This window comes from Myodes glareolus, chromosome 10 (assembly GCF_982192425.1).
Source record: "Myodes glareolus chromosome 10, mMyoGla1.1, whole genome shotgun sequence".
In the NCBI taxonomy this organism is placed as follows: domain Eukaryota; kingdom Metazoa; phylum Chordata; class Mammalia; order Rodentia; family Cricetidae; genus Myodes; species Myodes glareolus.
This window is the reverse complement of record NC_142035.1, coordinates 23970073-24096761: the sequence shown is the minus strand read 5'-3', so window position 1 is coordinate 24096761 and position 126689 is coordinate 23970073. Positions and strand designations below refer to the sequence as shown.

Sequence of the window (126689 nt, the reverse complement as noted above, 5' to 3'; positions counted from 1 at the left end):
CTGGCTTGGATTGGTTGAAATCAATTGAAAACACCCATTTTGGTTGGACCATTCCCTGGACAGGAGACCCTGGAACTGTAAGATGAAAAAGAACCAGTTATTAGCATATGGGCTTTCATTGCTCTCTTCTTACTGTGGACATGATGTAGTCTGCTGATACAAGCTGCCTTGATTCCCCTCCATCATGGACTCTACCCTGAGCTATGAGCGAAAATGAACACTTACAGTTTCTCTGGTAAGGATTTCTTCTATCACAATGGAAAACAAAGGATGACAACCCAAGATGAGGTCAACCTTGGTGCACGTTTTTCAAGCACCTAAAACAAGTGTGTGTTCAGCTCAATGTCAATTACATGTTGCTGGCTAATTGTGATGCAGAATTCTATAATCTTGCTGATTTTATGCTTAGTTGTTCTTCCAAAAGATGAACAAGCTATTGAAATTTGTCCTTTCCAATCCATCAACCTTTGCTTCATATATTTTGCAGGTCTGTTCTCTTGCACGTACATGTGATGTCTTAGGGATTGGCTCTTTTGTCCTTTCAAAATGGAAAGGAAACCAGGAAATAAAGATGAAGGGGCAGGGTGCCTTCCTAGTGCCAGACGGGAATTGCTACATTGTATGTGGTTTCAAGAAAGGTGTTATTTGGGTTTCTTTTTAAGTTTCCTTAGATGTGTATGTTTTTAAATGTGACTGTGCACTGTTGGTGAGGATTTAGGCCTAGGGATTTAGCCTAAAAATGCACACATGTATGAGTGATGATGTTAAAAGCCAAAGACTGAAAAATGTGTGCATGCCCTTCAGTAGAAGATTTGCTAAGTAACAGCGCAGTCCCCATGGAGGAATAGGGCGGCAGCTAATTTTTAAAGCTTTTTTTTGTGCATTCACATGTGTGTGTGTCTGCGTCTGTGTCTGCATGTGACACAATATTCATGTGAAGGTCAGTTTGTCAAACATTTGTCAAAGAACAGCTTGTGGTAGTGAGTCTCTCCTTCCACCCTGTGCATCCTAGGGATCATTAGACTTGGTGGCCAGTCCTGTTACCCATTGTTATCATATCTTACAGAGACTGTCTGTTTTGGGGTTTTTTTTGTTATTTGTATTTTGGTTTTTGTTTTTGTTTGTCTGTTTTATTTTTTGAGACAAGGTTTCTCTGTGTAGCTCTGGCTGTTCTGGAACTCACTCTGTAGACCAGGCTGGCCTCGAACTCACAGAGATTTGCCTAAGTGCTGGGGTTAAAGGCGTGTACCACCAATGCCCAGCTGAGATTGCCAGTTTTTAATGGGAGATGTTTATTAATATCAAACAAACTTCAAGGTATGTTACATTAAGAATTAGAAAAAAACAACGTATAGAACAATCAGCCTATAATACTATTATTTGTGTAAAGGAAAAGGGAACAACTGGGTCTGTTGGCACACACCTGTAATCCCAACGCTTGAGAGGTAGAGACAGGAGGATCAGAAGTTCAAGGTCATCCTTAGGTATATAACAAATTTGAGGCCAGCCTAGGCTATGTGAGATTGTAACTCAATCTGAGGAAGAGAGGAGAAGAAACGGACAAACTGGAATTTACCTATATATACACACACGAACCAGGCTGGTTACAAGGGACTGCTGACATGCTGGGAAGGTGGCACATAAACTCTGGTGAAAGGCACAGTGACAAGCGGCTGCCAGGTGCTCCTTCCTCTAAGTCCAAGCTCCAGTGATGCCTCTGGCAGGCTGCTGGGCTCCTGACCCCTGGGCAGAGACAAGCTGCCCCGTCCGCTTGCCCTTTGTACCTCCCTTCCCCTGTGTGCTTTTTCAGACTTTCAGGTCCCAGTGCCAGGGGTGGGGAGAGCAGGATCCCTGCTATTGGCTGAGGACTGTTCCAGGCTGTCCACTTCAAAGCATCCTCCCCTGCCTTCCTATGGCATGCAGCCTCTCGCTGTGGGTTCATCAGTGACAAAACAGAGGAATGAGGTCCAGTGTTGAAGACCCCTGCTTCAGGAGAAGGGGCTGGCTCTGCCCTTCTGAGACGATTCTCTCCTGCTGTTCTTCTATCCCTGTCCCGGGACCTCCCTCCCTTTCTCCCATGGCCCTCCCTTCAGGGCCCCCTCCTGTGTTTAACACCCACTAGGTCTGCCTTGAGGGGTCTGCTGGCAGTGCAACCGTCTTCTGGTCCTTGAGATAGGATTCTTCCTCTACTTCAGCCCTCCTTTTCTCAGATAGCTGTAGGTGGATAACAAGAGTTCCGGGAGCTGCCTCTGCAGGGCCTGCCACACATCGCTGCCCTCTTGTATCCCTACAGACTCAACCACTGGGAGACAACATTCCTCACCACCCATGCACCCTCCCTGAGCTCCAGCCTGTCCACCTGTAAAATGGATGGAGATGCAATGGTGTCTGAACACGTATATATGGGGTGTATGAGGCACACATTCATAATTTATCCAATGATGGGTTCAGCCCATTAGCAGAAAAGTCAGAAATGTGTCTAGCTTGGCCAAATGTTCAGTCCCCAGTGTCCAGCTCTCATGTGACACACAGTGTTCATGATATGACTCTTCCTGACTGCTGCCCCAGCCTCTTGACTTCAGCCCATGGTCTCAGGTGCCTCTGGAGTTGGGAATGCCTTGAATCTGAGTCTTTTTCTGGAGAGATGAGGGGGTAGAGGTGAGAGAGGAGAGAAAGAGGAAGAGAGGGAGAGAGAAGAGGGGGTGAGAGAGGAGAGAGAAGAGGGGGTGAGAGGGAGAAAGGAGAAAAAGGGGGGGAGAGAGGAGAGAGGAGAGAGAAGAGGAGGTAAAAGAGAAAGAGGAGAGAGAAGAGGAGGTAAGAGAGAGGGAGAAAGAAGAAAAAGAGGGGGAGAGAGAGGGAGAGAGAGAGGAAGAAAGGGAGAGAAAGAGGGAGGGAGAGAGGGAGAATTTTGTTTTGAAGCCTGGTCTCCTGTAGCCCAGGGTAGTCTCCAACTTAGTCAGTAGCTGAAGGTGACCTTGTACTCTCCTCCAGGTACTCTGGTTCTGGCACAGGCTGAGGCTCACAGCAGCAGTCAGACATTGATAGGCTGTCCCACCCCTTCACTTCTCAGGCGACAACCCTGCCGACGAGCGCACTGGGAATTGGCAACAAGGGGCTTGGCCCAGTCTGATGGGCAGGGCCGCCTCTAGAGCAAGCTTAGAGGGAAGAAAAACAAAGAAAGCGGTGACTCTTAGTTGGGAAGCCTTGGAAGTATCCCCTTTCCCCTCCTCTGCCCTGTCCAGGCTCCCTGAGAAGGAGACACCCGGTGTTGATGGCACCCTGGCTCCCTTGGAGGGCAGCCTTGGTCGTACTGGAGTCGCCTTTATCCAATTCTGCCAGGCGAGGGCGCCCTGCACCCAGTTTTGGCAAACCCCTCACGGCTGGCCTTTCCCATAGAGGAAACGGAAGTGGGGGAGGAGGAGGATGGCCCTTCCTTGTAAATAATCTTTAAACTGGTTCTGGACGGACTTAGCCCGGAGCCAAGTACTGGTTGCAACACTAGTCGTAGCTGTCATTTGTTGGGTACATCTTGACTCTCCACAGTTTTGGGTTTTGTTTTTGTTTTTTCTTTTTTTGAGACAGGATCTCACTGTGTAGGTCGGCTGCCCTGGAACTGGCTATTGTGTAAACCAGGCCCACTTCAAACTCTCAGAGATCTGCCAGCCCTACCTGCCTCTGCCTCCTAAATGCTGAGTCTAAAGGCATGTACCACCAGACTCTCCTTTTCCTCACCATTCTAAACTCCTTAATCTGTTCGTAAGAGAGCTATGCATTCATACCCTTTTACAGGTGAAAAACTGAGGCCCACAATGGTGATTTACCCACAAGTAAATCACACACGGGGGCTGGAGAGATGGTTCAGTGGTTAAGAGCACTGGCTGCTCATCTAGAGGTCCTAAGTTCAATTCCCATGGTACCTCACAACCATTGATAACTGTAGTCCTATAGGATCCGATACTCTGTCCTGTTGTGCAGATGTACATGCAGACAAAATACCCATATACGTAAAATACATAAATAAAGAAGCACCCATGAATACAGGTGTGGTGGTGCACACCTTTAATCCCAGCACAAGAGAGACAGAGGTAGACTCTAAATATTTGAGGCCAGTCCGGTCTACAGAGCCAGTTTCCAGGACAGTCAGGACTACACAGAGAGAAATCCTGTCTCCACAGACCAAAATTAATTAATTAACTAAAACAATAAAGGAGGCGCCCATGCTATTTGACCCCAGAATCCCAGCTAGCATCCCATCACAAACTGTTTATTTGAAACCGCCAGATGCAAAAGGAAAAAGACAAAGTCCCCGTTCCCTGGACATTTAGCAAACATGTATGTTCACCCACAAGAACACTCATATAAAACTCCCTCACACGTTCATAAATAAATAAGGTTAGGCAAGGGTCTGCCCCTTACCGTCAGCTTGTTTGACTTGCTTTGTTTTGATGTGGTGTGTGTGATATATGTGGATGTGTGTGATGTCTGCATCTGAGGGGCTCTCTGTGCATACCCATGTGTGTGGAGACCGGAGAGGGATATCGAGCGTCCCGCTTTAGCAACCCTTGCCTTATTCTCTTGGGACAGGGTCTCACCTGGAGTCCCCACCCCCACCCCGCCCTCCTTCCTGACTTGGTTGGCTAGCAAGCCCTAGGGATCCTCTCCGTGTCTTGCCACTTCCTCTGGAGTTGCTTTAGATTCTCACACGTGTATATATGCCTATACCTGGCATGAGGCTGATGTTGGCAGGCATTGTCTGCATCCTTAAGACTCATATGAGTACCCCCAATGCCGCTTTTATTCAGTGTCGCCAGGGAAGTTGCTGGTCTGCCAAAGAACTTTCCAGTAAGTGAGACTCGCCTCTAAAGACCACACTGTTTGATGGGGTTGGCAGTGTTGTAAAATGTATTGTACAGGCCTCTGGATTCCTCGCTCAAGTCTGATAGTTCAGAAGGCTCTGAACTCCTTCAGACCAGAACCCCAAGTCTTGGGCATCTCTTCATCATTGCATCCAGCAGAGCCTGGCCAGGACAGCCACCTGGTCAAGGCTTGTAGATAGGAATGGATGACACAAAGGTTGATCAGAGGTCACAGCATGGTGTCTATTGGGAGGCTGGCCCCATAGTTGTTTTCTGTGGTGGGCAAATCAGTCACTATAGCTTCCGTCTTTGATGATTATAGGGTCTGCAGGCCAGCATTTGCCCCCATCCTTTGTATGCAAACATAAATCCCTCAATGTCCTCCCTGTGGTCCCGAATCACCTTGGTGAACACAGGTTGGCACTCTCATTTGCATGGTACCAAGGGAGCTCTTTGCCCTGGTACCAGATGTCCCCACAGTGCAGAACTTTCTAAATACTTGTGTTGGTAATGATTTGCCTATCTTCTTCTTGGACGTCACTCCTGTTATCAGTGAGTCGCCTCTCACTCCCTTCCTGACAAAGGTGAGCCTGCCCAATCAAATGTCAAGGTAAAATAAGCGAGAAGAGACCACGTGGGGGAAACACCGGTATTGCCAATTTGCAGGAACTAAGATGATTTCTGGACTTGCTCTGGAAATATAGGCAGGGATGGTGCTGGGGTTTAAATGGTGGTCCTCTGCTTCTAGCATTTGGGGCTGTGGCCTTGCCTGTAATCAACAACAACAACAAACAAACAAACAAAGCAAAGCCTAAATCCAATTTTAAATGTCCTTATAAGAGAAGAAAAAGGAAAGAGTCAGAGAGTGAAGAAGGCAGAGGCGGGCCTTCTTCTTCTGGAGTTAAGCATCTACAAACCAAAAAATGCCAATCTTATCAGCTACTTGGTGTATCTTCCTCAATTCTCTCCAACTTTATTTATTTATTTATTTATTTATTTATTTATTTATTTATTTTTGAGAAAGGGTTTCTCACTGAACCAGGAGCTTTCTGATTCAGCCCTTCTGGCCAGCCAACAAGCCCTGCGGTCCGCTTGTTTCTGCCTCCCCAGTGCAGGGATTATAGGCAGGCGCTTCCATCCCTGGTCTTTAATTTATTTATCTTCATTTGTACAAGTGTTCCGTCTGCATGTATGTCTGTATTCCATGTGCATGCCTGCTGCCTGCAGAGCTCACGGGGGACAGTTCAGAACCAAACAGTAATACCAAGGCCTGGCAACAATCATCGGAATTAGTAGGGAAGCTTGGGACCGAAGGAACCCAGGCTACCCCCACACTTTGATTGTGGACTTCCAACCTCAAGAAATGTGAAGGAACTGGGCGGTGGTGGAGCAAACCTTTAATCCCTGCACTCTTTTGGGATTAACGAAGCAGAGGCTAGCGGATCTCTGTGAGTTCAAGGCCAGCCTGGTCTACAGAATGAGTTCTAGGATGGCCAAAGCTACACAAAGAAACCCTGTCTTGAAAAACAAAAAAAGAAAGAAAGGCAGGCAGGAGGAAGGAAGGAAGGAAGGAAGGAAAGAAGGAAGGAGAAAGGAAGGGAAGGGAAGGGAGGGAGGGAGGGAGGGAGGAAGGAAGGAAGGAAGGAGGGAAGGAAGGAAGAAAGGAAAGAAACATGTGAGGGAATAAAGTTCTGCTGTTTTAAGTCGCCAGAGTCATGGTCTTTATTTCAGCAGCCCTAGAATTCTAACACTGTTGGGAAGTGGGAGAGATGCGGTAGACAAGGCGGAAGTCTAACTGGTGTCTGGTGACTCAGTGTCCCTTGTGCTGTCCCCTGCTTCCACTTCCCTAAAAGAAAGCTGAGGTTATGGGGTCTGCAGTGAGACTTACTGGGTCATGCCAAGCTCTGCTCCAGTGACTCCAGAGTCTCCGAGGCTGTGACTCACCCAGGAGCTGTGGTTTTGTCATAAGCAACGGTGAGGAAGTATGTCATAGGGCAGCTCTCTGAGGATGAGGAGCACAACCTCCAGGAAGGCGAATCAGCCAGCCCGGGTGCTGGCCAGCTGACACTGGGGGCGCATACCTGGCACTCCATCCACACAGGGTACCTGGGTGTCTTACTGTCGCTTCTTTCAGAGGAAGTAAAGACTAAAGCATAGACCTGGAAGAATAGAGAAGGAAATGAGCCTGGGGTGTGTCCTCTGAGGCAACCATGGCAAGAGAGAGTCGGATCCTACATCTAAATCTGCCAGTTTTCTTTTGTCTCTTGTCTATCTAACAGGCTCTCGTGGTCACAGGTGCTTCTTAGATGCCAGGATTGTGTTGATAACTAATATTTCATTTTCCCCTTTTATAATAGAGAAAAGCTGTCAAATGGAGAAAGGCTAACAAAAGGATCCTGAGAGGACTTTTCAGAAGACCTGGATAATGAAATGCAAACATTGACAGTCTTCTTAAATTCAGGCATCCAGGAAGACACTCATAGCTTCATCACAGCATCACAAGTGGCCAGAGCCTAGGTTCCTATGTTGTGCAGAAGATGAAGCTGCCATCTGAGCATGCCTGTGTACTCTTCTTTCTTGGTCATGATAGGGATAGAATATAGGGCTTTCTTGTCTCTTTCTTTCTTTCTTTCTTTCTTCCTTCCTTCCTTCCTTCCTTCCTTCCTTCCTTCCTTTCTTTCTTTCTTTCTTTCTTTCTTTCTTTCTTTCTTTTTTTGTATTGTTTTTCAAGACAGGGATTCTCTGTAGCTTTGGAGCCAGTCCTGGAACTAGCTCTTGTAGACCAGGCTGGCCTCGAACTCACAGAAATCCACCTGTCTCTGCCTCCCGAGGGCTGTGATTAAAGGCTTGTGTCATCACTGCCTGGTCCAAATATAGGGCTTTGCACATGCTAGCCCGGATGTGACTCTGTCTTTGAGGAGCCATTTAACCTTCCACAAGTCATTCCTCCAGGTCTAAGGCAAAGCTGAACTCTCTGCATTTGTCTCTGCCTTTGGCTAAGGATAGCAGCGTAGAGTCCTGATGCTACTGAGTAGGGTACCTGAAATGATGGCTGTTAATCCTTCAGGACCCCGTGCACACTTAGTATTCCATTTGGAGTTATTATTATTGAGGGGAGTCCCATGAAACCCCTCTATAGAGTGGTTTTCAAAATTTACACGTCTGTGGCCGGGCTCTGAAAAGTAAGCGCAGGTCAGAGGACAACTTGCAGGTGCCAGGACTTGAACTCAGGTTGTCAGCAAGTAACGTTAGTCACTGAACCATCTTGTTGGCCCCAACTATACGATTTTTTGGGCTTATGTTAAGTCCAGAACATCTAGCCTTACTCAAATCGGAAGCACAAAGCCATCCTGAAGAGACTGTCCAAGAGGCTGGATGGTAGCGCTCCAGGCCTGCCCTGCATATGGATCATGCCTGTGCTCTGGTGTGGGAGACGCAGGTCCTAGGGTCTGTGAAAATGTGACAGCTGGTTATTCCAGAGCACCTTGTCTACCAGACCCAGGGCCAGAGCTCGGTCCCTAGACCCACTAACCTTATCTGGACTCGGTAGGTGGGGGCCAAGCTACACAACCTGGCCTCATCAACCCAGCAGATCAGAGCTCACTGTGTGACCTTCTCCGGTGGTAGAAGGAGGCCAAGTGGGGGGAGGTCAAAATTCAGTGCTGCAGGGGCTGCAGACAAGGCTCAGCAGTTAAGAGTACTGACTGCTCTTCCAAAACACCTGGGTCAGGTTCCCAGCACCTTCATGGTGGCTCACAACCATCTGTCACTCCAAAGGGGTTTGATGCTCTCTTCTGACCTCCACTGGCACCAAGCACACAAGTGGTGCACATGCATACATGCAAAAAAAAAAGTTTCGTACACATAAAATAAAAATAAATATTAAGAAAAAAATCTTGGTCAGGCAGTGGTGGCACATGCCTTTAATCCCAGCACTAGGGAGACAGAGGCTGGTGGATCTCTATGAGTTTGAGGCCAGTCTGGTCTACAAGAGCTAGTTCCAGGACAGGCTCCAAAGCTGCAGAGAAACCCTGTCTCAAAAAACCAAAAGAAAAAGAAATAAGAAAAGAAAGAAAAAAGAAAAAAAAATCTTGTACTTTGGGCAGTGCCAAATCAGCAAGGCTGCCTGAACCCTGAAACCTTAGGGGAGAAAAACATAGTGAAAAATAAGCACTTTACACAATGTAGGGATCAATGTGAAATTAACAGGTACTTGCTTAAAAGTGAAAAGAAACCATGGATGGACAAAAGATACACGTGTTGACAGAGGTTTCTGTCCTACAGCTGTTCAGTCCCAAAGAAACACACAGAGGTCTACATTAATTATAAACTGATTGGCCTATTAGCTCAGGCTTCTTATTAACTCTTATATCTAACATTAACCCATAATTCTTGTCTGTGTTAGCCATGTGGCTTGGTACCTTTAATCAGTGAGGCATTCTCATCTTGCGTCCTTTGTGTCTGGGTGACGACTGCAGACTGAGCCTTTTCTTTTCCCAGAATTCTTCTATTCTGGTAGCCCCACCCATACTTTCTGCCTGGATACTGGTTAATTAGCATTTTATTAAACTAATACAAGTGACAAATCTCTACAAATACATTGTCCCACAGTATACATGTATGTCAGACAAGAGCACAAATCTTATATACACAAAGACTTTCTATAAGGAGATGAGAAAAAAAGCAAACACACTGAAAGATTAACACCAGAAAGAATGGATGGGCAGAACTGGCTCTTCCAAAACAGGCGAGATCTAACTGGCAGAATTGTTTCATTTTATTGTTTTTGTTGTTTCTCTCTCTGTCTCTGTGTATGTGTGCGTGCGCATGTGTGCACGCACGCAGTGTTGGGGTCACCAGAGCACTCGCCATACATAGGTTTTGGTTGTCGTTTAGGTGTTTTGATGCAGGGTTTCACTACGGAGCTCTGGCTGACCTGGAGCTCATATTCTCCTGTCTCAATGGGCTATGCAGCTGGGTTTACAGTGCGCACCATTTTACCTGACATCAACTGCTTTTCGTTCTTTAGAAGCAAAATGATCCTGATTGATCCCTTCTCACTCTTCACATCCAAACACCAGTTCTTTTCAGGCCCATCCTATTCAGTGACTTTCCCTCCTGCCCTGCCTCTGCCAGCCTCCTCTTGATTCACTGCAGACTGGCTCCTGCCCTGTGCTCTTCTTGTCCCCCCGCCCTCCATCCCCGTGGACAATTGTCATTTCATGAGTTCGACCACACCCTGCTCTGGCCTCTTGACTCCTCAACCCCTGACCATCCATGACCTTCACCACCACACCTTGGACCTATCCTCACGGGCAGGAGACAGAAGTTTGCTACAAATTGCCTAAAGTCCAGCTGGAGAAGGGCTCTGCAATGAACAGATGTCCCTGATTTACAAGAATCCGTATTTGGTGGGCTCCAGGCACATTAATTTAGTCACGGGTCTGTACCATCAACAACTACCAGGTCCTTCTTTTTCCCTATTCTGCTGCGTTAGACATTATCTGGGTCATCAGACTGGCTTCTCACATGCTCAGCAGATGGCTCCTGAAGCTGAAGGCCTATCTTTAGGAAAGTGTCCAGAGGAGCAAGGGCCTCCTCTTCCTTCTGCCACTTTGTAACAAGGAGGGAAAAGAAGCCTCCAAACCATTGCAGAGGTGCCCACTTGTAATCCCAGAGAGCCAAGAGTTCAAGGTCATTCTTGGCTCTATATCTAGTTCCAGAACAGCGTGGGCTATATGAGACCCAGTTTCAAAGAAAATACATTTTCTCAGATGTTTCTGGACTCCAACTCCCACTGCCTAGTGGTGGCTTCTTCATGACCCACACTGCTCCCTGTCCTTGCCTTAGCTCAGTGTGCATGGGTGAGCAAAGTTAGACTCAGCACACTAAGTAGAAAAGAAAATAATGAAAAAGGGTTCAGAAAGAAATGTTTCACTCAGGCATGGTGGCACATATCTGTAGTCCCATATTTAGGATGCTGAGACAAAAGGATCAGGAATTTGAGGACAGTCTGGGCTACACAGTGAGTTCAAGGCCATCTGAGACACTTAGTGTGATGTTAAAAAAATGCTTCCTAGATAAGAAGCTTTAGAACCAGGAGTGATGGACTGCACCTTTAACGCAGCTCTCAGGAGGCAGACTAGAGGGTCTATGTGAGTTCGAGATCAGCCTGGTCTATTCTGAGAACTCCAGCCAGACCTACATAAAGAAACCTGTCTAAAAAAAAAAAAAAAAGAAAAAAAGAAAAAGGAGGAAGGAAGGAAGGAGGAAGAAGGAAGGAATGGAGGGAGGGATGGAGGGAGGGGTGGAGGGAGGGAGGAAGGAAGGAAGAGAAAAGCATCTGGAGATACGCTGTCTAGGATTGCTAAGGTAATTTCATTAGAAACCAAAAGTTTATCTTGTCTTCCACCAGTCTTCATGTCGCTTCTATCAAAGTCGCCCCCAGTGTCCACAGTGGCTTCTTTGATTCCACCCATTACACGCTCTGTTCAGGAAGAAGGAAGGAAAAAAAAGGTGTGTGCACTATATGTCTGAGTGTTTATGTTTAATGACACATAATTAAATCAGAACTATTTACTGAGCACGGTCTATTAAGCACTTTCTAAGTACCGAGCAAATAAATGAGATTCACTGTCATCCTCACAAAAAATTTATGAGTATGAAGTTAGGAAAATTATATTTTTTCTATTATTGTAATGAAATCTAGAGCCTCATGTATGCTAAGCATTATTGTGTATTGAATCACTAAGCCATATCCCTCCCTGATTTTCCTTTTTTATTCATTTTTTTCTTTTTAAAGAACTATTTATTTTTATGTTATGTGAGTGTTCTGCCTGTATGTATGTGCACCACATGTGTGCAGTGCCCATGGAGGCCAGAGGACAGCAGATCATCTGGACCAAGAATTACAGATGGTTGTTATTGTGGGATAGCCACCAGAGAAGACTGCTTGGTCCCATATATAAGCCAATAGAAAGTCTTTGTTAGCTGACTGGTGATTACACTGGGTGTTTAGGATCCCAGTGTAGCCCCAAGCCATTCTCAGGGTAAGCTTTTAAGCACAAAAACCATGTCCACTTCAGTTAATAATAGCAGTCAGCCAGAAGAGGAACGGCAGAAGCCTAAAAGGAAGGTTAGTGCATTTAGAGTCTTTCCCAGAACTATGGGCTTTGATAGATTAGGTCTTGTTTTAGTTTTGACAGGTGGTACTGTCTGTGTGCTGAGTTTTATGGTCTGAATGGTACTTCCATCATGGAGTCAGTGGTGCTAAGGTCTGGGGCCCTGTTACAGTTGTCAGCCACCATGTGGGTGCAGGGAACCAAATTCATCAGGTTCCTTGGAAGAGTAGCAAGTACTCTTAACCACTGAGCCATCTCTCTTGCTTCTCTCTCTCTCTCTCTCTCTCTCTCTCTCTCTCTCTCTCTCTCTCTCGTGTAATTCAGGCTGGCCTCCAATTCACAATGTAGCTGAAGCTGGCCTTGGGCTCCTGATCCTCTTGTCGACCACCCAAGGGCTAAGATTACAGCTGTGATGACCATGCCCAACTTTTCCCTTTGCTTCCCTGCTACAGCCAGTTTTTCTAAGCAGCCCAGGCGGAACTAAAATTCTAAATCCTCCACCCACACCTCCCAGGGGCTCAGATTATAGCCTGTGTGTCTTAGTCACTGTTCTAGTGCCACCAGGTGTCTTAGTCACTGTTCTCTTGCTGTGAAGAGACACCATGCCCACCAAGGCAACTCTTATAAAAGAAAGCATTTAATTAGGGGCTTGCTTACAGTTCCAGAGGCTAGTCCATTATCTTCATGACAGGTTGCATGGCGGCAGGCAGGCAGACATGGAGCTGGAGAAGTAACTGAGACTTCCACATCCTGATCTGAAGACAACAGAGAGAGAGCCTGGGCCTGGCATGGGCTTTTGAAGCCTCAAAGCCCAACCCCAGTGACACACGTCCTCCAACAAGACCACACCTCCTCCTAATCCTTCTACTCCTTTCAAATAATACCACTCCCTGGTGACTAAGCATTCAATTATATGAGCCTATGGGGGCCATTTTTATTCAAACCACCACACCATGCTCCATGCCAGCATATGTGTGTGTGTGTGTGTATGTTTTATTTATTTAATAGAGCAAAACAAGAAATGGTTAGGTCAAAGTCATGCTAGAAAAACAGGAGCAGACTCGGGTATGTTCCAAATTTTATATTTTCAGGGAGACACTAAAATCTCCAATTGGCATATGGAAGTTTAAAAGGACTTTCTACAGCTAGAGAGGTAATTCAGCTGACAGAGTGCTTGCCTAACATGGTCATATTTGACTAATTAACAGCAAATTCAAGGTCAGTCTGTGGTACTTAAGACCCTATCAAACTGGGCTGCACAAATGTTCAACAGTTAAGGGCACTGACTGCTCTTGCAATGGACCTGGGTAAGGTTTTCAGTGCATACATGGCTGCTGGGGATCAGATGCTGCCTTAGGCTTTTCTTGCTGTGGAGAGACACCATGGCCACAGTAACTCTTATAAAAGAAAGCATTGTTTAAATTTTCAGAAGTTTAGTCCATTATCATGGCAGGAAGCATGGCAGCGTGCAGGCAGACATGGTACTGGAGAGGTAACTGAGACCGCTAGATCCTGGTAGGCAAGAGCAGAAAGACAGTGACGCTGGGCTTGGCTTGTGCTTCTAAAACCTTAAAGCCTACCCACCATGACACACTTCCTCCAACAAGGCCACACTTCCAATAATGCTACTCCCTATGAGTCTGTGAGGCAAATTTCATTCAGATCACGAAGATGCCCTCTTCTGACTTCCGTGAGCACTGCATACAGGTAGTGTTCAGACATACATGCAGTCAAAACATCCATACACATAAAATATAAATATATAAATCCTGAAAAAATAAACAGAACAAAACAGCAAAACAACTTTCTGGAGAAATGGTAAGCAATTTCAGTATATAAAAAGGTAATAATCCCTTAGCTGGGCAGTGGTACATGCCTTTAATCCCAGTACTCAAGAAGCAGAGGCAAATAATGCATCTCTATGCGTTTAAGGCCAGCCTGGTCTGCAGGGCTAGTTCTAGGACAGCCAAGGCTACCGAAGAAACCCTCTCTTGGGAAAAAAAAAAAGATAAGATCCCCTACCCAGTTATTATTTCTGAAATGCACCATCACAATCCACCTAAGGAGACCTCAGTGTAGAAGTAAAGAAGTAGTGTGCACAGAGACACCCACAGTAATGACATTTTTTTAAAGGGGGGATGATAGGTAGTAGTATAAATACTTGCCATGGAGGAAGAAATGAACAATTTGATTCTGTTTTAAAAGTCACTTAGAAGGTCAAAAGTGAACTCAGTTCAAATGCTGCTCCACTTACTAGTGAGGTATGTCATCCTTCGTTTATCCGGCAGGGTTACATCCTGAGAAATGGATGCATCATTAGGCAATTCTGTCATTGTGCAAACATCAGAGGGCACTTATGCAAACATAGATGGCATACATATGGCAGCCACTCAACCTGTCCACTTGATGGAATCGAGACATAAAAGCAAGATGGAAGAGGCTGCTGTCGGTGTAACCAGCACACTTTTGCTTTTCCTCTTGTTGGTTGGTTTGTTTGAGACAGGGTGTCATGGAGCCCAGGTTGCCCTTGAAGTTATGATGTAGTTGAGGATGACTTTGAATTCCTGGTCTTCCTGTCTTCACCTCCCAAGTGCTGGAGTGACAGGCCTGTGCCCTGATGCCAGCCGACAGCATCTGTTGAGAGCACAGCATGATGGTCCATGTTCCACAGGTCTCCAGAGAAACCAGGAATGTTAAGCACACAGGACTGTCTTTCCGATGGGAAAGATGAAAAGTCCATTCTTCCATCCAGAAAGTGGAGTATTGAAAATGATTAACAGCCTGGTGATCTATGTTCTGTGTTGATTCAGGCCATATCAAGCTCTTACAACCAAGACTGAGAAGTGGCTAGTAATCAAAATGACCTTTACTTTATAGCCAGAGGCTCCCCAAGCGCTCACAACCAGGACCAGAGGTAACTAATAGCCCAAATGACCTCTATATTATCGCTATGACCAAAACCAGACCAGGCCCTTAGACCTTTAAGGAATGGGTAGCCTATCTCTAGAACCCATCTTCTTGGAGGAAATGACACATACACTGTGTTGAGTTTCAATGTGATATGCTTCTTTGTGCAGCAGGAGTTGTATTACATCAGGACACTTTTTTTTCCAAATTGTATTGGATTTAAATATGGTGGGAATAAACCCCTGTTATTACACTCCCCGAAGTCTGATCCAGGCTGATGAAATCCATCTGCACTGGGTTTTCATTCTTATCTCTTCAGGGGTTCGCTTCCCTGAATGATACCTGCAGGGAAGCCCACAAGCATTCTGTTCCACAGTGGATATTTGTGTTTGTTTTTGTGTTCTGAGACATGGTTTCTCTGTGTAGCCCTGGCTGTCTTGGCACTAGCTCTGTAGACCAGGCTGGCCTTGAACTCACAGAGACCCACCTACCTCTGCCTCCTGAGTGCTGAAATTAAAGGCATGCACTACCACCTCCGGACTACAGTGAATCTTTTTTTAAATAAGATTTTTAAGATTCATGGTTTATGGTCATAATCGTGTATTATGTACTGTACACAGTTATACAGCTGTGATGTTGTATGATGACAATGCAGTAGATTTGCATCAGGATGGCCATGCAGTGGATTTGCATCAGGATAGCCATGCAGTGGATTTGCATTGGGAAGGCAATGCAGTGGATTTGCCTCAGGATGGTGATGCCGTTAGATTTGCATCGGGAAGTTGGTGCAGGGAATTTGCATCGGGAATACCACAAAAACAGAATAGCGCCACAAGTAACAGAAACTACAGCTTCCCTGGGAAATATGAATTTTTCAGCTGTTATAATATTAAAATATTTTAGATTTGTTCATTTTATGTATATGAGTATTGTTGGTTGTCTTTTACTACTCTTTCTCTTTAGGTCTTTTGGGGGGCCTGCCACCCAGCTTCCAAATAAATCACACACAGAGTCTTATTCTTTCTTATAAATGCCTAACCTTATCTTGGCTTTTTTTCTTGCCAGCTTTTCTTAAATTATCCTGATTATCTTTTGCCTCTGGGCTTTTTCCTGCTCTTACATCTGTATACCTTACTTTCACTCTTACTCCATGGTTGGCTGGGTGGCTAACTGGGTGTCTGGCCTGTGACGTCTTCCTCCCTTGTTCTCTCCTTGTTCTTCCTCTTCCTTGGTTCTCCTGTTTATTCTCTGCTTGAAGTCCCACCTGTTCTTGCTCCTGCCTGGCTATTGGCCGTTCAACTCTTTATTAGACCATCAGGTGTTTTAGACAGTCAAAGAATCACAGCTTCACAGAGTTAAACAAAGACAGCACCCCTGAAAATAATATTCCCCAACATATGAGTGTTTTGCTCCTATGTATATCTGTGCACTACATGAGTGCCTGGTGGTCTATGGAGGTCAGAAGAGGGCATCAAATCCCAGGTCCTCTGCAAGAACAAATGCTCTTAACTACCAAGCCACCTCTCCAGCCCCAACTACATATGTGATGTATTGAGATGAGGCCTTGCTGTGTAGGTCACGGTCATAGTTGTTCTCTATTGCTGAAATAAACACGGGGAGGAAAAGATTGATTTCATCCTTTTTCATCCTTTTCGTTCGTTTGTTTTTGTTTCTTGAGGCAGGGTTTCTCAGTATAACAGCCCTGGCTGCCCTGGAACCGCAGGCCTCAAAGCAGACCAGGCTGGCCTCAGACTCATAGAGATCCTCCTGCCTCTGTCTCCCAAGTGCTGGGATTAAAGGTGTGCGCCACCGCTGCCTGGCTAGAATTTATTTAATTTTACAGCTTATAGTTCACAACTGAGAGAAATAGGGCCGGAAATCAAGGCAAGAACTTATAGGCAGAAACTGAAGCAGAGAACTCTGGGGAATGCTGCTGATTGGCTCAATCTCTGTGGCTGGCTCAGTCGGTTATCTTACACCACCCAGGACCACCCTAGCGACCGCACTGGCCACAATGGACTGGTCCTCCCACATCAATCATGTTAATGAAGAAAATGCCTTATAGGTCAATTTGTCTTAGCACTCGGGAGGCAGAGGCAGGCAGATCTCTGAGATTGAGGCTACTCTGGTCTACAGAGTTTGTTTCATGACTACACAGAGAAACCCTGTCTCAGAAGACCAAAAAAAAAAAAAAAAGATTGTATTGCCTGTTGAACAGAGATGGAACTGCATTTCTTTTTGGGTACTCAGCACTTACATTAAAAAACAAACAACAAGCTGGGTGGTGGTGGCGCATATCTTTAATCCCACACTCAGGAGGCAGAGACAGGTGGATCTCCAGTTTGAGGCTCTCTGGACTACAGATAAAGTTCTGAGACAGCCAGGGATACAAAGAGAAACCCTGCCTTGAAAAATGCAAAATGGTAGGTGCTCATTGATAATATCAGCACAGAGGCACAGAGATAGGGGTATCCCTGGGGCACACTTGCCAGCCAGGGTCGCTCCAGGTTCAGCAAGCAACTTTCTCTCAAAAAATAAGGTGGAGGAGATGGAGAAAGATACTTGACCTCTGGCCTCCACATACATGCATGGCTGAGTGCACCCACATGCACAACACATACCCACCCACACACACATTCACACATACTTAAAAGATAAATCTTTAAAATAGGTACATGGCCCCTTAAGTACTGAAATTGGAAACAGCACCCAGACCCCATGTTGCAGAATGTCACTGGATTGCAGAATAAGTGTAAGGGGATCTTCCTCGTGGTCATTATTTTGACCATGAGGGGGTTAGTAAATGTCAAATTCTTTCCCTTAACCATCTCTATCTCCTTTGTTCCTTTGCAGGGGCTGAGTCAGCCTGTTGGGTGACCCAGGCCTGCCCTAGGGGAGGGAGGAAGCCACACAACTAAGTCCTTTGAGCCTCTCCCCTGGCCAGAGGGCATCAGCAATTGGAAAGGAGCCCAGCTTTATGGGCAAACAATGGTGCCAGCCAGCTGCGGGTGAAGCAGGGCTGAACAGCCTGGCCTGATCTGGTGGGTTTCCAGAAGGGCATCCCTCATACCTGAAGGGGCCACTTCACTTGGAGACAAACATAGACCAAGCAGGGAGAGTTCTCAAAGCACTTTGGCAAGGGCTGGGGAGAATCAGGGAATGTGGAGAGGAATCCCTCAGCATTCCTGGTGAACAACTCTAAGCCTGAGATCCCCAATCTCCCTGCTAGGGGACCTCAGCAGTCATGGAATTGAACTATTCTGGCGTATGGGTGAGCAAACAAAGGACCCCAAGGGACTGAAAGGTGTTTGAGGTCCCAAAGTAAGTCAATCACAAAGCTAGAGCTAAAATCCAGGTTCCCTTTGACCCAGCAAGAAGTGATGTTTGCACAACCTTTTATGAGCATGCCCAATTCTGTGTCTTTGATTAGTGTCCATGTGACTCATAAGATAGTATCTCGTCACCTGACCACTGGAATCTGAAGCAGTATCTCAAGCAGGGATATCTCCAGGACAGGAGCAGTCGGCAGGCATTTGCCTGTCTGACTGTCAAGTCTGTGATGTAGTAATTGCCTGAGTTCAAATCCCGCCTCTAGAGACTGGGAAAATGCCCAGTGGGTAAAGGGCTTGCTGTACGGGCATGAGTCTCAGAGTTCGGATCTGTAGAATTCACGAAAAATCCAGGTATGGAGGTGAGCCCCTGGAATCCCAGCTCTGGAAGTGAGTAGATACAGTGAATTTTGTGGGTGGGGCTTTCTAGCCAGCCACTCTAGCCAAACCATCCAGCTCCTGGACCAACGAGAAACCATGTCTCAAAAAACAGGTGCAGAGGCAAGGAAGGAAGATACTCACGGTTGACCCGAGGCTTCCGCATACACCTGTTGAGCCCCAGACACACATTTGCATACCACACATGCACAAACAAACATATGCACAAACCTACAAGTAACTCTTCCTATGTGTGTCACCTTGGGTGAATTAGTGTTAGTGGCTCCAAGATGGCCCTCAGCGATCCTTACCTCGGGGTATCTATCCCTTCAAGTAGGCAGTTTCTTTCTGAAATGGGTGGACTGACCTCCGTAATACTCGAGAATTGCAGAAGTGAAAGCCAGGCTTTAGAGATTAAAAAAAAAAAGTCACCGAAAGTTCTGCCTTGCTCTCTAGAACCACTGACTTGGGGGGCGGGGGGAGGCAGGGCGTCAGCTGGCCCGGACTCCAGACAGGCAGCCCAATAGAGACATCCACACAGCTGTGTGCTGCTATAATCCCACACATTAAGTTATAAAGCAGTTTAATTGGCTCAAAGTCCCGAAGGTCAGGGCGTCTGGTACTGAGAGCCCAGCTCTGTCTGCTGAGCTCCTCTTGCTCATCCTAACTCAGCGAAAAATCATGTGGCCAAGAAACGCGTGCAAGGGCCGGAGACAGGGTTGGGGTGGGGCTGGTCTTGCTCTTAGACAAACCCAGACTTCTGGTTATCAACCCACCCCACAATGTTGGTTTTTAGTCTTCCTGAACTAATTAACCTCTTGACAATCCCTGAACATCTCCACATCTCAGGATAGCAAATAAACACCAATGTGAGTTCTAGGAGGGGCATTCAGACTGTAAACAGGTATGGAGACCCCTCTAACAGCCAACTGACTTGCCAGTCATGTGCACGAGCCCCCTCAGAACTGGGCAGCCACCCCTAGCCCCAACTCAAGGTATAAGATGCCTGTGACCTTAGGTCACATCTTCACTAGACCCTTGTGAGAATTCCAGAGTCATAGAAAACATAAGATAGCTGCCTAACTGTTTTAAGCTGCCAAGTTTTATAATAATTTATTATGTAGAAACAATGAATGCAAACATTTTTCCTTTTCTTTATCTTTTAAAATTAAATTTTATTAGCTTATGATCATGTATGTATATAAAGTGTGCATGTGAGTGTGGGCACATGCATGCGGGGGTGCCCATGTGGCGGTCAGAGAACAACTTTCAAGTATCAATTCACTCCTTCCACCAGGTGGGTTCTGGATGTCAAACTCAGGTGGGCAGGCTTGGGAGATAAGCGCTTTGACCCCCCCTTGTCCTTATCTTAGAAATGGGCTGAGTCTAGCATCTGAGCAAACCCTCAGAGTGCAGATCCAATCAGATGGGGGCAATGTTGCTTTATTATTATATAAAATTAGTTAAGCTTTTTTTTAATAGTATTGCAATGGCATGTGTACACCGTACTCTTGAGTGGGCACACCATGCTATGTTCACTTCCCTCTCTTCTTCCACCTTAAGTTCCAGGGATGGAACTTACGTTGTCAAACTTGCAGAGTAACCTGCTGAACCGTCTCACCTGTCCCACGAGAACAGCAGCACCCGGTCTCTCTATTTTTCTAGCAATTTCATTCTGAGTTTAGTTCTAAAATACCTTGGCCCAAGGACAAATCTTGCAGGAAATCTCCATCCCCTCTCCCTAAGGCAGTGTGGGGATCCTGTCCCTCCTTCCCCTGCAGCTTCCGGTTTCTACCATCCTACACCACCCCGGAACTTATCAGGTAATTCTTGGCTCATCTGCTACGAGGTCTATGATCAAAAGATTTGCTCCATCTCAGCACTTTCCAGGGACATTCCCTGACTCCTGGGAGCTGCCTACCAAAGAGTCATTTTGCTCCTTAATCCATCTCAGGAATCGAGATTAAATTTTAACTGTGCTGCGGGTCTGCACTTTGAAAAGTTTCTCAACCTTTTGAACACCATTTGAACGCCAAGCAGAGAGTGAATTCTTCCTCCTGGCTGCTGGGAGAAGAAAGTGGAGTCTGGTAGAAAAACTGTTCAGAGTAGGATAAACAGGAAGCCCACTCCAACTCTCAGGTACAGCCCTGCCCCAGCAACATCTGCTCACAGTGGGAGTTGCTCAGCTCTCACCACTCACCAATTGAGATTGAGACCAACAACTTTGTCTTTTGATCAGGGGACATCCAGTTTCTTTATTAAGGCTTCCAGCAGAAATTGCAGGACTTTTCTTCAGCAGCTAAACCAGGTTAAGAAGAGGGGCTTGTTATTGTTTTGCTTTTTAATGGTCTCACATTAAATAGCCCAGGCTGACCTTAAACTCACGATCTTCCTGACTCAGATTTATGGGGACTACAACTGGAAATAAATTATTATTATTATTGTTGTTGTTGTTGTTTTTGGTTTTTCGAGACCGAGTTTCTCTGTAGCTTTGGAGCCTGTCCTGGAACTTGCTCTGTACACTAGGCTGGCCTCGAACTCAGAGATCCACCTGCCTCTGCCTCCTGAGTGCTGTGATTAAAGACATGCACCACCACCGCCTGGCTATTATTATTATTATCATCATCATCATCATCATCATCATCATCAGTAGTAGTAGTAGTAGTATAATGCTTTGACTCAAACAGAAGATTTCAGGTATGCTACCCAAATATTCTACTACTTGAACTACACTTTTTTGTTTTGTTTTTTGAAATAGGATTTCTCTGTGTAGCTCTGGCTGTCCAGGAACTGGCTCTGTAGACCAGGCTGGCCTTGAACTCCAGAGATCTGCCTGCCTCTGCCCCCCGAGTGCTGGGATTAAAGGCGTTCGCCACCACTGCCTGGTTTGAACTGCACTTTTATCCCTCAAATAAATTATTTTTGACATAAGGTATGTGTGTGAGTGTGAAGAGCAGGAACTTTGGGTATCAATCTTCATGTACCTTTATTGTCTTGTTAGAGACGTGGTCCCTTATTGGCCTGGAAATTCACCACATAGGCCAGGCTAGCCGGCTTGCAAGGGTCCAAGATGGGCTTGTCTCCCTCTCGGGTCTCACCATCCTGGGATTACAAGGTGTGCCCTTATGCCTGACTTTTTGTTTTGTTTTGTTTTCCCGACACAGGGTTTCTCTGTGTAATCCTGGCTTGTCCTGGAACTCATTCTATAGACCAGGCTGGCCTCAAATTCACAGAGATCTTCCTGCTTGTGCTTTGTGAGTGCTGGGATTAAAGGTATACGCTACCACCCCCTGGCTTTTTTTTCTATTAACGTGGATTATAGAGATCTTAATTCAGCTCTTCTTCATATTTGTAAGGCAAGCACTCTACCAACTCAATCATCACCTAGCCCCCAAATAAATTATTTGTAAGTAGAATCTTACAGAACAGTATTGGTTCCTAAATTTGGATGCATGACGAAATAGCCTTAATGCAGATGCCTCCAGAGATCTGGATTTAGTTGTCTGTCTAGGATGTGGCCTGGGCGTTGAAGACATTTTAAAGCCTGTTCCCCTGAGGTTCAAGGTTTTAACCTAGCCATCTAAAAACAAGAATGGGAGTAAATAAAACAATTCAAAACAGGGATCAAGCAGTGAGAACAGTGACCCTGGGATTGAAAACAAATGGGACAAGACCATGTAGATGGATTTTTCTTTAGGCTGCCAGTTCACAAAAAAATGATACAGAGACTTATATTAATTATGAAAGCTTAGCCTTAACTTAGGTTTGTTTCTAATTAGTTCTTATAACTTAAATTATCCTATTTCTATTAATTTACTTCCTGCCTCATGGCTTCATTAGCCCGTGCGCATCCTGCCCACCTTGCTTGTTCTGTGCCTCCTGTTGTGTCCGCCTTCTTCTTTCCAGCATTCTCCCCTGCCCGGAAATCCTATCTAGCTATCGGCCATTCAGCCTTTTATTAAACCAATCAGAGAGACACATCTTCATAGTGTGCAAAAAGATAATTCTTACAACAAGACCAGCTTTTCCACAAACTACGTCTAGACAGTTTTCAGGGAAAGAACAGGGAAGGGAAATCCAGTGGAGTCCGGCAGACTCTGGGGAGAAGGAACTGAATCTGTGGAGACCCGGGAGGTCGGAGTTCAGAGAGCTCAGGAGCACTGCAGCATGGACAGCACCATTCAAGTATTCAGCTGCACAGATGGATGGTATTAGTATGCAAACAAATTAGTATTGCAAAGAAACTACCTTCAGATAAGGGGAAAACCCTACTACAGATAACATTGCTCAGGGCTCACACAGGCCCAAGAATACCATCTGGTCCGTCCATGACGACTAAGATGCCTTGTAATTCCCTAGACATTTGGTAGAGTACACAGAAGGGTACTGCCTCAGGACTGGAGGAAAGTTAGTCCAGAACTAAGAAATGTCTTGATCACACTTAATATTAAAATCAAGACCCTAAAAGAGCAAACCATTTCCAAATAACTGAGTTGCATCTCAGAAGAAACTAATACCTAAAGGATTACAAAATTATCTAGCAACTGGGCAGTGGTGGCACATACCTTTGATCCCAGGACTCAGAAGGCAGAGGCAGGTGGATATCTGTGAGTTTGAGGCCAGCCTGGTCTACAAAGCAAGTTCCAGGACAGCAAGGACTGTGAGGAACCCTGTCTCAAAAAGCAAACAAACAAAAATCTAGCAGTTAACTAGTAGAACTCACATGTCCAGTATCCAGTTAAAAATAAAAAAATCAGGGGTAGACTTAGTGGGCAAAGACTCTCACTGTCAAGCCTGACGACCTGAGTTCAGTTCCTGGAACCCACATGGCGAAGGGAAGAAAATGGCTCCTGCACATCATCCTCTGACCTCCACCTGTGTGCTACGGTGTGGTAATATGCACACACACAAGCTGACGCCTAGCATTTACAGGATAAGGAATTTGTTAAAATGTACCATTATGCTTTTTCTTCTTTCTTTCTTTCTTTCTCTCTCTCTCTCTTTCTTTCTTCCTTTCTTTCATTTTTGTTTTTTTCAAAACAAGATTTCTCTGTGTAGCCCTGACTATCCTAGAATTCTTTCTGTAGACCAGGCTGGCCTTGAACTCACAGAGATCCTTTTGCCTCTGCCTCCCAAGTACTGGGATTATAGGTGTGCGCCCCCACGGCCCAACTTAAAATATGCTTTTTCTTTTTTTTTTTTAATGTGCTTTTTCTTCAATGGTGTTTTATTTTGTTTTGAGACAGGGCCTCATGTAGTCAAAGCTGGCCACAAACACTATATTGCTAAGAATGACCTTGAATCGCCTGTCCCTAGCTCACGGGTACTGAGACAACAGGCATGGGCCACCGTGCCTGATTTATATGGTACTGGAGTCAAAACTAGGTTTCACGCAAGCTGGGTAAGTGCTCTATTTACTGAACAACATCCTTTGTCCTTAAAATGTAGCTTTATCTGAAGGATTTCCTAAGGCCAAAATTTAGTGCAACAATGTAAAACTTGAATGAATTATTTGTGTCTAAACAAACAAGGCTTTCTCAAAAGTATTGTCCTTGATTCAGTGATAATTACAAAAAGGAATTAGCTTATGGAAGCAAGATTTTATATTTTATTACGTCAATCGCTTATGTTTTCTGCTGATTTCAGACTGCCTAGGAAACTGAGTATTAACAAAAGTGAGGTTCATTCAAGTACCTACTTAAGGTCTTTTAAATAACCATTTTAATAAACAACTGACTTCAAGCAATTTTATTTTTATATTTCATGCGTATGGGTGTTTTATCTGATGTATGTCTGTGTATCACATGTGTGCCCGCTGGCTGAAGAGGCCAGAAGAGGGCACCTGTGGGTGCTGGGAATTGAACTTGGGTCCTCTGGGAGAGCAGTCAGTGATCTCAATCCCTGAGCCAGGTCTCCAGCCTTTGTTTTAGTCTCTATAACATTTAGTGGGTTTGTGCATTTCACACCACACACACACACACACACACACACACACACACACACACACACACGGCATAACTGAGGTCAGAGAACAACTCATGGGAGTGGCTTTCTTCTTGTACCATCTGGGTGACAAAGATCAAAGTCAGATCCCTAGGTAAGCGCATTAATGAGCCATCTTGCTGGTCCCTTAGGTGATTTTAAGACATTTAAAGCCCTGTGTATCTGCAATGTCTAAAGCAATATGTCTAAAAACTTACCTATATATTATGAAACACTTTGAGGAATTAAAGGCACATGTTCAATACCTACAAGATGACCAATCAGTGCAGGGCTCACTGTTATTTGGTGTGTGTGCAATATACCTGGACTGTTGACACATAAAATGGCCAATGAAAAATCTAAAAGCACTTCTGCTACTTACAGCCAGGACCAATCAGATAAAAACTTGCCTTTTATTCTGGGAGTGGTGGCACAGGCCTGTACTTCCAGCTCTTGGGAGGTGGAGGCAGGAGACTGACAAGTTCAAGGTCATTCTTGGCGAAGAGGGAGTTTCAGGTCAGCTGGGCTACATGAAACTCTGTCTCAGAAAGTAGAAACAGCTCACCACTGGGCACTCTTCCTGTTTCAAATGCGGCCTACTTCTGCTTGGCTTACCTAATTGGTGGCTTGTTATTATTGAATATGTGAAGTGTGTTTGTGTTTGTTATGTGTCAGAGAACAAGTCTGGTATCACAGGCACTGCTTCCTAAATCTGTAAAAGGTCTAAAGTTCTTGCTTTTGTCTGCGTTAGAGACCTATTATCCTACCCAGCCAAGATTCCAAATTTTGCTTCAGAAGTAGGTAATACAGTAAAGATCTCGTGATGCTAGTTGAGCATGGTGGCACATATGTTTAGTCCCAGTACCTGAGGGGCAGGGGCAGGAGGATCTCTGTGAATTCAAGGCCAGCCTGATCTACAAAGAGAGTTTCAGAACAGCCAGGGATACACAGTGAAACCCTGTCTCAAAAAAACAACAACAACAACAACAAAAAAAAAAACCAAAAACAACAACAACAACAAAAGGAAAACAAAGAAAAGAATAAAAACTCCTGATGCTGCTTGTGGCTGACTTCTTTTATCTTTCTGTGGTGACTGAGAGGGTTGGGAGGGGCGCAGACCAGAGCCAAGACAGATTAATGCCTTTTCCCTGGAATTCCCCTAACTGCACTTAAAAGGAGTTTGACAATCTTCTTTGGGGGTCTGCATGTGCCACCCCAATGTTGGAATTAATAAAGTTCTCTTGTTATTGCATATCTGACTGTTGGTCTTTCCTTGGGGGCTTCTCTCGGACCCCAATAGTGATTACCTTTATGCTCCTCTAGTACTATAGCGGCCTCAAAGAGCCCTTTCCCAAGCTGATGCCCTCTGAACCAGAACTGCTAAGGGCAATAACCTTGACTATTTATCTGGCTTACGTAGGATTACTGTTGCTGTGATGAAATGCCGTGGCTGAAAGCAAACTGGAGAGGAAAGGGTTTATTTGGCTTTCACTTCCACAGTACTGTTCATTATTGGAGGTCAGGTTAAGAATTCAAGGAGGGAGGGCCTGGAGAGATGGCTCAGAGGTTAAGAGCACTGACTGCTCTCCCAGAGGTTCTGAGTTCAATTCCCAGCAACCACATGGTGGCTCACAACCATCTGTAATGAGATTTGGTGCCCTGTTCTGGCCTGCAGACCACTGTATACTTAAAAAGAGGCGGGGGGACCAGGAGACTGGAGCTGATACAAAAGCCATGGAGGGCTGTTGCTTACTGGCTTGCTCCTCATAGTTTGTTCAACCTGCTTTGTTATAGAGCTGGGGACCTCAGACCAGGAGTGGCCCCACCCACAGTGGGTTGGGCCCTCCACCATCAATTACTGATTAAAAACATGATCTACAGGATTGCCTACAGCCCGATCTTATGGAGATACTTCCTCAATTGATGTTCCTTCCTCTCAGATGACGCTAGCTTGGGTCAGGTTGTTCTAATGGATGTAAAATGTCATTCCCATAAGTGATTTTCGTTTGTGTTTTATTTATGACTAAGGATGTTGTCCCCTCTTCATGTACTTACTAGTCTTCCTTGTATCTCTTTTGGTGAATTGTCTTTTAAAATCTTTTGTACATTTTTTAATTGGATTGTCTGTCATGTTGTCATGAGTTAAAAGTGTTCTTTATATGTTCTGAATATAGTTCTTGCTGAAAAAAGAAACCAAGAAAGACTACAGGGCAGATAATATATATATATGCTGATCCCTCACCTATGGAACAGCTCTGAGACTGGATGAAACATGATAAATCTTGTTGGCTGCAGTGTCCTCATGGCTTATTATTACATGCCATCCTTCCATATGGCATGGATAGAGGTTTAGTTATACAGTCCAAACAGACTTACAAAGTTAGCAGATGCCTTTTATCTGCTCAAACATAGAACAAAAAATAATATCTTTAACTGACTTGTGCATACTGTACATTCCATACTTATGTTAATGAAGATACATTCCCTTTAAAAGTTTGTGTATTTTCAGAAAGAAAAAAGGACCAGATACCAATAAAGACAAGTAGCCCAAGTGATCCAGCCTCTTAGAATTCCTCTGTTGTAGTTTTTTCAGAATTCTGCAATCTGAAAAACTTCAAAGGTGCTAGCTGAGAAGGTCCAGTCTCACAGACTATCCAGTCAAATCTTCAGATAAGCTCTACACTTTCCCATCACACTGAGACTAAACAACAACAACCAAAAATACAGCAATCTCTCCCAGCACTTGGCCATTATCCAAATTTTCTTAAGGTCCATCAAAGATACCATCACCCCGAGACAGGAGTAAGTAATTTTAAGAACATGATATTGACATTCCCAAGAGGTGAGATGGGCAATAAGAGCTAGTTAGGAACAAGCCTAAGCTATAGGCTGAGCTTTCATAATTAATAAGAAATCTCCATGTCATTATTGAAGATCTGGCTGGCAAAAGATTTGTTACACTTTACTGTATGTGTATTTGTAAATACTAGAGCTTATCATTTTCTTTTTTAAATTTAATTCTAAGTATATGAGTGTTTTGCTTGTGTGCATGTCTGTGTATCATGAGTGTGCATAGTACAAACAGAGACCATAAGAGAACTTCAGAGCCCCTGAGACTGGAGTCACAGGGAGATGTGAGCCATTGTGTGGGTGCTGGGAACTAAACCCTGGTAGGCTGGAAGAACAGACAGTGCTATTAACCACTGAGTTGTTTTTCCAGCCCCACTTATCATTTTCTTAATGGTGAACGATTATCTATCCACCTGTTATCTATCATCTACCTATTTATCTATCTGTCTGTCTCTCTATGTATGTGCATGTGTGTGCATGCCTGATGCCTGTGGGTGTGCACATACGTATGTGTGAATGTGGAGATAAGAAGTCAGACTCAGGAATGCTATCCACCCTTGTATGTGTGGAGTGTGGTATATGTGTCTATATGTTGTTTTCGGGGTTTCTGTCCTGCCTGGTTCCTACAGTTGTTAAGTCCCAAAAAATCACACAGAGGTTTACATTAACTATAAACTGATTGGTCCATTAGCTCAGGCTTCTTATTAACTAGTTCTTATAACTTATTTTAGCCTATTATTCTCATCTGTGTTAGCCACATGGCTCTTCAGTACCTTATTCAGTGAGACAGTCCCATCTTGTTTCTTCTGTGGCGGGGCCAGGACTGTGGACCAAGCTTTCCTTTTCCCAGAATTCTCCTGTTTTTGTTGCCCTGCCTCTACTTCCTGCCTGGTTGTCCCGCTTATACTTCCTGCCTGGCTACCGACCAATCAGCATTTATTTAAAATATAATTGACAGAATACAGACAATTGTTCCACACCAGTATGTGTAGGCATGTATGTGTGGAGTGTGGTGTATGTGTATGTGTAGGCATGTATGTGTGGAGTGTGGTGTATGTGTATGTGTAGGCATGTATGTGTGGAGTTTGTGTCTGTATGTGTAGGCATGTATTTGTGGAGTACGGTGTATGTGTCTGTGTGTGTAGGCATGTATTGTGGAGTATGTGTCTATATGTGTAGACATGTACATCTTTGTGCATACTTGCAGAGGCCAGAGTTGGATATTGATTATCAGATTTTACCATTTTCTGTTTTATTCCTTTAAGATAGGACTGCTTACTGGACCTGATGAGGAGCCTGGTGGCCAGAAAGCCCCGGCAATCCTCCTGTCTCCACCCCTTCACAGCACTGGGGTTACAGGGGAGCCTGAGTCCAAATCTAACTGTTTATGTTTGTGACCTGAGTTGTGGATATGGACTCAGGCTCCCTGCCCCCATGTTTGCATGGCAAACACTTCACCAACAGAGCTGTCTCCCCCGCCTTATTTACCTATTTAATGCAGCACTGGGTCTGATTGAACCCACATCGTTGCCCATCCTGGACTAGCGCTCTAACACAAACTACAGCCCAGTTCTTAATGATTTCTTTTATTTAATCAAAGTGAAATCCATACAATGTAAAATTAAGCTTTTAAGTGAACAATTCACTATCTTTTTTTTTTGAGATAGCGTCTCATATAGCCCAGACTGGCTTCTGTCTCACTAAATGTAGCCTAGAATGACCACAAGTTCTACGTCGTTGTCTTCTTCTTCTTCTTCTTCTTCTTCTTCTTCTTCTTCTTCTTCTTCTTCTTCTTCTTCTTCTTCTTCTTCTTCTTCTTGTTTTGTTTTGAGATAGAATTTCTCTGTGTAGCCTTGGCTGTCCTGAAGCTTGCTTTGTAGAACAGGTTGACCTGGAACTCACAGAGATCCACCTCCCTCTGCCTCCCAAGTGCTGGGATTAAAGGCGTGTGCCACCACCTCTTGGCTGACCACCAATTTATGATCCTTCTACTTCTGCCTCCGAGTGGTGGGATTATAGGCATGCACCATCACACACACGTAGTTTATATAGAGCTGGGTGTTAAAGTCACAGCTTCATTCATGTTCGGCATGCACTCTGTCAAATGAGCTCAATGTCTAGCCCGAAGGTTTGTATATTTGAGTATGGTTTCACATGGTTGAGGCAGGTGTTGAGCTGCTCCTCACTCTCCAGCTCTCAAGAGCTGGCATTATAGGCATGTGCCACCAGCAAGGGTTTTATCATTGAAAATGTTATTATAGAAAGCTTTTTTTTTTAAATTTTTCTTTTCATGGTTAGCATTAGATCCAGAATTTCATTCATGCTAAGGACATGCTCTGCCAACAAGCTTACCTCCCCAATAGTAAAGATTTTATATGATCACTTACGGTACGATGTAAAATCATCTTGGACATATCCATCATTGCACAACTCCTTAAAAGACACTGGCTTAGGCCGGCAGAGTGAGAAGACTCTGCAATTGGGCTGGCCAGATTCAAGTCCTACTATGGTAGTCGGCGGCTGATTTCAAGTTAGCATTCCGACTGCTCTGGAACTCAGTTGCTACATCCGCAAAATCAAGCCTTTTTTATTGCACCCTTGAATCTGCCCTGCGCTTTCTCGGTTCATTTTTCCCATGAGCCTAAGAGGCACGTAATACACTACCACTAGTCCTGCTTCACAGATGAAGAAACAGCCTGAACGCAGCTAACTAGACCAGTTGACCTTGCGGGACCTGTCTCCTCTCCACCCAAGCCTAGAGACTGAGCCCGAAGTCTCGTCGTTTGCATATTTCTCAGCGTGCCCTGTGCCACCTGCGGAGAAGTCTGCGTGAATCAGTGAGCGCGAAGATTCCGGGGAGTCTTTCTGTCTGACACCTTCCCAGCTTACATAAAGTGACCTGGATGCTTGTTGCATGATTCTATCTTTGCCTGAAGAGTTTTTAGGTGTGACTTTAGTCTGCGTTTTTGTTGTTGTTGCTGTTGCAGCTGCTTCGGATGCAGTTTTTAGTTTAGGACAGACCTCACCAATGAACACTCTAGAGAAAGAAAGTATCCTGGTTTGCCATTTATAGAGGTGGGTCACTGGAGGTCTCATGGGCTAAACATAGTATTAGATTTGAAAGCAAGACAAGAGAGACTTGTAGGGGCTGTGCCAGGATTCCCACCCCCAACATTTCACTAGGAAAACATTTAAACAGAACTGTATGCAGAGGAAAGACTGAGCAGCAAACACCAGGCTCTACCACTTAGATTCTAGAATTATCAACTGATTGCTGTTTGCTCTGTCACACATTCATTTATTGATCCCTCCTTGTCTCTATCCATTCATCTCAATTTTTGACAATTTATCTTTTTCTTTTTTTCCTTGAGACAGGATCTCACTGTGTAGCTCTGGCTGTCCTGGAACTCACTCTGTAGACCAAGCTAGCCTCTAACTCCCACAGATCCTCCTGTCTCTGCCTCTCATTTGCTGGGATTAAAGATGTGCTCTACCACCACCTGGCAAAGTAATAGGTCTTTGTACGTTGCTTTCCATGCTTTGTTTGCTGGGATCAAAGCTGTGTGCCGACGCTGCCCAGCCGATGTTTTGACAATTTCAATGAAGCTGTAGAGTGAACTCTACTTCTAGGCACTTTAGCACACCGTCATTAACCAGCGTTCAGCATTTAGCTTTGCTTACGGACATCATTCCCTCTCTCTCTCTTTCTCACACACACACAAATATACACACGCACACACACACACACACACACACACACAATAATAATAGTAAAGAAAAACAATTTTAAAGAAAAGATAAAACTTAATTCACAGGCGTGACTGGTTTTATAAATGGCCTTTGGTGGTCAAAAATGAACACTCATCTTTTTCTCTTCCCCAGAGGTTGGGTCCTGGGACTGAAAGTCCCAATCTTCTACCCTTGCTTTGGTTTTTCCTGTGATAGCCCCATCCCAGAGCTGCCTAGGAGCATCCAGCCATCAGGTGACTCAACAAACAAAAAGATGCTTTTTATTTAGGGATGTTTGAGGATTTTTAGGAATTACATGTCAGAAATCAGGACATATTAACATCTATTTATCATCTATCTACCTACCTACCTATCTACCTACCTACCTAATAGATGGTATCTATTATCTATGTAAAACCTACCTATCTTCTATCTGTCTATGTATGTATGTATATATGTATGTATGTATGTATGTATGTATACCTGCCTACCTACCTATCTTCCATCTATGTATGTATGTATGTATGTATACCTGCCTACCTGCCTACCTACCTATCTTCCATCTGTCTATGTATGTATGTATGAACGTATGTCTGCCTGCCTACCTGCCTACCAACCTATCTTCCATCTGTCTATGTATGTACATATGTATGTATGTATGTATGTATACCTGCCTACCTACCTATCTTCCATCTGTCTATGTATGTACGTATGTATGTATGTACGTATGTCTGCCTGCCTACCTACCTATCATATTTCACACAATCACAATTTATGCTGTCACGATTTGTTCTTTCTCTTTGCTTACTTGTCTGAATTCCATTGTCTGGATGAATATTTGATAATTTACTAATTCTCCTGTGTAACATAACATCTCAGATTAGTTTCCAAAATTTTCTTTTTAATTTTTTATGTTGTTGTTGGTGGTGATTTTTGGTTTTAATTTTTGTTTTTTATTTTTTTTCGGTGGAGGGGTTGGTTTTTCAAGACAGGGTTTCTCTGTGTAACAGCCCTGGCTGTTCTGGAATGCACTCTGTATACCAGGCTGACCTCAAATTCAGAGATCTGCCGGCCTCTGCCTCCTGAGTCCTGGGATTAACGGTGTGTGCCACCACTGCCCGGCTTCTTTTTACTTTTTAAAGATTTATTTCCACTTCTATCTATGTGCATGCATCTGCATGCTAGTATTTCCACGTGCATTCGGGGGCAAGGAGGCCAGAAAAGGGCATTGGATCCCTTGGAGCCAGAGTAATAGGCACTTGTAAGCTATTTGATGTTGGTGGTGGAACTGAATTTGGGTCCTCTGAAAGAGTAGAAAATGCTTTTAGCTTCTAAGTTGTCTCTCCAGCCTCTATTTTTAAATTTTTAATTGGAGACAGGTTCTCAGTAAGTAACCCAGGCTGGCCTCAAATTCACTATATAACTGAGGATGACATCAAACTTCATTTTCTAAATGTTATTTTATTGCATTCTTTTTTATCGTGTGTGTGTGTGTGTGTGTGTGTGTGTGTGTGTGTGTGTGTAGGTCAGCTGACACCCACTTTGCTACTGTATAGATTTGAGATTTGGGGCATTTGAGATTCTGTGTCTGTCTCCCATTTTAGCACTGGAATGCTACGCTGTCTCTCTCTGAGGACCAGGCTGTCCCTAAACTCACAGAGGTCTGCCTGTCTCTGCCTCTGGAGTGCTAAGATTAATTAAAGGTGTGCACCACCACTGCCTGGCTTACCCTGTCTAGCTTTATGCGAATTCTTAGAAACCGAGCTTAGGTTTTCAAGCAAGCGCTTTCCCCATCGCGTATCTCCCCAGCCAACATGAGCGTCTTCTGAGTCTCCTGATTCCAACTCTTGAGCATTGGATTAAAGATGTATGTCTCCACTCCCTGTTGTTTTTGTTGTTTGGTTTTTGTTTTGAGACAGGTGTTTCTTTATATTCCTATCTGGCCTGGTACTCATTATGAAGCTCAGGCTGACCTCCAGCTTCCAGAATCCTCCTTCCTCAGCCTTCCAAGCGCTAGCATTAAGACATGCCCAGAAAAGGGCTGGCAGCTGTTGTGTTTTACATGGATTAGTTAATTTAATCCTCAGTAATACTAAATGCCAGATGCATTACTATTCCCATCTTATAGATGAGGAAACTAAACATCCAACTGAGGTTGGCATACGTGCTTAATGACGGTGCATGTGAAACTCTTAGGGCAAGATTTAGTGATTACAATGTAAGATGTAAACATTAGGAAATTTTGCCCAAGTGGTCTTTGGAAGCATTTACACTTACTACCCTTGATTATTAGTAGGAAACAAAGTTGCCAAATACTATATAGGATGCCCGATTAAATTTGAATATTTGAAATGAAGGAGCATGAGAGAGGGCAGTGAAGAAGTGAATAAAATGTATCAGAACACATATGCTAAAAATGTATCGTAATCTGCCACAATGAAACACTGCATGGCCAGACAGCTGACTCATCTGGGAAAGGCACTTGTCCCCAAGCCCCATGGCTCTCCCTGTGCAGTAGAAAAAGCCAACTCCTGCAAAGCTGTTTTCTGACCTCGACACACAGCGTGACTTGGCACACACAATGAATAAATAAACGGAATTATAATTTTAAAATTAAAAATATTTTAAATGTTTTAAAGTTTTGAATATTAACCAGAGTGGTGGCATGTCTTTAATCTCAGTACTTGGGAGGCAGAAGCAGGCAAATCTCTATGAGTTCAAGACCAACTTGGTCTACATAGTGAATTCTAGGCCAGCCAGGACTACATAGTGAAACCCTGCCTCAAATTTTTTTTGGGGGGGATCTTAGATAATAAAGAAAATAGCATAAGTTAGTCATATGCAATTTTGACCGTAAAAATATAATACTAAAAAATTATCCATTTTTGTTTGTTTGCGTATTTGTTATTCTTGTTTAGGAGGGAGCTTCTGAGTTTGAACCCATAGACTTGCTCAAACTAGATATGGTTATCTTTGCTGTTCAATTAAGATTCAAATTAAACTAGGCATTCTGTATATTTAATTATTTTATTACATTTATTTATTATGTGTGTGCGCTAAGTATTTTTACACTAGAAATTCTGGTTTTAGATCTAGTTTTATTTTATGTGTATGACTGTACACCATGTGGAAGCCAGAAGAAGAGGTTGGATATCTTGGAACTGGAGTTACAGATGGTTGTGAACTGCTTTGTGGGTGCTGGGAATCAAACCCTGGGCCTCTGCAAGAGCAGCGAGTACCCTAACCACTGAGTACACCTATAACCACACACTCCAAATTCTTATAGTAACCGAGAAACAAAATTCCGAACTAAATTTTTGAAGATTAAAGATTTACTTGAATCCCTCACTGAATGGGGTTTTATTTTGTTTTGTTTTTGAAACGGGGTTTCACTGTGCAGCCCTGGCTGGCCTGGAACTCACTAAGTGGACTAGGCTTCCAACTCTGCATCCCAGCTGCTGAGATTAAAGGCAGATGCCATCATGTTCTGCAGGCATTTTTTAAAAAAGTTTTGTTTTTATTTTTTGTGTATTTGTGTTGTTTATATGACAAATGTGGGCAGGGGTCCACGGAGACCAGAAGAGTCCTTTGGATTGGAGTTACAGGTGTCTGTGGGCTGCCTGACGTGAGTGTTTGGAACTGAGTTTGTGTCCTCTGGAAGAGAGTGGAAAGAACTTCTTATAACTGAACCATCTTCCTAACCATTCCCCCACCCCCCAGATATTTTTAATTAATTTTTAAAGATCTTCTATTTGTTATTTATGTGTGTGTGTGTGGTGTGAGTGTGGAGGACAGGAGACAGTGATGTTCAGGGGTCAGTTCTCTCCTTTCACTATGGGTTCTGGTTGTTGGACTCAGATCCCTGGCCTTTCGAGCTGTTATCTGCTGATCCATTTTACCAGTTTCATTATAGGTTTTGTTTGTTGAAGTACAATCCTAATTAGTCTTAATCAATAAAAACCTGGAGTCAGATATCAACAATGAAAATTGAAAGATTAGAGAAGCAGAGCAGCTGGCAGTCACTAGAGATTTCTTAACCTCTACGAAATCTCAGACTGAATGACTTGCGAGATCCTGTCTCCACCTGCCTTACAGTCTGGTCTCCATCTCCCAATGTGCTGGGATTGAAGGCCTGTGCCACCGCTGCCTGGCCTCTATGGTTAGCTAGTGGGTAGTTCTGCCCTCTGATCTCCAGGTAAGCTTTATTTGTCAGAACACAAACAAAATACCATGCAACAGCTTGTTTGGAGACGGGGGTTTCCCTGGCTGTCCTGGAACTAGCTCTGTAGACCAGGCTGGCCTCAAACTCACAGAGATCCACCTGCCTCTGCCTCCCAGTGCTGGGATTAAAGGTGTGTGCCACCACCACTGGGCTTGGAGTAACCTTTATAATAACTGTGAATAAAGCGTTTTGGAGGCTTTTCAAAGTGTTGCTTAAAAACCTAATGAGATGACAGTGTGGTTCCTGGGCCCATCTGGCAGGGCTGCAGTTGGTGAGGTAAGCATCTAGATCACAGGGATGCAGGTTAGCAAAGGTTTATTGTAAACAAAGTGAACAGTCTTGTTTGTGGGTTTCCCAGAAGTGTCTGGGAGAGGAACATGGTCCTTTCCAAGGTCATGTACTTTCAGGCCTGGAGCATGGTTCATCGCTATTTTAACATAAAATACCTCTAAATGAAGAAAATATCTTTGTATTTGCTACCTTCTCAGTAAACATTGCTAATTATGCTCAAATTCTCAGCTGCTGAGAGACTTTAACTGCATTCTGTGGAAGGTCTTAGTGTTCTTCCCATATCCTTATGATTTTTCTTGTCTTTTATCCTGACTCAGGAGCAAATATAAAGCATGTGTAACTCATTCTGCAGGTGAGGAAACAGTCTCAAAGAACGGAAATGATACAGCTATAGCCTTAGGGATTCCCCTTCACATACTGCAGGGTCACAGGCAGCCAAGGTTCACCTGGAGCTCAGTATGTAGCTGAGGATGACCTTAAACTCTTGGTTCTGCTATCTCCACCTCTCTGGTGCGGATTACAGGTCTAGGACACCATGCCCAGGAAAAGGCTGATTTTCAGTGTTTTAGTGTGTGTGTGTGTGTGTGCACGTGTGTGTATTGTGTAGGTGCTTGTGAATATATCAAGATGTACTGTGTGTGGAAGTCAGGACAACTTGTAGGAGTCTATTTTCTCTTTCCTCCATGTGGGTAGGTCCTATGGATTGAATTTAGGTGATTAGAAATTTGTGGGCAGAAGTTTCTGTCCTGCAAGTCACTCCCAAGTAACCACACAGAGGCTTAATGTTAATTATAAACGCTTGGCCAATAGCTCGGGCTTGTTATTAGCTAACTCTTACATTTTCAATGAACCCAAATTTTTATGCTTTGGCATAACTTGATACCTTTTCTCAGTATGGCATGTTCATCTTGCATCTCTCTGCATCTGCTCACTACTCCTCTGATTCTGTTCTTCTTCCCATCATTCTCGGTTTGGCTCTCCTGCCTAACTTTATCCTGTTCAGCTATTGGCCAGTCAGCTTCTTTATTAAACCAATCATAGTAACATATAGTCATGCAGTGTAAAGGAATATTCCATATTTCCCCCTTTTTGTTTAATTAAAAAGAACTTTTTAATTTTAACATAGTAAGATTATACACCACAAAAATAGTTATCAAGTAGGAATTACAGTATCTTGTATTTGGCAAAATTAGAGAAAATATTCTATCATCTATTTTACCTTTGTAACTCTAAAGTTTTATACCTAATTTTATTTTCATAGGCAAGGTCTAATGTACCTAAGGGTGGCCTCAAACTCCCTTTGTAGTAGTCACAGATGGCCTTAAAGCCATCCTTCCCAATGCTGGGATTACACGCACCTAGCGCCATACATGGTTTCCATGGTACAAAGAGTAAAGCCAAGGGCCACATGAAAACAAGGCAAGCAGTCTACTAACTGAGCTTCAACCTCAGCTCCCCAACCTTAGTTCTCAAGCAGCTTCTGGGTACAGATCTCAGCTCTCTGAAACCCTGTAGAGCGTCTCTCTCCATCAACACAGTTTTTCAACCCTTCCCCGCCTGTGGCAATTAAAAGTGGAGCAAATCCAGGCAAGAAGGGACAGCAGCATGACTGAGTGTTCTGCAAGGACAGTCAGTAAGGGACAGGTGGCATGTGGGCCAGTGGGGTGTCTTTCTCAACTCCTTCCAGTTCCCAGATGGGCTTCCTTCTTCCCCTTCTTCTCGTCTCTCCCCTCTTTCTGCTCCTTTTACTCTTCCTCCTCCCCCTCCTCCCCCTCCTCCCCCTCCTCCCCCTCTTCCCCCTCTTCCCCTTCCTCCTCCTCCTCTCCCTCTTCCCCCTCTTCCCCCTCCTCCCTCTTCTGTTCTTGGAGACAGGTTCTTGTGCTCCTCATGCTGTCCTCAGACCCACAGGTAGCCAAGGGTGACCTTAAGCTCTTGATCCTCCTGGCTCCGTCTTCAAAGCGCAGGTATTACAGGCATGTAGCCCCGTGCACACACGGGCACCGCCTCCCCTTGCCTATCATCAGCTCGTTTAGACTTTGAGGCTTTGCTGTAGCGAGGTCTTTCTTTCCTGGCTGACCTGGTGTCCTAGACAGAAGGAAAGTGAAAGTGGTTTGAGGTTTTATTAACCACTGTTTCTGCATTTTATTTTTTCAGTTGGGCCAAGCCTGGGGTAGTTGTGAGTCAAGGAAACTGAGAACCAGAACCACACAGAGTGAAAGAATGAGGAAATGGCCTGGCTGTGATTTGCTGCCATGACCAATACAGCTTCTTGGAGAGCTATCAGGTACCTACCTTAGGTCTGCCTGAATCTTCATGATATTCTGGGAGATGGGCTTGTAACCATCCTGGCAGGAGTGAAAACATCAAAAGAGGTATTTGTACCCGTCCCTTCAGCTATCAAACTACTGGGACAAGGGACCCCAAGAAATCAGAATCTTCCAGGAAGCCTCATTCTGGTGAAGGGAAAAGCCGTGGAGCCAGGCAGAGGAGAATTTGTCTCTCAAAAAGATGCCGCAGCATTCTGACAATTTACTGTTCAAGAGAGACTGGAGTCCAAACAATGACCTCACCTTAACTATTTTATATTTCTTAGCTATGCATAGCCTTGCCCTCTATTTAAACCTAAACCCCATGTCATGACCCCAAAGTTGGACTTGAGGGGTTCACTGGACCTCTTTGTTGTTCTTGTCAATGTATTCATAGTGCATCAAATCTCCTTTTCCTGTTTGTCAATATTACTTTGTTTCTTTAGTTCGCTTTTTAGGGGTAGATGGGCCAGCCTAGCTTGTGAGGGCTGCCAGGCCCTGGCTCTGACCCTTATGTCTCTGTTACAGGATCTACTATTTTCAAATGGTGATTTGGTTGTGGAGGCTCAGATGACCGTGTCTGAGACTTTGAGAGCAAAGTAGCGTTGACTGCTCACTTGAGTGTCTCCATTGGCTCAGTTACTTTTTGTTTTCTTCCTTCTACTGGGTATTCTAAAGTCTCACTCTAAATTCCCAACTTTCACTTAGCCGATTAAGATGATAACTGTTAAATAATCTTACTTTAAATTCACAGACCCTTGACCTTCGTATAACATTGGAATGTTTACTGCCATTCCATATTCTTTGATTCCGGGCATCAGATAACACAAAACATGTAAGTTGCTATGATGCTTAGCTTGTACGTTTGTTCTAGGAGTTGCCCATTGCCGCCACCGCCTTCTCCCTCTTCTTATAAAAGTCCTTCATTGGGCTGGGAAGATAGCTTAGTGGGTAGAGTATGAGGATAGGATTCCAGCACCCATGTAAAAAGTTGGCCTTGGTGGCACATACCTGCAATCCCAGCGGTGGGGAGAGAGAGAAGAAGATCCTAGGGTTTCCTGCCAGGCAGACTAACTGAATCAGTGAGCTCTTGGTTTAGTAAGTGACCGTGTCTCGGAAAATAGTGATAGAGGAAGACACTTGGCATCAACCTCCGCCCACTGTGCCCCTCCCCTACAGACACACACACCACTATCACACACACACACACACACACAACACACACATACCACAAACTTTGTGCCCCCAAGTTTCCTGAGATAGGGCTCTGAGGCAATATGCCATATCTTCTCAGGATGCCAGTCTCTGAATAAAATTGGTTTCTTTTCACCCAGTGTCCTCTCTCTGGAGGAGGGCTGGCATTCAGTGGCAAGCAACTGGACAGGGGTTCAGTAATTGCTATTGTTGGTAGAGGGACTGGATTTTTATATTTCTCGGAAGTCTGCATTGCTAATTCTAGCCAGTTTCTGCTCTGCAGATTGCAACTAGTTCACCCTGTTTACACTGGCAAGAAGCTTAAGGCAGCACAAATTCAACGGTCACCAAATGTGACTTCTGGGGGTCAGCATCACCTGGAAATGTGCTTGTTAGAAATGCCCATTCTTGGCCCCATCCTAGAACTTTCTAATAACTTCTAGGGGTTGGGTACCATTCAGGGACACAACACACACCTAGCATGTCCAAGTCCCCCAGTACAATACTTTTTTAAAAAGACATTCTTGGGAGAGGTTTGGAGTATAGCTTTTGACTTTCAACACCACTGTTTTACCTACTCTTATAGAATTTTTAAATTGTGGGGATAGCCAAATAATCTACAAATCTGACTACCAACCGTCCTTGCTTGATACCTGGATCCCACAGTGGGAGGAGAGAACCATTTCCTGAAAGTTGTCCTCTGACCTCTGCACTAATAATAATAAATAAAACAGAGATTAAAACAAACATGCAGACAAGTTGAGGGTGGTAATATATGCTTGTAATCCCAGTGCTGGGAAGGTTGAGGGTGAAAGATCCTGAGTTTGAGGCCAGCTTGAGCTACATAGTGAAAATGTGTGCCCAAAACAAAGAAAAATTGTAGATAAAGACTACCTGGAAGTAGATGATTTGGCTCCTTTCCTTTTTTTTTTTTGTCTTTTTTTTTGTTGTTGTTGTTGTTTTGGGTTTTGTTTTGTTTTGTTTTTTCCGAGTCAGCGTTTCTCTGTAGCTTTGGAGCCTGTCCTGGAACTAGCTCTTGTAGACCAGGCTGACCACGAACTCACAGAAATCCGCCTACCTCTGCCTCCCGGCTGCTGGGATTAAAGGCGTGCGCCACCACTGCCCAGCTGCCTTGGCTCCTTTCTTAGAGATCTTGAGCCAGTTAGCAATTTCTTCCATACTCGGGTTTCTTCTCTGTATAAAGTAATTAAGCACTTAATCTTTTAGTGTGCCTGGTGACAAGAATCATCTGGGATGCCAGTTTAAAAAAAAAAACCCAGATTCCCCTAGAGCACACCACCATCTCAATACTGGGAACAGAATCTTGGGCCTCACCAATGCTAGGCAAACGTTCTACCAGTGAGCTACACCCCTACCCTCACAGCAGAATTCCGACCAGGGCAAACATTAGTTGGATGTACAGAAGCACTTTAAAATACTTAAAAAGAAAAAAAACCTCAAAACCAAACACCCAAAAACCCAGGGTTTCAACATGTAACTCCAGACGGCCTAGAACTCTTTATTTAGTCCTGACTAACTGTGAGCTATCAGAGATCCAGCTGCCTTTGCCTTCTCCTTGAACCTGAAGCTGTGTGATCTAAGCTGGTTGACTAGGGAGCTCCTGTCTCTGGCCCCAGTGCTGGGGGTGGGGGTGGGTTTAGATCAGCTTTTACATGGACTCTGGGGATCCAAGCTTAAGTGCTTGCAAGGCAAATGCTCTTACTCACTGAGCCATCTTCCTAACCCATAATCTTTATTTTATAATAAACTCTCCTAGCACATAAAGCAGAATATGGTAGTCTCTACAAAAGTGTAAGTGACTTCCTAGACGATTTTCTTACGAGGAAATATGCTAAACAATAGTAGCCAAAATGGATATTCACCAAGCGCCTAAGTAGTGCCTCTGACTGCACAGCCTATTAATTCTCTCAAACACGTCTGAGGGAGGTTGAGAATAGGCAAGATGCGCTTGCCTGGGTTTCTTATCCTACCTGCAGCTTAATTTAAGTATCTGAAAAGGTAACAAACGGCATTTTCCTCCAAGTTCTGCGGTAAGGATTAAGAAGTATGTTTTTCATTTTTTTAGAACTCCTGCCGCGTTGGCACTGTCAAGCTGTCACCCTCCTAAGAACGCCCTGTCAAAAGGTGGAGTAAGGAGAATCTGAGCCCAGTCAGTGTAACCAGAAGGACTGACCCGGCATAGCGATTCCCAAATTGTGCTTCCTGCTGTAAGTAGTATCACTAGAGCGCTTGTTAAACATGCAAATTATAGAACACTCCCCACCTCATCCCAGATCGACGGAGTTAGAAACTGGCGGTGGGGGCTCAGCAATCTGTTTTTAAAAGCTGTTGAAGTGATTCGAAGGCACACTAGAGTTTGGTAATAGTCTTTAGGGGTTCTAGCGAGGGGCGGGGGTTGGTGAGAAGTGTTCAGAAAAGAAGGGAGGAAAGAAAAAGGAAAACGGGAAGAAAAAGAAGGAAGAATATAAATAAAGCCTTGGAGATGTAGAGAACAAGCAAGGCAGGATCGGCTTCACCTGGAGGTGAAAACGAAATAGCGGGCTGGCGCGCAAGGCCTGCTGGAACCTGTAGTCCCGACTGCTCCTGAGGGGACGCGCCTGCGCACTGGATGCGAACTCGCTCTAATCGCTGTAGTCGGGGCTCGGGACCGGCTGCCATCTTAGTGGAGGGACCGAGGAGTCGTCGCCGCCCCGAGTCCCGGTAAACACCCGCGGGCGGACTGGGGGCAGTTCTGTGGTTAGGAGGGAGCTTGGGTGGAAAGGCACGGGGAGTGCGAGGAGTAGCAGGGTGCGGCGCGATAGTCGGGACCCAGAGCCGAGGCTGCTCTTCCCGCAGCCGGTGTCCGCGGGGGGCGCCCGGAGCTCCGGCTGGTGGCCCGAGCCGGGCGGCGGGTGGGTCAGCGGGACGAGGCGAGCTGCTAGTGCCTGGCCTGGACGTCCCGAGACGTTCGAGACGGCCGCTCGAACCCCAACTTGGGAGAGAGCGGAGCCGCGGCGGACGTGGGCAGGGTCCGGCTCCGCGCCCCGCTCCCGCGCCGGGGGGCTCCTCTCCCGCGGCCCGGCCTACGCGGGGCCCGGTGGCAGCGGCCCGCCCGGGCGACGTGGCCCTCTGAGGGGCGGCGGCCGGGCCCACCAGCCACCTGGCAAGCTCTCCCGGGACTTCTCCAAGCTCCCATTCGCGGAGGACCCTCACCCGTGGCTGCCTCCCCTTCTAGTCTTTCACTCCCCTCCTCCTTCCATTGTCCCCACTCATGGTGGTCCCGGCCCAGGCCGGCGCCGCCGACTTTTGCAGACGTGGAGCTGTCACTGTCCTTCCTTCCGAGAGCGGACTTTTCTTTAGCAAAGAAAAAAGTAGAGGCGAGCGTTATTTGAAGGGTCGAAGCCTGATGAGGACAGGACTTTAAAAGTAGAAGACTGGAGTTTTGAGACATGGTTCCGGGCTGCAGCTTCAAAAGAGAAAAAAATGTGTAAGGGTCAGTGCACCTGAAGTAGGCATTGGGCCTAAAGTTAGAGATGTGACCAGGTGAACTTTCAAAGTACCTGAAACTCAGGGTTCCCCAATCTCGTTTTCTTGGTTGTGTCTAGAATCCTAATCTTGTTGAATTTTCTACTTCTCTTTAACAGCTGTAGTAAACTTGTTCTGCAGAGAGGAGTGGGGAGAAAAAAGTGAGCCCCCACTTCAAAGTTAGAGAACACAACCTAGCCATCCATCACTGTGCTCTTAGGTGCAGTGCTTCTGTATCCCTGAGATCTCACGAAAGTAGGAAAAGCCGTGTATGTTTACCCTCAGGCTTGGCAACTGGCTTGGTTCTCTTCTGAAATAAAGTTTTTTTGGGGAGGGGTAAATTGGATGCGATTCAGCCTTGTGTATCACACACAGGTTTACTTACAGCTTCATTTTCCAGGTTTTAGAAAAGATGAGATTCTCTTTTGAACAGTGAATGTACTTTGTGAGTTCCTGAATTCAGACTTTAGAATAGACATCCACAAGGATATAATACAAAACCAAAAGCAAGTATTCTAGAGTAAATAAGTCCTACATTCTTTTAAAAATGGCTTTATATTCATTAAGAGACAGACTGACCCATGATCCCAAAATTTATCTATTGGCATATTTCAAGAGCCTTTGTTTTTGTTTTTGTTTTGAGACATGATCTTACTATATAGCTCTGGAACACACTGTAAACAGAGACTGGCATCAGACTTCATCTTATCTACCTCTCTCTGCCTCCTGAGTGCTGGGATTAAGGTACACACCACCTCAGTGGGCTCAGGAAATTTTTAGTGTGTGTCATGAGGTCAGAAGGTAATCCTCAAGAGTGTTTCCTCCTTCCACCCTGTGGGTTCCAGGGATCAAACTCAGGTCATCGATGAGCTATTCTGCAGGACCAGGAGAGATTGTTTTTTCTTTTTCTTTTTTTTTCTTCTTTTTTTTTTTTTTGTGTGTGTGTTTGTTTTTTAGTGGCAATTTCTCTGTATAGCCATGACTGTTCTGGAACTCACTCTGTGCCTAGACTGGCCTTGAATTTACAGAGATTCCCCCTGCCTTTGCTTCCTGAGTGCTGGGAATAAAGGCGTGTTCAACCACTGCGCAGCTCAGGAGAGATTTTTAAAAGTAGGGTAGGCTACTTAGTCGGTAGATTGCTTGCTTGCCAAATACAAGGCCCAGAATTCTAAGTCTCAGTAGCATTGGGAAGGGAGGCCAGCCTGGACTACTCTAGACCTTTTGGAAAAAAAGGGAGATGTTTTCAGGTTTCATGTTTGAGATTGATTTGTGGTTAGGATTGGCTTCTACCGGTTTATTTGAAAATACGCCTCAGGTAGTTGGGATGATCTTGGGAACTACTGAGGCAAATAATGGTATGGCTGTACCAAGAACAGCTCGAAAAGCTTTGAGACAGGAGAGGAAGTGGAAGTGACCAGTGTGGGAATTATTGAAGGAAGTGGCAAGACCTATCTATGAGGGCTAAGCTTGGTGGTGTACGAACTCAAGGTCAGTCTGGTCAACATAGTGACCAGAAAAAAAAAATTGCTATCTGAAGTTCTGTCTAGAATATCAATTCTCAACCACTTTGACAAACCTCTATCTCCAAAAATATTTACATTATGATTCATAACAGTAGTAAATTACATTTATGAAGTGGCAATGAAATAATTCTATGGTTGGGGGGTTACCACAACATGAGGAACTGTGTTAAAGGGTCGCAGCATTAGGAAGGTTGAGAACGGCTGGCCTAGGGATAAGTAGGAATGTGGCAGAGGTGAAAGAAGCGAAGGCAGCACAGAAAGGAAATACCTTCATGACTCAAGGCTGTGTGTCAGTTAGGCAGAATATGGGAGAAAAGGAGTTCATTAAGCAGGAAGCAGAGTGGAGGAGAGCATTGTGGGACTCAAGGCCAGAAAGGTAAAAGGAGCCAATTCTAGGAAACTTCTAAGTTCAATGCTAATCATTTTGAATTTTCTGTAGCTAAGAGGTAAAGGTTTTGAGGAAAGGAAGCGGTGAGGAAGTGATGTAAATTGGTGTTTGTTTTAAGAAGACGGCTTTGGTGGTAAAAGCGAAAGAGCGAAAGCAACTGTAGCGGTCTCCCTCGTTTTGCTGACACAATAGTGTGGCCATGCTTCTTGATAGGATTGTTGTAGGGCTGATCTGGTTAAAGGGTTCTTTTTCTCTTAGAATATGGTCATTAGCATCTTTGAGAAATAATAGTCAAATCAGATGCAGTCTGGAAGAGAGCTTGAATTTTGGACTATATGACATCAGCACATCAATCCATGTTTGCTCAATGTATTTTCCTTGTAGTCCCAGAAACTTGGTACTTGAGCCTTACAGTCAGAAGAGATTGTCTGCTTTATAGTAGCAAATATGTTTTAGGTTGTAGGCCAGCTTTGGTTGGAAATAACTTCTGGAAGTACTTACTGTTAGGGAGGATCCAGGCCAATCTATCCTTCAGTGTGAGATTCTTCCCTCCCCCCACCAAAAAAAGTGGATTCTTGTTGTGTTAGTTTTCTGGGGAAGTATGTTATGATTGATGACTCTCTAGTGAACAGTTATCTAGTAGGTAGTCTGTGTGTATATGTGCATGCACATGCGTGCATCTGCCACATACATACTATTACATTGGCCCAGTCTCTTAGCATTCTGTTTCTGTTTTTGAGACTGTTTGAAGACAGTCTCAGTATGTAGACCAGGCTGGGCTTGTACTCACAAAGATCCATCTGTCTGACCTGCATAGCTACTTCCAGGTGAACCAGATATATACAGTGAGAGCTTGTCTCAAAAAAAAAAAAGAAAGAAAGAAAGAAAGAAAGAAAAAAGATAAATATTTTACCTAAAACTAGTCAAGAATCAGAGCTAGATGAGAACCAAATGTTACAACTCTGGAATTCTCCAGTTTACCTAAGTGAGTGTATACCACTAAAAGCATCTGTTGTCAGATGAGAAAAAAAATACTTCTGGTCTGTGCCTATTTATTGCTTTGCTTAGAGAAGAGGTTAATGAGGAATTTTAGCCTAGAAATGAGTTTAGTTTACTCCTTTCGACTCAGGAAATTGAGTTAATAGTAACAGGAAACTACTAGTCATGAGGCTCCTTTTCCTTTCTTGGGCTGTACCTCTCTTACTTTGGGGATTGGTTCCACTATAAGAACTAAGGTAAAAGTATTTAAGTTTGTTTGTTTTCTTTCTTTCTTTATAGTGCTTAGCCAAATTATGGGTTCATAATAAGCATTCAGTAAAGATATGCTAATTTTTGATAATGATACTGATTTTGCGTCAGTATAGGTCAGTAGGGGACTCACCCAATAGAGTTGTTGCATCTGCTCTCATGAGCAGCAGCACTGATTAGAAGCTGTCCTGGGCCCTGCCCTCCTCCAATCTGTTAGTGACCGTTGTTGGAAAGCCACGGCCAGCTTAGCTTTTTTGTTGCTTTTTAAAACTACTCAGATACTGAGTGCTCCCCAGCTGTGCTCCTGTTCCCAGAGCATCCGACTTGTAGGAATTGACTTTACAGTGACCTTATGAAGAGAATATGTGTATATACGGCCATCCTTATTTGCAGGTGTCCATCATATCCAAGTGACTGTTTTCCCATACTGTGCATGAGTCATTCCCCAGAAGTTTTGTTTATTCTATGTACAAAATCTTTCTCATGGACTTTTTTTGAAGGCGTTATGCTGGGGCAAATAAAGACCTTTTTCTTTTTTCTTTTTTTTATTTAGATTCCCACAGTAATCACAGATCTGTTTAACCATAGTACTTTGTTAATGGATCTTTTTTCTCTTTCAGGTAACATGCATTTCACAGTGGCCTTCTGGAAACAACGCCTTAACCCAAAAAAGTGACTCAGCCAGTGAGAACTTCAGGTGTGCTGACATTCCTGTGAGAGACATTGGGGACATTTTGGAACAGGGGGCAAGTCCTGGTCTCATAACTGCTGTGGAGAGCTGTGTGGGAGAGAATGCTAGTTAGTGGTTACACCAACTGGCTTTTTCCACTTGTGCTGTATTATAAATATTTATCTCTTTAAACATACCCAATCATATGCATGTGATGGTTAAGAGGTGGAGAAATTGCCGGGTGGTGGTGTGGCGCAGCCTTTAATCCCAGCACTCAGGAGGCAGAGGCAGGTGGATCTCTGAGTTTGAGGCCAGCCTGGTCTACACAGTGAGTTCCAGAACACCTAGGGCTGCACAGAGAAACCGTGTCTCTGATTGTTTATTTGTTTTGTTTTCAAGACAGGGTTTTTCTGTGTAGTCCAGCTGTCCCAGAACTTGCTCTGTAAACCAGGCTGGCCTTGAACTCACAGAGATCCATTTGCCTCTGCCTCTCGAGTGCTGGGACTAAAGGTGTGCACTACCACTGCCCGGCAAAACGCTGTCTCTGGGAAAAAAAATTAAAAAAAAAAAGGAAAAATTAACAATAAGACAGCATAGTATAGTGTAGAAAATAGAAAGAAAAGATTGGGGCTCTGATTTGATTTTGCACTGTGTAACACTGGTCTGTGTAACTTCTTAGTCCTACTGGCCTCAGGTTATCTATCTCCTATATAAATATATTGATTCTGTTCTACCTTTCTGGGATTATTGTGAGGACCAAATAAAATAATACATATTAAATCTTCAGAATTGAAGATAAAGGGCTGGAGTTCACTTGTCGCCTAACATGCACGAAGCCCTAAATTCAATCCCTAGTGGTAGCACAAGCCTGTGGTCTTAGGATCATCAGCAGTTCAGGTCATCTTTGGCTGTGTAGTGGATTTGAGGCCATCCTGGGATACATGAGACCTGTCTGGAAAAAAAAGAAAAGAAAGAAAATGAATTCATATCTTAAGACATCTAGTTCTATAATATAGGATAAATTGGTATTATTATTAAGGAAAACATAATATAGACTTACTTTAAGAGGACAAGAAAGGGGCTGGAGAAATGACTTCAAAATTAAGAGCACCGGCTGTTCTTCCAAAGGTCCTGAGTTCAGTTCCCAGCACCCACATGGTGGCTTCCAACCATCTGTAATGGGATCTGGCGCCCTTTTCTGGTGTGCAGGCAGACATGCAGACATGTTTATAAATAAATATAGAAAGATCAAGAAAGAGCAGAGCTGTGAATGGTGGCGCACCTTTAATCCCAGCACCCTAGAATCAGAGGCAAGCGGATCTCTGTCAATTTGAAGCCAGCATGTTTACAGAGCAAGCTCCAGGTCAGCCAGTGTGACATAATAAGACTCTGTCTCCTTAAAACAAAATAGAGTAGAGAAAGATGGGGGGAAGGGTAATGAGAAAAATGTAAAATGAAGTAGTGCAGGTGAAAGTGAACTACCACAGTTAGGTAAGGAAACTTAAGAGGGAATTTGGAGGTATATGCCCAAAGGAATTATAATCACTATCCCTGAGAAATGCCTGCACTACTACAGGTTTGTTGCAGTGTTATTTACAATAACCAAGATAATAGAAACATAGCTATGTCTGTTAATAGATAAATGGGTAAGTATGAACACACACACATATATGATAGCCTTAAAATAGAAGGAAGTCTGCCCATTTGGGAGAGCATAGGTAAACCTGAAAGACATTATGTCAGGTAAATTAGTGCACAGGTAAATGTATCATTTCACTTATATATATAGAATAAAGGCACTCTTAGAAATGGAGAGAAGGGTGCTACCAAGAGTTATGTATAGAAAATGGGGAGGTATTGGACAAAGGATACAAATTTAGTTAAAAATGAATACAATTTGAATACCTGTTGGACATAGTGGCTAATAACTGTAAACCAGCTCTTGTAAGACTGAAGTAGGAAACTTGTGAATTTGAGGTTAGCCTGGGCTACCTGGTGAGTCTTTCTCTCTTCTTATCCCCTTCAAAACCCAGTAATAATAAGGGACTTGAAATTCACTAAAAGTAAAATTTGAGCTCTGGAAATGGCTTAGTTGGTATAGTGTCTGCCTAAAACTAGCTTGAGGACCTGAGTTTGGGTCACCAGAACCCACCTAAAAAGCCAGGCACAGTGGCTTGTGCCTGTAACTCCTGCCCACAATGGGGAGTGTGGAGCAGAGACAGACAAATCTCTAAACTCATTCACTAGTCTGCCTAGAAATATCAGTGGGCGTCAGGATCAGTGAGAGCGATCTTGTCTCAAGAAATGAAGATGTAAAACAGGAGAGAATTGGGCAGTTGCTTATGGAACTAAGGCCACATAACTGTGTTAAATGTACCCTCTTCTCTGAGTCTTTCATGGTATGCTGGGCTTTCACTCTTTTCTTTGTTTTTGAAGTTATAGCCCTCTCCCCACTTTCATCTGTACTGCTTGTCCATCACATGGCTAACCTCCACTGCTGAACATGTTGGTTTAAATGGCATGCCTTTTTCTCTTCCTCTTGTCATTTCCCTTCTGACAGCTGCTGGAATTTGCAGCTTGCCTGTTCTCAGATTTTTTTTTTTTTTAAATTCTAATAAAATTGCCCTCAGGCTTAAAGATAGAAAGCAAGCAAGCAAGCTGACATCTAGCCTCAATACTTATGTACCCAAAATACATGTATCATATACCACACGCATGCACAAGTGAGTGCGTACACACACACACACACACACACACACACACACACACACAGCATTCATTACCAGTGAGACGGGGCAGCAAATATAAGTGCTTGTTGAACATCCTGGTGACTCAAGTTAGATTCCAAGACTCTGAAATAGAAGGAGAGAGCTGACTCCCAGGAGTTGTCCTCTGACCATCATAGGCACCCCCAGGGCATTGTGGCACATTCTTCCTTTAATCCTAGCTCTTGGGAGGCAGAGACTGGCAGATCTTTGTAAGTTACAGGTCTACATAGTGACTTCTAGGGCAATCCAAGCTGAATGATCCAGAGTATAAGGCTATCCTTGGTTACATAGCAAGTTTGAGGTAGCCTGCACTACCTGAGACCTCATCTCAAAAAATACACACAAATAAACACCAAAAGAAGAAAAGCAAAGAATGAAAGAATGGAAAAGAAAGTGGTTACTGGGGATTAGTGCCTCATAACCTGGAGACTAAGTTGCCAATCACCGTCATTACCATGTGTATTGGCATACATGTTCTTGCTTTGTCCTCACTGTGAGCATTAGTGTTTATTATTCTCTCACCTGTGTGACCTTTTGATTTAGTTTGTGTTTGTGTTAACTAGTTTCTTTATAAATGCTTAAGATAGAACAAGGCTTTGATTGGCTTATGTAAAGAAATCTCATTTGCTATAATTAAATGCTTGCTTAACTGTTCTGCTCTTTTTGATAGCTGTGGAGAGAAAGGAAGGATATGATGATGTGATTTGTGAACGATAATAGAAAGGAAATGGATACAAGGGAGAGTAGGTAAATGAGGTTGCAAAGTTGTTTCACATTGTTACAAGGTATGAAAATGAAATATGTAGACTTTTAAAAGGGGGAAAAGAAGGTGTTATCTACAATAAAAGAAGAAAATTAATTTCCATCCCTTCAGTGATGGCCTATCTTACCAGAAGTAAAGAAGTTTCCTAGAAAAGAAGTGTACTGAGAAAGATTGTTTCTTTTTCCAAATATCTTCAAAATGTTCCTCAAAGTAGCCTTTTTACCCCAGCTCATGAAGCAGTTCGTTTTGGAAAGATACTTGGGAGACTTAAATTGTAGTTTTTGTATTCTGTAATCTTGGGCAGTTGATTTAAATCTTTCAGAGTCTTATATCCACCACCGCCTCCCCCAAAAAGAAAAAGAAACGACTGGATAGCTTAAAGCTGGCCTTAGACTCACTGTAGCTAAGGGTGGCCTTGAAGTGTGATCCTCCCAAGTGCTGGGGTTCCAAGGGTGCCCCACGTTCCACTGTCTACTGAATGTTTGCCCGTGACCTCTCAGATGCCTTCTTGTCCACTCTGACTATGCCCTGGGTTTCGTGTGCTGAGTCACTACTTTTCTAGGGCTTTGTTGACATCATGATATGACTGTTACCAGTAATGTGAGGTTTTCTAATAGTCACTGTTTTACAAATGAGAAGCCAGAGCCAGACATAATTCCACCACCTGGAGACAGAGGCAGGTGGCTATCTTTGAGTTTGAGGCGAGCCTGGTCTGCCTGGTCTACAGAGAGACCCTGTCTTTAAAAGAGTAAAAAAATGAAAAGCTATGTTGTCTTAATTTCTGCTTTAAACTTCGGCACAAAGACTTGAAGGAAACAAAGCATAGAAACGTTAGTGGGTTTTGTTATTTTTTGAAAGAGGCTCTCATGTAACCCAGATTGGCCTCTAAGTTGCTGTGTAGCTGATGCTCGTCCTGCACTCGTTAACCTCCTACCTTTACCTCCCAGTGCTGGGATTATAGACGTGGACCACAATACTGGCTTAAGTTGATAATACTTCACAAGTGTTTGTTGAACTGCTTCTGTATGAGGTTCCAAGGGTTACTCAAACGTGAAATTCCTCCTGCTTTAAGGACTTTGTAGGGTTTTGGTTTTTTGTTTAGGAAAGTAAAACTACTTGCCAACAGCCACACTTCAATATAATAAATATTATTAAAAGGTTAGGTGGTATTGAAATTTAAGATGTTTATCTCATGGTTCCTGGTTTCTTTAAAATAATGGAGTGTTATTCTAAGTGCCCTTCTGCTAAGTACCAACCTGGACTGTATTTAAAAACAATAGTGAATTATGGTTCTGGAAGTGTAGGTAGACCACTGAGCCTTTGCTTCAGCCCAAAAGCATGGCAGAGTGATCCCAGCACTTAGGAGGATCAGAAATTCATGGTCATTTTCAGTTATATAGCAAGTTTGAAACCCCTGGGTCTACTGAGATCCTTCTCAAGAGAAGAAAAGAAAAGAGAAAGCAAGAATAAAAAGCAGTGTTTGCTATGAAGAAACTTGTAGTTCCCACACCTAGAGACATTATCCTAATATTTAGATATTTTTCTATTCCAGAAAAGAGCAGCGTTTTCATACCCTGCCATTTATAGTAGGAACTCCTTTATATTGAGCTTAAGCACAGAAAGTCTAACAGTGGCTTTCTTTCTTTCTGTTTTTTTGTTTTGTGTGTGTTTGTGTGTGGTGACTGTGTCTATGTGTGTGCCTATTCTCAAAGGACAAAGGAGGACATCAGCTCTGCACCTTATGCCCCTAACATAGAGTCCCTTGCAGAACTTAGAGCTAGTCTGGCTGCCGGCAACCCCAGCAGTTGTCTTGCCTGTGTTCTTCACAACACTGGTGTTTGTGGCGTGGTCATCCCTGGCTTTTTATGTGGGTGCTTAGGTTTGAACTCAGTTTCTCATGCTTGTGCACAGCACGTGTTTTATCCACTGAACCGTCCTTCAGCCTCACAATAACTTTATTTTCTGAAGAAATAGTTATTATTTTATTGGGTTTCACATTTTATTAAAGAAAACCTTCTTTCTTTCTTTCTTTCTTTCTTTCTTTCTTTCTTTCTTTCTTTCTTTCTTTCTTTCTTTCTTTCCTTTTTTTCCCTTGAGACAGGGTTTCTTTGTGTAACAACCCTGGCTGTCCTGGAACTCTGTAGACCAGGCTGGTCTTGAACTCAGAAATCTCCCTGCCTCTGCCTCTCAAGTGCTGGGATTAAAGGTGTGTGCCACCATCACCCAGCAAAACTTTTTTTTATTGCATGTGTTTATTTGTATCGGGGGCAGATGTGCTGTAGTGCACGTGTGGAGGTCAGGATAGATCGCAGGAGTCATTTCTCCCCTTCCACCTTGTGAGTTTTGGGGATCAAACTTGAATTGTTGGATTTGGCAGCAAGCACCTTTATCTGTCGTCTACATTTAGGTAAACTATTTCGTTTCTTAGTCCTTAGTGTAAATAAGGACAAAGCTCTAAAGTGCAGTCTTGATTATAGGAAAGGACACTAAAGATTCACATTTATAGGGACTGACTGCTTTAGAGTTAGGGAGACTGGGGGTTTTCATGTTTGCAGTATGACCTTGGCCATTGTTTAACCTGTTTGCGCCTTAGTTTTCTCATCTGTAAATTAACACACACACAATCCTAATTTTCATCTGTAATTTAGGAATATTCTTAGGGGTCATGTCTCTCCTTGAACCAGGCTTGATTTACAGAAAGTGTGAAATGCTGTTTGTTATGGGTTGCCAGCATTACTTCAGCTTTGCTTGTCATTTAGATAAATCTTGACTTTAAAGTTATATTGGTGTAGAAAACCTTTGTAGGGAGAATATTGTAGATTTGGGTGTTTGAAGAGCTAGATAAACATTTAAGTCTGTAATGATATACCAGATTGAAACTTTTTGAACTTGGGAACTCTTGCTCTTCTAAGGGGACAACTGTTCAGGTATCATTGGCTCCTTATTACTAGTGCTTTCTTGTTTGAAACAGAGACTCGTGTTGTAGGTGGACTTTGTGCTCCCCACATAGCAAAGAATGACCTTGAACTTTATAAATTTTATTTATTATTAGTGGGTTTGGGTGGGGTCATTTTCCAGTGGAGGTCAAAATATGTTTTGTTGATAATTCTTAGTTTTATTTTATATGCATTGGTATTTTGCCTACCCGCATGCCTGTGTGACAGTTGTGGGTGATGGGAGTTGAACCTGGGTCCTCTGGAAGAACAGTTGGTGCTCTTAACCACTGAGCCATCTCTTCAGCCCCCAGAATATGTTTTAGAGTTGGTTCTCTCCTTCTACCATTACATGGGTTCCAGGTATTGAACATAAATTGTGAAACTTGTGCAGCAAGTGCTTTGCCGGCTGAGCCACTCACCAGTCCCTTTGACTTTGAACTTGTTGAGCTTCTACTACCACTTTGTGGTACTGGGGAATCAAAACTAGGACTGCTTACATGCAAGTCGGGAACTGTACCAACTGAGCTACATCCCTGTCCTTTCATATTCTTTTTGAGCCAGGATCTTACTTGGAAGTCCAAGCTGGTATGCCATTCATGGTAATCTTCCTTCTCTGACCTCTCATGTGCTGTGATTATAAACTTGAGACACCATACTCTACTTTTAAATTGTGAGACAGGGTCTGTCTTTGTAGCCCAGTCCAACCTTGAATTTGAGATTCATCAGCTATGAGTTTGAGGCTAGCTTGAACTACAAGTATAAGAATCTGCCTTAAAAAAAGAATGTTGTATAAATAGAAGTGTGGAATATGGGTGTGTTGGTTTCCTAGGTCTACTGTAACAGTATAAGCTGGGCATGGTGGTTCATTCCTGCAATGCCAGCACCCCATCCCCAAGTGATGTTTTTGTTTGTTTGTTTATTTATTTAATTTGTAAAGTTTTTCAACATTTTTTTGTGGTACTAGTACTTAAGCAAGTGTTTTACCTCTGAGTTATGCTTCCAGATCTAGGGAAAATGTGTGTGTGTGTGTGTGTGTGTGTGTGTGAGAGAGAGAGAGAGAGAGAGAGAGAGAGAGAGAGAGAGAGAGAGAAGATATGTACGTAGAGTCAGAGAGCAGTGCAGGTAGCGGATTTTTCTGGGAGTCATTTCTCATTTTTCCACCTTGTTGAGACAGAGTCTTTTGTCCTGCTGTTCTGTGTAAAAGCTTCTAAGCTCATGCCTCTACTTCTAATATTTGGGAGGCTGAGGCAGGAGGATTGCTGGGATTTCAAGGCTAGTCTGGATTATGCAGTGAGTTTCAGAACAGTCTGAACTGCAGTGTGAGACTCTGTGTCAAAACAAACAAAAACAACAAACTAAAAACCAGGGTTGGAGAGGTGGCTTGTGGTTAAGAGCGCTTGCTGCACTATTGTGAGGACCTGAGTTTGGATCTCAGCATCTGTGACAAGTTGCGTATCACCTGCACCTCCAGCACCAATGAGGAGTCACAGCCAGGAGGATCACTGGGACTTGCAGGCTAAAAAACAAAATAACAACAACAACAATACAAGCTTCAGGTTCTGGGAGAGACTCTGCCTTAAAGGAATAAGGCAAAGAATGATAGAAGATGGAAATCTTATGGCCTCTGATCTTCATACATGCATATGCCTGCATACACAAATTTGTGTACACCAAATATAATGCACAAATTAGACAAGCAGTCTCAGAAAAAAGAAACTAAATAAACAAAACTTATAGTCATCATCTTACCTCAAAGTTTTTGTACTACTTCTGAGAAGAAGAAAGAGATTTTCCCATGTTCTTGGGGGGATGCAAATAAGTATCTGCTTACGCCAGATAGGGAGTCAACAATAGACGAGAGTACAGATACCATTGAAGTCCAATTTAGTGAACCAATGAAGTTTTATTGGGGTTACTTACAGGAGTATGGGTGCAAGTATTTACAAGAGCAGAAATGGCCTAAAGATGACTGCATCATCAAAAGCCACCCCAGCATGGGAGACAACAGAACATGAAAGTTGGAAACCTGGAGGTCACTGCACAACTTGGAGACAGCTCAATGGTTTGGAGAGTCTTTCCCAGGCAGTTTTGCTGGCCTGAGGAGTCTCTAAGCTGTCTTTCAGGAGGGAAGGTTTTAGTGAGTGGCCAACTTCAGGGATTTCCTGAATTTTCCCTCTAAAATGGAATGGAATATTTTGTTTTGTTTTGGAGGAAATTGCTACACAACAGTAATATAATAGTGTAATAGTATTAACACATCTTGTTATACACACACACACACACACACACACACACACAAAATCTTACTATGAGCACTGGCTGACTTGGAATTCACTATGTAGAACAGGCTGGTGTCCAACTCCTGGAGATCCGCAGTTGTCTCCAGAGTTACATTAGACTGTCTCTAGGCTTTCTCTTTATAGAGTCCTCTTATGTATTTCGTGAGGCTCACATTTGGGAGCATCTGTGTCAGTTGATCTGTAGAGTGTTTGTTGTACAGTTTGACTATAATTATTTCTTTATTACTGGATTCAGGTTGAACAGTTTTTATCAAGAATGATAGATTTCCATAGCTGTAGTGTATAACTCACCACACGACTTAATTCCTTAACTGACAGCTGTTTGATATATTTTTACAATTTTTATGGCTCAGAAAATGGGAGCAGCTAGTCTACCTGCTGTGCCTCAGGGCTTCTTGGGATGGATGGCAGCCCTCATTCAGCTTTGTCTTGGTGGCACTGGAGCTGTGCTTCCACGTTCTTACTCCTGTTTGGTAAAAACTAGTGCCGGCTCTCAGTGGGGAGCTTCAGCTCCTTTTTTCTTAGGACTGCTTGAATCTTCATGGTGTGGTGCTGGCTCCTCCCAGAGCTGATGATCCTGGAAAGCAAGACAAAGCTTATATTGTGTTTTGTTTTTCGTTTTTGTTTTTTTGAGACAGGGTTTCTCAGTAGCTATGAAGTCAGAGCTAGAACTCACTCTGTAGACCAGGCTGGCCTTGAACTCACAGAGATCTGCCTGCCTCTGCCTCCTGAGTGCTGGGATTAAAGGTGTGCGCCACTACCACCCAGCATGATATAGCTTTGGAAAAAGCTTTTTTACTTCCACCTATTCTGTTGGTCACAGAGGCCAGCATTCCACTGGGGAGAGGAATACAAACGCTTAAAGGAAGGCTTCCTTCGGCTCCCTTGGAGGTTGTCTACTACAGCTCCTAAACTTCTAACAAGTTGAAAGTCAAAATCTTTTTATATATTTTTTATCTTAATTGTGCCTGAGTTCCAAGAGTACCAAACACTCATTTTTTCTTATACCCATGAGATTGTTTTGTGTTGACAAGTTTCAGTACTTACTCAACAATAGTTGGCTTTTAATCTTTTACTTTTTAAAAGCAATTTTTTTATTTCTATTTTTAATTATTTGTCTGCATCTCTCTGTGTGAGTAGTACGTTTCAGTATGATGTCCTTGGAGGTCAGGAGTGTGGGACCTCTGGAACTGGACTTTTACCCCTGGAACAGACAGTTGTGAGCCACCCGGTGTGGGTGCTGGGACCTGGACTTGGGTCCTCTTCAGTAGTGGTATACACTTTCAACTGCTGAGCAGCCGTCTCTCAGGCCCAAAAGTTGGCTTCTTAGATAAAACATTTTCTTGTTGGTTTTTTTTTTTCACTTACAAGGTTTCCTAGTTTCATTTTGTCAGTGATACAGGTCAGTTTCCTAGCTTATTTTTAGCTTTATAGAATTTCTTTCTTTTTTTTTTAACGATTTATTTATTTATTGTGTATACAGTATTCTGACTACGTGCATGTCTGCAGGCCAGAAGAGGGCACCGGATCTCATTACAGATGGTTGTGAGCCACCATGTGGTTGCTGGGAATTGAACTCAAGGCCTTTAGACGAGCAGGTAGTGCTCTTAACCACTGAGCCATCTCTCCAGCCTGCTTTATAGAATTTCTTAGTTTTCTAGGAAGGTATTGATATTGTTTGTTTCATACTTTATTTTATTTTAATTTTTTTTGAGACAGTCTTAGTTGTCCTTGAACTTAAAGAGATCCACCTTCCGAGTGCTGGGATTAAAGGCATGTGCCACTGCTCCTGGCTCCCCATTGATTTTTATAGTCAGTTTTTAATTTTTTTTTCTTTTTGAGACTAGAGTTTCGTATAACTCAGGCTAGCTTCTAACTAGCTACATAGCTAATGATGATCTTGAACTTCTGATTCTTTTTGCTTTTACTTCTGGAGTCCTGGGATTAGTCATGAATCACCATGCCCAGGTTTTGTGCAGTGCTGTGGACTGTAACCGGGACTTCATATGTGCTATCCATGCAGCCTGCCAACTGAGCTACACCCTTAGCCCACAGTTCTTTTTTCTGGAAAAGAATGGAACATTACTTTGTGTTCTTTTTTTTTTCCATGTGGAATGTTGAGCTGTTACAGTAGTTTAAGAGGAGTTGTATACAATAAGGAATCAATAGGAAAGAAAAGGAAGAAATAATATTTAAGTTACAGGGTTTCCTACCTACTCCCCTCTGTCTTATTTTAAGATCTCAAGGAATTTTGCTTCTTGCTTGCTTCTGTATTTCCTTATTATTTTTTGTCATAGATCTTTAGTAAATAGTTTTTGGATATTGAGGACTAGGTAATAAATTACAGAATGTTTGTGATGTTTCTGAGGTTCCCTTGGGAAATAGACAGTAACATCATCAATGCAGAGTTGAAATTTTTACATTATATCTCATTTCTTTCAAGATTAGGTGACTACTAATGCATCAGATATACTTAATTTGTAGGCAAGGAAGTTGTCATGATTGATCCCAAAGTTTTTAGCTTGAACATCTAAAAGACAGAATTAAGACTTACTGGGGAGAGTACTCAGGGTAGCGGTCTGCAGAAAAGATCAGGAGTTGAGTTTGGGGTGTATTTAGTATGAGATTGCTAAGATAACCAAGTGAAGATTTTAGGTTTTGGAAGTAAGATCTGGACCAGAGATTTAGTTGGTTGCTTCATGTTTTGTTTTTGTTTTTTAAGATTTATTTATTTATTATATATACGGTGTTCTGCCTGCGTGTATTCCTGCAGTCCAGAAGAGGGTATCAGATCTTATAACAGATGATTGTGAACCATCATGGGGTTGCTGGGAATTGAACTCAGGACCTCTGGAAGTCAATCAGTGCTCTTAACCTCTGAGCTATCTCTCCAGCCCGCATCATATTTTTATATAGATGTAGTTTAAAACTCTAGGACCTGATAGTGTCCTCAAGAAAATGAATATAGAGAGAACTGGTAATTGAGCCAGCATGAGCCAACATTAGGAGCAGAGAGAAGAGCATAAATTTAAAAAATTATGTTCTTTTATGTGTATGAGTGTTTTACCTGCATATATATGTCTGTGTACCACCTGTGTACCTGGTGCCTGAGGAGGCAAAAAGAGGGCATTGGATCTTCTAGTACGGGAAATACAGATTATTCTGACCCTCCATGTGGGTGCTGGGAACAGACCTGGGGTCCTCAGTAAGAGCAGCAAGTATTCTTAGGCACAGAGCCATCTCTTCAGCCCCAGGAAAAGGAATCTTTAAAGCAATGGAGAAGAAATAATCAGAAGACCATAGAGTTAGAAAATGGGTCTTGGGAACTCAAGGGAAGAGCATTGTTTATACTAGAGGAAGAAGTTTAAATTTTACTGATAACAGAACAAATGCTAGAGTTAAAAATTGTATTTAGCAATATGAAGACCACTGATTATTATGAAGCATTTAGTATGAAAGGCCAGGACTAGCTATTTACATATTTTTAAATGGAAAATTTTGATGCTAAAAGTATCTCATTTGTTTTGTTTTCAGGTTTGCTGTCTTATTGATGGTATGTCTGACAGTGGATCAAAGTTTCGTTCAGTGGGTAGCTTGATCATGAAATCACAACTTCAGATCACTGGTAAGACTTAAAAAGATACAATACCTTATATCTCTGCCTCCTCTGTTAAAAAATAATCTTGGTGACTGGAGAGATGGCTCAGTGGTTAAGAGCACTTACTCTTCTTCTAGTAGACCCTGGTTCACTTTCCAGTACCAAGATCATACATGGAGGTTCACAATTCCAACTCCAGAGGACCCAATAACCTCATCTGACCTCTGAGGACACCTACACTCATATGTGACATTCACATACACATATATGTGTCTAAATTTAAAAAAAGAAATCAAAGTTTTCTTAAATCTTATGAGAACAAAATCTTTAGTGGGCTATTACATCTTCGGCACCTAATCAGTATTTGATGAATGAAAACATGAACAGAATGTTGAGATATATAAAAATAATTTTTTATCTCAAAACATTTTATAGATTCATTCTCCTCCATTAAACTGGTATCTAGGCAATTACTGTTGGTTATTGATAATTTTATTGATTTATAAATAGAATTGAACCATTATCATCACAATCAATTTTATTATTTATTTATCTTTTAAAAAATTTTGAGAATTTCATGTATAAGTACTGCATTTACATTATTTCCCTTCCTCCCCTGTAGACAGGTTTTCAGTCCTGGCAGCTGCTTCCCAAATAAGTACAAGAGAGTATTATTGTTGTAAATGCTCTGCCAGTAGGTCAGGCTTGTCACTTGCTAACTCTTGCATTTTAAATTAACCTATTTTTTTCTTTTCTTCTTCTTTTTTTTTTTTAAACTTTATTTAACTTTGTTTCATGCTCATTGATATAATGATGTCAGATTCTCTTGAACTGGATTTAAAGACAGCTGCGAGCTGCCATGTGGGTGCTGGGAATTGAACCTGGGTCCTCTGGAGGAACAGTCAGTGCTCTTAACCACTGAGCCATCTCACCAGCCCCCTTCTTTTTTTTTTTTAAAAAAAGGAAAAAAAAATCTTTTTTTCATTTTTTTTTTAATATTTATTCATTTATTATGCATTCAATATCTGCCTACATGTGTGCCTGCAGGCCAGAGAGGGCACCAGATCTCATTACAGGTTGTGAGCCACCATATGGTTGCTGGGAATTGAACTCAAAACCTTTGGAAGAGCAGGCAATGCTCTTAACCACTGAGCCATCTCTCCAGCCCTCTTTTTTTCATTTTACATACCAATCCCATTTCCCACTCCCTCTCCTCCTCCTATTCCCTCCACCTTTCTCCACCCACCCCCCATCCACTCCTCAGAGAGGGTAAGATGCATTGCTTTGGGGAAGGTCCAAGACCCTCCCTAGTATGTCTAGTTTGAGCAAGGTATCCAGCAAAGAGAATGGATTCCAAAAAGCCAGTACAAGCTGTAGACATAAATCCAGTGGCCCCACAGTCTTCCCCAGCCACACAACTGTCACCCACATTCAGAGGGTCTAATTTGGCCTATCCTGGTTCCTTCCCTGTCTAGATAGAGTTGGTGAGCTCCCATTAGCTCAGGTAGACTGTTTCAGTAGGTGTCTCATCATGGTCTTGACCTCTTTGTCATATTCTCACTCTTCCCACTCTTTGACTGGACTTTGGGAGCTCAGCCCAGTGCTCCGCTGTGGGTTTCTGCCTGTTTCCATCAGTAGCTGAATAAAGGTGTTCTGTGGTGACATGTAAGATAGTCATCAATCTGACTACAAAATTAGCCCATTTCTGTTAATTTGATTGTTGTCCTGTGGCTCGTGGCTTTACCTTTCTTTCAAGCATGTCTTGCGCCCTCTTTCTCCTGGCAACTCTTATGACTCTGCCCTCCTTCTTCCTAGCATCCTTAGTTTGGTTGTTCTGCCTATTCTGCCTGCTTGGCTACTGGCCAGTCAGTTATTTTTATTATTAAACTAATCACAGCAACAAATCTTACACAGTTTACAAAGGGATTATTCCACAGCATTTCTCTCTTTTGTCTAATTAAAAAGAAGAATTTTAACTTTAACATAGTAAAACTATATATAACAAAAGTAGTTATTAAGTAAGAATTGCAGTTACAATATCTAGGTCATTTGTATTTAGCAAATTTAGAGAAAATATTCTTAATTCTTACACTCCCCACTAACTCCTATGTTCTTCCCTATTCAAATGTGTGACCTCTTCGGGCTGACTACTTGGAGTTGGGTAACTTAGGGTGTTTTTCCTGGAGAAGACTGATTCTCCCTCTCGTAGTAGTCATGAGTTGTCTATGGCTCTTCATCTAGGGGTGGGTCTTACAAGATTTTCCTTGAACCGTGTTGGTGTCGGCTGATATTGTCATTGTGCAGGACTTGTTTAGGTGACAATATTGTTGAGATTTCATGAGTACAACTTCCCTGTCATATATAGAAGAAAGCACTGTCTTGCAGCTGATCTGTTTAATCTCCATGAATTTATATAATTACTAGAGATTCATAATTACTAGAGATTGATGTATATTTTAGATTTTATTGCATTGTGATTAGATAGTATCCACAGAGTCGTTTCAGTTGTTCTGAATTTGTTATGATTGGCTTTGTGTCCTGGTATGTGATCTATTTTAGAGAAGCATCTATGGGCTCCTGAGATTTTATGTTCTTTGGTGTTTGGTGGAATACTCTGTAGATGTTAGGTACATTTGATGTACCATGCTGTTTTTATCTATTTATTTTGTGTTTTGTTTTGTTAGACAAGATCTAGCTCAATCTGGTGCCACATATGATATGTGACCAAGGATGACCTGTTGTATGTAAGAAGGCTGCTTGTTCGTTTTCCAGCTGCTCAGCTCCAAAATAATCACAGAGAAACTATATTAATTAAATTACTGCTTGGCCCATTAGCTCTAGCTTCTTATTGGCTAGCTCTTACATATTAATTTAAGCCATCTCCATTAATCTTGTATCACCATGTGGCAGAGGCTTACTGGGTAAAGTTCTGGCATCTGTCTCCGGCAGGGCTACATGGTTTCTCTCTTACTCCACCTTCCTTCTCCCAGAGTTCAGTTAATTTTTCCCTGCCTACCTAAATTCTGTCCTAGCAACAGGCGAAGGCAGCTTCTTTACTCACCAGTGGTATTCACAGCTTACAGAGGGGAATCCCACATCAACGACCTTGTACAGGGGACCTCCTGCTTCCCTTCTAAGTGCTGGGATTGCAGATGTGTCGCCAAGCCTGCTTTAACAATTTTAGAATGACTTTTGACTCCAGAAAGAATCTTTATATCCATTAGCATCACAAACCATTTACTCTGTGAATAGTTACCCCAAATCTAGGCACTCACTTACCTACTTTTTAAATGGATTTGGAGCTCTCTTATACAATTTGTGACCTTTTGTGTCTTTTTTCACTTAGCATGTTTTCAGGGTTCATTCACATTGTAGCATGTATCAGTACTTTATTACTTTTTATTGCCAAATAATACTCCATCATGTTAGTGTACAATATTTTATTTATTTCTTGTTGATGGATGTTTGGATTGTTTCTGCTTTTATTTATTTTCTAGATTTATTTGGTGTGTGTTTGTGTGTGTTCATTTGTGTGTGCATGCATATTGAAGCCAGTGGGCAGTGGTTCTCTCCTTCCATCTTGGGGTTCTTTGGATCAAGCTAAAGTCCTTAGCAATCACCTGTATTCTCCGAACCTTCTCAATAGACTTCTACTTTTTATTTATTATGGATAGTATTTTATGGATAATGTTAATGAATGTTTGTACAGTTTTTGTAAAAATGTGTGCGTTCTGTTTCTTTGGGTATGTATGTAGGAGCTGAATTGCTTGGTCATATAGTACCGACTCATGTTTAGCATTTTGAGGATTCCAAATTATTTTTCAAAGTCACTGTACTAATATGTAATTTCATCAGCAGTTTAAGAGGTTTCTAATTTCTCCATCTCTTGCCAATGCTTGTTTTTTGTCATTTTGTTTATATCCATCCTGCTAGCTGTGATTTTTGTTTCCCCCATAGCTAAGATGTTCAGCATGTTTTTGTGTACTTTTTGGCTATTTTTATAACTGTTTTGGTAAAATGGCCATTCAAATTTTTTGGTTTCTATTGCTAAGTAACGCCTTTATCTTTGTTTATCCCTTCAACCATACTGTACATCATTTTAAGATTAATATTTTTACATGCTACCTCTTAGGTTATGTTTCTGCTCCAGAGACCTGCACTGCTTCTTTTCATTGAAGTGTAGAAGTTTTTAGTCTTACTAAAACTTTCTACATTGTAGCTCTGTAGGGTTAAGATGAGTTGCTAGATTCTCTTTTTTTTGTTTTTCATTACAAATGTGTTAGTTGCTAGATTCTTTAGGTATGGCAGGCACCTATTACATAGTGACCCCCAGTCTCTTTCCCTTTAATACTTGTTGAATACAGAACAGTTCACATCCTGATGTATTACTTAGTTTCTGTTATTCCTGGCTTATATCATCTTCTGGATTGTGAATGTGTTAGGCCACAAACCATATCCTTTTAAAAATTATGCATATGTATGTATGTATGTATGTATGTATGTATGTATGTATACATATGTGTGGACTCTAACACATATCTTAATTGCTACATTCAATTCATCAAAACCCAGGGGTAAACCAGACTGTGGTGGTACATGTCTTTAATCCCAGCACTCTGGTCAAAGTCATGCTAGAAAACTACTTGATCTGTGGAAGTCAGAGATTAGGGCCATCCCCTGGGCCTGTACCTGCTCAGTTCCTAGATGTTAGACTGCATGCTATGCTGCTTGGGGAGCCAGGCATGATGGACATGGCTATATGGACCTGGTACTGGCTATGGGGGAGGGGTCTCTTGGAAGTTATTTGAGTATCTGATGTGTGGAAGTCCTGTATGTATCTATATATTTACTAAGATAGGAAAAATATAAGAAATATAAATATCATAGACAAGAATTATTAATAAACATTTTAGGGAACAGCTACTTCTAAATACAAATAACTAGCTTAATCTTTAATGAAATGTCATTGATCAAGGAGTAAACTAATATTTCAAATGTTCTCATTTCTTTTACAGTCATCTCAGCCAAACTTAAGGAAAATAAGAAGAATTGGTTTGGACCAAGTCCTTATGTAGAAGTCACAGTAGATGGTCAGTCAAAAAAGACAGAAAAATGCAACAATACAAACAGTCCCAAGTGGAAGCAACCACTTACAGTGTAAGTTTCCACTGTGGTCCTCGTTTAGGACCACATGAGCAGAGATGTGACTTCAACATGCTTCTTTCTTTGCATTCCCTTTTCTCTTTTTTCTTTCCCCACCTGTTCCTAGGACTCCCTGTTTCCTTTTGCTTCTCTTTAGATAATATCCTGTCAGCTCTGGCCTGTCTACATCATCCCTAGTTTAGTTGGTAATGGTATCACAGTTGCCATGAAGAAAAGAAAGAGCTCTATGTAATAGCTTTCCTTTTTAATTTTAGTTTTCTAAAAAAAGTCATAAATTAGTATTATATTTACATCATTATAATAACCTTTAAGAAAGATTTTATTTTATGTGTATGTGTGTTTTGCCTGCATATGTGACTATGCACCAAATGTTTATAGTGTCCTGGGCAGTCAGAAGAAGGTGTCAGATCCCTTGGAACTGGAGTTACAAATGGTTGTTAGCGACCGTGTGTACGCTAGGGAGAGAATTCAGTTCCTCTGCAAAAAGTAGCAAGTGCTCCTAACCCTTAAGCCATCTTTCTAGTTCCAGTAGCCCATTTCTTTAACCGGGGCTAAATCAGGCTCAGAGATTGACTCTCTTTTTTATTTTATTTTATTTTTTAACTTTTTTTTTAAATTTTTTAACTTTTTTGTTTTTGCTTTGTTCTGTTTTGAGACAGGCTTTTGCTGCATAGTTCAGGCTTGCCTGGGACTTGCTATGTCGCTTAGACTGGCCTTGAATTCTTTACCCTTTTGCCTCAAGCCTCCTGTATGAATTTATTGTAGGTCTGTGCTTCTATGCCCCGCACCTATTTTTTTGTTTTCCTTTTCATGGCAGGATTTTTCTGTGTAGCCCTGACTTGTCCTGGAACTCACTCTGTAGACCAGGTTAGCCTCAAATGCAGAGATCCACCTGCCTCTGCCTCCCAAGTGCTGGGATTAGAGGATTAACTCTCACTACCTGGCAATTCTTTTTTTAAATTAGGGGCGCGCGCGTGCGTGCGTGCGTGTGTGTGTGTGTGTGTGTGTGTGTGTGTGTGTGTGTGTGTGGTATATGCATACAGTTCCAGACATCCTCTGAGTAAGATAGAAGGATTTTGAGTATTTGGCATACCTGGATGACATTGTAAAACACTGTTTAAAAAATAGTTTTACATTTTTTATTATAGTGCCCCTGCAAACCAACATTCAATTTTGCTATATTTTAAAAATATATGAAAAATATTATGCCAAAAAAGTTGTACCCTTTATTTTATTCTGTAGCATTATTTTTATTTTAAAAAATAATTTTATTTTTATTTTTTATTTATTTATGCATGTATGCATCTGTCTGTACTTTGCTGTGGGTACCCTTAGAGGCCAGAAGAGAGTCACAGATCCCCTGTAGCTGGAGTCAAACTCTGATCCTTTGGAAGCATGTTTGATGCTTTTAACAACTAAACTATCCCTCTGGCCTCTATTTTAATTCATTTAAATTAATTTATTATTATTTCATGTGATTATGAAGGGATACATGCTGTGGTATTCATGAAATTAGGGGGACAACTTTGTAGTCAAATTTTTCTTTGTGAGTTCCAGGGACTTCAGGTAGTTGAATGACCTTCTTATATGATACACTTACAGCGGGGATTAATGAAATCACTTCAAGTTCAGTGAAATGCATTGTATAAGTAAGGATTTAATTGTAAATTCACTATTTAAAAAAGTGCATTTTAAAATTGATACATAAAATTATGTATCTTTATGAGGCGTATTTTATTGTTTCTTTAAATACACTCCTTTAATAATTTGTTGCCTTATAAGCAGTTTTGTTTTGTGTGTGTGGGGGGGAGGGTGTCTTAAGTCCAATTGTATCCAAATATAATTTTCATGAGATTTCAGAGCATAGACCACCTGGTTAATAGTAAACTTTAAGAGACACAGTGGGGGACTGTCCACATACCTCAGTAGGTAAAGGTGCTTTCCTCTAAGACTGACCAAGTTAGGTCCCTGAAACCCTAATGGTGGAAGGAGAGAACCAACTCCTGCAAGCTGTTCTCTAACCTCCCCATCCAACTAAATAAATGTAATTTGTTTTAATTTAAGAAAAGAAGCACAATAAAAAGATTTTAGACATTAAAGCTTTATTGTAACTTATTAAGGATCTCATTGTGATGTTTAATGAAAACACTCTTTTTCTCTTGTTTTACTTCCAGTATTGTTACCCCTACAAGTAAATTACATTTTCGTGTGTGGAGTCACCAGACCCTGAAATCTGATGTTTTGTTGGGAACTGCTGCATTAGATATTTATGAAACATTGAAGTCAAACAATATGAAACGTATGTATGTAAGAGTAACAGAAAATGTACCTTGCTGTTTTCTGGAAGACATTCTTATGTTAAACATGTGGAACATCTCACATTATTATTTGTCCTTAAATTTAAATGATTATTGAGCTAGGGGTGGTTGACACATTTAATTATAGCATCCAGGAAGCAGAGACAGATGGATCTCTATAAGGTCAAGGCCAGCCTGGTCAATATATTAAGTTCCAGGCCAAAAAAAAAAAAACAAAAAACAAAAAACCTACAAGTATCTATGTGGCTATTTAAAGCACTCTGAATAATCTTGGTTTGGTTATTCATTTTGGATGTACTATGTTAGTAAATATGTATTTCCTTAGTAAATAAATATTAATAAAGTAGTACATGGTGAATTATAGAAAGACTAAAAGATTTAAAGCAGAAATGAAGGAAAAATGATTCAGAGAAACGAATGTGATGTTAGGGTTAAAGGCATAGGTAGATTTCTCAGTGTTTGTTTCTAATGCTTAATTTTGAAGTTTCCTTATTTTAAGTGGTTGTTTTATTTTCATTTTTAAAATCATAATTCATTTTAGTTAGATCTTATATTTTAAATGTGAATTGTTTTTCTATGCTTGACTTAATTTTAGGAATTTTTTTTCTAGCTGGGAGTTGGTGGTGCACGCCTTTAATCCCAGCACTAGGGAGGCAGAGGCAGGTGAATCTCTGTAAGTTCGAGGCCAGCCTGGTCTACAAGAGCTAGTTTCCAGGACTGGCTCCAAAGCTACAGAGCAAACCTTGTCTCGAAAAACAAACAAACAAACAAACAAACAAACAAACAAACACAAAAAACAAAAGAAGAATTTTTTTTCTTATTTAGGTCTTTATGATATATAAGTCATTCTTAAATTGTTTTCAATATAACCCAAGTTTATATTGCTAAATCATGCTAGTTTGATTTATACTATGTTTTTACAAGTGTGGAATATAATAGATGATTTAGATTATTTAATATTTTGTATTATATCTATTAAATATTATATATATTGGTGAAGTTTGTTTTCTTTTTAAAAAGCAATGTTCTGGTCTCAATGTTCTTAAACCTTTGTCCAGTAAAACAGTTTACACATAATTGAAAGAGTGATCTTTCTTGTATAATCGTTCTTTTTCAGTTGAAGAAGTAGTTATGACTTTGCAGCTTCTAGGTGACAAAGAGCCAACAGAGACAATGGGAGATTTGTCAGTTTGTCTTGATGGGCTGCAAGTAGAAGCTGAAGTTGTTACTAATGGTGAAACTTCATGCTCAGAAGGTAAGGGATTACTTTTTTGTTTGTTTGTTTTTGGTTTTGGATTTTGGTTTTGTATTTTGGTTTTGGTTTTTGTTTATTCAAGACACGGTTTCTCTGTATAGCCCTGGCTGTCCTGGAACTCACTCTGTAAACCAGGCTGGCCTCAATTCAGAGATCCACCTGCTTCTGCCTCCCAAGTGCTGAGATTAAAGGCGTGAGCCACCACCACCTGGCTAAGTGGTTACATATGGAAGTCAGAGGAAAACTCATGCGAGTCAGTTCTTTACTTCTACCATGTTGGTTTCAAGCATTGAACTCAGCTGTTTAGGCTTGGTGGCAAGTGCCTTAACGGACTGAGCCACCTTGTGTCCTTCCCTCTCCCTCCCTCTCCCTCCCCTTCCTCTCCCCCCCCTCTCTCCTTTTTTTTTTTTTTTGTTCCCAAAGAAATTACACAGTAAAAGAAAAATTCGGAAACGGCTTTACTACTTCAGAATTGAAGTTCTGTTGAATGTTATTCACAGGAGATCTTTAATAGTTACGTTTTTGGATGTACACACATACACACACACACAAAATATAAATAAATCATGTTAAGATACCCTAATTTATGCCAGGTGGTGGTGGCACATGCCTTTAATCCCAGCACTCGGGAGGCAGAGGTGGATCTCTGTGAGTTCGAGGCCAGCCTGGTCTATAAGAGCTAGTTCCAAGACAGGCACCAAAGCTACAGGAAACCTTGTCTCGAAAAAAACCAAGAAAAAAAAAAAAAAGAAAGAAAAAAAGATACCCTAATTTACTTACAGCTTCATGTTTGTTTTCTCAGTAGCTCAGTAGCTGGCACTTCAGTGCAAAAGTCATGCTAGTGAGTCTTTCATTTTAGAGTAAATCCAAGGGTGTAAGCCATCATGTCTGGCTTTGTCATTATTTTGTTTTTTGAGAAAGGGTGTCTCTCACTTTGTGGGTTAGGCTGTCCTGGAACTTACTTTGTACCATGTATTGATCTTGAATTTGAAGCAGTTGTTTTTTTGAAAAGGTTTTTATTATATTTATTTATGTGTGTAGATGCATTTGCATGCTACAGCACCAGTGTGGAGGTCCAAGGACAACTTGCAGCCTGGTTCTCTCCTTCTACCATGTGAATCCTGTGAATCATACTCTTGTCACCAGGCTCGGTAGTAACTGTTTTTTACCAGCTGAGATGTCTCACCGCTCTGAAACAGTCCTTTTGTGTGTAGCTTCCTTAGCGCTGGAATTATACACATGAGTTGCCATACCCAGTTCAGCCCCAAGATTGTTCTCTTTGCTTTATATACTCTAAATGTATTTAAAATTAGTTTAGGGAAGGCTGGTGAGATAGCTTAGCCTGAGTACCTTAATTAACCCCCAGAACCCATGAAAAGGTGGAAAGAACTTCCAAAAACTGTCCTCTGACCTCCACACATACCATGGAGCACACATACAGTAAATAAAAATAAAATAAGCTGGGAACTCGGCTTCTATTAAATAACAAATGTGGTGTTCATACATTTAATCTCAGTGTTCTGAAGGCAGACACTGATAGATCTTTGTTGAGTTTGAGCCCAGACTGGTCTATATAGTGAATTCTAGGCTAGTCAGCACTACATAGTGAGACTTGGTCTCAAAAAACAAGATAAAATTTCTGCTTATTATATGTGCCTCATTACTTTTAATTTTAGACTCTTGTATTAGACTTCAGTTTTTTTGGTTCCATTAAGCTTCCAGGTAAGCAGTTATTTCAGATCTAAGTGTATTATTAGTACTTCTTACCAGGTTAGTAAGTTCTAAGGAACCCGCCTAAATTATTTACTTCATCATGTATTACTTCAGCTTACCAAATCGAGAGATTAATCAATTCATAAAGTCAGATGAGCTCATCATCTTTGGAAATGCCATCAGAGGTGTACTTTACTAACCTCATAGGCATTTCTTAATCCAGTTGACAATGAAACGTAACTATTGTATCATATTAAATCATAGCTGAATTTTTGTGAGTGTATGTGTGTACTCATCTATGCTCATATGTCCAGCTACGCACGTGGCAGCTAGGGGACAGCAGTGTTTGTCCTCTATCATTCTGCCTTGTTTCTTTGAAGCAAGGTCTTCTGTACTTGGAGTTCTGATATTTTGGCTGACTACCAGCAAGCTCCAGCACTAACTCCTGTCTCCTCCCCTCTTAACCTGTGTTGTAGGCATGTGGTGGGTCATATACCACTTTTTATGTGAGTGCTAGGTCCTTATGCTTGCACGGCAAACAGTTTTCTCCTCTGAGCCCCATAGTTGACTTTTAGTGTTTAAAGTTGTAGTGTATATCAGTACCTTTTTGAAGCTGAATAATATTTCATTGTATATGTACACTGCAATTTATCATCTACTGATGGGCATTTAGCTATTATAAGTTATAACTACTGCTATTAACTTTCAGGAAAATCTTCTCTGCGGTGGTTTACTGTCTCTTGGTTTACTCATGAGAAGAATTGTTCTTGCTAGTTTCACATTTTCTGGCTTTATGTGGGGGTGTTGAAAGATTGATTTAGTTTTTAGATAGAGTCTCATGTAGAACAAACCTCATATTCACTATGTAACTAAGGATTACCTTAAATTTCTGGTCCTCAGCCTTCACCTCCCCAATGCCAGGATCAAGATGTATGTGCTACCATTCTTGATTCACCTGCTGGGAATGCTAGGCATCAGATCCAGGGCTGCTAGCATGCTGGGCAAGCATTCTGAGCTCTACTCCCAGCCCTTATCTTCAGATTTTGGGGATAGGGTCTCCCTAAGTAGTTCAGGCTGACTTCAAATTCAGCACCCTGTCTCTAAGTACTGGGATTTCAATCATGTGCTACCATGCTCCATATATTAATTTTCTTTTAATCCATAATTTTCCTCTATATCTTCCATTTAATAGTTATACTATCTAAAACTTTTGGGGATATAAGTGATTTTTATTTTTTTATTTTTTGGTGTTTTCAAAGTCTGGATATATAATACTGACTGCCCCGGAGCTCACTATGTAGACAACCAGGATGGCCCGAAGTTTGCAACAGTTTTTTTGAATGCTCTTCTTGAGTGCTGAGTTCTAAAATTATAGGCATGCACCACCATGTTGACTTAGAAATGATTTTGTTGTTCCCTTTATGGGGCTTGTTTTGATTTTTATGTTCTTTGATTGCAAATTTCCATTTTATCTTAGTCTATCAGAATTTTAAAGGCCTAATTTGGGAGTTCTTTGCTTTAGAGAAAATGTCTTTTGCTTTGGATAGTGCCAGGGTATGCTGCATCTGAAAACATTTTATCTACTTTCTGTAGTCCCTAGCCTAACATGCAGTGTTCGCTTTAGCACTCCCCACCTTGCTGCTGGCCTGAGGCCGTGTACTTTCTCAAAACTGGTAACTGCCACATTATAAAGTGTTCTAAAGCTATGTTCTGCTTCTGTTCTGGTATGTTACATCAAGTTTTTGTTCACCATTGAGTTTGCCTGGTGGCCAAGGACTATGTGTTAATTTTTTTAGGAACTAGTTATTTTGTGGTGGGAGTGCTCTTTTAATTCAGCTCCCTGAGGCGGAGTCTTTAGCTTTTCCAGAGTTCCCAGTGAAAACATGTGCATTTAGAATTTGGATGTTTTTCTTGTTTCCTTGCCCTTCTCCAAGTGACTTTTTTGTTTATTTATTGTGGTGTGTGTTGCACATGCATGAATGTGTGTGATGGATGGATGGATGAGGTACCCCTGTGCTGCAGCACATGTGTAGCGGTCAGTTGTGTAGAAGACACGTTTTAGAGTTGGTTTTCACCTCCTACCTAGATAAGACAGGGCTCTTCTTTTGACTGCTGTGCTGCACACTTCAGGCAGCTGGCCTGAGAGATTCTAGGCATTTCTTTCTGCTTCTGTCTTGCTCTAGGAGTGCTGAATTATGGATGCACTGTGTCTTGACTTTTCATGCAAGTTCCAGAATTGAACTCAGGTTGTGAGGGTTGGCAAGTTCTTTTATCTGCCGAGCTACCCCCACCCTACTGGTGGCTTTTTTTTTTTTATTATATATATGGTATAGTTTTCTTGTTCCACTTATGTCCCATATATCAATCATTATAAGAAAATATAATACACATAAAAATACTATTTCATTTTATTTTGAGACAGTTTCACAGTGAAGCTCAGACTGACCTGTAATATATTGTGTGTCCCAGACTGACCTTAAATTCATGGCAGTCTCTGTCTTGGTGAGATAACTAATGGGAACTATCACACCTGGTGTGTGTGCAAGTGCTGGGGCTCAGAGCCTGGGTTTTGTGCATGTCAAACAAACATTCTGCCAAGTGAGTTTTATCCCCAACCCCATTTTGGTTTGACTTTTTTTTAAGATTATAAAAACTCCTCTTTAATCAAGCTTATAACATAACAGATTTGTCAGGTAAAATGGAAAGTTTCCAATATATTGAAATGTAAATCCATAAGTCACCATAAATACAGCACCCAATACGGGCAAACCACAACAACAAATTCATACTTTCCCTGTAACAGCCATGAACTGATCCTTGGACACTTGCTCAGTGTAGCAGATGTGGCCTGCTGGATATGGAGCACACTATGGCTTTGGAGTCACACACATCTGACAGGGCTGTGGCATTGTTGGCTTGACTCAAGAAGCAAAGCAGGTACCAGCACATTCAAATAGTGGGTTGAACATCCTTTAAATATCAAAGTGAGAAGAAAGCAGTATAGTCCCGCTGTCAGGAAGATGTGAGAGTAAGGATGGAAGCATAAAGCTTGATGCTGGAAAGTGGCTCACAGCTTCATTTCTCTGGCTTCTTGGATAATGACTGCTAGAACAGTAAGATGTGAGATACTGGTTCATGGGTCACCCACCCTCCTGACTCTGCTGAATGCCGAGAGCTCTTCAATCAGATTCAGACATCAAATGGGTTCTAGGAACCAACATGGCTGTGTCCTTGGGCAAGCTGACGGTCTGGTGCTTGAATTTTTCGAGTCCATCTATCCACATGGTAAATTTGTTTGTACTATGTGATTGCTCTGCTGGAGGTCACTCAGCCTCTCACCACCAACTTCAGAGAACTTTCTGCCAAACACTATGTCATGATTTTAGAGACTTCTCTTAACACTTTATTAGAGTACATTTTGTATATCATAAGGCTCACCATTTCAGATGTATAGTTAATGGCTTTTTATAAAAATTGTTACTGTATTTATTTATTACATGTGTTTGTATGTATGTAGGTGTATGAGTATGGTGAAAGTATGGAGGTGAGAGGCCAACTTTTCTGAGTTGGTTCTCACCTTCCATCAGATGGGGTCCAGGGATCACATTCAAGTCATCAGGTTTAGTAGCATTTACTTTTGCCTGTCATCTTGCCAGCCCACACTTAGCATATTTTTGAGGTAAAATGTTTTGTTCATTTGTTTTTTTAGTTTTTGGGGACAGGGTTTCTCTGTAGCTTTGGAGTCTGTCCTGGAACTAGCTCTTGTAGACCAGGCTGGCCTCGAACTTACAGAGATCCGCCTGACTCTGCCTCCCAAGTGCTGGGATTAAAGGTGCGCACCTTGTTTTTAATACTGTAGATTTTAAAACATTTTTAATTACAAAGCAACTCCACATTTTATCTGTTCTACTGTGTCATTTTTAACTGTATATTAATATGATCCCCAGTACTTACAAAAGAAAAATAGTAGACTTTTACCACCCTTGCTAGCTGTGGCGTAATACAGTTACGTGCTGTGGTATGTTGTACTGGTGATTTTACTGTTGGAATCGTGCCTGTATCTTGGGAGTTTTGTTCTTTGCCTGTTGTGCCTAGACTGTTCAACTTGAGTTTGTAAGCAGTTTTCAGTTTTCCTCATCTTTCTGTGAATAAAATTGGAAGAAGGCATGAATGTTATGGCATTCCTTTGGGCCTCTTTAAAATTTACTTGGTTTTTGTTTTTTCAGATAGTCTTCCTCTCAGAGTTCTTGATGTCTTTCATTTTCTCTGAGTTCTTTTTTTTTCAGCTCCTTTATATCAGGAAAGTTATTAATTGGCTTTGCTATTTCAGATTTGTTTATATTGTCTGTTTTGCTATTGTAGTAATTTTCTTCCTATTTCAGATAAATGGTTAAAAGTTGTGTATGAGCTCTAACCCTAACAAAGCTGAGGCAGAAACATGAGTTCAGTGCCAGCCTGAGGTTGGAAAATGACTTAATACTAGGTTTGAATTAGAGTAAAAAATATATCTAAAAAAATGCAGAAGTAGGGTGTGGATAAAGCATCTTAACTAATCTCCTGTTGAATAACAATGTGTATAGAATTGAACAATTTGAGCATCTTTGTATTTTCCCCTTAAAATTTATGTTTGGATTTATATTATGTACTAGAAAGGTTTAATTGTTTAATAAAAGGCTTTACTTTTCTTTTAGTTATAGTTGAAAATTACTCTCTTGAATCTCATTTTGTTTAAATTTGTTGTTAAAGGTCCTTCACAGAAAGATGATGGTTGCAGACCCAAAGATGAAACAAGGTAAATATTCACTGATTACTTACCATGGAATGCAGAAGTATACAAGAAGGAATTAAGTTGTTTTAATTCATTTAAACTCAGGTTCAGGGGGTTGGAAAGTTGGCTCAGGAGTCCTGAAGTCTTCTGGCTTTCATGTATACTCATGTATACACCTTTGTGTACACACACACACACACACGCACACACACACACACACACACACATATGGGCGGGCAAACACACACATATATGAATAAGTCATTGCCAATTTTCAGGTTCAGATTGATAGATTGTGGGCCAAGAATGCTGACTTATCTATGTGATCCCAGCATTTAGGTGGCTAAGGTAAAAGACTGTCGGAGTTTAAAACCAGTTTGGATTGCATAGCGTAGATTTGGGCTAGCCTGGGTTACAAAATGAGAAATCCTGTCTTTAAAAAAATCATTAAAAGTTTGAGGTGTTGGTACACACCTATAATTCAGCATTTTGGAGAAGAAGATAAGATTAGGAATTCAAAACCAGCTTGAGTTATGAGAAGTGTAGTCTCAGCAAAAACCACAAAAAAGGGAGAACTGGCTCAGCGATGAGGAATGCATGCTGCTCTTCCTAAAAACCCTAGTTCTGCCAGCACCCATGTTAGTGGCTCACAAACTACCTGTAGCTCAAGTTCCAGTGGATTCAACACGTCTTTGGCCTCGGTGGGCATCCACATGAATGCATGTGCCTACACATGGATACAAATACCTACATATAAATAAATAATAAAATAAATCTTAAAATTTAAATGGGAGAACCAAAAAACCAGTGTCACAGGTCATAAAAGAAAAATCATCCTGAAAAAGGGTGTGCCATGTTATTACATTGCTGCAGGGGATAATAGATAAACTTAGAAATCAAACTTAGGGAACATGCCACAAATCCCAGTACTTGGGAGTCAGTGGGGCCAGGGCTTAAAGACCAACTTGACTGCTTGAATTAAATAAAGACTACTGCTATGTAAAGGGAAATAGAGCACAATACAGCTTGGAAGTTGGGTAGACTAGTACAACAGGCTCCCATGTTACCTTTCTACTTCTTTAATGTGTAGAAAATTTTATGATAAAAATGTTTTAAAGGGCTTGGATATAGTTCAGTGTTGAAACACTTGCCCAGTGTGTCCAAAGCCATGGATTCCATCCCGAACGGGGCAAAAACAAATGACACACAGTTTGTTAAAATCTTCAGGAAAAAAAAATGTGGTTCTATCGAAGCAAATAGAACTCTACCTTCTTTGAATCACATATTAATCTACAAGTATCCTCTCAGGTAGCTTCTTACTGAGAACAAATATTTATAATGGGAGGTGGTTTTAATTTCATGCCTTCTCTGGCCTTAAACTTTACTTGTAGTCAAGGCTGCTCTTGAATCCCTAATCCACCTGTTTCTACCTCCTGAATGCTACATTTATAACCGTGTGTAACCCTGTCTAGAAAAGGTTTTTTTAGTGTAGATGAAAGCCTAACATTAAGGGAAAGAGTCACTGAGGAAAAGGCCGGAACACACCCAAGTTGTAAGTGCAGGCTTCTTAAGAGAGAGTCATGTGGTAGTGTCTTAACATTAGCAATATGTATGATTTTGGTACCTTTAGAAGTTATATTGTTTCATAGTTCTCTATAGGAACTTTTTAGTAAATGACATAAGGTGGTTTCCAAAGAACATTGAAGTTCATTAAGGCAATAAGAGAAAACTGTAGGAAGCTGGAGAAAGGACTCAGCAGTTAAAAGCACTGGTTGCTTTTCAGATTACCCAGGTTCAATTTCTAGCATTCATCTGTTGGCTCACAATTGTCTGTAACTTCAGTACCCAGGGATTCAGCAGCCTCTTCGATTGCTGCAGGCAACTTGTGGTGCACACACATACATTCAGGCAAAACTTGTATACATTAAATTAATTTTAAAATATTAAAAAGAGGAAACCATAAATCACAAAGGTAAAAGGAATCATGTAAATTATACATTTGTTTTTGCTATAAACTTCTTGTTTATAGGTCTGTTCTTACACCTGTGAAACCACTACAGCTCTTGCCATTTGTTTAATCAGTTCTTTTCTTTTCTTTTTTTTTTTTTTCCCTTTTCTTTCCTCCTGGTTTTTCAAGACAGGGTTTCTCTGTAGCTTTGGAGCCTGTCCTCTTGTAGACCAGCAGACTGGTCTCGAACTCAGAGATCCACCTGCTTCTGCTTCCCGAGTGCTGGGATTAAAGGCGTGTGCCATCAATGCCTGGCTATTAGTCAGTTCTTTCTGTCTTCCTAGGTCAATAGTCATGATCATAGTAACTCGGGGCAATGCTTCCTAGGTTTTGGGACTTGCTTACAGAAATCTTCAAGTAAGTGTGTGTGTGTGTGTGTGTTAGAGGTCAGAGGACAGCTTTAGGGACTGATTCTCTCATTTCATCATGTGAATTTCAGGGATACAACTCAGGCTGTCAGGCTTGGCAGCAAGCATCTTTACCTGCTGAGCCATCCCACTTACCCTTGAAACTTTGTAGTACATCAGAATCTCCCAGAGGATTTGATAAAACATAAATTGCTAGGTCTCACTCACATCCTCTGATTCTCTACTTGAGTGGGACAAAGTTTTCATATTTAACAAGTTTCCAGGTAATGCTAATGCTCTTAGGCTAGACTGTTTACATGAGCTTTGAGATTACAGTTCCCGAAGTTTTTGTTTTTACGTAAGCAAGTCCATTTCATAGAAGCCCTAATTTACTGGAAATGTCACTCATTTTAATCTTTTTTCTCTTTTTCCAAGCTAGTTGAATCTTACTTGTCTTTTGAAACTTGTTTATGTTTATTAGAAAAAAACATACAATTTTAAAAGATTTAAATGAAGTAGTATTAACAATAAAATATGTAGTCTTCATGGGAGAAATAACATTTGATGTAAAACTATAAAGCCTTGATTATATGATATGCACATCTTAGAGGAATTGTAGAAAAGGAAGGAGTTCTAGATTGAAGGAAGAAGAAAACCACAGAGGTGGAGAGAAACAGGGTTTTTAATAGTGAATGTTTGATCACAGCATTTGACTGAAGATAGGATACTGAAGTGGTTTGAATAGATATCGTCCCCATAGATTCATGTGTTTGAATGCTTGGCCTATAGTGAGTGGCAATATTAGGAAGTGTAATTGGAGGAAGTTTGTCACTGTGGGGGTGGGCATTGAGGTATAGCTCAAGCTATATCTAGTGTGGGATATACAGTTCACTTCCAGATCAAGATGTAGAACTCTCAGCTCCTTCTCCAGCACCATGTCCGCCTGCATGCCCCCATGTTCTGCCATGATGCTAATGGATTAAACCTCTGAAAACTGTAAGCCAACCCCAATTAAACGTTTTCCTTTATAAGAGTTGCCATGCTCATGGTTTCTTATCTATTCACAGCAATGAAACCCTAAGTAAGGCAGGCAGTGGTGGCGCACGCCTTTAATCCCAGCACTCGGGAGGCAGAAACAGGTGGATCTCTGTGAGATCGAGGCCAATCTCTACAGAGGGAATTCTAGGACAGCAGGCTCCAAAGCTACAGAGAAATCCTGTCTTGAAAACCACATAAATAATAAATGAAATGAAAAGAAAGAAATCTTACTAAGATATTTAAAAGATAAATGCAGTAACTGCAGGTGGTCAGTTTCAGAGTAGAATTGGAGTTAGCGTTCTTTCTTATGTGCCATCCACTATACTGAAAGGATGAAAAATACAGAGGTGCCGAAAGAGGAAGGAACTTCCTGAGTTCATGGTGTATGTGGTATAGTTGAATGTAAGAACTGCCTAATCTTCACAGCCTGAGCTCATAACCATCTTGCTTTACTCCCATCTAAAGTTGGGGTAATATGACATAAGCAAATGGTTAGTCATTAATAAATGTGAACCCTTTTATTGTTTTTGGTTTGTTAAGGCATGGTTTCACTATGTCGCTGAGACTGGCCTGCAACTCAGAATCCCCCTCCCTACCTCTTTCTCTTGAGTGCTAGAATTAAAGATATGCACCATCATGTCTATCTAATTGTTACTTATTTTAGTTTTTATTTTGTGTGTATATGTGGTATTTTTGTATTGTGATCCCTTCTCCATCTTAGTTTTTGGAGCCAGAATCTTTTACTAAACTGGAACACACTGATTTGACTGACTGACTAGCAAACAAGCCCCAGGCACCTTCCTATTTCTGCCTCCCCAGCACTCAACTGTAAGGACCAACTACTGTGCTTGGCTAATTATGTTTTATGTGGGTGCCGGGGATCCAGACTCAGATCTTCATGTTTGTGCAGCAAGCCCTCTACCAACTAAGCCATATTTCCCATCCTGAATATTATTTATTTTAAATATTAGGTAAGTAGTTATGTGATTAAATAGAGATTTAAAGACACAGCCTTGGGGGTGTCTCAAAATATTTGACAGGGATTGATATAATCAGAATTCTATAAGAAAATAAGTTTATTTGGCAATGATGTTTGGTTTAGTTTGTATTTTATGGTTATGAGTCTGTCAGCAACAACAGGAAGACACACCCCCATATGCCACTTGAAGAGTTCCCTTTCCCTTAGGATTTCCACGCAATTAAAGCCCTACCCTGAGTATAAAGAGTTGAGAATGAGCCAGGGTGAACTGGACTCAGTTTATAAGTGCTTAGACATACAGGAAAATGGGCTTCTTAAGATCGCCCTGTGCTTACATGGCTTTATAGTAGTGTTGTTTATGATCCTGTGGCTTTCTAAGTCTCATTCCTCAAAGGATGTAACTTATTAACAAAGTTTAAAAATCAAGCAAAACTTAAAATTTAAATAAAGTTTATAAATTAGGACAGTGAGGTGACTCGACGGATAAAAAGCATTTGGTGTGTTTGCTCTAAAGACTTGAGTTTGATTCCTATAACCTAGGTAAAAGTGGAAGGAGAGAACTCATTCCATAGCATTGTTCTCCAATCACCACACACATGCCCCATGGCTTGAACCCCCCCCCCCGCCACACATACCCCATGGCTTGATCCTCCCCTCACACACACATTGGATGTAAACAATATTAATAAATAAAATTTAAAATATTTTAATTAAATAAAAATGTATAAGCTAGTTCTCATTTCTCGCATCTTAAGGACTCTTGTAAATGGACCTGTAAAGTCATTTATGATGTATGTGGTTTGTATTTAGGGACAAGAGTGAACAGTCTAGTAAAGCTTATGGTTACAAACATTCTCGTCCTCATAAGCTTAGTTGCTTGTTTTTATTATACTTTTAAAAGTTGTCTTTAGGAAAGTACACATTATCTCTCAAAGTAATTTGAGCTTTCTGGGTTGTGTTTCCTGACTCATCGACAGACATGGTAAAGTAGATCTCAGGGTGAGGAGCCCCCTTCCCTTCTCATGTCTGCTTTAAATTTTCTTCTTTCTATTGCCTCAAGTGAAGATTGGGAAAACAGACAGAAAATTAATACAGTAGACTACTAAGAGGTAATGAGGCGGGTGTAGTGGAAGAGTAAAGGGAGAATATGAAAGCAGAATCAAGTGGACTTAGAAATTAAGAATAACTGGAAGGAATGCCATAGAGCCAGAGAGCTGTATTGTCTGCATTTTGTTAATAACTTGATACTTGGAGTTGGGAGAGAGTTCCACTAATTATAGAAATTTGGGCTTATAAATAATTTTTAGAGATAAATCTTTGAAATTATGAGATGAGATCCTAGAGAAAAATCTGAAGAAGAAGAATCAGAGGGTGAATAGAAATCTCAGTACAAGATTATAAAAGCAGAGTGACAGAAGTTAGAGAAAATGGCTTTTAAAGACGGGATGAAGGGGCTGCAGAGACAGCTCAGAGTAAGACCACTTGCAAAAGACTCAGCTTAAATTTTCAATTTGTATATGGTGGCTCACAACCATTCATAACCTCAGCTCCAGGGATGCAACAGACACACATGTGGTATACATATGTGCATGTAGACAAAACATTCATACACATAAAGTAAGATAAATTCAATCTAAAAATCTACAAAAAAAATCTAATCTAAAAAAATGTTTAAGATAAGATAGCTGGACATGGTGGCTCATACTTTTTCCCCCAGTACTGTGGAGGCAGAGGCAAGGGGATCTGTTAGTTTGAGACTTAAATACATAATAAGTTCCAGGCAGCCAAGGCTACAAAGTGAGACTATACCCTGCCCCCCAAAAAAGAGATGGGGTAATACTACGTATGATGATATATTTGTAGTCTCTGTACTTGAGAGGTTGAGGCAGGAACTCTTCAGTTGGATGACAGTCTGGGCTACTTATTAGAAAAAGGCTCTTCTTGTCTTAACAAGAACAAAAACAAAACAGTAACAGTAATAACAACAAAAAACAAAGAGTATTTAATGAACATTGTCAAGTGCTACAATGTTATTTGTATTAATGTTAAGTGTATCAATGTTATTTGATAATGCTACAGAAGTTGTTATCACCATAGGTTAATAGTCTAGGATAGTTGGCCATCTGACAAAAGAAAAATGTAGCTACTGCCTTTATCCCAAGACAAGAGTAAATTCTAAGTTGATTTTAAATAAATTTCAAAATAAATGAAAATATAAAACCATTGAAAATAAATGTAGCTAATTTATTGCTTAATTAATTTAATTACATAGAAATGCGAAAATTGCATATTTAAAAATATAACATGGAACCGGGCAGTGGTGACACATGCCTTTAATCCCAGTACTCAGGAGGCAGAGGCGGGTGGATCTCTGTGAGTTTGAAGCCAACCTGATCTACAAAGCAAATTCCAGGACAGTTCGGGCATTGAACAGGGAAACCCTGCCTTGAAAAACCAAAACAAACAAACAAACAAACAAATAAATGAATGAATGAGGGGAGATACACACACACATATGCACACACGTATGTATATATGTATATGCACATACATACACATAAATTTAATGTATAGTAATTTTATAGAAATATAAATAATGTGAATATATAATATAAATATTATATATGTGTGTTTATATAGCATTGAAAACCAAAAGGAAAACCCCTTTCAAACCAGTGTACTAAGTCAGTATCCTTGGATTATTTGATACTCTTATAGATGGTGACTTTTCTCATAGGCATTATAGAGGGGTGTCCATATGCCTGTAGGTATTTTGACTACGCAGTAGGATTTTGAAGAACTTGATTTCATTCCTGCTTATACAGGGCATTCTGAAGCCTTTCTGCAGTCACATCTAGTAATTTCCAATGGACTCCAGTTGGATCCTTGAGTAACTCCTCACTGTCTAAAGGAAGAAACATTGTGACCAAGGCAACTCTTTGAAAAGAAAGAATTTAATTGGGGGCTTGCTTATAGTTTCAGAGGTTTAATCCATTATCATAATAGCAGGGAGCAGACAGTCAGGACACTGGAAAAGGAGCTGAGATCTCGCCATCCTGATCCACAGAGAGCAGACAGAGACTAGATCTCACATGGGTTTTTTAAACTAAAAACCACCTTTAGTGACGCACCTACTCCAACAAGGACGTTGCCTCTAATTTTTCTGATTTTTCTAAAATGGTTCCACTCCTTGGTAACAATTAAGCATTCATATGAACCTATGTGGCAGTTCTCTTTCACACCACTCCAAGGAGTTGTATAAGTCTTTCACCTATGACCTCTTTATTTGATAAAACTGGCCTGAAATTAGAAAGAAAAAGATTTTTTCTCAAATTCCTAAAATATTAAACTTTTACTTTCCTGCTGTTCTTAAATAAAGAAGGAACATTTGTTTTGTTTCCCTGCTCTCTCCCCTCTGCCGTTCTTGCCAGAGTGAGCACAAACGGATCAGATGACCCTGAGGTTGCAGTGTCAGGGGATAACAAGAGGACAAATGGGAACAATTCTCCATCCCTTTCAAATGGTGGTTTTAAGCCTTCTAGACCTCCGAGACCTTCGAGACCACCTCCACCCACCCCACGGAGACCAGGTATATAGTCCAGCCTTCAGTGCTGTTTTGTAAATACTGTTCTTTTGGTAGGTAGGAAGGGTTGATACAGAGTCTCCAGATGTTGCCTGTGCTAGCCTCAAATGCTTCCTTCCTTAGCCTGGGATCATGAGTATGCACTACCATGCCTAGTGTTTTTAAATGTGTTCTGTTTGGAAACTGATCAACAGGTACGTATCAGGTCATTGGTGTTTTGTTTAAGTAGAATCTTACTCTGTAACATAGACTGGCCTCAAACCTAGAAATCCTTCTGCTTTAGCCCTCTTAAGTTCTGGGGTTGCAGATATGAGCCACCATGTCTGGCTTCTGGCTTTATATTTACATTTAAAGACTTGACCAAGAATAATCTTTCCATAGGCAACTAAGAATTGCTTTTCTTTTAAGTTTTTCTTCCAGGAATGAAGTTCTTTAAGGAAGTGCTTTATTAAGAATGAAAATAACATGTGTTATATAAATCATAAACAGTACAGTTAGATGGAAACTTATTTGTGTGACTATAACTGGCATATCTTATAGTTTAAAAAATTGGTTGTTTAGTTCATTTTATCTTTGAAAAAGCTGACTGGGAGCCTGGAGAAAAGGACTCAGCAGTTAAGAACAATTGTTGCTCTTGAAGAGGACCTGTGTTAGATTCCCAGCACCCACGTGGTAGTTCATCAGCATCCATAATTCTGTTTCCTCTTCTGACCTTCGCATGCACCAGGAATACACATGGTGCACAGCCATACATGCAGGCCAAAGACAAAAAAACAAGTGAATAAATCTGATAATTTTGTTTGTTTTCAAGACAGAGATTCTCTGTAGCTTTGGGACCTGACCAGCTTTTGTAGACCAGGCTCACAGAGATTTCACAGAGATCTGCCTGCCTCTGCTGGGATTAAAAGCATGTGCTACCACTACCTGACTACTTTTAAATTCTTAAGTTAAAATTTGATCCTGATTTTAGATTTCAGAAAATAAAAGCTTCTCTTATGTTATCCAAATCTTTCGTAGCATCTGTCAACGGTTCACCATCCACCAGTTCTGAAAGTGACGGTTCTAGTACAGGTTCTTTGCCACCAACAAATACAAATGTAAATACAAACACAAGTGCATCTGAAGGAGCAACATCTGGGTTAATAATTCCTCTTACTATATCTGGAGGCTCAGGCCCAAGGCCACTGAATACTGTAAGTCAAGCTCCCCTACCACCTGGGTAAGTAACTGCTAACATTTGTTTTCTTTAAACTTTTGTGTGTACTTCGTAATTTACAAAAGATTATACTATATTCTTTCATTAATTGCCTTTTAAGTAATTGTCATTGATTTCTGGGAGTATGGAATCCAAGAAAGGTTACCATATTTTACATACTACATCTTCGTTTTTTGGAAGAACAAAAATGATCTAGGTATGTTAGCACATGCCTAACTTCAGCACTTGGGAATCTGAGACAGGAGGATTGTTGTGAGTTCCAGGTCAACTTGGACTACAGCAGGAGACTCTATCTCAAAAATGTTTTGTTGTTGTTGTTCTTCGGTGTTTTGAGGCAGAGTGTGATATAGCCCTCACTGACCTCAAACTCACGATGTAGTTGCAGATAGCATTGAACTACTGGTCCTTCTGCTGCTATTACTAAAGTGTGGATTGCAGGTGTGCACCATTACACCAGGAAAACAAAACAACTATTGAAGGACACCCACCACCACTCATAGAATGTTAATGAGAGTCAAGCAATAGTCATGTGACTAACTGCTGCTTCTCTACCTAGGGAAAATGCAAACACCTTTTTAAAATAGTTTTTATTATAAAATCATAGCAACATAATAATTTAAACTGATAAACTAGTTCCATAATCCCATTTTAATTTGTACTTAAAAGTTTTTTTTTTTAAATTGGTATGTGTGTTCATGTGTGTGTTTATACCTGTGCCTGCCTGCTTGCCTTGTCTCTGTGTGCACCACGTGTGGACAGTGCCTGTAGAGGAAGGACATTGGACCACTTGGAACTAGAGGCAGTTCCTCAAGTGTAGGCAGCTCTGAGCCATCTGATGTGGATTCTGGATACTGAGCCTGGGTCCTCTGTAAAAACAGAAAGTGTTCTTAACTACCGAGCCATCTTCCCAACCTCTATGGCTTTTGTGTTAGTTGTTTTTTTTTTTTTTTTTAAAAAAAAACAAAGATTTATTTATTATATACACAATGTTCTGACTCCGTGTATGCCTGTAGTCCAGAAGAGGGCACCAAATCTCATTACAGATGGTTGTGAGCCATCATGTGGTTGCTGAAAATTAAACTCAGGACCTCTGGAAGAAGAGCCTCAAACCCCTATTTTTAACATTAGTAGTTTGATCAAATTGTGAGCTCAGTCAGGGCTAATGGTTTGGCTTAGTGGTAGAGCATGTGTCTAGTATATGTAAAGTTCCAGGTTCTACCTTCAATACCATACACACAAATCAAAACAAAAACTCATGTTCAGGGCTCTGCGTGCCAATCAGTTATTTGACTGACTAGTAAATTAATAAACTCATGATGGGGATTTTAACTACTTACACAGATTATACTTGTTGGTAACCAGGCATTTTCATTTTGGAAAGCTTACGTGGTGTATTAGTTATTGTACTCACCAGTGCAACAGACCTGACAGAACCACTTGAGGGAGAGATTTTGACTTGGTCTGTTTTGCTTGGAACTGCTCTCATCACTGTGGTAGTTTGAAAGTAGAAAGCTTAAGTAGAAGCCAGTCTGGTTACAGCCTTCAAAGAGTCCTAACCCCAGCAATCTACTTCCTCTAGGTAGAATCTGTGTCCTAAAGGTTCTACAACCTTTCAAATAGTACCACTAGCTGGGGACCAGGTATTCAAAAACATGAGCCAGTATAGTAGGTGGGGTGGTAAGAAAGGAACAGTTTATATCTAAACCATACTACATGGCAAGGTAAATTAGAAGATTGTGCTTAAGAACAAACGATCTGGTACTGAGAGCTAGCTAGCCCTTGCTGCTCTTGCAGAGGGCCTGGACTTATCTTCCAGCATGCACATGGTAGCTCACAACCATCCATAACTCCAGTTCCAGGAGATTCAGGACCCTCTTCTGATCTCTATGGGTACCAGGCATATACATGGTGCACATATACACGCAGGCAAAACACTGATACACATACAATAAAATAAATTAAAAAAAAAAGATTTTAAGGTTTGAAATAATGGCTTATCAGTTAAGAGCATTGCCTATTCTTTTTAGATGACCTGGTTTTGATTCTCAGTACCCACATGGCTGCTTACATTTGTCTGTAACTCTACTCTTAGGGAATCTAATGCTCTCTTCTGACTTTTGTGGGTACCAGGCACATGCATGGTATACAGCTGTATATGCAATCAAAGTACCCAAACACTGAAAAATAAGTAAGCAAATAAATAATGGTTAAATTAACAGACTCTGATGGTTTACAGCTATTCTCTTCTCTTTGGCACCAAACCTTCCCAGAAGACTGGAGTACTTACAATGGGTAGTTTATAACTCTTGTCCTATGTCTGATAATGACATGCTTTGATTTCAGTTCTTCTAGAATGTAGTCAGAATGTTACCTTTCAGTTAGCTCAGTTGTTCAGGGCATTGATGCTTTCTTTTCCTCTCAAATTTTGAGTATAGTCTGATGAAATTGAAAAACTTTGGTCTTCTGAGTGGATGGACTGACTCTGAAATGTGTGTTATTTCCAGAGCACACATTAGGAAAAGAAACCTCATTCGCTGTTGTGTGTGTGTCACGCTCGGGCTTTCTCCTCTCTTTTTAGATAACATTTTTTAAATGGTCATTTAAAGTAAGACAGTGTAGACAGAGTTAGAAAGCCAAATAATACACAGTGCCCTCACCAGTCTTTGGTTTGTATTTAAGGTGGGAGCAGAGAGTAGACCAGCATGGGCGTGTTTACTATGTAGACCATGTTGAAAAGCGAACAACATGGGATAGACCAGAACCTCTACCTCCTGGGTAAGTGTCTGAATTTACAAACAAAGAAGAACAAATTGCATCTGTACCCAGTGTGCCCTACAGTCCTCTTGTTTCCTTCCTCTGTTTTGCTTTATGTTAGACCCAGACTAGAAAGAAAAGAGCTAGAGAACTTCCAGCATGCTTAGGGGGTGTTGCTGTTGTGACATATTTTCTTTTCGCAGACAGTCTTGCTGTGTATTGTAGAAGGAACTCTTGGTCCTTCTGCCTCAGCCCTCTAGGCTTGCAAGTTCTGGGGTTGCACGCCTACACTGCCATACTGTGGTGAATGACTTTTACTGTTAACACTTCTAATTTAAAGATTTCATGGTTCAAGCTGGGCGGTCATGGCGCATGCCTTTAATTCCAGCACTCAGGAGGCAGAGACAGGCAGATCTTTGTGAGTTCGAGGCCAGCCTGGTCTACAGAGTGAGTTTAAAAAAAAAAAAAAAGTCAAGGTATGTAGGTTAGAGAGATAGTCCCAAGGTAAAAGTTTCACGTTTTTCACAGGTTTTTCTTAAATTAGTTGTTTCTTTTCTGGTTTAGTTGGGAACGGCGTGTGGACAATATGGGACGTATTTATTATGTTGACCATTTCACAAGAACAACAACATGGCAGAGGCCAACAGTGGAATCTGTCCGGAACTATGAACAGTGGCAGCTACAACGTAGTCAGCTTCAGGGAGCAATGCAACAGTTTAACCAGAGATTCATCTATGGGGTAAGCAGCCTACTGAATTATTGGTTATTGTAACTAATAAAAATCTTTAGTCTTTAAAAAATTGCCTGCGTGTGTCATCTAAAGCACTAAAAAGATGACTGAGTAGAGTGGCAAGGCAGTTGCTGCCATAGGTAGGTGCTGATTTTGTTGTGAGTTCAGTCTTTTCTATCATGGTTAAAAATAAACACGAAAGAGAAAGCAAGTTAACTGGGCGGTGGTGGCACACGCCTTTAATCTCAGCACTCGGGGGGCAGAGGCAAGTGAATCTCTGTGATTTCGAGGCTGGTTTATAAGAGCTAGTTCCAGGACAGGCCCTAAAGGTACACAGAGAAACCCTGTCTCAAAAAACAAAAATAAACCAACCAACAAACAAACAAAAGCAGAAAATAAGTTAGAGCAAATTATTATAGGCAAATTTCTTCTTGGTATGGATCCTTAACTTGCCTGTTTTTTGCAGCCCTAGTTCCATATGAATCTCCAGTGGCTTTGGAGTCAGCTACATCTGGTTCCTGTCCACAGTTACTTTTAGTAATTTTGGATGAGCTACCTAACCTCACCTGGATTCATTTACCTTTTATGTGAAATAGACACACCCTTCACTGCCTCGGGGGCATTTTGTTGTTGTCTTTCTGCCCTTAGTTCTCTTCCATCTGCGTGTGTGATCTTTTGGCTTTGAGTATACATGCAAGACTTTTCTCAGCTGTCTGGTCACTCCAGTTACTGCTTTTATAAATGGCTGGGGTGTGTGTGTGATAATATGGTTCTCTAATTTTTGTGTTACTAGTAGAGGAAACTTTGTAACACTAGGTACAGGTAAGAATTTATGTAGTTTATGTACTTCCTTAATTTTACATAATCTTAAGTGTTAGCTAATATTACATAGTGTTTTCAAAGTTTTTTTTTTCTTAGCAAAAATGAAACTTTTCTAAGTGTGAATTCTATAAGAATATGTTGTACATACCAGGGAAGCCATATTGAAATTCATTCATTTGCTCTGAAATAATGTATTTATGTTGTAAATTATGTCTAATTATTTGTTTTTATTCTTTATAGAATCAAGATTTGTTTGCTACATCACAAAATAAAGAATTTGATCCCCTTGGTCCTCTTCCCCCTGGATGGGGTAAGCACATCAGTTTTAATTTAAAGTCAGTTATTAGACTATTAGGCTAGAGAGGCTGCTCAGAGGATAGAATGCTAGTCGAGCATAGGCACAGCTCTGGTTTGAGTCATTAGCATTGCAGAGTGAAAAGAAACAGATCATTGATACAGCAGTCTGGAAGGACCTCAGTGATGCTATTACTTAGAGAAGAAAGTCAGTTTCACAAGATTACTCTTTTGCTTTTGTTGTTGTGTTTATTGTTTTTTGAGACAGGGTTTCTTTGTGTAACCCTGGCTGTCCTGAAACTCACTCTGTGAACCAGGCTGACCTCGAACTCACAGAGATCTGCCTGCCTCTGTCTCCCAAGTGCTGGGATTAAAGGCGTGCGCCACCACTGCCCGGCAATTGTATTACTCTTGCAGCTCCAGTTTCTATTACTATACCAAATATATGAGACAAGATCCTTTATAATGAAAACAGGCTGTGTTGGGGAAATGGCTCAAATCAGAAAGGTGTTTCCATGCAAGCAGGAGGACCTTAAATTGGATTCCCAAAACTCATTTAAAAAAGCCAGGTGTGGTAGCACATGTCTGCAATCCCATGGAGGTTGAAGAGACCAACAGATCCAGGAAGCTCATTTAGTCAACTCATCTAGTCAGATTGATGACCAGCTAGTTCATTTAGAGACTTGTCTCAAAAGCTAAAGGGAGCCAGGTATGGTGGTACACATGTAATCCATTTTGAAAAATCCAATTTTCCCCTTAAATCGTTTACTTAATGATTTAAGTTTTCTGTCTAAACTGCTGATCCCACCAGCTAGTCCCCAAATAATCACACAGAGACTTAATATTAATTATAAAAGCTTGGCTGATAGCTCAGGCTTGTTTTTAGCTAGCTCTTATCACTTAAACTAACCCATTTCTATTCTTCTATGTGCTGCCTTGAGGCTTGTTTATCTCATCTACTTATTTCTCATTCAGCTTGCTCTGCCCTTCATGGCCTCTCCTCTGACTCTGCCCTTCTTCTCCCCAGCATTTTCTCTACCTTGAAAATCCTGCCTACCCACTGGCCAATCAGTTTTTATTAACAATGGGAGCAACACATCTTCACAGTGTATAGGATTATTCCACAGCAGGACTCAAAACATTTTGGTGCTAGCCCAACATGATGGTTGGTACGTGCCTATAATCCCAGCATCTTTTGGCAGTTAGAGGTTAAAGGATCAGGAGTTCTGATCCTGCCTTGGCTATACAGTGAGTTTAAAACCAGCCTAAATTGTTGGAAACCCTGACCCATCAAACAAGAACAGAGAGATAGTCAGTAAAGTACTTCCTGTGCAAGCACGAGAATCTGAATTAACTCCCCAGTATCTATGAAAGAAAAAAGAAAAAAAAAAAAGCTAGGTGTGGTGCCAGGTCCTTGTAATCTTGGAGATATCTGAGAGGATCCCCTGAGTTTGCTAACAGAGCAGGGTAGCTGAATCAAGTGAGTCCTAGGTCAGTGAGAGACTCTTGTCTCACAGAAACTAGATAGTACCTGAGAAGCAACATACCTGAGGTTGTCCTTCAGACTCCATGCATGTGCATAAATGTGCTTGTACATGCACATCCATGTCCACTTGGCATGTAGACAATCATATGCACCCACCAAAAATCAAAACAAAATAAATGACTTCTCTGAGTGAAGAAGGTTAAAACAAAGTATATTGGGCTGTCCTTAGAACTTGTCATTATTTTGTTGTAAGAAGAGAAGATATATGAAAGTCGTTCCTGTCTTCACCAAAGCCAGAGATGGAGTTTTGGTGGTTAGGATAGTGGGATGGTCAGTGTATGGTTGATGCAAAACAAAATACAATGCTTTAGAAAAGGTGTGGTCCTTAGGTGTTGAACCTAACCTGTCAGATTGATTTCTAGATAGAGATTGTATGCTTTGCTTCTACAATCTTATTGTGTGTTTTACATAGACACTCACTAAAAGAATATAGTTGAAGGTTATAAGTTTATACCCTGTCCTCAATTTACTTATTTTTTTTTAAATTATGTGCATGGATGTTTTGCCTGCATGTATATGTGCATGCCTGGTACCCACAGAAGAGGGCGACAGATCTAGAACTGGAGTTAGAAGCATTTGTGAGCCACTACATGAGTGCTGGGAATGAACTCGAGTCCTTTGTAAGAGTAACCAGTGCTCTTAACTACTAAGCCATCTCTTCAGCCCTCACCCTTCATTTTATGGCAGAAGAACTATGACTCATTTTTATGGGAATGATTATTAACAGACCATTTTTACTCTTTTGAAAGAGCTCTAGGAAAAATCACTTCTTAGCCTCAGAAGCTTGAGTTGTGGACTTTGTCACTGTTATAGGAAAGCTTGTCTTTGTCTGCTGTGTTTGTGTGAGGTAGCACTAAGGTCTAAATTGCTTACCTCATACTCAGAATACCTTAAGTTATACCTACTTTAACACATAAACCCAGATGTCATTTGTGAAAAGCTAAATAGCTGAGAGGTCTTATGGGCAGGGAGGGCATTATGAATTAAGTCTTTTTAGTGTCTTAGAAATTTTATTTAATTTAAAAAAATTGTTTTTTAATTATGTGTAGGTATGTATTCTGTATGTGAACTTATGTGCATAAGTTCTGGTACCCTTGAGTTACAGGTAGTCTTGAACTGATGTGGGTGCTGGGAACTGAACTTGGGTCCTCTAGAAGAGCAAAAGTGCTCTTAACTACCAAGCCATCTCTCCAGCCCAGAAATAATATTTAACAACTTCATTAACAAAGAGAAACGCTCTCAAAAGTGTGAATGAGCTAATGAAATGGAAGAAAGGCATATATGTTTCAAAGGCTAGGATAAGCTTTCATGTGTATAATATGATAGAGAAATTATGAAATCATTAGTCATTAAATGGGCAGATTCAGCTTATTTTTATCTTAGTTTGAGGGGAAAGAACTATTCCGACATTAATATTGTGTTTTTCATTTTGTTTAATAAAGAGAAGAGAACTGATAGCAATGGCAGAGTGTATTTTGTCAACCACAACACTCGAATTACACAGTGGGAAGACCCCAGAAGCCAAGGGTAAGAACTTTAGTGTATATATGGCTTCTAGCAATTGTTTACCTATTTCTGACTCATTTATGTATCTTTCCTCAAAACCCTTAAACATTAATCACCTATAATCTTCTTCTTGGAAGAAGAAAAATGATTACTTTCATATAATGAAAACCTTGAGTTTTATGAGAATGAACCGGGGATGAGTTGGCACAACTCACTGGTTTTCTTTTTTTTTCCCCACCAATAGAATTGCAGAACTTAAAAAAAAACATAAAAATATGTTTATATGTTATTTTATATGATATAATGTTTATGTATGTAAGAATTTGCTGATTAATATACCAAGAGATATTATCACAAGTTTACTTATTTAATGTTTGATTACAGAATACCGTGATTTATGTTACATAAATTATGTCATTCTGTGTGTTAAAGTTAGCTAAGGCCTTGTTTTTTGAAAAAAGTACCACTCAAAGTTATTTCTCAGGCGGAAAGTGGTGGTGCACACCTTTAATCCTAGCACTGGGGAAGCAGAGGTAATCAGATCTCTGTGAGTTTGAGGCCAGCCAAGGCTACATAGTGAGACACTGTTTCAAAAAAAAAAAAAAAGAAGGAAACTAATTCTCAGTTTCTGTTTCAAACAAAGCTTAGAGTTCTGGAAGAAGTCAGAAATCAAGGTGTCAGCAGACAATGTGCCTCTGATGGCCAGGGAAAAGGGGTGCTCCAGTCTCCTAACCACTACCATCTCCTCCCACTGCCTCCTTTTCCTCGTCTTGTTTTCTGACACAAGACCTCTCAATGCAACTTCTGCAGTCCTGGAACTCACTATGTAGAGCAGACTGGCCTCAAACTCACAGAGATTCTCCTGCCTGTGCCTCAAGTACTAGGATGAAAGGTGTGAGCCACCATGTCTGGCTTCTCCCAATTTATAGTTTGCTGGCTTGTGTCAGCAGTATTTTAGTCTTCACGTAGCTTGCTCTCTCTCTCTCTCTCTCTCTCTCTCTCTTTCTCTCTCTCTCTCTCTCTCTCTCTCTCTGTGTGTGTGTGTGTGTGTGTTTGTGTGTGTGTGTCTCCTTTTATAAACAGGGTCTCTCTGTATAGCTCTAGCTGTCCTGGAACTCACTCCATAGACCAGGCTGGCCTCAAGACTCAAAGGGACCTGCCTGCCTGTGCCTCCCTAGTGCTGGGATCAAAGGTGTGCACCTCCACTTCGTGGCCACATAGCTTTCTTTTATATTTTTGTTCCAATTTTTTCTTTTTATATAGACACCAGTCCTATAAGATGTGACTCCAAGTATGGTGACATTGTTTCCAAATAAGGTCCTATCCTTGGGTGCTGGTCCCTAGGACTTAGACATAAGTATTTGAAAGCAAAGCATAGTTACCTCATGACAGAATGTGATATTATAACTATCTGATGGTTCTATTTTTTGAGAAATATGGCAAACTGTGCAGTTTATATGTTAATCACAAATACAGGCATATTCCTTACACCTTTCTCACTTCAAACATCTATCTACAAATTTTCTCACAACTACTTTTTAAGGGTGATAGAGATAGTAATAGTAGTGTACATTTGTAATCCAAACATTGGGGAGATTTAAGTGGGAAATCTCCAGTTCCAGGCTGGCCTGGGGTACTTAGTGAGCTCTAGTCTGAGAACAACATAAAACATTGGAATTACTGAATTATATTCAGTCACATTTTTTATAGAGAAATAATAGAGACAGCAGGAGGAAGAATATGCAAAGAGTCTGAGAAGATTCTAAATTCCTGTTGCTAAAGGAGAGTCATGTGCTTTGATGTTGGTAATATGTAAATGCTGACAATAGGGAGGTCTGTGGACTCCACACAAGTGTCCATTTGCCCTTTTGAGTGAAATAAAACAGTCTGTAGTTCCTCCAGAGACCAAAGCTATTGCAGTATGTCCAGGGTCTCTCTCCTCTTTGTAGGATGCCCAGTGGGGAAAGCCTCCAGGCAGAGAAGGGCATTCCTGATAGGCACAGCCACCCCTACTAGCAAATCACTTTCTGATAGTTGAGAACAAGAGCAGCCTTCTATAAGTATGATTAATTCCTCATGATACAAATCCCATGACTCACATTTCAATAGTTCTATCAGTTTACTTATTTAAAATACTTTATCTAAAAAAGAGGTGCTTATATCCCTTAATGCATTAATCCATTGTTTGAATAACATGGGATAATTCACCAATACTATATGCCAATTTATCTTAATTTATTTTAATAGTTTTCAAGACAGCTGGTCATTGAGCTTATCTAGGAACTATAATCACAGTGGAAGTGAATTTTTTTTTATATTTTTGGTTAGTCTTCCCTGACATTTGTGTTGAATTGTATAAATAAGACTAAATAGTCTTAATATTTTGGTAGTTTGTAAAACATGGTTTAAGGCAGTGTTCTGAATATAGCAGAAAAGTGTACTTGATGAAAACAACAATCAAAACCAAGAGTGTTTTTCTATAATAGTGAGCTTGAGTGTTTTCAGATCTCTGCTTTTCTTCCTTTGTGATAGAAACTTTAGTATTCCCAGTGTTCCCTCATACCAAGTCCATTAGATAAGAAACTTAAAGCTATAAAGCCAGGCTGGAGGGGTGATGATGTAGCTCGGTTGGTATAGTGTTGTTTGGCACGCATGAAACCCTGGTTTTGATCCCTAAGAACCTCACGGGTAACATGTGCATATAATTCCAGTGCTTGAGGAGTAGAGGCAGGAAGGTCAGAAGGTCAGGGTTATCTTAGGCTATGTGAGCTAAATCCAGGATATTTGAGACCCTATCTCAAAAAAAAAAGGGGGGGGGGGAGTGAACTGGTATACATGAATAAAAGTTGCATTTATTTTATTCAACCAACTGAGAAGTCTGGTTGCCTTTATGCCTGAAAAGGACAGTAAATTCATAGGTACTAATATCCATTTTAATATTTATGCTAATGCATTGATTATTTGGGTACTGTAATGGATCATTTATATAGGTCATTGTTGATTTATGATCTAGTTTAGGAAACCAGGTGGTGATGGTGCACACCTTTAATCCTAGCACTTGGGAAGCAGAGGCAGGCGATCTCTATGAATTCGAGGCCAGACTGGTCTACAGAGTTAGTTCTAGAACAGGCTCCAAAGCTACACAGAGAAATCTTATCTTGAACCTCCCCACCCCCAAAAAATCTAGTTTAGTTTCTAAAACTCATGTAATAGTTGCAGAGTAGAGAGTTTGGCAGCACACAGTCTGAGGGATGATGACACCATGCCAGCAGCACGTAGAAGAGAACTGGACAGAATGATTAATTTGTAGTAGGAGAAAGAGTGGACAGTTACTGTTGGAAGGCTTTCTTTCTGCTAGACCATTTTCTTATTTCATTTCTCATATGGTCTTATTATGTAGTATTGTCTTGATTGTTTAATATTTTTCTTTATCTTTTGAAAATTTTGTATGTGTATAATGCATGTTGATCCACTTCCTCCTCCTCCCTCCAGTTCTGCTCAGTGCATCTGTACACCAGGCTGGCCTCCAACTCAGATCTGCCTGCCTCTGCCTCTGCCTCAGTCTTCTGGGTACTTAGAATAAAGGCATGCACAACCACATCTGGCTGTTGCCTGCATTTTATGGATAAAAAGCCTGAAGTTTAAAGAAGGCAGCCTAGAGTTTTCAGGATATAAAGATATCTGAAAGATATCCTGTTCAGGAAAAAGATAAGGACATTTTGTAAAGAACTTTCAAGTTGCCTTGACAGAGAAAATAGATTTGTCAGTGGGAGAAGATGTCATTCAGAACTATGACAGATGTGACTTGTTTGGGAAAATGATCACTGGCTATGTGCCATGAAATCTCAGGGTTCCTGAGATGGAGTCTAAAAGAGAAACTGAGTTGATGAAATCTGACTTAGGGAGATACTCTGTCAACAATATCATGTAGGTTTAAATGCAGAAACCCAAAGTAATAGTGAGAATCAAAGATAGGGGATGGCTAGAAAGACTTCAAAGGCAGAATGAGTTAACTTGGGTACCATGACTATTTGAGGTGAGTTATTAAATAAATGGGAGAACATAGGCCAATAATGTGATGATGATTCATTTTTAATATTGTTGATAATGACTTTAATGTGTTTGTAGAATGTCTAGGTAGGGATATATATTATCTGAAAATACGGGATTATGTAGATTTTCTGAAAGATTTTTATTCTGTTTACAGGTATTTTTAGTTTCTTGTTTTTGGCAAAGAAGCAAGCCTTTGATATCTTTTGTTTATGGTTTCCTCTGTATTTTATAGTCAATTAAATGAAAAGCCCTTACCTGAAGGCTGGGAAATGAGATTCACAGTGGATGGAATTCCATATTTTGTGGACCACAATAAAAGAACAACCACCTACATAGATCCACGTACAGGAAAATCTGCCCTGTAAGTTTTCTTAACATTATTAATTTAAAAAAAAAACAACTAACTTATTGGATTTTGACAAAGATCTTAGTTAGCAAAGACTGGAGGTGTATGTGAGTTGGCCCATAGGTCTCTGAATATTGAATTTTGTTGTTGTTTGTGGGTGGGGCACGGTGGGGAACAGTTCTTATCTTGTAGCTCTGGTTGCCCTAGAAGTCACTCTGTAGGCCAGGCTGACCTTGAGCTCATAGAGATCACCTTACTCTGCTTCTACTGGTGTTAAAGAGGTATGCCATCATAATACCATCATGCTAAGTTTAGAAATTCTTTATATACTGACAGGAGTCACTTGCTACATTATCAGAAATGTATCATTGTGTGGGCATTGAAGAATATGCTTTCAGAAGCCTAGATGGATTAAACCTGCTACATGGCTAGACTATATGCCATGTACACTCAGTATAGGTGTATGACCTATTATTCCTAAAATCATGATGAATAAAACACGGAATTAAATAAAGCACTGGAAAAAATGATGCAGTCAAGACACACAGGAAGCACAAAATGTGTGATGTTCAGCCAGCATTATATGGCTGTTTTATAGTAAACTGTTTTTTGTTATTGTTGCTTTGTTTTGTTTTGCTTTTTTTTACTCTTTTGAGACAGTCTCACTATGCAAATCTGGCAATGTAGACTGTGTTGGCCTTGAATTTACAGAAGTATCTGCCTCTGTTGCAGATTGTCACCCTAAGCTGAACTTTTATGATAGAAGTACACTCTAAAATAATGGTTTAAAACGGGGCACTAAGCCTGGTGTAGTGGTGCACACCTTTAATCCCAGCACTCAGGAGGCAAAGGCAAGTGGATGGATCTCTGAGTTCAAGGACAACCTTGTCTACATAGTGAGTTCCCGGATAGCACTTGCTGTCAGGGAGACAACACAAGATGGCTCAGTGGGTAAAAGCACCTACTGCCAAGCCTGAGAACCTGAGTTTGATATCTGGGACCCACATGGTGGAAGACGAGAAATGACTTCCACAAGTTGTCCTCTGACACTCAAGCACCATGGTATGAGCATGCCTACACACATAGACATATACGTACATACTAAATAAATAAGTAAGTAAATAAATAAAAGTGTTCAAAAGAAGTAGAGCTGGAATTGTAGTTTCCCAATTGGTAAATAAATAAGTAGATGGAATTCTTTTTCCTTTTATTGGAAGAAAGTATATTGATTGAGTGACTAAGTAGTATCAAAGAGGTTAGAGGTGTAGCTCAGTTGGAATAATGCTTGCCTGCGTGCATGAAGCCCTGAGTTCAGTCGTCAGTAGTACATACAACCGGACATGCCTATAAGACCAGCATTTGGGAGATGGAGACAGGAGAATCAGAATCTTGAGGCCAGCATGGGCTATATGAGACCTTGCATCAAAACAAAACAGAAGTACAAAAAGATCCCACTCAGTAACAAGAGTACTGCCCTGCAGCCAATTAGATGGATTTCTTCATTTCTTTTTCAAATTCATTGCTAATGTGTAGAAATATAACTGATAATGTGTTAACATATTCTGACACTTTCTGAATTTGCTTTTCTTTTAAAGTGATCTTCATTTTCTGCATATAAGATTTTATCTGGAAACAAATCATTACACTTATTACAGTGTGCCCTTTGTTCTTCTTGCCAATACTAGACATCCTTTTATTGCTTCTGACCTGATCTTGTTAGATGTTTCTACCTTCTTTTAACTAAAAAAAAAAAAATGCCACTGTGTGCTGTTGCTCTTCTTTAATGCTAGCACTTGGGAGGCAGAGGCAGGCAGATTTCTGTGAGTTCAAAGCCAGCCAAGACTACATAGGAAGTTCCTGCCTCAAAAAATATTTTGTGTGTGTTCACAAAGGATGGAAGGGTTGCCAGAGCCGCGGGATCCTTGTTTTACAGACATTTGTAAACCACCCACCTGTGTTAGGATCCGAGCTCTGGTCCTCTGAGAGAACAGGAAGTGTTCTAACCAATGAGCAATCTTTCTCTCCCTGTTTGTTGTCATTAGGTTGATACATGATTGTTACATGATTTCATATGTTGAACTATCCTTATATTCTAATGATAAATCCCATTTGGTATGTGATATAAAGGATTAAAGCATCAATCCTTTAATATTCTGCCAAAATCCTTTTGCTAATATTTGACTGAGAATTTTATTCTTCTGTATATTAAAAGCTTATGTACTTACAGTAGAAACTGTGAAATCAGTCCAATTAGGCCCCAGTGAAAAATTATAGAAATAAACTAGATGTGAAAATAAATTATAAGTAGATAATGTAGTTTCAGTAAAGGTTGGGTGCATATAACAGAAAGTCCTATAATAATAATACCTTATATTCAAATAGTAGTATATTTCTCTACAATATTTAAGAATAACCTGGACCAGATAATGATATATGCCTGTAATCATAACTACCTGTAACTCAAGTTCCAGGAGATTCAGGCACCTGCTTTGGCCTTCTCTGGCATGCACTCTTTCCCCTAGATAGAATTAAAATAAAAAGAATGTAACTCAACCAGATGGTTGTGGTACACATCTTTAATCCCAGCACTTGGGAGCCAGAGGCAGGCAGATCTCTGTGAATTTGAGGCCAGTCTGGTCTACAGAGCAAATTCCAGGACGGCCAGGACTGTTACACAGAGAAACCCAACAAAAAACAAACAAAAAATATAACTCACCGTAAAATAGGAGAAAAATCATATGGTCAGTGACTGGAGCAGTGCCTCATTACTTCAAAACACTTGCTGCTCTTGGAGAGGATTCCAGGTCAGTTTATGGCATCTACATGGCATCTACCAACACTCTGTAAATTCAGTTCCAGGGTATCCAGTGTCGTCTCTGGTCTCGTTGGGCATTAGGGACTCATCATGGTCACAGACACATATACATGTCAACACTTATATACATATAAATTAATGAATCTTTTAAAATAAATCATAATTATTCAGTAAAAGCTTTTGATGAATTGCAAGACAATTTTGTGGTCCTCTTTCACTTGCCTTGGAAATGTTCTTATAAAAGTACAGATAAAAGCCTCCATTGTGCTTAATGATGAAATAATTACTCCATATAGGATGTTTATCACCATTTCTGCCACTCAGCATCATATTGGCAATCAAGTGTAGAAGTGATAGGCTGGAGAGGGGGAAGTAAGGCTATCTGTCTTTCATAAGAATCATATGTGAAAATTGTAAGTAATGTAGAGAAAATTGCTAGAGCTAGTAAATTTTCCAGGATTGCAGGATATAAAATCAGATGTAATTCTACATTAAAACAGCCAAACAGCGGCTTCCAGTGATCTGGAATTCTTCCTGTTCTTTGGCCCTAGATCCTGGTTTCCATCCTCATTGTACTTGTCATTTGAAGAAAGAACACACTGGAATGAAAGCAGCAAAACCCTGAACCAATATTTTTGCTCCTTAAAAAAAATGACTTCTTGAAAGCCCCCTCCAGCACTTGTGGTTAGAGCTCCTAGGTTGTCTAGACCCGAAGTCTCACAGACACATTAGGAAATGTCTGTACTCGGTATCATTGACTTGCTTGACCTTGAGTTTCATGAGGACTAAAGGATAGAGTAGTGATGGATGGCATTTTCATGACGGAGCTCTTCTGTCCAGCCCTGTTAGATCACCTGCACATAGAAAAAGCCCCCCTAGCAATGGCTTCAACAAGAGTTTACTTAAAAATAGTCCTTAGGGAACATTCAAAAAAGAAAAGGGTAAAGATATACTAGGAATATGCTATGCTGGGTGTTTTTGTATCTGTCTGCTGAGTACTGGGTAGCAACAGGTGGGGATATGGGGAGTGTATTTGCTTTTCTGTAACATTTCTTTGACAAGCAGTTTCATATGTCGTATTAATGTTAATCTTTGTTCTTCAGAGACAATGGACCCCAGATAGCATATGTTCGGGACTTCAAGGCAAAGGTTCAATATTTCCGGTTCTGGTGTCAGGTTAGTGTTGGCTCTGGGTCTCTGTATCTCTTTTCTTTGTTACATTGCTATGTTACACTGCAGTTCTGCAAATGTGTATTGACAATAAAAGTGTGAGGCATTGGAGCCATCCATTTTTAGGACAATGAAATATTTATCAACTAGATAATTGCCAAAAGATTAAGCTAGAAACCATTTAAATAAGAAAATATTGTGACTTTTTTTGGGTACCTATTGTTTTCAAGTTGTATAAATTTTGGGGGGTTTTTTTTTTGGGGGGGTGGTTTTTCGAGACAGGGTTTCTTTGTAGCTTTGGGGTCTGTCCTGGAACTAGCTCTTGTAGACCAGGCTGGCCTTGAACTCACAGAGATCCGCCTCTGCCTCCTGAGATTAAAGGCGTGTGCCACCACCACCTGGCAAATCTTGAAACAAAGTATTTTCTGATAGACTGCAATTGTTCACTTTCCTAACTAGTAGTGTGTGTATGTGTGTTTGAGTCAGGACAATCTAAATAACCCACACTGATTCGGACCTTCTCGATGCTGCAATTATAGGTGTTTGCCTCGTCCATAACTCCATGTCTAATGTTTGATAGAAATGTCTTTGATAAGTACACATATGATAAATACATACAAACATATATTTAATGTTTTATGGTATCTAAATAAATGATTTTTTGTATGGGCTCTAAATAAAATGAATGCATTAATTGAAGTATTATGTTAAATACCCAAAATCAAGTTTTTATGAAGATTGTTTTTTAAGATTTATGTATTATGTATACAGTTTTCTGCCTTTTTTTTTTTTTTCCCTTTTTGAGACAGGGTTTCTTTGTGTGATAGCCCTATTTGCCCTGGAACTCACTCTGTAGACCAGACTGGTTTGAACTCATAGAGATCTGTCGACCTCTACCTCCCTAGTCCAGGGATTAAAGGCGAGCACCACCACTGTCCAGCATATATACAATTTTCTGCCTGCATGGCAAAGAGACAGCACCAGATCTCATTATAGATGCCTGTGAGCCACCATGTGGGTGCTGGGAATTGAACTCAGGACCTCTGGAAAAGTAACCAGTGCTCTTAACCTCTGAGCCATCTCTCCAGCCCTTAATTCAAATTTTTATAATTAACTGGGAAACATAATTCTGAATTAAAATTTGAAAATCAAAAGACTTACTTGAGTTCTTAAATATAAGCGTTTTACATACACGATCTGATTTTCTTCTTACTCATATGGAAAAGAATCAACATGAATGCTGACAAATGTGTTGGCAATCATGGTATAAATTATTCAAAGTGTGTTCTCGTTTGCAAAGATAAAAGTAAGTAAAACTTTCCTTCTTGGTTTTTGCTAGGCCATTTTAGTGGTGAGAATTGACTTCAGTTGTTCTTATATTTCAGCAACTAGCCATGCCACAGCATATAAAGATCACAGTGACAAGAAAAACATTGTTTGAGGATTCCTTTCAACAGGTATTGTCTGGGTCAATCAGTAATTACTACCTTCTGGCACTCAGGGTTTGTGTATGTGTATACATACGTGCATACGCTGGTATTCTTGCCTATGCGTCTAAGTGTGGAAGCCAGAGGTGTACTTCCGGTGTCTTGTTCCAATACTCTCTACCTTGTATTTTAAGACAGGGTCCCTCACTGAACCTAGTGCTAACATTTGGGCTAAATCAGCTAGCCAGCAAACCCTTAGGATCTGTCTATCTTTGCCCCTCTGGTGCTGGGGGTACAGGCATGTGCTGCCATACCAGGCTCCTATGTGGGTTGCTGGGAATTTGAGCTTAGGGTCTCAAGCTTGCACAGGAAGCCCCTTATCCTCCAGCCATTTCCCCAGTCCCTGACCTTGAATTTTTCAGTTTAATTTTGTTGCCAACTGTCTTAGTACATCACATTAGGAATGTACAAGTGCTCCTGTGCAGTGTTCTCTGCTTTTCAGTGAAATGATTTGTGAATTTTAAGTTCTCTAAGCTGCTAAGTGAGTGATCGGAATGATACAAAGGTGGAAACATCACCAGTCACGAGATGGAGGCCTGGGAATAACCTTACAAACGTGTGAATGAATAGGGAAAAGAGGAAAGATTTTATTTTTATGCTTTTGTATTACTTTGGATTTTTATGCTAAACATGTGTTTCTCTTAGAAGTGTATTTTAAGTAGGAAAGAAATTAGCCATTGGTAACAGTTATCTAAAAAATGCTCTATGAATTTTCAGTAGTGAATAAAGTTTTTGTTTCCTATCAGTGAGTGAGTTCGCTATTTATCTTTATACCGTAGACATCACTCTCAAGGCAATCGCAATTAAATGTTAGATTGTGTATATTAAAACATCCTGTGGATGGAATTTTCTTTAAAACACCTTGCTGGTCTTTGTCTTATTACTAGATGTGAAAGTGGTGATTTTCAAGGCCCTCAGTCTGTTGTGATAGGTAGTTTTGTAAACACTGAACTGAGTGCAGAGGAAGAGGTTGGAGCCATTGGCCTCACCTGGCTGCTTAATTTCAGGAAGAGTTTTGTTCCTTTTCTGATGGTGCCTCAGGTATTAACATTAAAGAGAAAAGCCAGTTGGCATCCTGCTACATGGGAGAAGAGAATGGGCCTTGGCAATTAACTGAGGCACTCAGAGAATTATGTTTATACACATGGCCTGATATAAGCCTCCGTGGCCATGTTTAGCCCAGCCATTACTCATTCCTAGCCCTCATACTCATGGCTCTCTTGTCACTGAATAGTCAGTGTCGTTTGAACCATTTGTTTTTTTTTTGGGGGGGGGATTATAACCCGCTAGTACCTGTAATGACAAGATGCAGACAGTGACTAGGGAAGCCTTTTGTCTTTGTGCCCTTACACTGAAAGGCTTTTGCAGTGACATGATGACATGCTAAAACATTTAAAACTCATCTTAGATTTTACATCCACCAAATAAATGGGCAGTTATAATGTAAGGAAAATATAGCTGCTTAGAGGTAATCTGATATCAAAATAGGACGTAATTTAAAAGTTAGCAACAGGTTTTCTTCATAGGTATTGGATAACATTGCTTTAAATGGTGTTTTTTACTAGCACAGTACAAGTGTTTATGGTGGAAAGTGTAGAAGAAAAGTCTCTTCTCATTAGCCCTTGATAAAGGGAACTGTTTAAACTAGTTGTAACCTTGTGACATCTCTCAAGTGTATGTAGCTCAGTGCCTAGCTTATGGTGCTTGTGGGGTGTTTGTCATAAACGTACACATCTGTTACACCTGGATACTGTTTGTCTTTTTCTCTTTCATAGGGAACTGAGAACCTACTGATCCTCTTTGGATTTTTAAGTGTTAACAGTTTATTCTTACCATGTGATAAAGTACAGGCATTATATCAAACTGTCTATCCCTCTCAGGGCTCTGAGTTCTAAGCGAAAGTAATTACATAATTTTACCGAGGGAGAAACAGATTGACCTATCTACTGTAGCTTGGTAATGCTGCTGCCCTTCATATCTGAAGATGACACTGTTAACCACCCTTGTAGGAGGCAAACTAGTAGTTTTTCTGTATAATTATAGACTCCCACTGTGTGTATTTCCAAAGATAAGTGAATCTGCAGTCACTGTTAGTCAGTTAGTTAATATGTGAATCTTTTGACTGTGAAACAATACTAAACCTAACCAGCCCTACTGCTCTTTCCTCCCTAACTGGAGGAAGGGGAGAAAAACATGTAATCCCCAACTGCTGTATAGTACACAATTCAACTTTGTAAGTTTCATGGAAAAGTGTATAAAGTATGTAAAAAATAGATGCATATAGTAAATATATGGAACATGAATGTATTTCTGTATGTGTACTGTTAACTAGACTGTAAACGATCTATTTCATGCCTATACTGGAGTAAGTGGGAAGTGTTGCCATGTTTCCACAGTTGCAGTCACAGTTCTCTTACTTTGTTTTGTAGATCATGAGCTTCAGCCCGCAAGATCTGAGAAGACGTTTGTGGGTGATTTTCCCAGGAGAAGAAGGTTTAGATTATGGAGGTGTAGCAAGGTAGTGATATATGAATACTCAGAACTTAGTCCTTTCCTCCAAAGGTATCATCACACTTTGTTCACAAGTGCTATTTTCTCAGTCCAATGTTTCAGGAAAATGAAATATAGATAATTATTTTAGGTTTATTACACTACAGAATGTCAACAAGCATTACCTCAGTGCCTATTGTCTAAGAACTGCTAGTTGATTGCACCTGCATCATTCACATGGTCCTCAGATTAACCTTGTGGGATAGAATTTTACAGACGATGAAATTTAAAGAGTCACCTAGACCACATAAGTTGTAGCCAGTTGTAAGCTTTCCGTTTTCTGACCAGTGACTAGTGTCTGTCAACCAGCTGTCTGTTCCATAGATGACCTAGAGCCCTGTAGTGTCAAGTCTTTCCTTCCTCGCTAGAGCTCTGAGAAAGTTGGTAGTGCCGCAGTTCCTCCCTAGGATTAACTTGGTGTTGAGAATATAGAGTGCTAGGAAAAAAAGAGTTAAATGTCTTTGTTTTTTCACATTGAAGCATCTGTTCAGACTCTAAAAGACTTGTGCAGGAAACAGCTTTGCTTATTACATGACAGTATTATACTGGTTTACGATTTTAAACTAGGGCCACAGCATGACTCAGTGGATAAAAGTGCCTGCCACAAACCCTGACACCTATAGGAGGAGAGAGACCAACTCCCCCAAACTGTCATGTAACCTCCACTTGCACATTGTGGCCTTTCTGTGCTATGACCTACACGTACGTATGCACGTACATACACACATATACCTGCACATACTCACATGCAGCATACATACAATGATAATAAAAATAAAGGCCAGTGGTGGCGCATGCCTTTAATCCTAGCACTTAAGAGACAGAGGCTGGCGCATCTCTGAGTTTGAGACCAGCCTGGTCTACAGAGTGAGTTCCAGGGCAGCCAGGGCTACACAGAGAAACCCTGTCTTGAAAAACCATAGACGATAGATAGATAGATAGATAGATAGATAGATAGATAGATAGATAGATAGGTAGATAGGTAGATAGGTAGATAGATGGATGATAGATGAATGGATAGAGAAGACAAATATTTAAAGCTAAATGGATAATAAAATTTAAAAATTTTAAGCTGCATGTAGTGGCAAATGACTAATCCCAGCATTTGGGAGATAATACTAGGAAGAATCAAGTCTAGCCTAGGCTACAGAGGGCATTTGAAGCCAGCCTGGGTACATGAGACCTCTCTCAAATAAAATTAAATAAAAATTACATACAAAGCAGTAGCAATGTGGAAGGGCAAGAATTTTTTAAAAGACAGCTTGAGCTGTCTTTTGAGCAAATAACTGTTTCTAGGATTATTTTGAAGCATAGAAATACTTTGGGTTTTTTGTTTTGTTTTTTAAATTCTTTATATTTTTTATGCGCATGAGTTTTAGCCTGCATGTATGTGTGTGCCTGGTGACCTTAGGGGTCAGAAGAGGGTGTTGGTTCCTTAGAATTGGAATTTTAGGTGACCGTGAACCACAATGTAAGTGTTGGGAACTGAAGTTAGATTGCAGTCAGTTAGTTGTCTTAACTACTGAGCCATTTTTCTAGCCTCTGAAGTACTGTTTGTTTATTTGTTTTGTTTTGTTTGTTTTTTGAGGCAAGGTTTCTCTATAGCTTTGGAGCGTGTCCTGGAACTCACTCTGTAGACCAGGCTGGCCTCAAACTCCCAAGAGATCCATCTATCTCTGCCTCATGAGTACTGAGATTAAAGGCGTGCACCACTACAGCTTGACTTGTTTGTATTTTGAGACAAGGTTTCTGTATAGCCCTGAATGTCTTGAATTCACAGAGATCCTCCTGTCTCTGCTTTCTGAGTGCTGGGAATAAAGGCATGGGTCACCATGCCTAACTGAAATGCTGTTTGTTTGTTTGTTAATGATTTAAAGATTTTTTTTTTGAGGAATCATTTGTGCTAACTGGTGAGTACATCTTACTAGTTACTCTTTTTATAAAAAAGGATTTTATCTGTAATTATGTATGTATGTGGCGGGGGAGTACACATAGGAGTAAAGTTCTTGAAGAGTCCAGAAGATAGCATCAGATCATTTGGATAAGAGTTACAGCCAGTTGTGAGCTGCCTGATGTGGCTGATGGGAGCTGAACTCTGGTCCTCTCAAAGAGCAGTTTGTGCTCTTAACCAGTGAGCCATTTCTCTAGCCTGAGTAATTTTTTTATAGCTTAATAAATTATAAAATGCAAGTAAACTATTTGAAAATACACAAAATAACCCTAAGTAATAAATGTGCAGAGAAACATTTAGATAATTGAGGAGGCAATCAAATCACTCTTTCATAATCAGAAGATTGTCCAGCAGTATTAAAATATTTGCAGAATTCTCGCTAACGGTGGCACTTAGGCTAACAGAAAAGAGGTCTAGGGTACATACTGATGGCACAGTATATTGGACCGGATAGACCTATCCATGTTATATAGTGACCATGATCTTATGTTGGTGTTGTCAAGTCACTTTGATTAGCGCTTCAGGGAGACTGGTGAAATTGCTACACAAACCTGTCAGCCAGAGCTCAGTCCCCAGGAACCAAACAAAGGTAGAAGGAGAGCCTTCTGAATTTTTGCACTTCTGCCTTCTCTCTCTCTCTCTCTCTCTCTCTCTCTCTCTCTCTCTCTCTCTTTCTCTCTCTCTCTCTCTTCCTCCCCACCCCCCAGCAAGAATAAAATAAACTTCTTGGGGCATTTTTCTAATGAAAGACTGACTAGACGTGCTCTCTCTCGGAAAATGCCCTGTCTGGCGCAGTGGCTGTGCTGAAGTACACTATGAGACTGAATTGATGATGTAGTGGTTCTGATTCGGCTGCTCTCATTACCTGCACCAATAGTAAATCTTAAACTAGGATGTATGGTTATGATTAGAAAAATTTTAGTTGGCAATCAAGTAAGGGTCTTTCAAGTTATTGATATCTTAGAGTATTTGAAATTTAAGAGCATATAAATAAACTGTGTAACATAATATAACAAAAAATCAACAAGGAATTAGAAAAGCTTTGCAGCTGAGACAGTCAGGTTCGTAATACTCTGTGCACTGCTCTGTGATTTGTTGACATGGTTTCCTACAAGATTTTTCATCCCAAGTTTTCTTTTGATTTCAGAGAATGGTTCTTTCTTTTGTCACATGAGGTGTTGAACCCAATGTATTGCCTGTTTGAATACGCAGGGAAGGATAACTACTGTCTGCAGATAAACCCCGCTTCCTACATCAATCCAGACCACCTGAAATATTTCCGCTTTATTGGCAGATTTATTGCCATGGTAAGTACAGGTGCAAAACTGTGAATTTACTCATTCAACAATACTAAATTTTTGTGTATTATAGATCATGTGACAAAATTTTTTTTCTTTCTCTGTCGCTCTTTCTTTCTTTCTTTTTTTTTTTTGGTTTTTGAGACAGCTTTTCTTTGTGTAGCTCTGATTGTTCTGGCACTCACTATGTAGGCCATGCTGGCCTTGAACCCACATCTGCCTGCCTCTGCCTCCCGAGTATTAGGATTAAAGACATGCACCACAACCTCCCATCGTGACAAGAATTTTAATTTTTCAAATTTATTTTATGTGTCTTGCTGTTTTGCCTGCATGTATGTCTGAGCACCATGTGCGTGCCTGGTGCCTGTAGAGACTAGAAGGAAGCCTGAGAGCCTCTGGTACTTCAGTTAAAAAACAGTAGTGAGCCACCATGTAGGTACTGGGAATAAAACCTGATCCTCTGGAAGAGCAGCAAGTGCTCTTTCTGAGCCGTCTGTCTAGCTGAAAAGGTTTTAGAGAAGTGAGTTCTTAATCATGTGTGTGTCTGTGTGTGTGTGTGTCTGTGTGTGTGTGTATGTGCACGTATGTGCTTGCTTGTTTGTTTATTTTTTGAGGTAACTTGGTTTCCAGTTTATGGAGATCAGCCTACCTTGGCCTTTGAGTGCTATTAAAGGCATGTGCTACCACACCCAGCCTCAACAGATTTTCAAATGGAGAATTTATACAATGTTTTAATGTTTAATAACTTTTGAATTGTTATCTTAAATGCTATTACTTCCTTTCTGTATAGGCTCTATTCCATGGGAAATTCATAGATACTGGGTTTTCTTTGCCATTCTATAAACGCATTTTGAACAAACCAGTTGGACTTAAGGATTTAGAATCTATTGATCCAGAATTTTACAATTCTCTCATCTGGGTTAAGTAAGTTTCTTTTTATACTCTTAAAATATAGTCTGTGTGCTTTCATTATGGTGCTAATAGACTGTTCTACATTATAGTCATGTAATTAATTGTTTTATTAAATTTAAATGATATGGACTTAATCTTTCTCATGTTCAGTATGATGATTAATCTTACAAGGTTTTATGTAATATGATTTTAATATTCCACTACTTTGATTTTGATGTCATAATTTGAGGCTTGTTACTTAAATTCAGAGTTGAATTAAATAAAAACTTTTGAATTATGATTGAGTTGTGTATATATAACAAATAGTGCCAATTTCATTTGTGCAGAGAAAACAATATTGAAGAATGTGGTTTGGAAATGTACTTCTCTGTTGATAAAGAAATTCTAGGTGAAATTAAGAGTCATGATTTGAAACCCAATGGAGGCAATATTCTTGTGACAGAAGAAAATAAGGAGGAATATATCAGGTAAGAGACAGTGTTCCTAAAAGGGGACAAGAGGGATAATGGAAGTGGGGTGGGGGGTGGAGGGGTGGCTCAACAGGGAGCAGTATTTGCTGTTTCCAGAGGAGCCTGAATGTGTTCACAACCATCTGGAACTCCAGCTCCAGGGGGTCAATACTTTCTGTCCTCTGGACACTCACACATATGGCATACCAACATATCCTTAAATAAAAATAGTCTTCTGTTTTAGAAAATGAGACTGTGTGAGTTCGAGACCAGCCTGGTCTACAAGAGCTAGTTTCAGGACAGACTCCAAAGCCACAGAGAAACCCTGTCTCGAAAAACCAAAAAAAAAAAAAAAAGGAAGGAAAGAAAGAAAGAAAATGAGACAGTGTTCCTTTAGCCTTTTTGTCTAATAATCGCTAAAAGGTGGTATTTTAAAAATAATGTTTGTTTTATGATAATCACTTTTTTGCAAACAGTTTTCATTTCTAGGATTTTAAAAATAGAAAGTCATGGTAAATCATTTATTTATTTATTTATTTGAGATATGGTCTATGTAGCCATGGGTAGCCTGGACCTTGTTATGCAGATCAGGCTGATCTCAAACTCACAGAGATCCACCCACCTCTGCTTTCCCTGTGCTAGGATTAAAGGCCAGGCATCACCACTCCCTGTCGGAGTCCAACCTCTGCTTGGATTCAGGTCGTGAGACAGGGTAGGGGCGTCGGCACAAGCTGAACACCAAGTAGATTGTACTCAAGTGGCCCCAAATAGCTCAGGGTGTATTTATTTATACTCAAGCAGAATTTTTCTTACCAAGGTTACACAAACAGCTTTATGATTGGCTTCTGATTTTGACTTTAAAAAATACATCACAATTTAAGTAATACATCATGATCATTATGAAAGTCCCTATTGTTCCCCTTTATGCTTCCCCAATACACCTTCCCACCCACACCCTGCATAGCCTTATTCTAGACATAGAGTTCAGCATTTTTGCAGACCTGACTAAATATCCAGTCAGACACATCCTGCTCTTGCAACACTTACATCAGCGACCACCACTTGTGGTTACAGAGTTAAAAATTAATACACATGGGCACAATGCTTTAAGGACAACAATATTCAAATCCAGACAGTTACTTCATGTCTGCAAGATATGCTTTTATACAGTTCCCTTTTCTATAAGAGAGTCCCATGTCTCCATCTCTGTAAAAGGCAAACTTTGACAAGGCACTCTTTCCCTATCTCACTATACCACACTTCTTCCACCAGTATAAGCTCTTGTGTATGGTAAAGATGGGTCTATCCATCCCATATTTATATTGCATTTTTCTTCTCATCAGAATATGCTAGATCGTTTCATTGATTCTGTATGATTGGTGTCTAGAGAACTTACTCTCAACAGTTAACACTATGTGAATTTCCTGAGGCTTTTCCCTATTCTGTGTCTGTTTGCCCTACTCTCCTTTCTAGAACATGGTTAATGTTCCAAGTGTTGTTTTCTCATATATACCCAACTATCTCTATGGAGTCAGAGTAGCTCCCAGGATTACGAGTTACAGTTAGTAATTCCAGATAAGAGATTTGAGAAACATTAACCCCTTGTTGAATCTTAGAGGAAAATATTTGAAAAGGAACAGAGTTTCCAGGGAAAATTACAGCTGTTGCATGTGTGGCTGGTAAGTAAAACTAAAAACTCCCAAAGAATCACCAATATAATGAGAGAGAAAAGAGCCCGCAAGCTGTACAAATTTTGCAAATTTCTACCCTGTCCTGTGAGAATCTGTTTCCACAGGTGCCTTCTTCTGTGGAAACCCATTCGACAGGTAGTCAGATGCTGATCCGAGACGAGACTGCATGGCCTCTGACAATTCCTGGCATGGATACCCTCTTTTACATATTAGTTGTTTTGTTTGTTTTTCTTCTTTTGAGACAGGGTTTCTCTGTGTAGCCCTGGCTGTCCTGGAACTCACTCTCTAGACCATGGTGGCCTCAAACTCACAGAGATCCACCTGCCTCTGCTTCCTGAGCGCCAGGATTCAAGGCATGCGTCACCATTGCAGGCTTGTTTTTTTGTTTGTTTGTTTGTTTGTTTTCTTTCTAAGAGATTTAATTTGTTCCAGGCATCGTAGCATACACCTGCTGGTCCAGCACTTTGTTAAACAGAGAAAAAAAATTCAGAATCATCTTTGGCTATAGAGAAAATTTTAGGCAAGCCTAAAACAAGCAAATCTCAGTGGGCCCTTGTGGGAGAGGGCTCATAAGTGGAAACTCAAATAGATGGGGAGACAAAAGTAAGCCCTTAACGTGCCACCAGACCACTCTGACCCAGTTGCTTTTATTCTCTTATTTTTCTAGCTTGATACTATTTAAAATAATCTTTAAAATGTCATTTTGTTTTGAAACTTTTATTGTAAGCCAGTGTATGGTCTGTCTTGTGCACGTAATGTGTTCCTATTGTTGGATTAGTTATTTCAAGAACTCAGATACCTAAAATATACACATTGGTTTGCTTGTTAATTTTTTTTAAAGAAAATATTCTGAAACAAAATAAAATTTTATATGATATTAGCTTTTGAGAGATGTAGATAAGAATTGAAATCTACAATTTTATGGTAAAGAAGAGATTAAAGAAAGTAATTCTCTTTAAAAAGTACTTTCTAGCATGGCATGGTGATGCATGCCTGTTATCATAGCCATTGGGAACCTTGAGACCAGCCTGGGCTACATAGTGAGTTTGTTATAGGACAGCCTGAACTACATTGTGAGACCCTCTTTCAAACAAAGGCATTCGTGCTACTCTAATTTTTATGTGTATTTCAGGGCTTTACAATGAAGTTTACATTTTTAATTTTATGCAGTTTTTAAAAGTAAAATCTTAACTTCCTGATAAAATTTCCATTCTTATTTGCCAGGATGGTAGCTGAGTGGAGATTGTCTCGAGGTGTTGAAGAACAGACACAAGCTTTCTTTGAGGGCTTTAATGAAATTCTTCCCCAGCAATATTTGCAATATTTTGATGCAAAAGAATTAGAGGTAATGAGTTTTTCTTTATTCCAACACACTAGTAGATGCCTTCAGGTATTTATTTTTGAATAAGTATTTTCATCTGGTATTTATATTTTTTATGCAGGCAGGTGTTTGCAACACCCTCAGTTCATACTAAAACAAAAAAAGAATATTACCTTTCAAAAAAGGTATTGTTGGGGCTGGAGAGATGGCTCAGTGGTTAAGAGCATTTCCTGCTCTTCCAAAGGTCCTGAGTTCAATTCCTGGCAACCACATGGTGGCTGACAACCATCTGTAATGAGGTCTGGTGCCCTCTTCTGGCCTGCAGACATACACACAGACAGAATAGTGCATACATAACAAATAAATAAATAAATAAATAAATAAATAAATAAATATTATTATTATTTTTTTAAAAAAAGGTATTGTTGTGGTTGGAGAGGTGGCTAAGGTTATGCAACTGCCTGCTCTTCCAGAGGACCTGAGTTCAGGTCTCATACCTGAGGGTACCAGGCTCTCTAGCGGTGCACAGATCCGCATACAGACAAACATACATACACATAAAATAAATCAATATTTTTTAAAACTCTTTTTAAAGCATCTTATTATTAATGTTTTTCTGCAGTTCAGTAACCATTTCCCTCAATATGTGACTCCACACATGGGAGCTGCCTTCTCAGAATCATGTGACTAGGACTCTGGGTATAGAGTCAGTCTGTCTTTAGTCGGCATGTTCCATGTTAGTCTTACTTACGTGAAACAATTTTGGTTGCCTAAAGTAAGAACTTGTTCTGTTCTTGTTTTATTGCTGTAGGTCCTTTTGTGTGGAATGCAAGAAATCGATTTGAATGACTGGCAGAGACATGCCATCTATCGCCACTACACAAGGACGAGCAAACAAATCATGTGGTTTTGGCAGGTTTGTTTCTAAATTTCTTTTTTAAAAATATTTCTTTATTTTATGTATATAGTATTCTATCTGCAGGTACACCTGCGTGCCAGAAGAGGGTATCAGATCCCATTATAGAAGCTGTGAGCCATTATGTGGTTGTTGGGACCTTAACTCCCAGGAAGTGCTGCCAATGCTATTAACCACCGAGCCATCTCTCCAGACCCTCTAAATTTATTTTTATAGATAGGCACAGCATGCATTTTATTCATTCATTTGTTTATTTATTTATTTAGAATTTACCAAAATAAGTAACTCAGGAAAATGTGCAGGCCCTTTGTTCTGGCTGTGCATTACAGTAATATGTTATAAGAACTGAGTATGATTTTAACGGAGTCCTCTAAAGACTGTTACCGAGTAACACATACCTTGTACTTTTGCCAGAACATAAGCTAGTTTCACAGATAAGATTCATTCATTAGGGGCTGGAGAGATAGTTCACTGGTAAAGATCCCTTGTTCTTATAGCAGCTCCTATGCCCACACGAAGACTCACAGTCATCTATAGCCATGTGTGTGCTACACACACACACATGCAGCTTAGCCACTCCTGAACATAAGTAGGAAAAAAGTGTTTAAAACAGAGATTCACTTTTTTATGTTTGATATGAATACTTTTGGAATCTTATGAAACTATAAAGTATGGCTTTGATCATTGCTTCTTAAGAATTATGTAAATTTAGATGGCAGATTTAGCAGATCTGGTTAGATTTTGTGAGAGCTCTCAAAAAACGCCTGCTATCTGGGCTGTCCAGCAGATAAAATTCATATTACAGAAGCACAAGTACCTGAGTCTGGATATACAGCACTCACATGGAAAAGAGCTGGGTCCAGAGACATGTTCCTAACCACAGTGCCGGGGAGCACAGATTGGAGGACCCTAGGGACTCAGTAGCCAGTCTAGCTGGTCAGTGAGCTCCAAGTTCAGTGAGAGACCATGACTCAAAAACAAAAACAAAACATAAAAACAAAAAACAAATAAAAAACCTGGAGAATGATATAGGAAAATTTCTAACATTGATCTCTGACCTAAACACATACTCAAATATGCATGCATACCTGCACACAACATGTATATACCATCACCAACAACAACAAACTAAAAGAATAAGATGGGCCAGAGAGATGGTTAGCCCGTATGGGGTGCCTGCTGCCAACCCTGCTGACCTGAATTTGAACCCTGGGTTGCAGGAGAGAACCAGTTTCTTCTGAAGTTGTCCTCTGCCCACCATATGCACTGGGGCGCTCCCGCGCACACACTCAATGAATAAAATGTGTTTATAGACTTAAAAGAAAATAAGAGCAAGGGCCAGGCAATTTAGAGTATTTGTTGCTCTTGCAAAGGACCCAGGTTTGATCTTCAGCATCCACATTGGTGCTCACAACCATTTGTGCTTCCAGTTCCAGGGACTGGTGTTTTCTTCCCTTCTTGGTCACTTATACACTCGTGGTACACATACATAAACTCAGGCACAAACACACAGAAAATATGTTCCTTTTTTCTTCTTCTTTTTATGAAAAGGGAACTGACAAGATGGCTTAGTGCGCCAGGGCACTTGCCAGCAAGGGTGATGACCTAAATTTGATCCCCAGGACCAACCCGGTACTATGAGAGAACAGACTCGTTTGATTTGTCCTCTGACTTTCACGTGCACTTGGTATCACTCCCTCCGCACAAAGTCACACAAAAAAGAGTCATTTCAAAAATAGGGATGGAGGGGCTAGAGTGATGGCTCAGTGGTTAAGAGCACTGGCTGTTCTTCCAGAGGTCCTAAGTTCAGTTCCCAGCAACCACATGGTGGCTCACAGCCATCTGTAGTGAGATCTGGCACCCTCCTCTGGTGTGTGGGCATACATGGAGGCAGAATGTTATGTCTTAAAAAAAATAGGGCTGGAGAGATGGCTCAGCCTTTAAGAACACTGACTACTCTTCCAGAGGTCCTGAGTTTAATTCCTAGCAACCACATGGTGGCTCACAACCACCTATAATGAGATCTGGTGCCCTCTTCTGGTCTACAGACAGGATACTGTATAAATAAATCATAAATAAATAAATAAATAAATAGGGCCTGGAGAGATGACTCAGCATTTAAGAACACTTACTGCTGTTCTGGAGAACCCATTGGTTCCTAGTATCCATATTAGTGACTCTGAAGTTCCAGGGTATTCAGTGCCTCTGACCTCCACAAGCACCTCTACTTACTAGTGCATACCTACATGTAGACACACTCACCTATACATAAAATAAATGACTGATGCTCAAAAATCTTTAATTGTTAAGGAAATACAAAATAAAATCCCACCTCGATAGGACTTTGTACACATTAGGAAATAGGAGAGGCATAATCTTTGGTGAACATGTGGAAAACTTGAAACCCTCATTCAAAAAGAGTGTAATGTACTAAAATGGCAAATAGTGCTGCAGTTCACCAAAAAGGTAAATATAGCCAGCCAGGCAGGGTAGCCATATCTCTGTAATATCACTTGGAAGGAGGAGGATCAGGAGTTAAAGGCCAGCCTCAGCTTCATGAGACCTTGTCTTAAAAACAACACAAGAGCTGGGCAGTGGTGGCACACACCTTTAATTCCAGGTCTCAGGAGACAGAGGCAGGTGGATTTCTGTGTTCAAGGCCAGCCTGGTTTAGAGTGAGTTCCAGGACAGTCAAGGCTACATAGAAATCTTGTCTTGAACTTCCCTCCTCCACCAATTAAAACAAAAACACCAAAAACCAAAACAAGACCAGTTTAAATATACAGTTATACATGACTTACCAGTTTCACTCCAAAAGAATTAAATCCAGAGACCCAAGCAGATAATAGTGCTTTATGCCGGTATTTAAAACAGTGTTGTTCCAGCTCACCCAGAGGCAAAATGAACCTATCTGCATATTAATGAATGAACAGAAGTAGTTTGTACGCATAATGGAAATAACTTAGCCCTAAAAATGATTGAACCTTTTGATGCACGTTACAGTGTTGAGGCTTTAAAGCAGTATGAATTTGAGCTGGACATGGTATGTAATCACAGGTTTTAGCCCAGTGGCTCTCAACCTTCCCAGTGCTGCGACCCTTTAATACAGCTCCTTATCTTGTGGTGACCCCATAAAATTATTTTCATTGCTACTTCATAACTGTAATTTTGCTAATGTTATGAATCATAATGTAAATATTTTTTGGAGATAAAAGTTTGCCAGAGCGATTGTGGCTCATAGGGTGAGAACCACTGTCTTAGAGGCTAGGCAAAAGGATTATGAGTTCAAGAGAAGCTGTGGTTACTTAACAGCCTGTCTTAGAAGTAGAAAAAACATGAATTTTGTGCTAGAGATATAGCTTACCTAGCAGGCTCCAGGCCCCAAATTCAGTCATAAAAACTGAGGCTGGGGGAGGGATGTTCAAGAAATAATCAGGGGCTAGGGACATAGCTAAGATGTAGAACACTTGCCAAGTGTACACAGGCCCTGGTCAGTTCCCTGCACTAAGGAAAAAAGCAAGTTTTGAGGCCTGGCTTGATGGCACATGTCTGTAATCTCAGTTCTCGCGAAGCTGGAGGAATACTGCAAATTCAAGGCCATCCTGGTCTACAAAGTAAGTTCCAGTACAGCCAGTGCTCCACAGAGAAACCCTGTCTCTGAAAACAAAAGAAAAAAGGAAAGAAACACAGAGATGAAATGAAATTATTGACAGGAAACAGATTAGTGGCTCATGCCTATAATTCTAGCCCTTAGGAGAGTCTAAATGGTGTTTTTGGAATGTTAGTACATTCTCAGCTATATAACAAGTTTGAGGCCAGTCTGGATTACATAAAACCCCTTTTCAAAAAATAACTAAATAAATATTGACATTAGTAAATAGGGGAACATATTCGTTACAAAAGCATATTTTCACTCAGCCAAAATATGCTACAGGATATAAAGATCTGCTAGAAACCTTATATTTCTGGATACATGTGACTTACAAATACCCTAAAATATTTAGAAAAGGGTTATTGCATTTCATGAGCTTGATCTGATTTGTTCATGAAACCAAGAAATTTATTCATACTGGACGTTTGTGTCCTATGTAACCACAGGAATGTGCTATAGGACAGACAGGTCTAAGGGGAATGGGAAAGGCTTCTCTAGAACAACAGAGCCAAGAGCATTCAGAGATCTATCCTGAGGTCCAGTCAAGGATGCTGCTGAGGCTCTGACAGGTTCAGTGTCGTTGACACCCAAGTTCATTTAAGAGTTAAATGATCATTTTCTGTCTTGTTCAGCTGTAATGTGACTTGCATCTCTCCTTGAATGTGTTGTTAACAGTTTGTTAAGGAGATCGATAACGAGAAGAGGATGCGACTTCTGCAGTTTGTCACTGGGACCTGCCGCCTGCCCGTGGGAGGCTTTGCTGACCTCATGGGTGTGTATAAAGGGTTCTTCTCTGTAGAGAAGACTGTTGACCTTCCTGCCCTTGGCTGATTGTATGTGCAGCTTATCAGAAACAACAGACAGATGTAGTTGTTCTTAACTGTCTACTGATGACCTTCACTTTATGGACTGGGAGATGACTTTTTAGTTCTTACCTCAGTAAGTTTTTTTTTCCTGTTTTTAAAGACACAGTCTCATGAACCCTAGACTGGCTTCAGAATCACTATGTAGCCAAGGAGAACCCTGAATTCCTGACCTCCTGCCTCCATATGTATGTTTGATAAGAGCTGTGTTAGAAGATATATCTAAGTAGACAAATACTTATTTCTGTTTGGGGGCTACCCTTATTCTTCATTTATTTATTTATTTATTTGTTTATTTGTTTATTTATTAATTTATTTAATGTGCGTTATAGGAGACAGCTCCTACAAGGTCAGCTAGGGTTCCTGGATAGGGAATCCTTGAGGCCAAAGAAAAGTTAGAAGAAACAGGAGACAGGATAAAATCGGGAGGTCTGTCTGGTCATGCCGAAGCAGCCAAACAGCCCCGAGTTTATTTCAGAGCTTGCTTATGTATAAAGCAGAACAAAGCACAGCACAGCCGGTCAGTCAGTGTCTGACCACAAGACCATCCCTGTCCTTCAGTGAGCGGCCTCCTCTCCATCTTGTGCTTGCAGCTCAGAAGCAGCCTTACTTTCTATCTTGATGTTCCTGAGCTTTATCTTCAGCAGTATACTGTCTACTAGATAGAGTGTTCTTTTCTCTCAGGCTAAATCAGAAGTCTCTCACAGTCCTCAAGGTTATATATATAAAAAAAAAAGTAGAGCAGGCAAGCTTGAACTCAAAGGACTTAAGTCAGAAATGATTCCAGATGAGTCACGTGGATTCCCACAATCCATCCCCCCCTTTTTATTACATTTTAAGGACCTTTCAGAGCTCCTCAGAAGACTGCATCTGCCTTGGGGGTTCCTTACTGTACTCTAGTCTTACCCGTCATGGGAAAATGGATCCTAGAGATCCAGCTTTTGTCTTAGGTTGAAAAGAGGCAAAGAAATCTCACTTTCTTTGACTGCAAGTCTCTGGTGTCAAGTTTTTAGGGAAGTGTGACTTTTACTCTGTGAAGTTTTGAGCCCACTTTTCACAGTGAGTTTATAATCAGCTTGAAAACTATAGGTAAGCAAATTATGTCCCAAAGAGCATAAGCTCCAAAAACTGCAATACTGCTAAGAAGTGACGTAAATGCTGACCATGATGGAACAGTCTTTTTAAATTGTTTTAGAATATCTTTAACTGCTTTTGATGTATCAAAATTTATTTCAGCATTTTTGAATTTTAAATTCTCTTGATGTAATTTAGCCAAATCTAAAGATTCATTAGAATCATGCCAGATTCCCCCACAATGTGCTTTAATTCTTTTTCACCCGGTAGCACTTTTATTATACACAAAAGATGTATCACAAATCCATTCATAGTTAGCATGGCATTTTACTGGACTCTGGATTTTAAGCTTTGGAGCTTATCCCCTAAAGATTGTACCACATCATCATACAAGGCATTTAATTATTTATATATGTCTTGTGTCTTCAGTGTCAGAAATATTCTTAGGTAATTGATTAACAAATCCTGCATTTTGAATAGACAGACAAAGCCACTGAAACAACTGCAGTAATAGTCAGCATAACAGCGAGAGCAGAAATTCCTGCTGCAGCTAATCCAACAGCATATTTTGTCTACCTGAAGCTTTTTAAATTTTCATCAAGCCATGGATCAGTTACTTCACAGGCAACATTACAAAAGAAGGTTATTTTTACATCAATACATGGATATGATCATCCACTTGAGAAATACAGTTAGTCAAAAAACAATCAGGGCCTAAAACATTAAACAGAATACCATTTTTGGAGAGTTTTATCTCTCCAACCAAACGAACATAAGGTATTTTGACACAAGCCAAAGCAGTTGCTTTTAGGGGGCAACGGGTTTTGAAGAACTGGATTGTCCTGCCATCTTCCCCATGGGAGCAACAAGTTTTCAAGTTTAAGTTTGTGGGAATTTTGTACTGGAATAGTAAATTTTAGCTGGCAGTCCTTGACCCCAAGTTTATGCTGTAGACAAAGGATAAGAGTTGCTATAGTCTTCTTGATTTTTAGACCAGTCAAGAATGTACTACAATGTCCCTACATCACGCAACTGCTTGGTTTTTTATATTTACACCGTGCAACTGCTGATACTCCCAGGATATACTTACCACACCTCCGATCACCCTTGGAATCTGCGGTGTCCCTATGAAGACACCCCTTCCCAAAAGGCCCCATGTTGGGCACCACCTGTAGGAGCCAGCTTCTACAAGGTCATCTAGGGTTCCCGGATAGTGGATCCTTGGGGCTAAAGAAAAGTCAGAAGAAACAGGAGACAGGATAAAATCGGAGGGGTTGTCTGGTCATGCCGAAGCAGCCAAACAGCCCCGAGTTTATTTCAGAGCTTGCTTATGTACTTATATAAAAGCAGAACAAAACACAACACAGACGTTCGGTCAGAGTCTGACCACAAGACCATCCCTGTCCTTGGGTGAGCGGCCTCCTCTCCATCATGTGCTTGCTGCTCAGAAGCAGCCTTACTTTCTATCTTGATGTTTCTGAGATTTATCATCAGAAATATACTACTAGATAGAGTGTTCTTTTCTCTTGGGCTAAATCAGAAGTCTCTCATAGCCCTCAAGGTTATAAAAAAAAAAAACAACAAAACTTGGACTCAAAGGACTTCTTTAAGTCAAAAATGACTCCAGATAAAAACTGAGTCACATGTGGGCTCCCACTGTGCATTGGTGTTTTGCCTCCATGTATATATGCCTGTGGAGAATGTCAGATTTTGGAACTGGAGTTATAGATAGTTGTTAGCTGCCATGTGGCTGCTGTGGAATTGAACCCTGGTCCTTGGAAGAACAGCCAACCACTTAACCATCTCTCCAGTCCAGCCCCACTTGTTCCTATTTTTAAGAACATATTTGAGTTTAAGAAAGATAATTCTCTAAGCACTGGAATATCGCCAGGTGGTAGAGGCACATGACTTTAATCCCAGCACCCGGAAGGCAGAGGCAGGCAGATCTCCGTGGGTTCGAGACCAGCCTGGTCTACAAGAGCTAGTTCCAGGACAGGCACCAAAAACTACAAAGAAACCCTGACTCAAAAGTAAAATTAAAAAAAAAAAAAAAGATAAGAAATTAGCTGGATGTGTTGGCAAATGTCTGTAATCGTCGAATTTGGGAGGTGTAGGCAGAAGGCTCAGGAATCAAGTCATCCTTAACTGCCTTAGCTATATAGTATGATTGAGTCCAATCTGAACTACATAAGACCCAGTTTCAAAACAAAAGAAGCCACAGTGTGGTGGCACATGCCTTTCATGCCAGCACTTGGGAGGCAGAGTCAGATGGGTCTCTGTGAATCAAGGCCAGCCTGGTCTACAGAGTGAATTCTAGGGCAGCTTGGGCATTACATAGAGAAATCCTGTACTGAAAAAATAAAATAAGAAAGAAAGAAAAAATAATAAGCTAAATACAGTAGGATAATAATACACTTGTGAAGTAAGCTATAAAAGATCAATTTGGAGAAAAATAAAATGGATTTTATTTAAAAGTATAGTCCTGGCTGAGTGGTGGTGGTTCACACCTTTAATCCCAGCACTCGGGAGGCAGAGGCAGGTGGATCTCTTGGGTTCGAGGCCAGCCTGGTCTACAAGAGCCAGTTCCAGGATAGACTCCAAAGCTACAGAGAAATCCTGTCTCTAAAAACAAAAACAAAAAAAGTGTGACCCTTGCTGAGCATACGTGAGATCCTGGATTTTGTCCCTAAGAGGAATAAATAAAATAGTTTCAAAACATCTTCTTAGAGAATGGAGTGCTCGTCCTCTTCCAGAGGACCTGGGTTTAATTCCCAGCCACCACATGACTGCTCATAACCATCTGTAACTGCAGTTCAGTTGCCCTTAAGGACTTTTCAGGCACCAGTGACTCACATGGAGCACAGACATACACACAAAATAAAATAAATATAAAATAAATACATGCATGCATACATCTATACATACATCTTCTTGGGGCTATTCAGATGTCTCAACAGATAGAGGTACCCATACAAACCTGATAATTTGAGTTTAATCCCAGGAACCCACATAAAGATAGAAAGAAAGATCCAACCACAGTTTTTTTCTGGCCTCTGCATGTACATGTGCATGCATGCAAGTATACACATACATATATTACTATGCATATAAGCTCATTTATACAAACATACACCCCATACATGCTTTATTATTGTATTTTTGCACAAAATTCTACCACAAGTCAAACTTCTAAGATATTTAACAATTTTTTAAAAAAATAATTTAATTTTATGTGCATTGGTGGGAGTATGTCAGAACAGTTACAGATTGTAAGCTGCATGTGGATGCTGGGAATTGAACCTGGGTCCTCTGAAAGAACAGCCAGTGCTCTTAATTGCTGAGCCATCTCTCCAACCCCCTTAAAAACTTTTTTTTAAGTGGTAAGATACTTTATTATTTGAAATGTGAAAGGGGCTGGGCGGTGGTGGCACATTGTTTGTGAGTTAGAGGCCAGCCTGGTCTACGAGAGAAACTCTGTCTCAAAAAAACAAAAAAACAAAAAAAAAGAAAGAAAAAAAAAGAGAAAAGAAATGTGGAAGGGACTGGAGAGATTGCTCAGTGGTCAGGGGTACTGATTTCTCTTTCAAAAGGCCTGGATTCAATTCCCACTACCCATATGGCAGCTTACCACTGTCTGTAACTTTAGTTCCAGGAAACTGATACCCTCACACAGACATAAATGCAGGCAAAACACCAATGGACATAAGAATAAATAAATCATTAAAAAATTTTTAAAAAAAAGTAACTAAAAATAGGAATGTAGGGTTGCTGGAGAGATGGCTTCATGATTAAGAGCCATTGATTGCAGAATTCATTGTTGCAGAATCCAAAAGAACTGACGGTCTCTTATTCTGGATTTAGTCATTAAGGATAGAGGAAGTCTTGGTGCATGGCTGTCCCATATGCTTAGAACATTTAGTGTCCTGACAGTTTAAGTTCACAAGGCCAGCAGCACCCACTACCAGTCATTCAGACTGCTTCCTAAGGAGCAGTAGTGCCCTTTTAATAAAGCGGCGCTTGTTGCTACTGAACACCACAGCTTCTCTAACAGGAGGGAGGAGGCCAGCAGCATGGAGGGTGAGTGTGTTTAAAGGGCGATTGGATAGGACCCGTGAGCACAGGCCTTACTATTATAGTGAGTTCTCTGGGTGCTTACATTTGAAAAGTTTTGACAGTAGATATTTATGTGTTCTTTTGTGGACGATTACTAATCATGGCATTGTGCTATTCTAGCTAAGGATTGATAAAGCTGCAGGTTTTTTTCTTGGCATACATTAGCAAAATGATTCTCGAATTTCACCACTTGTTGGAAGCACCTGGGAGCTTGTTAAGGTGTGTACCTAAGCTCCTGCCCCTAGAATTGTTGATGCAGTAGGTTTGGAACAGGCCTGTATGTCTGTGATTCCCAATGGCAATGCTGCTGCTAAACTGGAATACATAATTTTCTTTTCTTTTCTTTCTTTTCTCTCTCTCTCTCTCTCTCTCTCTCTCTCTCTCTCTCTCTCTCTCTCTCTCTTTTAGACAGGGTTTCTCTGTGACTTTCAAGCCTGTCCTGGAACTAGCTCTTGTAGACCAGGCTGGCCTCGAACTCACAGAGATCTGCCTGCCTCTGCCTCCCAAGTGCTGGGATTAAAGGTGTGCACCACCACCGCCCGGCTGGGATGCATAATTAAAGGGCTTTGTAATCAACATTTTTTTTGGTTTTCCTGTGCTTTAGGGAGTAATGGACCACAGAAGTTCTGCATCGAGAAAGTTGGGAAAGAAAATTGGTTACCCAGAAGCCATACTTGGTAAGCATAATCAGAAATACAGAAAATAAACTTTTATCCATTTAGCCTCTGGCTACTTATTAGAAAGGAAATAATTTCCCCATCTCTTAACAGTTTTACAGAGGCAGAATTTATGTCTCACAAAATAAATTCCCTTACCTTCTTTTAAAAGATTTTTTTCATTTTTTCCTGGTGGGGGTGCTGGGAATTGAGCCCCCAGGTTCTCTGGAAGAGCAATATGAGCTCTTAACCACTGAGCCATCTCAATAGTGTCCCACCCCCCTTTACTGAGAAAAGATCTCATAACCAAAGCTGCCCTTGAACACCCACCTTCCTGCCTCTGCTTCCCAAGTGCTGGGATTACAAATGTACCAGGCAAATTAACCCATTTTGATCCATGATTTAGATTTACAGAGCAAGGCAGCCAGGCCCGAAGTTGTTTAGAGCCTTGCCCTCCAGTCCAGAGGATCCCGTTTGTGCTCATTTGCCATGAGTGCCTTTCCCTCCCTCTTCAAGTTCAACGTGGGATTTAGAATATGTGAACCCTTTCTCTGAAACAGGAAAGAAAATTTGGAATTAGAATCCTTATTTAGTATATAGTGAACAGAATTCCTGCTCTTTTGGGTTTTCCTTTTTCAGTACTGGGAGTTGAACCCAGCCAGGTCCTGTCACCTCCCAGGCAGCCCTCTGTATCAGAGCTGTATGCCCAGAACTTGTTTTCTGGTTTAAAATGCAGTTTAACCTCATTTCCCAAAATGGACCAAACTAAAAATCAACCAATATTAACTTCAAATATAGTTCATGTTGGAATTCAATCTACTGTCAATCACATTTGGATTTGAACCATTTGTAGGGGTGTGTAGGGGCATGTGTAGCTGTTGGTAGGTTCGCGTGGTTGTGTAGGCATCCCTGTTACCTGTTGGTTATATGTGTTACTAAACACACACTTCCACCCTCCATCTCCAGTGACCAACATTCTTATGTCTCTGGGACTTTGGATTAATTCAAGTACTTTCTCAGTATGGAATCACATCCTTTCTGACTGGTTTATTCTAATAGCTTTAAATGATAGGTTACAGTACATATCACATTTTTTTGTCCTTTTATTTAACCAACTATTTGTTCTGTGTGTCCTTAGGGAATAAACCCAACACCTTAAATTTTGTTAGGCTAATATTTTGTTGAGCCATATCCTCAGCCTTGCAATTATTTTTTTGGATTGACACAAAATAATTGTACATATTTTTATGTGCCTTGGTTTTTGAGACAAAGTCTCATGAAGCCTAGGCTAACTTTGAATTCCTGGTTATCCTGCCTGTAATGCCCAAATCCTGGAATTATAGACACTGAGTAGCGTGCCTAACTATTTATGGATCTGGAGAGATGGTCCAGTGGTCAAGAATATTTGCTGAGTGTTGGCTGAGCACTGGCACTGTGCTGTGCGCTTGGTTCAACTCTACCGCAGGTGGTTGATGTTGCTGTTCCAGTTTACAGAGAAGGCACTGTAGTGACTCTTGGAAAGGTGAGAGCCATTGGGCAAAGGCTGTGGTTCAAGCCCGCGTTATTAGAACTTTAACGTGTTGCTGCCGGGCACTGCCCACTTCTGTCTTTTTCTTCTTCCCTTTCTCAAGCCAGCACTTCTTACTTTCAGTTTTAATCGTCTGGACCTCCCACCCTACAAGAGCTATGAGCAACTGAAGGAAAAGCTGTTGTTTGCCATTGAAGAAACAGAAGGATTTGGACAAGAGTAACTGTTGAGACCTTAGGCCACCAGAGGACAGAGACTCATCTGCAGTGCCTGTCCCTTCCTTCTCTGCCTGTTGCACATCTTATTGTAAACTTGGACTGTGACTAGAGAGTTATCTGAGTGTAAGTAGATTAATACTGTTGTTGAGATTTACCTTCCAGTGATTCTGGATTTCTCCTCAGTGTTTCCAGAAAGCAGATCTACAGACAGTAGTCAGAAACTTACTTAACAAGAGATTTAACACAGCGATGAAATCTCCCTTGACTTATTCCACTAGATTGTTCCCTTAACAACAGTTTTCTGTGTGTCAGTCTTACTTGGGAGTCGGTCTCTTGGTGACTATTGTAACGGTTCTGCAGACACACAGGGACGTCTCCAAAACTGCAATACACAAGTCTTCCTGGTAAAGCCTCTAGCTAGGAGGTGCTCGACAACAGTGCAAGCTCAGCTGCTTGTGCTCTCCCCTCATTTCAGCCTGGCCTGACTGTTGTGTTCATTCCTGGAGCATGAACCTGTGCGTCCTTCTGATGTTATTCCTGGAAGTGACGCAGGACTCCTACCCTTTCTACAAAGTAGTTTTTTTGTCTATTTGAATTCAGGGAAAACTTGGTCCCCGCCGACATAGCTTCATACCTCTCTCCATTCACTTTATAATTATTTGATTGCCTTGCAGATACTAAATTTTACAAACAGTATCAGCACCATAGGTCCTTCACGTTTTAACCTAGAATCAAAATTAATTTGACTGAATTCATCCAAGATCATTTTTGCTTTTTAAATCCTACATATAAATTGAAGGTTAATGGTTTTATCATAATCCAACACCCTGGTTACATTTCATTATTGCTAAGGTATTCATGTTGCAGTCATTTCTAATCCAAACAGAGGTCAGTGGTGCAGTCTTTGAAATCAGGACAATGTCCAGCAGCAAGTTTGTGCTGTCTTCGTATGTACCGCCTCCTCCACACACAGGAGTAGGCGCCTCATCTTACATGGTCCTGCTCTGCAATATTTTCCTTACCCCTAAAAATTCTAGGTTTTCCATTTTTCGTCATGACTCATTGGTTTTAGACTGCTCCTTTAGTAACTGATGAATGCACTTTTATTTTCTCTGTAGTTAATTTACTTTGGCTTAGCTTAGACTGTCAGGGTGGCTGCTGCCATAGATATGACTTTATGGGCAGTGAGATGAAGCCTCAGCCAGTCGAGTCCCTATTGTAGCCAAATCCCAAGAATAGCCTTATAACTCTAACAGGGACTTACGACATGCGTCGGTGGCATAGCATGAACATGTAGCATGAAGCCAAGAATACACAGAGAGTGACAAACCCCTGTCCCATAGGAAAGAAAATGTTTTTATGTCCCTAGCTGCTCTTCTTGTTCTCCTGAACAACATGCGCAGCTGGACTCTTTAACACTGCCATTGTCAGCAGAGACATGCGTGACTCAGCTAGAAACGGCCAGTGAAGGGAAAGCTCAGCTTCTCCCAGTCCTCTCTCCTACCCTGTACACCACAGGAAATCCATGACACCTCTAGAAGCCCTAGTTATTTCCAAAGTAGGATCTCGCTGCCTTTTTGTTGGTAGGGTTAAAAAGTATATATGCTATTGCTTTGTCTTACAGAGCGAATGTCTGCCAACCACCCGTTCACTACATAGGCCTGGACTTTAATATATGGCTATAAATACTAAGCCTTCTACAAAGACCTCCCATTGGATCAAATTCTTGTACTAAAATGTAGTCATCTACCATATCCATAGAGACTTATGAGATTAAGAGATAATGTAAGAAAATAGGCTTTGTTGATTCTGCATAATGCTTCACGATTCATTTTAGGGACCTAGAGATATTATGTGAAAATGTATAAATATCACCCAAAAGGCTTTCTGCCCTATATTTTTAAAATACAGAAGTTATATTTGAAGTAGTCCTGGCCCTAGTTCTATAGGGCTTGGCTATTTAATATTTTTATGGAAGAAATGTTTAGTTCTGGAAAAGGTAAATGCTTGTATATATTTTTGCAGCCCTGGGGTCTCCCAAACTCCATTTCTTCCTTTAATTTAAATGGTCACATGTATATGTCTTCCCTGCTGTGTTAGGAAAATGGGGGCTGGATATCCCAAGAATCAGAGATTATATAAAATAATGCAACTAAACAGCAGACATAAATATTTACCAAATGCTCTAACAGTTTGGTTCAGAATGAGCATTTGGAAATAGGTTTATTGTGTTTAATTTGCGCTTTTCCTTAAATCTGGACTAAGTTGCTTTTAAGAATTTTTTCTCTGTAAGCATTGTAAATGCTAATCAATCCTGTGAAGTTTTTTCTTACTGCATGTTACATTGAAATAAAAACAGAGTAAAATGAGCATTTGCCTTTTCTTCTGCTCTTTGGTGGGTTCCACAGCAGTTCAAAGGGAAGGGGCTTGGGGATTTGACCAGAGGAAGTGATTTAAAGCTGAGGAGCAATTGACAGCAGTGACCTGGGTGCAGAAACATTAAATTTAGTTGTTATTTAAGCAGCTCTACTCATCTGCCTGCAAACTCTCACTCTAAATGACTCTTACAGCCAAGCCCCTCTCTGTCACTTTTTACTTACCTGGTGAAATTACCTGAAATGTTATTGGGGTGACTTGTGGACTTTTGCCTCTGTTTGGGGTCTAAATTTCTTTAAGGTTCACAACTTCGGTGTGGTATCATT

General features: G+C 41.0%; 1 protein-coding gene across 3 annotated transcripts; it reads left to right on the top strand.

Moving 5' to 3' along the window:
* The first annotated feature begins 41742 nt into the window (after window positions 1-41742).
* Window positions 41743-126357, top strand: Itch (itchy E3 ubiquitin protein ligase). 3 transcript variants are annotated; one of them, XM_048431536.3, is made up of 25 exons: window positions 41743-41886; window positions 46470-46546; window positions 58821-58911; window positions 63900-64041; window positions 66222-66346; window positions 67483-67620; window positions 74080-74125; window positions 81905-82062; window positions 83074-83275; window positions 85952-86047; window positions 86591-86765; window positions 87819-87888; window positions 90861-90945; window positions 95210-95338; window positions 99242-99314; window positions 100694-100765; window positions 103225-103313; window positions 106444-106603; window positions 107385-107518; window positions 107833-107973; window positions 110871-110991; window positions 111779-111883; window positions 116211-116307; window positions 122190-122262; window positions 123873-126357. In XM_048431536.3, exons 3-25 carry the CDS (start codon window positions 58842-58844, stop codon window positions 123937-123939), a joined length of 2568 nt encoding a protein of 855 aa, XP_048287493.1. In that variant the 5' UTR covers window positions 41743-41886; window positions 46470-46546; window positions 58821-58841; the 3' UTR covers window positions 123940-126357. The 3 variants fall into 3 exon arrangements, with proteins under 3 accessions (XP_048287493.1, XP_048287491.1, XP_048287492.1); XM_048431534.3 differs by having other exon boundaries at window positions 41744-41886; window positions 123893-126357; XM_048431535.3 differs by having other exon boundaries at window positions 41744-41886; window positions 46470-46562; window positions 123893-126357.
* The last annotated feature ends 332 nt before the right edge of the window (window positions 126358-126689 follow it).

What these genes read in the sequence shown, in the direction of transcription:
- Itch (XM_048431534.3), top strand. Translation starts at nt 58,842, where the DNA reads ATGTCTGACAGTGGATCAAAGTTTCGTTCAGTGGGTAGCTTGATCATG. An exon ending in TGAAACTTCATGCTCAGAAG is followed by an intron (nt 67,621 to 74,079) that starts GTAAGGGATTAC and finishes TTGTTGTTAAAG; the next exon opens with GTCCTTCACAGAAAGATGAT. An exon ending in AGACCCAAAGATGAAACAAG is followed by an intron (nt 74,126 to 81,904) that starts GTAAATATTCAC and finishes CGTTCTTGCCAG; the next exon opens with AGTGAGCACAAACGGATCAG.